Below are 144,179 nucleotides of genomic sequence, written 5' to 3' on the forward strand. Positions count from 1 at the left end.
GAGATCAGTTTTCAAATCTCAGCTTAAATGCCACTTTATACATGAGATTTTTTTTCTATTCTTAATTCCTTGTATCTTTCCCTCCAAAAATTGCAGATATTTATGTATGTACATATTTTTTTTTCTTTGGCATAATATTAACTCCTTCAGAACAGAGACTGCTTCTTTTATGTCACTGTATCTCTATTGTTGTGGCCAGACTAGTTCTCTGGAGGATCTCGGTACCAGCCTGAGTCCTTGGTCTTATAAGAAGAGTGAAGTGGCGGGACTCACATGGATAATCACACATAGAGTCCATTTATTCCAAATTCTCTCAGCCTTATATACCCTAATACCCTTATACAGCTATAGCAACACTGCACATATGCTAACTGTATACTGAGCATGCAGGACCACATAAACAACTTGCTATTGTATATAGATGACTCTGCCACTTGGTATTACTCTGCTTCAATTACAATACAGGTTGTCACCACCTCTTGACTTCTCGGGAAGGCTGAGAGTCCTTAGGGGATATGGGGAGCTGGACCAGATATTATCAGCAGGTTCTCTCTGTGCTGAAGGGTCTTATACCTCACCCAGAGTTCCCCCCTATCTGTGGCTCTCTACATCTCTCCCTTTTTTTTTTTTTTAAATTTTAATTGAAGCAGGTAAATGCATTAGCATGGGAGGAATACAATATGAATAAACAAGATACTATAAAAGACTTCCACAAATCCCAGAAGGAAGGTATAGAAAGTAACTATCAATTCATAACCACACATATACCTCCTTCAGCAGTCAAGAGATAGTCCAATGCCAATCTATTGTCCATCACTTCATGTGTCAGGGAATTCAGTGATTCCTGCAGGTTATGAAGTTCTGCATCAGTCTCATTAACAATTATTTTTGATGTTCATGAATCAATTACCATACATATAGGGTTCACTGCCATGTTCTTTCAGTAATGGACACAGTCAGAGATGGAATCATCTGATGTTTCCTGGGTCTTCTCCTTTGTTTTGAGGGTCTTCTCTTTTTTCCTCTCAGTTGGACAAAGCAGATATGACACGTTGGCACCCATTGGATTCCTTCTCATCTGTAGAGACACAAGCAAACCCTCTGCCCCAAGCAGTTAATCTGTCTGTTCCCTTCCATTCACCACTCTCTGGATCTCTCCACATCACCTAGCAATTATCTAAAGATACTGGAGTTGCTCTCACTGGACACTGCCTTTCTGGAGGGTTATGAAACCTCTCTGCCAGAGTCATTGCATCCTCATCAAAAATCAAAAAATTAATAGTATAAAGAGTTAAATTTAGAAGTTTTCTAGGGTTATTTGTGGCTCCCCCTTTCTTTTGTTTTTGGAGGAAGGTCTTGATGTCTCTGTTCCTTCTCTCTACAATTGCCTATCCTTTTTTTAAGATTAAAGAGTATGCCAGTGGTGTGTGAAATCTGATACTGCGCACAAAAGTGTGCAAAATGTTTAGAAGTATATGTAGGTCCATTATCTGTTTTTATTGCTTGTGGCACACCCATAACTGCAAAAGCCGGTATAAGGAATTCAGTGACCACCCAGGCCATCTCTTTGGCTACTGGTACTGCAAAAGTAAATCCTGAAAAGGTGTCCACTACAACATGGATAAAAGACAGGCAGCCAAAAGATTTATAATGGGTCACATCCATTTGCCAAATTTCATTGGGTCTCAAACAATGAAGGTATTTCCCTGGAGGGAGCGTAGGAACTTGGAAAGGAAGGCAAGCTGTATAGGCTTTTACTATGCTCCTAGCTTTCTCTTTTGTTATTCCAAACTACAGATGTAGAGCTTGTGCAGGCTGTTATTTAGAACGAGATTCTTGAGCTGCCTGAATAGAGGAGTGTTTGCTAACATGATGAGAAGGCGATCTGCATTTGAGTTTCCATAAAAAATACTTTCTAGAATACCAGTATGAGTAGATATACAAGAGGTAATACTTACTTGGATGTTTTTTCACTTGCTCCTGAAGTTCCTTAAAGAGCTGAAATATGTTAGAAGCTACAAATTTTATTTGGACTGTTGCAATTCTTTGTACCATAAGCTGAATATAATAAGCCAAATCAGATATTATATTTACATCTCCTGGATAATAAGTAAGAGCTAGTGTAATTGCATACAACTCATTCTGCTGAGTAGATTGAAAGGAAGTTCTGACTACTGTTTTTATAGTCAAGGCAGGAGACTATACAGCACAAATGTTATGTTTGGATGTATCTGTTAAAATGGTTGGTCCTTTAAGAGGAACCTTAGAAACCTTTTCTTCAAAAATCCATGGCCAATTATGTAATAGCTGGGTTATCTTTAAGGGGAACCCATGTGTAAAATCTGGAGCTGTGAGCAATAAAATTTGCCAGTCTGGGATGGTTTCACAGCATACACTGATTTGTGCATTGGTATAGAATCTGTATATCTTGTCAGGTCCTATCCCAGATAATTGTATTTCTCACTTAATGGCCTTTAATAGATTCTAGCCACAAGGACTAGGTAAGGAATAAGGCTCCAATCTTCTTGTGCTTGGAGGATCACCCACTCAATCACACTGTCTCCTTGATGAAAGACTGATGTAGATGCCTCTTTTGTAGCAAAAAACTGATATTTCCAAGGGTGACTCTTTTTGAGTGACTCTTTCAACCATATTGGATAAAACCAGTTCAAACTTTCTCAGAGCCTGTGGGGCTTTTTTTTAAGCTGGTGTGGTGAGACTAAAGCAAGGTCTCCCCTTAAAATGTCATAGAAGGGCTATAATCGATAAGTAGTTAGGCCTGACACTGTAAGCATCCATTGGATATCTCCTATCAATTTCTGAAAGTCATTTAAGGTGTATAACTTCTCTGTTCTTCAAGTTTTTATACTGTAAGTACCTTGGGATATACTTCATATCCTAAATATTGAAAAGGAGCATGTCTTTGAATTTTTTCTGGGGCTATATACAATAGGTAGTTTCTTAGAGTTTCTATTTTCTTTTGTAGACAGGCTACTAACATTTGCTCCTCAGGTGCACATCCCAAGATATCATCCATGTAACATAATAACATAAATTGTGGAAATGCTTTTCTTACTGGAGTAAGAACAGCAGCCACATACATTTGACACATGGTAAGGCTATTTTTTCATTCCCTGTGGCAAAACTGTCCATTCAAATCTTTTATAAGGCTCAGCTAAATTAACATTAAGCTCTGAAAAGGCAAATCTTTTCATATTCTCCTTATCCAGAGGGATAGAATAGAAACAATCCTTAATGTCTATAATCCAAAGAGGCCATTCCCTAGACAATTTAGTAGGAGATGGAAACCCAGGCTCAAGAGCTCCCATTGTCTCCCTTTGTTCATTTATTTTTCTCAAATCAGTTAACATCCTCCATTTTCCAGCTTTCTTTTTTTTACAGCAAATTCAGGGGAATTCCAAGGATTTAGAGAAGACTCTAAGTGTCCTTGGTCAAGTTGCTCCTGTACTACATCTAATAAAGCCTGGATTTTCACTGGTTAAAGGCCACTGTTCCACCCACTGGTGTCTATTGAATGGGAACAAGTAAGAGTGCTGGCAGGCCTTCAAGAGTGGCCCTGCCTAAAAAGCCAAAGTGCTCAATAGTAATCCTAATTGCAGTAAAAAGTCTCTTCTTTTGCCTTGCCTGGGGACCTAGGAAGGCAAAACTGGGCTGGAGGGGCTGATGGTGTCACCACTCCTCCCCCTCTTTCTTCTGTCCATGAAGACTTGAGGGAGAACTGAAAGCAGAGGATACCCCAAGAGCGTATGCATGGCCTTAGATGTAAATGAAGGCTGAGAAACAGAAGCACCATGCCCCTCATACTTCTCAGTGCAGTCTTTATCTCCCTTCCTGCCCAACTCTCCATGTTTCTCAAACTTCCTTGAGCAGTAATAAACAATATAAATCAACAAAATACTAAAAAAGACCCTATTAGCTCCATCCCACATGCTGTAGCCTCCAGAACTACTGGCACTAATCCTCTGCTTGTTTTTCTCCTCATACTTCCATGTTTGACATCCCATGCTAAAAGCTTTCTTTTTGGGATTTCTTAAAGGCAATTTTATTTCACTGTATTTAGTTAGTTGTTCTCCCACTAACTTCCACATCCCTGGCTCCAAACTCTTTTCCTTGGAGAGCCAAGGAGATGTGCACTCCCAAGCATCTGAGAACTCAGTGATCTGCTTCTGAGTTACCGACAAACCTTGTTTCTCTATTAACCTAAGTCTTCTTCATATTTCCCTTGGGAGGGAGGCTCATTTTGTTAGTATTTCCCCCATTTCAGCTGAAAAACAAAAATTACTAATTAGTCCATAACTAATCTTCCAATTTGCCTGTCTTTATACTTAACCTATTCCTGGTGATGAGGACCCCTCAGCTGAACTCATTAATTACATCAATAGACCTTCTGTGTATGTTACTTTTTAAGGCTCTATGTTTAGGTGCCAAATGTTGTATCCAGACTAGCTCTCTGGAGGATCTCAGTACCAGTCCAAGTCCTTGGTCTTAGGAGTGAAGAGGCGGGACTCACATGGATGGTCAAGCTTTTATTCCAATTCTTTCAGCTTTATATATCCTAATACCCTCACATAACTATAGCATACTGCACATGTACTTACTATATACTGCACATGTGGAACCACATAAATAATTTGCTATTGTATGACTCTTTACCACTTGGTATCACTCTGCTTCAATTACAATATAGGTTGTCACTGCCTCCTGACTTCTCAGAAAGGCTGAGAGCCCTTAGAAGAGATGGGGAGTTAAACCAGACATTATCAGCAGGTTCCCTCTGGGCTGAAGGATCTTATACCTCACCCAGAGTTTCTCCACTATCTGTGGCCCTCTACACTTAGCATGCTAGGTAATTTAATAAATATTTATTGAATGATTGGCAAGGAATGATTTGCCTGAGTTATAAAACACTATGAAAGCAAGTTCTCTCTTTATATGCAAAATCTATAAGATTATATGTATACAGGGAACATAACTGAGAGATCATGCAATGTACTTTCTCATTTTGATAGATGAAGAAATCAAGGCCTACAGAAGTTAAGTGATATACTCAAGGTTATTAAGATAGAGACAAAACTGCAACTTGAACTGAAGTTCTTTGATTCCAAATATAAATCTCTTTCTACTTTACCATCACTGTCCTATAAAAGGAAATTTATAATCATCTATCCATCCTCTTTTGTTTACCCTTTACCCAACAGTGCATTTGCTTTTGTTTGCTAAGACAAAAACATACCTGGATGTTGAAACTTTCTATCTCAAAGAAAAAGATTTTCTATCAAATAAAAATATCATTAATTTTGCCAATTTTATGTAACTCAGATAACAAAATTGCTGATCAACTTCTTATACATATTACAATATTTATATAATTATTCTCCCTTTTGGCTCATCTATCTTTATGAAGAAAAGACATTTTAAAAATCTCTGAAAAATTAAGACTGAGGTGATTTATTAATCTTATTAAGAACTCTAATGCAAAGTACAGTAATAGACCACAGATCAGTAAATAAATGTGGCTTTTAGCCACTTAACAAGTGCTGCTACAGTAGTACTACCATTAAAACAGAATGAATGAAAACAGAATTAAAACAGAAAAAATGAATATTCATCAATTTGAATAAAGTAGTCAAAATAGTAAGAGAAAAGTTTTATTCACTTTTCTACATAAAAAATTAATAAAGTTGACTTAAACACTACCAATCTTCAAAAAGGGTTTTTAAAAATTACAATTAAATCCAATGAGATTCAGAGAATAGATCATTAGGGTTTGAAAACAAGTCATGGTTGCTATTCCACTGAAAACTTTCCTTTGAATGGTATGAATTTGCAAAGCCGCAGACTGCATTATAGGTTATTAGCATCATATGTAAATATACAGTTATAAACAAAATTGCACATACATGGCATGTTAGCTTTGTTCTCCAAAACAAAGGCAACTCATTAGCTAAAGATAGTTTGGCTGACAAAACAAAAAGGCACATCTGAAAAAGATTCATGCTAAAGATACACAGGCCTCCCTTCCCAACTCCCCCACAATGGGTTGGGTAATCTTTGTTCACATTCTGCCAAAACAAAATAAAAACAGTACGTTCTGATATCTCTGTTTTGATTTTCATTCCATTTTTCCTTTTAGTTACCAACCGTAAAAATGGCATTTAAGATATGACATTCAAGAATTTGAGCATATGTAAGAGTTATTCACAACTTTCCTAGGTACAGATAAAACTAGAAAGTGAGTAGCCAAAAAGTTTAAAAAGGAATAAAACTATATTCCTATACTTGTGTAAATTCATTTCCTTAAAAAGGTCTCTAGAAGATAAATTTGAAGAATTCCAGAAATACACTTTCTCTCCAGTGCAAATAATAGTTAAATTAATTTAATGTACATACATACATTGCAAAATACAAATTTTTTATACTGGCTTAATCACTGGTAGCACTGAATATCCAAGACACAGTAATGCTACTAATGACCTGAAGGACTTTGTGCTTTAAAATAATTTTTATTTTCCCAATTTTTGAAAGCTTCTTTCATCAGTAGCAATTTTATAAGAGAATTATTTGCAAAACTACTAAAACATCTTGCCTTGTTTTGAATAAATAAAAAAAGGAAGTTTATAAATACTATTCCAGTGTCAATGACTAAATATGGCTAAGGTCACTGAGGAGTTTCTGCATGTTCTAACAAGGGCAATCTATATACAGGAGGTTGACAAAGATCTCTTTTGTAAGTCTTTGGTGGCAGTTTTGGTAAGTGAGGACTTGAATTCTGTCTTGGTGGGATAGGGGGAGCTTGAGAATGAGCAAGATTATTTTGATTGGAACTGAGCACACAGCGATGTGGCACCCTTGGAGAGGGTGTGCTTGGAGGAGTATTTGGTGAGTTTGGACATGTACTGGCTTCCCGAAACCAATCTGGATCTCTGTGAGTGTGTCCCATTGGTGATGGCTGAAGATTAAATGGATAGTTTATAAAATGTTCAGGAGGCCGAAGAGGTACTGGTAAAGGAGTCTCAGGAAGAGGATCTCGTGGAGGTGGTGGTGGTGGACTAGGCAAAGGCCCTTCAAACGGACCACTGTAAGCAGGAACTCGAGGTTTTATTTTTGGAGGTGGTGGCTGCCTTGGTGGAATAGCAGGAGGATCATCATCATATTTCACGTTTCCCTCAAAAGTTAAAAAAAAAAAAAGGTGATAAATCTTATCACTCATTTGTAAAGACATCATACTTGTTGACCAGAGTATTTATAATATCTCTACTATATAGAAAAATACTTCAAAAGATAATTCTATCATGGCTCAAAATTTAAATTTGATGGAATGTGGTTTTAAACAATGAAATCATGGATCTGAACTTCTACTGCTTTAAAGCCGCTAGCCTTCTTTCACTTTTTCCAAAATGTGATTTAAATATCAGAGTTGTGATTACCTTATAGGATAAAAAATAAAAAATTTTCTTATGTGGCATTACAAATCTTAGAATATATAACCTTATATTCGACAATCTTGACTCATTTATGAAGACTTTTAATTGAGATGAACTATTATCACAGAACCAGTACAAGAATAAACATAATACACAAAATTCAAGAAAAGGAAAGGACAAAGTCCAGGATCATGCTACTAGGTATCTCGAGTTGTAATTCTGTAATTTATAACTCAAGCAACCAGTTAGAGATAACTGATAGAACTAACACTCTTTTGGGAATCAGGAGATTGTCAGCTGGGGAGCCACCAAGTTGTAGCCAATTAATTCTGCAGAAGTGAGTTGGTCTTCAGATATATCTGGGAAGGGAGCTGGATTACAATTAACATGTTCTGTTGGAGGTTGAGGAAGACACTTATGAATAGTGGATTTCTTAGCCAAACTCAAAAACTTTAGGATTACAGCCAACAGATTCTAAAAGTTAATAAAATATATAATAAATATAATAAAAAATTCAAAACCATAATTAACAATATACTGAGTAAACAGATGTTTATTAAGTGCTTACTATATGTAAAACACGGTGCTAAACACTGGGAATAGAAAGGTAAAAATTTGGTCCTTGCACTCAGGGAGGTTATAATCTAATGGGGAAGGAAATATGCAAACAATTATGTGCACAGAAGATAGCTATAAGATAAATTGGAGATTGTTTCAAAGGGAAGGCAGTAGTACTGGAGAAGAAGAAGAAAAGACCTCTTATAAAAGGTGGCACTTGAGATCAGTCTCTTAAGAAATCAGAGACAAGGACAGAGAACATTCCAGGTGTGAGGAACAGCCAGAGAAAAGGTACAAAGACAAAAATGAAACCTTGGGGAGCTAATGTCTTACTGGAGAAATAACTTGTACATAAATAACTCTATACACAAAATATTTTTAAAAATATATACATAAATGAATATTTCTTTTTTTAAAGTAAATATTTCTGAAACAGTATTTATAACCACTGAAAGGATCAGTGAACAGTTCATAAAGTAGTAGAGTCAAATTCAAATAGAAATGGGTACCACTAGTCCATACATAAGCAGTTCCTGTGGTCATATACTAACTTAGTTTTAAAATGTAAAGTTAACTATGTTACTTATTTTGTTATATATTCTACATTTTAATCTGCTTCACATTGCGTTAGGGAGTACTGTGTGTGGGCTCATGCTTCAATTGATCTGACACCTCTGACAGAGAAGATGATAACTGAGCAAAGTTTTGAAAAGAACAAGAGGTAAGGTGGGGATGCAGTCTAGGAATGAGAGGGACAGCCCATACAAAGGTACAGGGATGAGAAATGGAGGGCTACTTGAAGGAAAATAGCCAGAAGTCTAGCTTGGCTGTTCAGTGAGTTGCAAAGATCAGGCAGAGCTAGATTACAAAGGGTTTTTTTTTTTTTTGTTTTGTTTTGTTTGGCTATAGAGTTTATGGAAAGGAAGAATACTATGGTTAGACCTACACTTTAGGAGATATAGGAGACATGAGTCAGGGAGAATGATAAGGAGTTACTGCAAGAGTCCTTCAACCTAGGTGGTGGTCATGTTAATAGGAAGAAGGGAAAAGATGTGAGAGATACTGTAGAGGAAGTACCAACCAGATTTTACAACTGAATAACTAGGTAGTAAATAAAAAATAAGGAATTGAAGATGACACCAATCTATATGACTGGAAAAAGGATGATATCCTCAAAGAAATAAGGAAGCTTGGAAGTGGGGTGGGTTTAAGGAGAAGGATAATGAATTCTGATTTGGTCTTGTTGTAAGATTATTGGTCTTGTTGAACATGTCTTCGTTTGGCATATCTCATTTGAAATATCCAATGTACTATTGGAGATGTAAGACTGAAGTTCAAGAGATAGGCAAAGGCTATATATATAGAATTCAGAGTCATTTTTATAGAGATGATAGCTGAAAACACAGGAGCTAATGGTACCAGCTGCCATCAATCAACTTATCACGTCAGCCTCTAAAGTCTTTCATAACCTAGCCAAAACCAACCTTTTTCAACTTTACATAATACTACCTTTCCCATACTCTACAGCCAAGCTGGCACAGAGATTAAGAATATAGAGAAAGAATAGAAGAAAATCTAGGACAGAGCTTGAGGCTATATTCTCAGTTCAGTGAAATGAAATTGATAAAGTAATTTATCAATTGATAAAGGAAAATGATAAAGGGAAAAAAATACAGCAAGTTTAAAAAAGAGAGACAGAGACTGAGTAAGATAGGAAAGTTGAGAGAGCATGAATATCCAAAGAGGATAAGATTATATAGGAAAAGATGGTTAACTATGTCAAAATGTAACCCTCACAAAAGGGTTAGAATTGAAAGAAGGGCAAGTAAGAGACCACTGGTAACTTTAAGGGGAGGAGTTTTTAGCCAAGTGATGTAGAAGATTGCAAAGAGATGGCAAGTGAGGGGAAAGGAGAGAAGAGGTAGTGGGGGAAAAAAAAATGGGTATAGATAGCTTTTTCTAGCTTTCTGTCTTTGTTAGGGAAGAAAAATAGTAGAAACTTGAGGGCATGGAATGGTTTGTGCTGTTGTTGTTTTCTCTTAAGACATTCAAGAGACTTTGGCATGTTTGTAGACAGCAGGGAAAAAACCCGACTATATACATTATATATACCCATATATAAATGTATGTTTGTGTATATGGAGAGGAGAGGGAAGAGAGGGAGGGAGGGAGGGAAGGAAAGAGAGAGAGAGAGAGAGAGAGAGAGAGAGAGAGAGAGAGAGAGAGAGAGAAAGAAAATATATGAATGAATGAGAATGAATGAGAATAACTACTGTGGGGACAACCTGCTCAAGAAAATGAAAGAAGACAGCAACAACAGAGACTGAAGTAAAGGAGAAAATAAGGGCTGATATCAAGGGTTGATAAAATGATGCAAAGAGAGCTCATGGCAAATGGTCTCTATTTTTTAAGTAAGTTATGAAAAGCAAAGTCTTCAGGAAAAAGGGAAGAAGAAAGGGGATGAGATAGAAAGTCTGAAGAGAGAAAAGAAGGTTTAGAGCAAGCTCTGTGTAATAAGCTCTGTGTATTAGCAGTGTTTTGAAAATCAAAATACTGTTTAATACCTTGGAAGTCGAAACATCTTGGTCAAACTTTTTACGAGGAGGAAGAGGAGGAGGAACCAGTGACTCTTCAGTTAATTTATGTAAACTACCACATGAATTTAAGAAAGATTCTAAAAAAAGGAAAATATCAACTTAGCCACAAATAATCAAAAGAAAATTATCTCCTTATAACATTAATTTTAAATTTAAAGAAAGCTTGAAACACTGCAGAAACATAGTACTCTTATCTGTTAATGAAGATATGTCTAGTTTTAGTTACCATGATGTAAAAAATTTAGCATATATTCACATAATTCAAAATAGTACTATATACCATTGATAATAAATTTAAGAGATTATTTATTTTCTCATAATAAATTTATATTCAAAGAGCCCTTCAACAATGGGGATATTGGACTCTTCCCAGAGAATGTGTATTATTTTCAGGATTCATGGATTTCTTTTTTTGCTTTTTTGTCATTACCATTGGACAGGGAGTAGTGGTGCTATAAAGGTATACGTGAAATGTTTGGGAGACAGTGAGTTTTTAAAGCTGGCCTCAGAAGAGATTTCCCTATGAAACAATGTCACAAATGGTGTTGAGGTAAATAGCAAATTATTATTCCATTTCAGCTACCATTATATAATCCCAATTAAATAAACATTCATGACAAATGAGATAAAACTGAACCACCACTTAAAATACTGTTTCTGCTGTGGATGTATTCTGAGTTCCAAAACAACCACCTTATAAATGAAATTAGAATGCATTTATAAATGAGGCACATATTGGTACTTTGACAGTTCTTATACAATTTAATATTCTCTTGGCCAGTGCAGATTGCAATCCAATATTCTTATTTTCTAAAATTTTTGTCCATGTCCTTCCAAAAATATTCCAAAGAGGATGTACCTAATGTGGTACCTCTAGGACACATTTTATTTGTACCAGTCCAGGACTCTGGCTAGCCATCTGTTTTTTCTCTCATTAGCTAACCACCTGGCCAGTTTTCCTCTCTAATCTTATATTTCCTTGTGCATTTATTTGATTCCATTTTTATGCAGTTCATAGTTGGTATAATCCTAGGAAAATTTATCATGAACATAAATAATATCAGTACATGAAAGTTGTATAGTTGTATATAATTGATCTACATTAATTTTCACTTCAGTTTTTCTATGTACAATCTGAACTACATTTTATTTTTTTAACTTTCAAGTACAAATACTTATAATCCTAGTGAATAGATTTACTTTAATAACCAAACCTATTTAACCTTTAAGATATGTAAAACCATATTTAAAATATAAAAATCTTTAGATTATTCAAGGATATCGTGCAGGTATGAGCATGTATATATACTCACTTGAAGGTGGTAAGATTACTGGAGCAAAGATGCTGTTGCTTCCTGTTACAATGAAAAAAAATTTGAAAAGAAATAGAAAAATAGATTTATCTTTAGGAAATTTTTATGTTAAATGAACATTAGATATTAATCAGTCAAAAAGCATTTATTTAGGACCTATATAATATGCTAGACACTATGCTAAGCACTGAAAATATGAAAACAATAGTGAGTTCACATTTACTGGAGACAACCTACACAAAGAAAAACACATGCATGTATATTTGTATATGTACATCTATATGTGTATGTTATATACACATAAATACATAGTACATGGTATACTGATATACGCAAACGTTTATGTAAGTACACACACACACACACACACATATATATATATATATATATATATGCCCACACATATATACATGATGCACACAAAATAAAGACAAGGCAATTTTTGAGGAGGAATCAAATAGAAAGTGGTACAAGTGGTGTCTTAGCTGGGATTGGAGGAAACAACAAAGGGGATGAGAAAGTAGGTGGGACAGGGAGTCATCCCAAACATCTAGGGGACAGGCACAGAGATAAGATGTGTATGATCAACAGTAAAAAATTCCAGGGTGGCCAAAACTTAGATCATGTATAGAAGAATAATGTACCTTATTATATGGAAGGCTTTGAATAAAAAAGGAAATTGGTGAAAGGGAGTTTACAAAGTAGGAGAGACATGGTCAGATCTATAATTTAGGAAAATAATTTGGCCACTGTATGGAGAACAGCTTAGAGTATGAAAAGAGTTGAGGCAGAGAAACCAATTAATTAGAACAATACTTCAATAATCCAGGTAAGAGGTGATAAGGGTAATAATTATCCCATTCATTACAGCAACTGATTCAAGTCTTCTCATTTCAAACATTCCAAAGCAATCTTCCCCCCAAACCTCTTAACTTAGAACCTTGTGTCACATTTCACAAAAAAATATAGAGGTTTGTTTTTGTTTTTTTTATACCCCTTTAATAATGAACTTCTTATTCTAGCGTCTGTGAATTTCATTTTAAATGTTTTTGATAATCATATTTTAATATAATTAGTTTTCTTTGTAGTTCTACTTATTTGTAAATTGGGGTTCGCACAGGCGCTAAGTGACTTATACAATCTCTCCAAATCAAGAACTGAGGGAGTCTGCTTATAGGAGAGTCATGAAGATGAATAAGGGGAGTGGAATATGGTAGACTTACTATGTTGTGAATGGGAAACTCTGATTGGCTGTGGAAGCATTCAAAAGGTCTTAAATGTCTTCTGTTACCTTTCTTCACTCATTCTTTTCAGCTTATTCTTGGGAACCTCTATGACTCCTTCACTCATGGTATCCAATGAAAGGTAATGCTGTACAGGGAGACACCTTGGGCCTTTCTTTCTAAGGCCATTTAGCCCTATGAAAATACTTCTGTCCTGTGCCTCTGTATTTGTTCATTTCCATTTTAAACCAAGAGACTAGAATTTCTGATCTTGTGCACTCTGAAAGGTCAGGAGAGCATTTCAGTATTGTAGTGCAGATAGTACATCACTGATGTTCCAAGGATCATGGAAAGATCCAGTCTCTGGCGGGGGGAGGGAGGGGACTGAAATAAGGATTTAACTAGCAATTATGCCACGTATAAATGTGAACCTGGTGGAACCAAAATTATAGATGAACTGTGTTAAGAGTAAGTGCAAAAAGCTATTAAAAAAAATAAAGATAATGACCACAAAAAAAAAAAAAAAAAAAGTAAGTGCAGATGATGATTAAGAGATGGTACAGAAGAGAATATGTTCCTGAGATCCTGGAGGGAAACCTTTGTCCTTGTTATATTGTCAAAATAAATAACCTTCTGTAAAAGTAAACTGATGGCTTAACAGAACCAGGGTTTTATTCATTGGTACTTAACAATGGGGAGAACATAGTCAATGAGGACTTGAGCCATTAGCACTATAGATTCACCACCCCTCTTCCTAGGAAGTAGCCAGGATGCCTTAGAATTCTAAGGATATGTGATTTGCCTAGTTCCGAAAGAGTAAGTGAGAACATAATTACCATATATTTTATTTTATGCATTTTAAAATATTATTCTAAGAAGGGATCCATAGGCTTCACCAGACTGACAAAGGGGATTATGGTACCAAAAAAGTTAAGAACCTTTTAATTTAAATGCCCAATTAATTCCTGCTTCATATCAGCTTTTGATGAAGAGAAGGCCCTTCTTCTGGCAAAGACCAATTCCCCATGTATCCTTGATCCAATCCTTTGACCCTACTATCATCTTCATTCTTTAATCTTCTTTTTTTCCCTATCCATTGTCTTCTTTCCTGTTGTTTACAATCATGCCCAAATCTCCCCTATTCTTTAAAAAAATCCCACTAATCCTTATTTCCTACTACTCTATTTCTGTCTTCTTCTTAGCTAAAGACTTTGAAAAAGTTTACACACACACACACACACACACACACACACACACACACACACACACACTTCTTCTCTTCTCATTTTCTATACCATAACCAAGAAAAACAATATAAAGGCCCCATAAAGAAAAGGACTTCTAGGAGCTATGAATTTCTCCTTTCTCCATCAACTCTGTGTGTGTGTGTGTGTGTGTGTGTGTGTGTGTGTATAAAATCTTTGCAATTTTAATATAATTTTAATTTCTTATAGGGACTATTTTTGTTCTTTGTACCCTCATCATTTAGTATAGTATCTGGCACAGTAACTGCTAAATAAATTGTTAATTAACTGATTGAACTAAGTAGAGAAAAAATTATTTGAGGGAATATGTGGAGGTAGTAAGTAGCAAAATTTGGCAAGTGACTAGATATGTGGTCAACTTGGCTAACTAGAATTATGGTTAGACCTTAAACAACAATAGGGAAGGTTAAGAGAGGGGTAGATTTTTTTGGGGGGGAAAGATAATGAATTCTATTTCAAATATGTTGAGTTTGAGATGCTTAGGGTACATCCAGTCTATAATATTCACTAAGCAATTGATGATGTGAGATTAGAGCTCAGGAGAGACTATGGGACAGGATAGACAGACCTAGGAGTAAACTTCAGAGAGATGATAACTTAGTTCACTAAAACTGATGAAGTTACCAAGTACAGGACCTAAGACAAAGCTCTGGAGTATCAACTACAGTTCAGGAGTAACATATAGATACTTCATTTTTATATGTATTTATAGACATAGATAATAATTTGTGTAAATTAGACAAATAATGTACAAAATTATAAAATTAGCTCAAACTACATTGAAATTTTATGTCTTTTTTAAACAGATTTCCTCGATTTACATTTTCTAAAAGCATAAACTTAATTATAAAACAAGTTTTCTACTCCAGTAATAACCATTAACTTTGACATTCTGATTCTATTTTTCAAAATACTATATTCATCTTTTAGTTTCTAAATAAAATGGAATATGTCAAGTCACTGGTAAAAGAATCTTTTCCCAAACTTGTTATTCATACCTACCATAAGAAGTGTTAAGATCTGTATCTAAAAATACACTAAGATCTGAAGAAGCAGAGACTGGTGGCGTAGATGGTGTGTTTGGAGAGGTTGGTGCTGATGCTGTTGATTCATGTTCAGCCTCATTTATCCGACTAAAGCTTATTTTACATGGTTCTCTTTCTAATGGAGTTGGATGACCTCGTAAAGTGCCTGAAGTAGAGCCATGTCTGCCAGTATGTGGCCTTATACCAGGAGATTTTAAGGAGAAAGTTGTTTTCCTAGGCTAGAAAAAGTAAACATAATTAACTTTATTAAGCACATATTTAAAAAAATAAAACAGCATTGAAAATGTGTTGAGAGAATGTTGCCATTCTAACTGAAAACAATATAATACTATATTTGAAATTATTCTCAATGCCCTTAGTTTAATCTCAATGTGGGATCGAAAGCTAGCATCACTTTTCATACCACCAAAATAAAATTCTCTCGAGTATGTGAACAACATTCCTCTGACATTATTAGTGCTTGAACCTAAATTTTTCCTTAATATCATCTAAATGCACAAGTACAAAATGGGGAAAACATAGTTTTATAGTAGTTCATGTGGAAAAAAAATGATGGAATGAATTTATTAAGTCCTTGTCATATGTCAAGCACTGTATTAAACTCTTGGATTACTAGTAAATTATATGAAAGTAAAGGATGTGGCACAAAACAAAGAGTATTCAAATCCAGCTCAAGTTCAAATCCAGCATCAGATGCTTACTAGCTGTGTGACAAGTCATTTAACCTGTATACCTGAGTTTATAAAATGGGGATGATAAAAATAGCACCTACCTCTCAGAGTTGTTGTGAGGATCAAATGATATATTTATAAAGAACTTTGCAAACCTTAAAATGTTAAATCATATTCTATTACATTAATATATCATTATTTGTTCAGTCATTGACCAGTTGCAGATTACCCACTTAATTGATTGAACGAGAGTAGTGACTGTGTCTGTATAGAAAATGGGAAAAATTGTTGTTACAATGAAAAACAAAACAAAAGAGTTCTTTCCTTTTTTTGGAAGGATCTCTTTGGGGTCTATGTCTCAGAATAATATTACTGGGTCAAAAAGTTATCAGAGTTGAGTGATTTTTGAAGATTTTACTAAATTGTTTCCCAGAAATGATTGGACCAATTCACAGGTCTACCAGCAGCATATTTATTAGTGTGCTTTTTCTCCCAAAGTCCATCCATCAAATGTCAGTTTCCTCTTTTGATTATTCTTGTCAATTTAATGGTTCTGAGGTAAAAGCTCAAAGTTGTTTTAATTTGCATACATATTATTAGTGATTTGGAATGTTTCTTTTATAGTTGTTGTTAGCTTGCCTTTCCTAACTTGAGAATTAACTGTTCATATCCTAGTTCCATTTACTGATTAGTTAATGCTTCTTGTTTTTAAATATTTATCTGAATTCTCTACATCCAAGATATTTTGGCTAACAGGTCCCTCAGAAAATTTGCTGCAGATAATTTTCTCCCATTTAACTGTTTCCCTTCTAACTACATTGTTTTTAAATTTTTTCAATTTTATAGAATCAAAATTATCTATTTTATCTCTTGTAATTCTCTTTCTATCCCTTGACTGGTCAAAGCTCTTCTATATAAAACTGTAAAATTTTGTTTACTCCTTTATTCCTCTAATTTGTTTATGACATGAATTTTTATGTCCAGGTCGTGCATTCAATTTGAAGCTTATTATATAGCATATGGTGAGATGTTTACATGGCTATCGGTCTACTTTCCAGTTTTCCCAGCAGTTTTTCTTGAATTGTGAATCTTTGCCTAAGTAGCTAGAGTTCCTGGGTTTATCAAACACTCTTCCACTATGTTCAGTTGCTTCTGTCCCTAATATATTACACTGACCAATTTATGTATTGTTTAAAACCAGTGTCAAATTAATTACTTCACTGTAGTATAATTTGGGACCTGGCCCTCTTTATTCTCGTTTTTTTTTCCATCACTTCCCATGAGATCTTTGTTTTTTTCTTCTTCCAAATTAATTTTATTATTATTTGGTCTAGTTATCATAAAATAATCCTTTGGAAGATTAAAAGGTATGTCACTGGTTCTGTAAATTGTATTTTACACACCCAAACACCAAAGATTTATTTTATAAATTTATTTATATTTATAATTTATTTTTATATTATTTATGTTAAATGTTAATTATTTATTATTTATATTTATTTTTGTAAAGTGTTTTGGAATTTTTATATTCACATATACTTCCTGTATGTGTTTTTAATGTGTCGAATCCCTGTTCTTTTAAACATTCTCGTTATTTAAAAGGATTTCCTTTTTCTCTCTTCTTTCTAAATTTGTTGGTAAACATATACAAAACACAGATATTTGTGTAGATTTACTTTATTGTTGCTGCTCCTTTATTGAGAATATCATTTCAATAACTTTTTAGTCAAATCCTGAAAGTTCTCTCAGGAAAATATATCACCTCCTAAAATGCCTATGCTTCTTCCTAAGAAATTTCCTAAGAAACAGCTGGAAGTAGCAAAGAGGAAGGAACATTGGCTTTAGAATCAAAAGCAATAGGTTCAAGGTTGAAGTCAATGGTGTTTGAGATTCAGATATATGTTATACTTTGATAAAATTGTGATTTCATTTCTGACTCAGTTTTCAGGATTAAGTTAAACCTCTAATTAGTTTTTGCTCCAATCATTTATTGAAAATAATTTTTACTAAATTGTGATTCATTTGTAAAGGATGGATTTAATGTTTCAGCTTTTCTATATGTGTTTGTTTGGTTTTAATACATGGACGAAGCTAAGATATAGAGTTCCTTTCTATTCTCATTCAGTAATCAATCATCAGAAATCAATTGTATCAAACTTTTCTAAAATTTTATTCAAGTTCTTAATTTTTTTCTTATTTTATTTTTGTTATATTTACCTAGGATCTAGAAAAAGAATACAGAGATGTTCCCAACTATTATAGTTTTATTATCCAATTCTATCCATAATTTAACTTTAATAAGTTAGATGCTATGTCAGGTACTAAATATTGATATAAATTAATTTTCTATAATTCTAAAGCATAATGTAATTTCCCTATTTATCTCAAAACCAAGTCTATTTTTACTTTTGTCTTGCCTGAAATCTTGACTGCCACTCACAATTTTTTTAATTCAGCTGAAGAATAACAAATTTTACTTCAACTCTTGTGTATTTGTTTTAAACAATCTGTAATTCAATTATGCTAATTAATTTTCCTACACTTCCAATTTTTTCATTGCATTCACTGTGATAATAGTTGTATATTTCCTTCCATTCTCTTCTCTTATACATTTTCCTCTTTGCCCCCCTTCTCCCTTTCTATAATTAGAAAAGGTTGGTAAAAGAGGAGTATGCATAGCACTAGTGTTGTATTTTTAATGCAATCTATTTTTACTTCCCTTTCTTCTCTTCCTCTTTCCCAGACACCAATCACAAATTGTTACTATTTCTTTTTAAATCCCTTTCATATTCTACTCTAAGATTGGAAGGATTTTTTGGAAGAGGTATTTTCCCTTTCCTGAGTCTATCCTCCTCCTTATTCTTCTCTGGTTTCCTCATTCAGTTGAACATATTTCTATGCCAGACTGTGTGTGTGTGCATGTGTGCATGTGTTTTCTCTATCATCCTTTGGTTTAGATGAAAATGAGGTCTTTTAATAACTTGATTCTGTGAGGTAATAATTCCTCTCTATCCAGAAGTGTGCTAGTGTTTAACATTTGTATCTCAGGAAAAAAAAAAAAAAGTATGTGTGACAAATTTTTAAATTTAATCTGCATTTTCTCCATCATTTTCTTAAGTCTAGACAACCAATAAAACAATAAATTAAGCCCTGATCTGCAAATTTCTGTGGTTTAAACATTAACATTGAAAATTTAACAATAGGTGGCCCAGTGGATAGAGCACCAGCCCTGAAGTCAGGAGGACCTGAGTTTAAATCTGCCCTCAGACACTTATCACTTCTTAGCTATGTAACCCTGGGCAAGTCACTTAACCCCAACTGCCTCAGCAAAAAAAAAAAAAAAAATTAACAATAGGTTCCCAGGGCTGATGTAAGCTGGTTCTTACACAAATTTACTCCTCCTTTCCTTGATCATTACTTAAAAAGTTACAGGAGAAAGCCTAAGCCATACTGCTTCTACTCTACCACTTTTGCTGGTATTTGTGAGGAACTAATTTTAAAGAAACCTGGGCAAATTATCTGAACAAATCTCTCCCAGAAACATTACATGATGAAACTGGAAAGAGAACTATAAATAATATAAACAGAAGAGATTTGCAAAAGTTGAAGGAAGTACACATAGACGAGATCTCTCTGCTGAAGGTGCTATCACTATGAGAATACTGAAGGACCAACACACAAGGTTTTTAAAGAAGAGCGAGATATTAATGGCATGAAAATATTACCAGATGTTATTAATATCAAAAAAGTAACTGAGAAAACAATAATAATTATCAGTCACAGATCTACTCTCCCATCTATGCAAAATTCTTATAAGGAAGAAATAAGACAAATAATTTAAGGTCTACAATGATCTTGCCTCAAGCAAAGCATAAAATAGGGAGAGATATTTGCCAAAATTATTTTCCATTTTAACAGAGAAAATCCAATGTAAAATTCAGGTTGAGAAGAGATTCCTTGTAGATGAAGATGATGATATCTTTCAGATTCTCCTGTGATGATTTCATTAAGCCCTTAGATACTGCAGAGCCTCCTAGAAGAGATCTGAGATCTGTTAGTATGTCCATTTACATAGAAAGGGCCAAATTAACAAAAAATATCCATTGCTCAGACTTCAACAAGAATTTGGCCAGACACTCTATAGAGCTTGTATTTTTAATCTAGGATTCACAGTGTAAATGGACAGGGAGCTGGGCTTCAAGCGAAAGGAGTGGGAGCTGGACAAATTTTAGGAAGTCACAATTTTAGGAAGCTTTTACTAAGCTGAAGCGTTCCATGAAAACAAAAGCCCACTTTTTCAATTCTAACACTAACATTTTACCAATGATGCTTAATATCACTCAGAAGTCAAACACATAACTAGTGAGAAATTCAAAGAACAAGAATATAAAACAACCTCAAGAAATTGTAGGATAGGAAGAGAAGATGGGCTGATAATATGGCAAGAATTAGACATGACTAGTGAACAACCACAGCACTCCATTGGTATGTTTGGATGCTGGGCAAAAGCAGAGAACATGGACAAGATTTACATAGCATAGACTAGTATAGGTGCTTTGCAATCTGCATGATTTGGGGGGACTAAAAAAGTGAGATGACAGATCCATTTGAGTATTTTTAAATGGTGTTAGTAAATTCCATCATCCTCCTGTCATATATTTAAGTGAGTTTATATGCTGAAGTGTTGTTGTCTTTGGCTACTATATCGTTCTGAATGGCAAGGAGATCAAGTATTTGCTGGCTAAATTTGTTGTCCTTATTATAACAACTATTTTTGCTTATTATGAAGCCATAATAATTAACGTCAATATTATTTCTCCCCATTTTTAATTTTGTGGCATCAAAAACTGATTTGAATATAGTTCGAGATGAAGTTCTTACAACTGGCTTCTCATATTTACATTTTATTCTAATTTGAAATTCATTTTCTTCTTTGCTTAGTCAATGGTCTGATTATGGCTGATTCTAGTCAATCCATTTATTTTCTGTATGTTAAAAGTCAATTTTTACCCCATTGTTTAATTTTCACAATTTTGATGCCTTTTCTTTGTGAAGAAAGTATTTATAAGATACAAGAACATGAACTTTCTGAGTAACCTGCAACATTTGGCTTTAAACCCGACCCATATTTTCTAATTGGGGAAATATTTTATCCTCTCTTTGTAACAAAGAAAAACTTAAAAAAAATAAACTGACATATCAACTATATCTGACAGAGTATACAGCATTTTACATACATAGTCCATTGCTTTTAATATATAAATCCTCAAAATAAGCTAAATTGCAATCACCTGAATTCTGGTATCTTTTATAAGTGTTTCTATGGATATTTTAGTATATATGTGGCCTCTTCCTCTATCTTTGATAACATTAGGGTATATGTCCAGTAATGGTGCTGCTGGGTCACAGGGAAAGAATGTTTTAGTGATTTTTATAATACAATTCCTAGTTGTTTTTCAGAACAGCAAGACCATTTCATACTGACCTATGTTTTCCAACAATTTTTTTTTTTTTTGTTTTGGCATACTGTTGTAGTATTGTAGTTGTTTGTTTTCAGGGTACCCTGAGAAAAGTGATCAGGGTGAAAAAACCATACCACATGAGGATTGGCTGCAGAAAGTGAGAGTGATTATAACCTGTTAAGATGTAAGGAAAAAGCAACTTCTAACTACCTCAAGAGTAGTAATGTGGAAGAAAGATTAGATAAGTTTTGTTTAGAGACAATGGGAGAAAATTACACAAAAAATTATTTAGTTTCAATATAAGGAATAGTTTCCTAAAGCTGGAATTACCTTGTTATTTCATTGGTATTTAGAACTCTGAGAGAGGAAACACCTTTTACCAATGTAGGTTGGTCTCTTCTCTGCAATTTATAATCTTACAGATTGTCTAGACTAGTTATATGATTTGCTTAGGTCACACAGCCAGTTATATCTCAGAGGCAAAACTTGAACTCAGAGCTTCATAGTTTTAACATTGGGGCTCTATCTATTATGGCTCTAAAATGAACAATTAGAACTGACTATAAATATAATGGACTGTTCCACAGGGAATTTAAAGGAATATCGAATTTTTCATCCCTGAAGGTCTTCGAATAAAGATAAGAAAACCATTTGTTAGGATTACTGTAAATGAGATTTATGATCATGTAACCAAGTAATTAATGGGATTTATAGCCAATAGAATGAGGGAAAATGTCTTGTAACAACCAGTTACAGAGAAGTTGTAATGGCATCCTAGAGTCACTAATCTATTTCATGAAGGAGATAAGTAGAAAGAGAACTACTGCAATCAATGCAATTTTATTCATTCTATTCCCATCTATTATTGCTTATCTTTTTAGTTTCCATCTGTTTATTTTTCTCATCATTCTAGTTCCTTCCTACTCCTAACTGGATTTCAATTTTACATTACTCTAACTAGTAAAATATCTTGCATAAAGCAGGCACTTAAAATTTTGTTCAATTGAATAGCATGGGATGTATAAATTGGATTTTATCACAAGGACCCTCCTAATTTCCAAAAACAGTTTTGGAAATACAGTATTATAGTTCTGCAGAACATTAAATATGAGAATTTAATTGAATAATTATTTCAGAAAGAGGCTTAATGTTGAAATATTTAAACTTATTCAGATAACTAGTTTTAGAAAAGAAAAAGTTGACTTAATATAAAAAAATCAATGTGATACTATGCAACACTTGAAGTACTTATGATAGGCAATACTTTGGATATGGTTTCATTTTGTGATAGCAATAGTCATGCAACTTGGCTTTCATTCATATGGCTAACTCAGAATGTCTAATCTTAACTATATTCAATTCCAATGAGCTTGTTTCCCAATCTTTAGTTAATTTTCTATTAGCTGAAAGATAATTCTGTGCCATTCAAATGTGTTTCATTACACTATTCTGTTGTGTTTTTAATTCTTAGATTTTTAAGAATGGATACCGACCCCAAGGAAATGTATAAAAGTTGTAGTTCCCAAAGAACATACTTCAATGACTGTTAAGGATATTACGTTGGTTATTGGTATGGAGACATCAAACATTTCAAGGATCATTTAAATTAGCTTACAATGAAACAATATCAGTTGTACCAAAGAAAGTATGGGTCAACAATGAAAAATAAAACCAAGCACTAAGAAGTTATTGTTGCAAAACAGTCTAAGTAATCCTAAAATAGTAATTATAGACCTTCCCAAGGTAGATTTCCTCTGTAACAGTGAATTGGAAAAAAAGTGAGATCAATTTTTTAAAAGCCACCATGCCATCATCACCAAAAACAAAAATAACTGATAACCACTGCTATGAAGAAAACACACTTGTCATAGGCATGTAAATAAAAAGACTAGAATACTAAAGATTGGAAAAAGTAATTTTTACTGATCTTACTGATTTACTCACTTTTTCATCTAAAACTATTAGCAAAAACAGTTCACATGAGTCTATAAGATCTGGTGTTTCTTTCTCAAGTGGGTAAAATGTCTACCCCTCAAAAATATTTGGAAGATTTTTTATTTCTAGTAGAAATTATTGTTTCCACTGAGTGAATGATTAATTGATAAAAATATATTAATATGCTAAAAAGCAAAACTCTCCTAAAATTATGGATATTCCAAATGGAGATAGAATATTATTATATGACCTAGATGAGGAGATAAGTGGATTTCAGTGGCCTAGGAATTTATTTGATTTAAACTCTATTGAAAATGTAGGTGCTATTACTAAAGGCTAGACTTAAGTATGCTTAATATCCAATATCATAAAAGTGTGGTTTCATAATGAACAAAAGTATTTGTGTCCATATAAAGGAATTAAAGAAATTAAAGAACCAAATAACCTTTTTCAACTCAATGCTAATTCACATTGAAGTGATTTTAGTAAAAATTGCAAATTAAAAATATTTTAAAAGTGTATAAATTCTATGAGTTAATTAATATACTTAATTGTTTTATTTTGTCCTAATCTACAAACTACTAAAAGAAGAGATTAATATTTTTGGAAGTGGAAAATTCCTTTTTTTCTTCCAAATTTCCTCTATTTTCTTATGAAACCCAACATACTATTTCATCAGTTGGAGAATACAAGTAAAAATACTTACAAATCGAGGTGGTTGTTTACAGTTTCGGGGTTCAATTTCTTGTGATTTATTGAATAAATAGTCTGTAAATTCTTTTTCTGATGCATTTCCTATAGGGTTGAGATTTTCAAAGAATCTCTGAAATAAAATAGAAATATGACTGAGTAATTTTTATGATCACAATGAGCACAAATGTCATTTGTTCTTTCAAGAAAAATCATGAAATGAAGTCACATCCAGGATTTTCTTTTGTTTTGTTTGTTATTCATTTATTTTCCTTTTCCCTTTTTTTAGTTTCAAATAACAATTACCTAACTCTTAAGCAACATTGTTAATTAATAATAAACAGGTTGAACAAACATAATCTTGATGACAAATAAGTAAAGCTCAAGATCAAAGATCAATTTGCTATGTTCAACAAATATTTTCTAAAACTTATAAATGCATGATAAAGATGGCAATCATACTAGTCAGTGTTCTACAAGCTATGATTATATAAAAACTTGACTAAGTTTATATTTAATAAAATAAAAATCAAATTTCATACTTATATCAATGGCAGACATTAACATTTTACACACAGATATACAACTGTGTTATATGCTAGGCACTATGCTAAGCATATATATGTATATGTGGGCAAGTAGGTAAGTAGGTAAGATTAGTAATTAAATTTCTTACCACAATTTAACATTATTTCTATGAAGAAATGCATTCAAAATGCCAATTTAAGATGTGAAAGCCACCTTATGCCAATACAGGGGGAAGATGATTGAGAATATAACCTTATTGACTAAGAATTTGTGAAGTTCCTCTTATGTACAAGGCACTGTTTTAATTACTAAGGATATAAAGACAAAAAAGATACAATATCTGACTTCAATATATACACAGATAAGTTAATACAAAAGAAATTTCTGAGTGTTTGAAGAGGTGGGGCAGTATTGATGGAAAAAGTTTCTTGAAGTAAATAGCTTCTGAACAAAAGCTTGAAAAGATTTAAGGGATTCCAAGAATTAGAAGGAAGGAAGGATTTTTCTGAATCATAGATGACAACTGTGCAAAAGCATGGAAAGGGGAGAAGTCATATTGTACATAGGGGAAGCTAGGTGGTACAGTAGATAGAGGGCTGTGCCTGGAGTCGTTAAGACTAATCTTTCTGAATTAAAATCCAGCCTCAGACAATTGTGTGACCTTGGACAACTTACTTAACTCTGTTTGCCTCAGTTTCCTTATTTATATAATAAGTTAAAGAAGGAAATGGCAAACCACTACAGTATCTTTGCCAGGAAAACAACAAATGGAGTCATGAATAATCAGACATGACTGAAAAACAAACACTGTAAATAGGTAACAGTAAATAGGTTTATCTGGCTGAAATGTAGAATGCATGAAAGGGAGTAATAAGAAATAAGCCTGGAAAGGTAGACTGTAACATACTTTTTAGATTTAAAATTCTTTAAAAGTGTAAAACTAGAAAGTTTATATTTTAGATTAGAAATAAAAAGAAACCACTGAAATTTCTTGGACCAGGGACGTACATAGTCAGACTTGTGCTTTAGGACTATCTATTTGGCAATTATGTGAAGGATAGATTACAGGAGAGAAAATTGTCCATCAAGAAGTCTAATAAAAGGCTATCATAATAGAGAGCTTCAAAAGAGATGAAGGCCTGAATTAGAATGGTGACCATGTAAGTACAGAGAAGGGAACAAATGTGAGAAATGTTGAGGAAATATAACTGACAAAACTTGGTCATGGGTTAGATATGTCAAGTAAGGACAAAGTTTAAGAGCCAAAGATGATTTGAAGGTTGCAAACGTGGCACCTACAAGACTGGTGTCAAAAGATACAGAGATCAAGAAGCTGAGGGCTAAAGAAAAGCCATGAATTAACAATTAGAGATCACTGAGGAGAGCGGTTTAACTTAGTGGTGGACTCTGAAATTGAGAAATAAATAAAATATAGGGAAGTATATGAAAACAGTATGAAGGGATGACAAGATCAAGTGAAAGATTTTTAATGATGGGGGAAATCTGGACATGTTTGTAAGTGGTAAACCAATGATCACTAGATTTAAAATTTAGGAATAGGAAAAAAGAGTCAAGGGTACAAGTTAAGAGGACTGGCCTTAGTAAGAAGAAAAGTCACTTCTGAGATACTGGTGCAAAGAAGATAAAAGCCTGAGATTCTAGTGAAGGAATCTTGAGGTAGAAGATTAAGAGAACAGAGATCATAGCAAATGATTTTTGTTTTAAGGCCATTATTTCTGTGAAGATGGGATAAGTTAGGTGACACAGTGGGTTAGAATCAGGAAGACTCATCTTCATGACTTAAAATCCAGCTCAGACATAGTAATGTGGAATCCTGGGCAAGTCGTTTAACTCTGTTGGTCTCAGTTTCCTCATTATTAAAATGAGCTGAAGAAGAAGAGCAAACTACTCCAGTATCTTTACCAGGAAAACCCAAATGGGATCATGATGAATCAAACATGACTGAAAAGTGACTCAACAACACCTTGTAAAGAACTGAACCTGGTGATGCAGCAAGGTACACACTTTCAGATACATGTAATGATAATTTTGCCAAAAAATTGTCTAGGTCAATCATTACCAAGACCTTCTGAATTGAGTAAGAACTTTTACAGAGGAGGATTCCCTTTGCACATATAATATTCCATAGTCTGCCTATATGTACTTGCTAAAGAAAAAGGCCTTGGCAGGGAAGGGGGGAGGAGAGGAAAGGGGAGACAATATGGTACTGTGGAAAGAGAAGACTTAAATTGCAAACTGTACTTCTGACACTATCTTTGTGACCCTGGTCTAGTCACTTAACCTATTTAGGCTTCAGTTTCCTTGCTTATAAAATTTCAGGATTAAACAAAGTGATCTTTTAGTTTCTCCTAGCTCTAGAATTATAATCCATGATGTTTCTGTATGAGTGACTAGGAAGATTAGGCATTTCAGTTAGTGGAAAATTAACACATATACTATATGTGTTACTGTTTTTTGAAAAAAATTAGAATAAAATCTACTTAGCAGTAAAGCACAATTAAATGTTGATTCTCATAATTATGGATATCTTTAGGATAATTATCAATCATCATGTTCATCACACTTTAGAAAAGCGCTAGCTAAAAGTTCTAGCTGATAGAATTCTAGAAAAATCCATTTTTACTGTGTATGTTTGTGTGTGTGTGTATATATATATATATATATATATATATATATATATATATATGTTACCCTGTTATAACATAAAAATTCACTGCTACTAAAAATAAGCAAAATAACAATTATAATAATTCACTTATATACCGTACTTTAAGATTTGCTGAATGCTTTCATTAAAAACAATCCAATGAGTTATATAGGGCAAAAGTTATCTTTATTTTATAGATGAGGTACATGAGGCTATGAGAAGTTAAACAATATGCCTTTGGTGATACCAGATCATTTCACAGATAGAGCTGACCTCAGAACTCCTGACTCCAATTCCAACATTTTTTCCATTACATCACACTACTAATTATATTTATATAATGTAAAGCACCCAAAATGGTCAGCATTATGAATATAATCAGGAAACATATAAAAAATATTCCAAGCATATTGTCTATTTCCTTGACCTTTTTTTTCCTTTAAGAATAATTACAAATTACTTTTAAGGATGGTTGGACAAAGTCCGTTCAGCCAATAGTGCCTTAGTGCATTGCACTTGTCTTCTTGTAGTCCTTCCAAAATGAATCTATTTCATCTTTTGTCATCTTTGTCCATTTTCTGGACATAAGGTTAAACTTTAAAATTGTTTTCATTTACATTTTCCTCATTAGCAATTTGGAGCACTCTTTCATAAATCTTTTCTAAAGATTCTGATTCTTTTGCGAACTGTTTCTTCATCTTTTGGACTATTCAGTGGGGAATGTATCTTGGCTATATATATCTGTAGATTATTAACATAAAAACTATAGTGTTATTTAGAATTATTCTGTATGAATATGCAAAGGAAATCATATTTCAACAGTATATGGGAACTCCCTACCCCAAAGCACATTACTACTAGAAATTGCTCAAGGTACTTAAGTCATTTGACTTGTCTAGGGTCACTCTGCTAGGGTCACTTCACACAGAAGTGTGAAGAATTGAGATTTGAACCTGCAATTTCCATATCCTAAGCCCAGTTTACTATGCCACACTTAACTGGACAAGTCAGCCTCCTCTTTCTAGGTCTCAGTTTCCTCACCTATAAAATGAAGAGACTTGTCTTTTGTAACCTCTTCAGGGTCTCTTTCAGCTGTAACTCTAAGATTCAATAACCCTATGTTAAGCTTTTGTGATCTCACATTAACTGTTACTTTTTGGTAGTAGAGAGCTATATCTATGATTTATCAGTAGCCAGAATGTAAACTCCTTTGACCCTTGAAGACAAGCAATCTTGTCTATAACTTGGAACAGGATTTCTTAAACTTTTTTTTTTTACTTGCAACCCCTTTTTACCCAAGAAATTTTTATGTGACCCCACACACAAAAGTATATAAAATTGATATACAAATCAAACATTTACTGATAATAAATCATAATTTCTCAACCCCCACATTCAGTTACAAGACTCTTTTTGGAGTCCCAAACTTCACAAACTTTGTGAAACAGTGAGAGATTATTTGCCCAGATATCCAGCTAGTTTATATCAAAGGCAGGACTTGAACAAGACTAGTTCTCGATCCACACAACCTCTCAAAACAATATTATGGCATAATTAGTTGTTAACATATCAATATTTGAAACATTCTCCTTAAAATTTAGGAAAAGAAAATTTTTACCCTTATTTCTGCTTCTATCCGTAAACAATAAGGCTGATTCTGATACTGTTGAATTTCTCCAGTAATTTCAGCTACTTTCCTTCTTTTACTAAAGTTGATTAATTCTTTCCCTTGTTTTTTAAGGAAATCATTATTACCTTCTTCAGTCTTCAGAATATTTGTTAAATATATTCCTATAGAAAAAAAGAAAAAAATTCATTATTCCATTTTCATTTTACCTTATAGTTAATGTTGTTATAAAATAAGGCTAGTCTGGGACTGGACTGGTAATTTAATTGATCCTGGGAATTCCTTGGTGAGAAATCACCTTCTACCAGAGTTAAATTGGCAATTTCTCTGCATTTTATAGTCTTAGAGAGTTGCACAGATTCCTAATAGGTTAAATGATTTGCCTAGTATGTCAGATGCAAGATTTAATACAGGTCTTCTCAAATGGACCTTAGGCTGGCTCTCTACCCACTATGCCATTTCCCCTTGCATTAAATGTTATTAATTATATGGCTTTTTTTTCTTCAAAAGGGTAAAAGCATAACAAAATATATAACATATAGAGATAATCAAGGATTAACTGTGGGACTCTGAAAGCAATGTTTTAAATGTATAACTTTAGCAATTTAAGAGATAAAACCTAATTTATTTAGTGGTGAATATAACACTAAAAAGATTTTTATTATAAAAAAGATCATAAAAATAAAAAAATTAACTTTTCTTATTTTGTATTTGAATAAAAAGACAAGAGCAAAAATAGAAGAACCTACAAATATTACATTCTAGATTAAGAAACTTTTTTCTACCTCTGACTAACAGTTTTATAATAACTCTATATAAGCAAAGATTTGTCACTGGAAGAAATTTTAAAAATCACATAGTCCAATCCACTAATTTTTATATGTAACAAATCTGAGGTCCAGGGAAGTTAAATGACTTGCCCAAGGTAAAGATAGGATTAAATTGCCAGGTTTGCTCCTTTCAAAACCAGTGTTCATTCCACTTGATCACACCTTGAACTCATTCAATTCAATAAATTTTTTATTAAGTATCTATTGTTACAGTGCTGGTAGAAAGACAGATTTGAGAGTTTAGAGTCAAATAGGAAAAGATTCAAGGATGTACTAGAACCTGCTCAAACTGGCTTGTGAAAGATGATTTGTTAAATTTTCATAGAGAGATTTTAGACATTAGAAATCAGCAAACACTGTAAGTTAGGAATTGATTTATTTTCTGAACTGTCCCCAACGTTTCCCAAAGAGAGTCAGTTATTAAACATTTACCAGCATACCCCTGGGGATAGGAATATCCATATGTAATATGGATAATAACCATATGTAATATGTATATACCATATGTAATGGTATATGTAATATACCATATGTAATAACCATAAAACAACAAAAGCCATGATAAATTCTTAAGTACAAAGTACCACATGAAAACAGTCAATGCTATTTGGTGGAAATCAGGAAAGGACTCAGGGGGAGGGGGGAGGGGTTGTCATGGAGGGGAGGGGTTAATAGCATTTGAATTAGGCTCAGAAATAAGAAAACATGGGGCATGGTAAATCATCCATTTTAGCTGGGCTAGTCATAAACACTACATTCTGCACATTTGAGCCAATTACTCAATATACACTGCTCTTACAGAACTGTCACTATAAATTATTTTGCTTGATGTTGTGTAATAAAAATATACCAGATCACAATTTATTTTAATTTTTCTCTCAAAACCTTTACAAATAAATTTTAAATTATTCTTATTTCAATGAAGCCATACAGTGGCAATTTGTAGCTGCTCAAATATTAATTTATGGAAATCATCTATTAATAGCATTGAAGAAAAATACCTAGACAAGGAAATGCTAGGTCATTCTAAAAAGATTCTTTTTCAAAACCTAAAACCTATTTTGCCTATTATAAACAAAATTCAATTTGTTGAAGGATAAGAAAAAATATATAAATATATATGGACAATATCATAAAATGAATATCTGGTAACTTACCAAAAAAAGGCACACAAGGTGGGTTGATTGATTTCAGTTTTGCTAGGTATTTTTTAAAGTGATCTTGGCTTAGTTCTACAGCTTCTTCTAAAATCTTCCGTTTTCTTTCCTGTAATGCCTTAAAACAAGTATAAACTCTGTCAAAAGTATGGATTGTCGTTCTCTTTCAATCTTTTAACTATCAATGTATCATATTTGATAAAATTCATGCCAATGCTATGTATTTTTTTTAAACTACCAATATACCTCCTTTTATGAAAAGCCAATGACAATAGCAAAAAAGGGCTTTTTTCACTTATCAAAAGATTCTATTGATTCATTCTAAATGATCCATAAGAATTTGGTTTACAAACAACTTTTCAGAAATATATACTACATGTATACATACATTTCTTAAAAGGAATACTTTTATTTGTTCATAATCACAAGGTCCAAACATATCACACACACACACACAAACACACTTTTTCCTAACACATTTTTATGATAAATTACAAGATGAAACCTAAAGATTACATTTTGTTTAAAGCTCTACCATCTTTTTTGTTTGATTTTATGTCAGGTCACTTTGCTTTTAAGTGTTACATATGTTTAACTTTTGGTGAAACTAAATAAAGTTTTTACAACACCTGTTAGGGGAATTCCTCTCTCTCCAAGATATGCCACATAGCCTATATGCCCCATCAGCTTGGGCAGGGTGGGACCCAGGGAAGTAGAAGGGGCATGATCCTGAGGTGGGAAGTTTTATTTGCAGGAGTTATAGGAACTTTTATAGGTTCCCTGAGGTGGTGAGGGGTGTGTCCTCTTGTTAGATTTCCTCCTTGGGTGTAAATCAACTACACACCCTCCTTCTTCTGGTTCCACCTATGGCAGTGCAGAGTGGGTGGGCCCAGGTCATCCCGGAAGACTGGAAGCATAAATAGACAGCTCTGAGAGGAACTTGCTCTCTTACTTCCTGCTACCCCCACTGAGAGGATGACTGAATAAAGACAGACCATTTGCACCTCCAGATTGGCTTGTCTCCAAGTTTATCCAGGTAGGCTCCAAAGACTGGGATGTATGGCCCTGGCAGTCTAGAGTAGTGTGCCTAGACAGTCTGGCACAAACACCTCTTGATATAACTGAGCCATTCTAAAGATCTCAAAAATCAATCAGTTCTAGTCCACATATCGAATACTTTCCTGAAGTATTTCTTGAGGTAAAAATTTCTGGTTTTTTAGAACTCATCTTTAAATAAATTTTTAAAGTGAATTTAAAATTTAAAAAGGGTTCTAGACTGAAGTTTTTTATAGGCAACGTTTTCATAGTTCAAAAAATAGCAATACAAAGCTCCCTATGTTGTTCTTTCTTCAAGGAAAATAAAAAGTTCGTATATTTATAATCAATCATCTTCTTTGGTCATTCAAAATGATCACATGTGGCACCACTACTAAACTCTTTACACTAAGGTATATTAGAAAAAAAAAAACACACTAAATACTAGACTAACCTTAAATGATCTAATATTTATCTGCATACTAAAGAAACTTTCTAAAAATGTGATTTTGTATTTCACATATGAAATATAAATTAAGTAGAACTTAAGACTTCACTGGTATAGGAAACGCTTATGTGTAGACCTTTGTTGGCACCTTTTCTCACCTGGATTAACTACTTTGAGACTTCTATGACTAACTTCTCCACCATGCTTGGGAAGCTCCTTATGGAGATAATCACAACATCAACTCCAAACTTTAAGGAGAAACCTCACTTAGGTATCTCTTCATTTCTCATTTAGCTACACTACTCTGGAGACTTCTCTGACTGACTTCTCTACCATGACCCCTTATTGGGTACCTTTTCTTCCCTCTCTACTTCCATCTTTTCAACTTTCTTCATTAGAATGTCAGTTACTTGAGGGTAGGGCCTATCTTTCTTTTTTTCTTGTTTTTCTCCCCAACACTTAACACCAGTGCCAGGCACACTGTGAGTATTTAATAAGTGTCTACAGATCGAAGGTTTGCCTATAATACTGAGAGGTTCTCAGACCTGTGGAAGAGGAAGGAATTTATGATTAAAGAACTAGAGATCATTATTGATCACAAAATAGAAAATTTTGATTATATCAAATTGAAAAGTTTTTGTACAAACAAAACAAATGCAGACAAGATTAGAAGGGAAGCAATAAACTGGGAAAACATTTTTGCAGTCAAAGGTTCTGATAAAGACTTCATATCCAAAATATAGAGAATTGACTAATTTATAAAAAATCAAGCCATTCTCCAATTAATAAATGGTCAAAGGATATGAACAGACAATTCTCAGATGAAGAAGTTGAAACTATATCTAGCCATATGAAAAGATGCTCCAAGTCATTATTAATCAGAGAAATGCAAATTAAGACAACTCTGAGATACCACTACACACCTGTCAGATTGGCTAGAATGACAGGGAAAAATAATGTGGAATGTTGGAGGGGATGTGGGAAAACAGGGACACTTAATACATTGTTGGTGGAATTGTGAATATATCCAGCCATTCTGGAAAGTAATTTGGAACTACGCTCAAAAAGTTATCAAACTGTGCATACCCTTTGACCCAACAGTGTTACTACTGGGCTTATACCCCAAAGAGATTTTAAAGAAAGGAAAGGGACCTGTATGTGTAAGAATGTTTGTGGCAGCCCTTTTTGGGGTGGCCAGAAACTGGAAACTGAGTGAATGCCCATCAATTGGAGAATGGCTGAATAAATTGTGGTATATGAATAATATGGAATGTTATTGTTCAGTAAGAAACGACCAACAGGATGATTTCAGAAAGGCCTGGAGAGACTTACACAAACTGACTCTAAGTGAAATGAGCAGGACCAGGAGATCATTATATACTTCAACAATACTATATGATAATCAATTCTGATGGACCAGGCCATCTTCAGCAATAAGATGAACCAAATCAGTTCTAATGGAGCAGTAATGAACTGAACCAGTTACATCCAGCGAAAAAACTCTGGGAGATGACTAAGAACCATTACATTGAATTCCCAATCCCTATATTTTTGCCCACCTGCATTTTTGATTTCCTTCACAGGCTAACTGTACAATATTTCGGAGTCCGATTTTTTTTGTACAGCAAAATAATGGTTTGGACATGTATACTTATTTTGTATTTAATTTATACTCTAATATATTTAACATGTATTGGTCATCCTGCCATCTAGGGGAGAGGGTGGGGGGAAGGAGGGGAAAAATTGGAACAAAAGGTTTGGCAATTGTCAATGCTGTAAAATTACCCATGCATATAACTTGTAAATAAAAAGCTATTATTAAAATAAATAAATAAAATACTGAGAGGTTAAGTGATTCGCTCAAGATCACACAACTTCTCTCTCTGAGTGTGACTCGAATACAAGTCTTCTTGGCTTGAGTGTGATTCCCCATCAATGTTATGCTACCTCCTTACAATATTTATATATATATATACAAATACATACACATATACATATATAGATTTAGATTTTTCTAAATGCACATTGTTTCTTTCTCCAAAAGAATGAAATATTTACGGCTAAGACTTACTTCAAATGTATGTTCCAATCTGTATACGGACACTGAATTCATTGCACTGACTATCTCTAACACACCACTGAAATTGTTCAAGTCTTGAAAAACTTGCAGAATCTCCATAATCCTACTTAATACTGCCACTCGTTCTTCAAAGTTTTCTGCTTCTACTATGCACCTGGTCAAAAAGAAAAAAATACAAGAAGATACTATTTAGAAAATCTGTATGAGTTTTAAGAATTTTTAAAAAATTATTTAACTTTGATTTTGACATTAGAACTATACCTCACATGTACTTACTTTTCAAACCAGAGAGTTAGATTTGTAGTGTGCCGAATCATTTTCAATAAATTTGGAGAATTTATTTCCTTATCTTCTTTAGTCCACACACTTCCTACAAGTTCAGAAGGCTGAACTGCCCTGTTGAGCCAAAGGTCAATGAGAAGAAAGAAAAGATTAAGTTACTATTTATAATAAGTAGGAATAGAGATAGTCAGTAGAAGTAAATTATGAACTGTGCACTTAACAAAAAATACACACACACACACACACACACACACACAGAGCACCTAATGGTATTATTGATCTCTTTGGCCTTTTGGTTATATAGGTTCTCTCTGAAAAGGCAAATAAAGTAGTTAATAGAACAGATTATATTTCACATGCCCAAAGGTAACAAGAACAAGGATTTCAGTAGATATTGGTTCTATACTGAATCAGTCACCAAGTTTTGATCAGTCCTACTTTAACAATATATCATCCAATTCCCTTTTCTCCACATACATAGCTCCTATCCTAGCTTAATAAACTCATCATCTCTTTTTTTTTTTCCAGCTGTCAATCTAACAGCTTTCTTTTTCATTATTATTATAGATTTTAATTAACAGAACATATGCATGGGTAATTTTTCAACATTGTCCCTTGCACTCACTGCTGTTCCAAATTTTTCCTTTCCTCCCTCCACCTTCTCTCCTACATGGCAGGCAGTCTCATACATGTTAAACATGTTAAAATATATCTTAAATACAATATATGTGTACAGATCCGTACAGTTCTCTTATTGCACAAGAAAAATCAGATTCAGAAGGTAAAAATAACCTGGGAAGAAAAACAAAAATGCAAGTAGGCCACATTCATTTCCCAGTGTTCTTTCTCTGGGTGTAGCTGATTCTGTCCATCATTGATCAATTGGAACTGAATTGGATCTTCTCATTGTCAAAGATAACCACTTCCATCAGAATTGATCATCATATAGTATTGTCATTGAAGTGTATAATGATCTCCTGATTCTGCTCATTTCATTTAGTATCAATTCATGTAAATCTCTCCAGGCCTCTCTGAAATCATCCTGCTGGTCATTTCTTACAGAACAATAATATTCCATAATATTCATACCACAATTTTTTCAGCCATTCTCCAATTGAGGGGCATCCACTCAGTTTCCAGTTTCTAGCCACTATGAAAAGGGCTGCCACAAATATTTTGGCATACACAGGTCCCTTTCCTTTAATATCTCTTTGGGATATAAGCCTAGTAGTAACACTGCTAGATCAAAGGGTATGCACAGTTTGATAACTTTTTGAGCATATAAACTCATCATCTCTTGAACAGAACTTCCCACTTGCTAATCTCTCCTCTTGCTAAACATAGCTATCGAAATGATACTAATAAGACACAGATTCTATCCTATACCTCTCCTATTAAGATCTTTAATGGTTCCCTACTATCTCTAAGATAAAATAAAAACTTTTCAGTCTAACCCTTAGAGTACCTTTAGGTACCCTTAGGTACCAATTTGTACCTTTCTATTCTATCCTATCAATCCCCTCCATGTCCTGTCCCTTCCAATCCACAAACTTTCTCTCCCTTCCTTCTTTCCCTTCTCCCAATTCTTGCCTGAGGAATTTCAACATACATATTGATATTCCTTTAAAGATTTTAATTTCCTCAACTTACTTGTTTTACATGACCTATTCCTCCATCCCAATATCAGTTGTGTCCAACTCTTCATGATCCCATTTGGGGTTTTCTTAATGAAGATAACAGAGGGGTTTACTATTTCCTTCTCCAATTCATTTTACGGATGAGGAAATGGAGATCAATAGGGTTAAGTGACCTGCCCAAAGTCACTCAACTAGTTTAAGACTAAGTCTATGACTTTTTTTGAACTAAGGAAGATAAGTCTTCCTGACTCCTCTTTTATAGGTTACACTTTCACTCTCCTCTTTTCCCCATCTTGACCTCTTATAAACCAGTTCAAATACATTGTCTTCTCTCAAATTCCTTGCTCTCTTACACCTTCACCAATCTTTCCCCTGCCAAGCTTCAATCTTGGATTTTACTTCCCTTATCTACTGTTTTGTTCCTACTCATGTGCTGCTAAACAAAGCTGGAGAAAAATAGCAAAGTCATGCTGATGGGGATCACTACAACTTTCTTACATAATCTGGTACTAGATTCTCATTGCAGCAAGGCAATCCTTTTATATCTCTGACTTATTATACCATTCATCATAGTGTCTTTTTGGCTTCCCTTTTCCTCAACTTCTTCACTTCTCCTCCCCTCACCCTGACTCACCGAAAAAAGTGAAGCCATTCTTTAAAAGCTCCTTCTTCTTTCCTCTTCTTCATCTCACATTATTTAGATGCATTTTTGAAGAAGTCTCGCGCCAAATCATTTTGACATCATTTTCTCTTTCACTCATATCATTTGAAGAGGGAGTTCTTTCTCGTTGCCAAGACAAATTTCTCTATAGGCACAAGTGCTTCTGTTGCACCATATCTTCTCTAGCAGATTGTCTCCTTTATCATCTGTACTCTCTCACTTATCTTTAATCTCTCCCTGTCTAACAACTGCTTCCTTAATATCTAAAAATATACCTATTTCTTCATAATTATAATAAACCTTTTATGTGAATTATTCATCCCTATTAACTATTGTCATTTTTTCCCTACTTTTTCTAGCTAAACTCCTTGAGAAGGGCACCTGCAATTAGTACCCCCACTTCCTTTCCTCACTCTTTTTAGCTTTCTATAGTTTGGCTTTTGACCTTATCATTTTTTTTTTATTTACAAAACATATGCATGGATTTTTGTTTTTCTTCCCGGGTTATTTTTACCTTCTGAATCCAATTCTTCCTGTGCAACAAGAGAACTGTTCGGTTCTGCACACATATATTGTTATCTAGGATATACTATGATATATTTAACATGTATAGGACTGCTTTCCATCTAGAGGGGGGGGTGGAGGGAGGAAGGGGAAAAATTGGAACAGAAGTGAATGCAAGGGATAATGTAAAAAATTACCCTGGCATGGGTTCTGTCAATAAAAAGTTATAATTATTAAAAAAAATATATGCATGGATAATTTTTCAACACTGACCCTTACAAAGCCTTCTGTTCCAAATTATCCCCTCCTACCCTCTCCCCTACATGGCATGTAGTCTAATACATGTTAAATATGTTAAATCTAATATGTATATCCATAATTATATAGTTATCTTGCTGCACAAGAAAAATCAGATCAAGAAGGAAAAAAACAGGGAAAGAAAACAAAACTGGGAAATTAAAAAAAAACAAGCAAACAACAACAGAAAGAGCGAGAGTGCTATGTTGTGGTCCACACTCAGCTCCCACGGTCCTCTCTTTGGGTGTAGATGGCTCTCTTTATCACTGAATTTTTGAATCATCTCATTGTTGAAGAGAGTCACATCCATCAGAACTGATCATTGTATAGTCTTCTTGTTGCAGAGGTTCTGCTCATTTCACTTAGCATCAGTTCATTTAATTTTCTCCAGGCCTCTCTGAAATCATCCTGCTGTCTGACCTTATCATTCAACCAAAACTGGTCTCTACAATATTAATAATGATCTCTTAATTGCCAAATCTAATGGCCTTTTCTCAAAACTCATTCTCCACGACCTCTTTAAAACCTCCTGATTCTTCTTCTGGATATTCTCTCCAAGTTGCTCCAATACTGCTTTCTTGTGGTTCTCCTCCTCCATGCCTGACTATTTCTTCTGTTTCTTTTTCTGGATATTCATTCAAGTCATACTGAACATGGGGAGTGGTTGCCCCAAGGTTCTGTTCTAGGCCCTCTTTTTCTTTTTCCTCAATTCTATTTCACGAGATGTCTCATTAATTCATATGGTTTCAATTATCACCTCTATGGGGATGACTCTTAGATCTACTTATCTAGTCTTATTGCCTCTCCAATCTCTACTCTCATATCTCCAAATGCCTCTTAGACATCTCAACTTGAGTTTCAGCAGTCATTTTAAACTCAGCATGTCAAAAACAGTAATCATTATCTTTCCTTAAAACATTTTCCTTTCTTTCCTGTTTACAATAACTTTTCTAGGGGCAGGTAGGTGGTGCAGTGGATAGAGTACCAGCCCTGAAATCAGGAGGACCTGAGTTCAAATCTGGTCTCAGACACTTAATACTTCCTAGCTATGTGACCTTGGGCAAGTCACTTAACCTCAATTGCCTCAGGGGAAAAAAAAGGAATATATTGTAATATTTTGTTTTTTAATATACTCTGCTCTTCATACTACCTCACTGTCCTTCATATTCAATCTGTTACTAAGCCCTACCAATTTTACTTTCCCGACATCTCTTATATACACCTTCTTCTCTAGTCTGGTCTAGTCATGTCACTTTCTATTCAATAAACTACAGTGACTTACTGTTACTTATGGGATCAACTATAAAATCCTTTGTATGGTATTCAAAATCCTTTATAACCAAGCTTCATAATCTGGATTCATTGACATTGAACTCCTTGTTGCTCCTCATGTAAGATACTCCATTTCCTGACTCCATGAATTTTTATTTATGATTCTTTAAGATTATATATTCTCTTCTTCATCATGTTTACATCCTGACTTACTTCAAGACACAGCTAAAATCCCACCTTCTATAACAAGCATTTCTCAATCCTCCTTAATGTTAACGCTTTAACTCTGTTGATTTTCTTCAGTTTATTCTTATTTGTATATAGTTGTTTTCATAATATATCCCTCATTATACTGTGAGATCCTTGAGAGGAGGAGAATTTTTTTTTTTTTTTGCTTTCATTGAATTCCCAGAATTTAATATAGAATAGACAATAGAATTGACAGTCACTCTGGTTTGACAACTATTTCTCATATAAGACATTCCAAATTTTGCTTTCATGACTTTGCACAGGTTCCCCCAAATATCACCTTGCCATGTGTAGAATGTGTTACTTTTTCACCTTCATCTTAACAAATCCAAAGCTTACTTCAAAGCACTTCCTCCAACACAAAGCATTTTTGATCCATTGCCCCGCTATGAGATTTACCTCACGTTTGCCCCATCCCCATGTAAGGAACTATTGGTGAGGAAAATCTCTCTACTAAAAGAAAATTTCACTTTTAATACATTCTAAAATCCATTTTAAAAATGGTTACACATTCTCCTTGCTCTCTATCCATATGTGAGTCAATCAATGTCCAAATGTTCTTTTGCATGAAGTTTTCCTCAACTACTTCAACATGAATTAATCTCGTTTTCTCCTATGGCATTTATATCAAACAAATTGCACTTAATCACATAATTCATTGTGTTGTTTACTATCTGCATTAATCATATTTTCACAAGACCACAAAACTATCAACTCTTCATCCTAGCATTTGAAAACCTCCATAAGCTAGTGCCATCACACTTTTCCAATTCAATTAAAAGACAATTTAATATTTACCTAGTACACACAAGATACACAAACAATAATGAAACTATCTTGCCTCTGATCAGCTTATGTGCTCTTTAGCAGATGCAATGTATATATACAAAAATATAATATTAGGTAAACTATGAGAGTGAATCAGTTGGGAAATCAGGGAAGATATGATACCTAAAATGAGTCTTAAAGAAAGACAGTATTCTGAGATATAAAGAATTAGAAATAGCTTAGGTAAATGAATACTTGGAAAAGATGGAATGTCAAATTCCAGTTTGATTGGAACACAGAACTCATGAAGGAAAGCATGAAATAAGTCTAGAAAGATAGGTAAGAGTCAGATTGTGGAGGGTGATAAATGCCAGATTAAAGAATTTGTATTTAATCTAAGTGATGAGAAGCCACTAAAGTTTTTGACTAGGAGAGTTTCAGGGTGAGATTTGTGCCTTGGGAAATATACTTCACCAATTTTGTAGAAGATGAAATAGAGAATGGAGACTGGAAATGGGTGAAAAGGTTTTACAACTAAACAGGATACAGATGACATTAAACAGAATTAGAATATAATGCCTAGGTCACTTTTGTTTTTGTTTATCTAGTGTATATACCTAGAAACAATGTCTGCCACACAGTAGACTTTTTTTAAAATAGCTTTTTATATGATATATGCATAGGTAATTTTTCAGCATTGACAGTTGCAAATCCTTTTATTCCAACTTTTTCCCTCCTTTCCCCCACCTCTTCCCCCAGATGGCAGGTTGACCAATACATGTTATATGTGTTAAAGTATAATCTAAATACAATATATGTATACATGTCCAAACACTTAATTTGCTTTATAAAAAGAGTCAGACTTTGAAATAGTGTACAGTTAGCCTGTGAAGGAAATAAAAAATGCAGGCAGACAAAAATAGAGGGATTGGGAATTCTATGTAGTGGTTCATAGTCATCTCCCAGAGTTCTTTCCCTGGGTGCACATAGTACACTCTTAATAAATGCTTAATGATTAATTGAATGTGTATGTAGAAAGAGATTAAGATTCAAAAGTACTGAATACCAGACTTCAGACTTTCTATCTTGTTCTATTGTACAATTTTAATTCACTTTTTTCTTACCTATATAGGGAAAATTATACTAATTCATCTTTTTAATAAAAAATAAAATATCAGAAGTAATAACATTTTCAAAGCACTAACAAAAAAAAAAAATGAAAAGCAGTTAAGAAGATAGTTAGCCTTGTTCAAATCCTATCTCTGACATACACTGACTTTGTGACCCACAGGAAGGAGAAAGGGAAAGAGAGGAAATCAGGGCCAACTCATTCAGATGGACCTGAAGCAAGTCAATGAGCTGAATAGTTTCACACTAAGGGTGTGTCAGCTTCAATACCCAAGCATCTGAATCCAGATCTCAGCCTCCACCTGGCAAATAATAAGTGGAGATAGAATAAGCAAAGAGAAATTACTGAAGGAAGAGGAGATACAGTTCTATATTTCCAGAGGTATAGTAGGAAAAAGGATCAACTCAGTCCTCAGACACTAGTTCCAAGATCAAATTAGAAATGAACTAGAAACCTGACCAAAAGGATAATCAACAGCTTGGAAGAGAAGGCGAAAACACTATTAAATAGTGTATTACATAGAAAATTAAAATGGAACAAAGAGAATTCAATTGCTCCAGAAGAAAATGAGAAATATTAGAATAAAGTGAAAGGATTGAAAAGATGGAAGACAATGTCAAAATATAAAAACAGAAGAAAATATAAGATATATATGTCAATAAAACACAATTAATTACATAAAATCAATAAAAATTTACGAACATTCTACTGATAGATTTGGCTAAGTTTGAAAGGATTTTGGGGGGGAGGGGCTGGGAAGGTGAAGTGTGGTAACAGTAGAAGAAAAGGTAACCTACACATGAGAAAGTTTTTATACTTAAGCCTTTCAGTTCATAGAAGGAAGCATTTAAAGTTCTCTTCTTACTTGCTAATATTCTTTATCTTTCTCATCACCTAAAATGTTCTGAAAATAATAGAAGCTTGAAATATATAATTAGTGAAATAATAAATCTGAACTGCTACTTCATTGAAGAAGACTAAGTGTCAACTTGTTTTTCTCTCTAAATTGTGCAATCGGGTAATTAGATTTGATTTCAATAAAAATCTATGGTGACAACATAATTCTGAAAGTCTATGTGATATACTATATGAAATTTTACTTGTAGTTGTCAAATTCTATATTTTAAATATTATTCAGAGCCCAGCTCTGATATAAGCTAAATAACATTGGGGTCAAGCCATCTTTCTCAGCCTCTCAGCCTCAGTTTCCTAATCTGTAAAATGGAGACAATACTTAATCTATCTGTAAAGATTTTTTTAAAGGAAAGTACTCCATTAACCTTAAGGTAAAATGTAAATATGAGATATATTTAAAAATATACACAAATAGCTTATATTATGATTTGTAGAACAGTTAAAATACTAATATGCCTACAGACCTCTGAAAACTGAATAATAGATAATTTTTAAATTCTCTAACTGTGATAGTATTGAATTACCTGTAGAGGTCAGATTCCAGAAGTGTTAGTTGACGTGCAATTTCTATTGGATGCAGGGTCATGAGATCAAATGTTTCATACTGTCCTGGTCTGCTAATATGCCACTCAATGGGTGGTGGTGGACTTTCAAAAGTAATATTATGGCTAATTCCATTTGCCTGAGCTTGTTTTTTCCTCTTGATGATTTTAACAATTGACTCTACCCACTTCTTCATCGTTTTCCCTGGAAAAAAAAAAAATCTATAGGAAGACCTCCAATGCAAGTGTGCTAATATATTGGTCAAATAATTTTTTGTCAAAACATTTACTTTATGCTATTTTAGAGGCTAATCAGATCACAGAATAAACATACAGTATTCTAGATGACAGACAGCATATACAGAAAATAAATCTTTAGATTTTGTTATTCTGTTTATATCAAAATAAAAAAGATAAACTAGCAAAAATGGCATGTTTTAAAAATGGAACAAACACTTCAAAATGACTACTTTAAACCAAATTCTTTAAGGAACAAAGAAAAAGAAAATTAAAGCCAGTCTTAATTCTGATGCGTTAATTAATGCCTATTATTGTCTTTGGGCAAAACTTAATTTCACTCAGTAAAGACATTAAATTGCCCATTTGTTTAAATTTATGTTCTTTTAATGCAAGAAGTAAACCCTATTAACTTAGTATACATTTTCCGTTTATCACAAAAGGAAGAAAAAATATTACAAGTAAACAGCAAATCATCCAATAACCCAGGTAATGAGTATTGACAGATATTTTTCATATATTTTCTTTAGATTAAAAGTATGATAGCTAGTAAAGGTAAAAACAGGATTGTCAGGACAAGTCCTCCAACTCCTTTAAATACAGAACAGCCACAAGAACTTAGAAGCCAAATAACAAGTTTTAAAAAACTATGAAATGACTCTAGGTAATTCTAAACATGAGTCATCTGACAAAGACTGTAAAACTCTATGTTGTTTTAAATGTTGTTGCATCTACTTTAAAATTAGATATTTGTGTAAAACAACAAAGCTTTTTTTTTTTTTTTAAGAAAACAGATTTTGAAAACAACCAACAGAGATTAAATTTACATACCTTTTACACTTGAAATAAAGGATTCTAATTTTTCAAGTAATTGCAGATCTCTCTCAAAATCATAAAAATGATGTTCTACCCAGTGCCGAAATACATTTAGTATCCTAATAAAATGGAAGGAAATAGAGTATACATTTCAGTGTAATCCAAGCACTCAAATATTACTTGGGGGGAAGGGGAAAGAAAAAGGTGTGCTCTTTTAAAGTTTTTTTAAAATTTTAAACTTAGATACAAAATAAAAAAAAAAAACATCATAGGGAAAAAAGATAGAAAAAGAAACATTGCCATGTGCAATAGCAGCAGAACATAAGAGAGGATTCAAAATATGAAACAATAAATTTCCATTTCAAGAAAGCTTATATAATAAATACTACACATTATATTCAGAGCTGTCTACCTTTTCTTTGCTTCCTTACAGGTTTTCTTTTGTTCTCTGCTGTGGACTTTCAACTTTACTCTTTTTTTCCCCCTTTTCTTCTCCCAATTCCCTCAAGAAGGCTGCAACTAAGCACAGATATATTTCTCGATACATACATACCTACACATATATGTGCATATTTGTATGTACACATATTTACATATGCATACATACTTTTATATACACATACATACACATAGATAAACTATAGTCATATACATTCATATACATTTATATAAGATTGCACTATACTCATCGGTTCTTTATCTGAAGGTAGGCAACATTCTCCTTCATAAATCCAAATCTTTCTGTATTTTTCTAAATCTACCAACCCATTGTGTCCTACACCACAGACCAACATGTGACACATAGTAAATGCTATAAATGTTGGCTATTTATTATAAATAACACATAAGGCTTAATCAAAAGGTAATTAGCACTGCTGTTTCTTCAATGCACTTTTATTTTATTTGCCTCGATCTTTATTTCTATCAATTAGTAAAATCATTTTCTTGATAAAAAACTAATCTCTGTAGATTTTCCTTTTTTGTGGAAAGATACAAAAATGAGGATACAAAAAAGTTCAAGATAACTATATAGGGAAAAAAAAAAGAAAAATTAAATTCAACAACAGTAATTTAAGCCTACTTTTTTGTCTTGGACTTGTGATTTCACTATCATGGAATTCCTGTTAAGGAATCTGTCTCACATATAGACAACTATTCTACAATATAATCTTAGAAAGTAGCTTGAGGAATTAAGATATTAAGTAACTTAGTGAAAATCAAAGTCTTGCTCCCTATTCACTATATCACCACGGTCCCTTAAGACAGGGATCTCAATAATATATGTGTGTGTATGTGGGGAGGGGGGTACAGACAGACAGAAAGACAGACATTCAGATAGACAGATAGAGATACAACTTTATCTCTTGGCACAGAGATACAGATATACCTATTATATCTATAAATAATTTTAGAGAGTTTAATTATACTTGAAAATAAATGCTATAAGAATATAAGAATTAATTCTGATGGATGTGGCTTTGTTCAACAATGAGATAATTCAGGCCAGTTCCAATGATCTTGTGATAAAAAGAGCCATCTGCACCCAGAGAGAGGACAATGAGAACTGAATGTGGATCATAACATAATATTTTCACTCTTTTTGTTGTTTGCTTGCATTTTGTTTTCTTTCTCATTTTTTTCTTTTTCGTCTGATTTTTCTTGTGCAGCATATTTGTGGAAATATGTATAGAAGTACACATGTTTAACATAAATTACTTGCTGTCTAGAGAAGGGAGTGAAGGGAAGGGAGGAGAAAAATTTAAAACACAAGGTTTTGTAAGGGTGAATGTTAAAAATTATCCATGTATATATTTTGAAAATAAAAAGCTTTAATTAAAAAAAGAAGTCATTTCTAGGATACATATCACATAATTGTAAATGACCAGAGTATACTTTGCACCTGGAACTTCACTGTGTTCGACAATAAATTCATGTATAAGCAAAAGTAAAGGCAGCTCCATCATCTGCATCTGAGATGAGAGGGGACAAGTTTTGTGCTATACAGAGAAGGAAAATTGGATGGAGCAAGAGAAATACCTAAGTTGTACTGGTTGGACATATTCTTTGCGAAACCGTTTCAGGTCTGCACTGATTGGTTGCTCTCCTTTCTCTACTGCCAATTTATCTGCTTCGGAAGGTTCTGGCTCGGGGATTTCAAACCTAGGAACAGAGCAAAATTAAAGACAAATGCTTAATTGTTTATATAGACAAAAATTACAATAGATAGGGAAAGTTCTGACAAATACTTTCTAATTTGCTAAGCATAGCCTCTTTATTCTCTTCCCCCATCAAACAAAATTAGCTTTTAAAAAAAATGAAATAAATATTAAGAAATATCAAACTATTCAGAGTAAGCAGTTAGATAACTAGTTGATTATTTCAACATCCTGGCCACAAAGGTCCTTTCTCCTTCAGAAAATATGCTGGTGAACTGCAAAGGAAATCAGTGGAATATGTCTGCATTCTGGATTTTAAAATGCACCTGTGCTAGAAAGAAAAATCTAAGCAACTAAGATATGCCTTATCCTCTACCTACTTCCATCTCGATTAAATATATAATATATTAAATATAGCAAAATTACATAGAACTTTAAGACTTAGCAATGACTACAGCAATACAACAATGAAAGCAAAGAAATGGAAACAAAATAGGTTCCCATTAACTGGGCAATGGCTGAACAAAACGTGGAATGCAATAGTATTGGAAGTGTCATAAGAAACAAGGAATATTTTAGAACAAGAGAACTACAGGAAAAATTTGTATAAAATAACATAAAGTGACCAGAACCAGGTAACCAATTTGTCTCATGACCACAATAATATAAAGATAAAAAATTATGAAAGAACTCAAAACTCTGAATAAAGCAGTGACCTATCATGACTGCAAAAGACTAACGATAAAGCATATCTTCCACCTCTTGGTGGTGAGATGATGGATTAGAGCTACAGATGAAGGCATGCATTTTCAAATTTAGGCAATATCTTGACTTATTTTCCCTGATTATGCATATTTGTTATAAAGAATAACTGGGGGGTGAGGAAAGATTGGCTGACAGTGAAAGGAAAAAAGAACAATAATAAAAACATTCTAGAAATTAAAAAAGAAAAAAATATAGAACTCTCTGATCAATATAATAACCAATCATGGCTTCAGAAAATCAAAGTATGAAAGATATAGAATATCAGATAATGACTGACGTCTTGCACCAGTGCACTTCTTAATTACAAAAAAGCATTTTATGAAAAAGATACTTCACTGGAAAGTAACAGTGATGTAAAAAAGGCATCAATTAAAAACAAAACAAAACAGAAGGGCATTGATGATGAAGTCCTGATAATAAACTTTCCAATAAAAATGAGTTAAATAATACTACTAATTATTTTCCCTTCTCAAAGAGATGGAGACAATTTCTTTTCAGAAGTTTTTCTTAATTTGTTTTAAATGTCTCTAAGTATCACGTTCTTTGAAAGTGATTGTTTCAATGAAACAATGTGTTATCCCTTTCTACCCAGACTTCAAGGTCAATTTCTCCATAGCTAAATTTGAATGCAAAAATTTTTTCATCCAATTATTAATATCTTTATTTTTTTAATTCATCACTTTCCCTTTTATTTCAATGTTATCTGGCTAATAACTTTCTCATTTTTGGAAATTCTAAATAAAGGAAGCTATTTCTTTTTACTGGAAAAAAATGTGTTTTTTCCCCTCCTTTTTCCTTTCTCTATCTTTTTTTTTAATTAAAACTTTTTTATTTTTCAAAACATATACATGGATGATTTTTTGACATTAATCCTTGCAAAACCTTGTGTTCTAATTCCCCCCCTTCTCCCACCTTCCTAGATAGCAAGTAGTCCAATATTTGTTAAACATGGTAAAAGTATATGTTAAATCCAAAAGACGCATACATATTTATACAATTATCTTGCTGCACAAGAAAAGTCAAATCAAACCAGAAAAAAATGAGAAAGAAAATAAAATGCAAGCAAACAACAATAAAAAAAGTGAAAATACTACGTTGTGAACAACAGTCAATTCCCACAGTCCTCTCTCTGGGTGTATATGGCTCTCTTCATCACAAGAAAAAATGTTTTGTTTTGAAATAAATTTCTCAGGGTAGCTATATGGTGCACTACATAGAACACCGGCCCTGAAGTCAGGAGGACGTGAGTTCAACTGTGACTTCAAATACTTAATACTTACTAGCTGTGTGACCCTGGGCAGGTCATTTAATTCCAATTGCCACCCCCACCCCCACCCCACACAAAACTGGCAAAAAAAATATTCTCTACTGATATCTCATCATAACATGGAATTGACAGGCTACATTTTTTTGTTGTCTAAGTGTGGGGGTTCTTTACTTGCTTGATCTTAGGGTAAAGAATTTTTTGGCCACAATAATTTTCAAATTCCATTTGATTTTACACTGTCTTCCACTTTAGTATACCTTACCCACCCTGTCCTCTCATACTCTGCCAAATCCTGAATTACTCCTCCCTCACTGCCCACCACCCATGTTCTCAACTCCTACTCAAGTGTTACTGGATGATGCTGGATAAAGTTACCCAATCATCTTATGTAGTCTCAAGTGAACTGTCCACTGCAACAAGGCAATCCTTTTATTCCTGGTAAGTTTATTCTTTTTCAAGATCTCTGGATCTTGCAAACATTCCATTTTCTCAAGGTTTCCACAGCACCTCTTCCTCTCACAATTTAACAAGGAGTCTTACATTATACTTTTCTAAGAAATTAGAGGCCATCAACAATGAGGTCCCTATTCACCCTTATTTTGAACCTTAAAATTTACCTTTTCCCCATTTTAAAAATTCTAATCTCTAATAAAAAGGTAGGATATTTTTTTCCCCCAAATTAAGGCCAATTCCTCTACTTGTATCTTTGTTCCTCTCTCCATTGTCAGACTGTCCTCAAAACTATTTCCTACCAACTTCAAGTTTCTCTTCTACTGGTTTCCCTGCTATGTCTAGATCTCCTCTGTTTCTGGCTTGATCCTACTATCTTCCTTCAAGGTCTTGTTCCTGATCCTTTTCACCCTTTCCCTAACTCCTAAAAAAGATATCTGTACTTTCTCTACTTTCACTCACTTACTTACTTTTTAAACTGGCTTCCAAACCTCATCACAGACCTCATCTGAAAATACTCTCTTGAAAACTGCTCTTATATTGCCATGTTTGATGGTCTTTTCCCAATCTTCATTCTTCTTAATCTTTCTATAGAATCTGACAATACTGACAACCTTCTGAATATTCTTTTCTGGTTTTTGTGATATTGCTCTCTTAGTTCTCTTGTTACCTATTTTAAGCCTTTCCTTAAAGTTTCCTATAACTCATTTTATTGTCCTTCTGTAAGTTTCCTTAAAGTCAAAAAAAATTAATATTATTATTATTATTCATATTGAGTCTCCTTATTATGACACTTCAAAAGTCTGTCCTGGGGATTTTTCTCTCTGCCTAACTTAGTTTCATCAGTTCCCGTGTGTTCAATGTTCAAAGATTACTCAGATCTATAAATCTAGCCTCTCTCAGACACCAATACTACATCATCTATTGGACATTTCAAATGCTGTCCCCAAGGATCCTCAAATATATTATGTAGCACATAGAACTTATTATATTTTCCAAAAAAAACCCCAACCACCACTCTCTTTCAAACTTCCTCTAAGGATTCAACTATTTTGCAGTCATTCATATTTGCAAACTTTCATACTTCTTCACTCAATCCCATTCAATATATTCAATCAGTCGCCATGTTTTGTCACTTCTGCTTCTCGCATCCCTCCTCTTTTTTCCTCACTTACTTGGCCCTCATCATCTCTCTCCTGAACTATTTCAGTAATCTCTTAATTGGCCCCCTTACTCAAGTCTTTCTTCTATTCAATCTATCCTCCACATATTGCCCAAGTAATATTCATAAAGAACAAGTCTGATTATGTCACTTCTCTGACTCAATGCATTCTTTTGTACACTCTTTTGAAAACTGTTCATGTCCTTTGATCACTTATCTATCGAGAAATGGTTTGTTTTATGTTTATAAAAAAGTTGGAGATTATAAATACTGACAAGTTCTAGCCCTTAAAATGAATTATTATTTAACTGTATTTAACATTAAATTAGTATAAACATATATATTTTTGGTAAAAAAAAAAGTTGGAGACTGAATAAGAAGTGAAGTCCTTTCTAATTCAGAATCTGAGATCTTATAAAATGTGGATCTAAAAATCTGCCTGTGTAAATTAAGTATATGTATTTTTCTTACCGTTCAATCAATAACTTCAACAATTCCTGTGGCTTACAAAATGAACGATAGGTTGTAAGAAAAGTACGCACAAAATTGGGATCTGTAAAAGTAAAATGAATAAAGATTATTTATTAATTTTTCTCCACTCTAATTCACCTAAAAATAGAATACAGTGATGTTTCCCCTGGAGAAAGTTAAGTGGCCAAGTGAATAGAGTGCTGGGTCTGGAGTCAAGAAGACCTGAGTTCAAATCCAGACTCTAACACTAGCCATGTGACCCTGACCTTGAGCAAATCACTTTTCCTCAGTCTCATGTACTGTAAAAATAGGAATAACAGTAATCTCACAGAGTTATTTTGAGGATCAAATGGGAGAATATTTGTAAGGAATTTAGCACAGTTCCTGGCACATAGTAGATATTCTACAAATGCTCGTTTCCTTCCTGTTCCCTCCCACCCTTTCCCACTAGTCCAAGACAAACTTAGGAAAAAAAATTGTTTTTAACTTCTCATAAAACAAAGGTAGTAGAACTTAAGCCAGACTTAGAAGTAGATAAAAAGCATACATACTCTTTATTATTTAATTATTTAAAGAATTGAGATTGTTAGTTTATTCTATAGGCTCTCGTATATAATTTCATTTCATATATTTGGTTGTTTTTGTTGATGGTTATCATGAAAAAATTTTTCATATTTCATATATTTGGTTGTCTTTGTTGATGATTATCATGAAAAAAAAATTTTGACCCCCTCCTACCACAATGGCCTCATTTGTATCTTCAACTCTTCCCCAATCAGGTATAGAATTTTAAAGCCAATTTGTTTACTAATATGGTAGGTAATCTTCATTTTAAAAGTAGGGGCCAAAAAAAAAAAAAAAAACAATAACAAATAATTGTGCATTAAACATAGTAAAATCTCATTATCATGAACCATAGAACCACAAGAGACTAGGAGGGAAATGGATTTGATATCTATTCCATAATAGTATGTTTATAGTTGGCACTTTTCTCTTTTCATTTAACTTGTACAAAACATAACAGCAGCCTTTAGTAAAAGAGGAAGAAATAAGAACAGAATTCCAAACATAATAGATAACCTCAATGTAGGCACAGAGATGCAAGAAAGAATGGACTATATGAGGAATCAAATCTTAAAATAATTCTGACTGGATCTTTTGGTGCAGCAAAGAAAATGATATGTAATAAGTCAACAATTGTTTATTGTTTATCTACTATGTTGCCAGATACTATTCTAAATGCTAGGGATACAAATACAAAGAATGAAATTATGACTATGACTAGGAAGTGGGAAGGAATTACATTGTAAAAAAAAGATAGGCTGGTCAGGCAGGAAGAACAAGAGAAATTTGGGGAAATCTCCATCCAAGCCATGTCAAGGGCTTCAGGGGAAGTCTCCTCCATTCCCCAGTATACTAATGAATCCCTTATGAAGTATTTATTGGAGAACATGGTCAGGACTGGTGCAAAATGGGCAGGCATAGATTAGCTGCAATATTCATCATTAACAGTCAAGTATTAAAAGAAATGCAAAAACAGGGGCAGCTATATGGTGCAGTGGATAGAGCACCTCCCCTGAAGTCAGGAGGACCTGAGTTCAAATCTAGTCTCAAACACTTAACACTTCCTGGCTGTGTAACCCTGAGCAAGTCACTTAACCCCAATTATCTCAGGAAAAAATAAAGAAAGAAATAGAAAAACACTGAATAAATATAGTTGTAATAAAATAATAAATATATTTGTAATGAGATAAATTGAGAGGTTTTTTTATATATACCATTTTTTCCTTTTATTTTCAGAGGAGAGGGAAAAATCTATATTTAGAGGTAGCCTATAGCTGAACTGATATTTTAGAATCCTAATGAGGGCAAATACAAGATTAGCACTTAAAAAGTTAGGGCTTTAGAGTCATTTGAAAAATTTTAAGAAGCATTAAAGTTTGTACCATAATTGTGCTATTATCAAGGGGAATTCTATTCATGTATAAGATCTATTATATAATCTATGATGTACCTTTTAACTTCAAATTCTACAACTCACTGCTTATGATTTTTAATAAAACCACCATGCTTATATGAAAAAATAAATCAAAATTCCCAGTAAAATCACTTTATTATACTTTGACATAGGGTATGTTCCCATCATTCAAACAATCATCTTTAAAATCATAATTTTCTATGTAAATGAATATTAAAATAAATAAATTTAATTTTGCTAAAGTGCAAATATTTTGGTGAGATGTTTAATACTTGAAACTAGTATCTGCTACTATTTATCTAGCATTAATATATTAACAAAAGTCATGGTAAAATGTTATGGTTATGAAGGGAATTGATTGGATGAAGTATTTCTCAGTATTGAAACTAAGTCACATGATCCTTATTCCCAAGGCCTCGAACCCTGGGATGCAGGAAATTAGTGAAGTTACAGGAAGTGATGTGACCCACAGGAAGCAGACAACATTGGTGACCACAGGTCAAGGATAGTCACGTTCTTTTAGTCTATCCAGTGAAAAGGCTGGGGTCTTTTGCTTTTAAAATTTGTGCAAGCTAGGAGCTGGCCAGGTTCAGGAGCATGTAGTGAGAGTTAGGATGGCTCCCTGGGTTTGTGTCTGGGCCTCTCCCTGTAGTGAATAAATAAATGTTTTCTCTTTGTACCTAAAAATGTCTCTGATTAGTTAATTTGGGAAAGGAGGTCTAGCACTTATCCCACTTAGTTTGTGGGGGCTCATCTGAGATCTGTGGCTGGGATCCTGATTCAAGGCAGGCGCCAGGTTAGGTTTTCTCTGACCATCTTTGGAATCAGACTATCAGTCTTCCTCTCTGTGAAGAATGAGCCTAGGAGAAACACTCAGATACAAACAGAAAGCAAACACAAGTCTCTGAAGATGGAGCCCGAGTAAGAGACAGCCAGGTAACTTAAGTATGTGTAATCCGTGGGGGCACTTGAATTGTCCTTAGGCGGTGTGAGCCCTGGGATCAAGCCTTGGATAATCTACTCACAGGGTGAGTGCCAGGAAAGGAAATTCTGTTAATGGCACAGGACAGGGGCACTTTGCAGTTGGCTAGGAAGGCAGGCAACTCCTTCTGTGAGCCTGGTCTGCCAAGCCACCGGGGGGGTTGGCTCTGCATGTTATTGGAGACCAGGTTGGAACTTCTGGAAAAGTCCATTGAGAATAATGATTGGGGAATCATTTCAAGATTCCAAAGCAATTCAATTAAATTGGGGCCTCCTAGAGGAGAAGGATAGTGTAGAGAGTGTGAAGATAGTTTCTTTCTTCCCCTTTAACTGTTTCCTGACTGCAGCAGGGATACGTGGGGCCAGAGGGAGAGAAAGAAATTATTTAATCAGTTTAGTGAAACTGAGAGTTTCACTAATCAGTTAGTGAAATTCATTATTTGAGATATGATAGCAAAATCAGTTTTATACTGTTGGGGATTTAAAGCTGTATTTGATTGGATTTTAAATTAAAATTAGGTTATTAAAACAAAGTTTTGGTAGTTTACCTTAGGGGAGGTCATGTTTGTATCCCCTTAATTAGATAGTATGTTGCTTTCTAAAATTATTGGGTAATTTGTAAAACTATAAATTATGCCTTAAAATTTTGTCAGCTCTGCTGGATATACATATAAGTTTTATAAGTTTTGATTCAAAGTTATTTAATTTTGAACTTTAAAGTTAAAAAAAAGTTATTTAAAATCAAGGGACAAGAACGATTGATTATTATTTTTATTTTTCAAGTCTATAGCGGTTCTAAGAGGTTTGTTGGAACCATAAGTTTTCTGAAAGTGATTTTTTTCTACTAAGGTATCTCATCTGTCTTCAGCAAATAATTTAATATTTATGTAAGTGCATAATGGTCTCCTTGTTTAAGGAATGTAACAAAAAAAACCTAGAGCAGAATTTTAATCAGATTTGATAAGTTGATAGGGCTATTTCCAAAAAAGTTTAGAGGGACTCCTCAATTGGAGCAAGTTGACAACATTTTTTTTAAAAATGAAGAAATTATTAATTCTGATAAGGTTCTTTTATGTGAAATTAAGATTCAATATTCTGTATAAGTTTTAATTGTATTGTGACATCTTAAAACTGTACCCATTATTTAAAGGGACTCTAATGCTAAGAATATTAATTTTTGCTTTTGTCCCTTTGAAAATGTTTCTGTTATGGACAATATGCAATTTGGAATTTTTCTATGTACTGGGTATTTTAAAAGTAAAATGATCTGTGTAATATTGAACTTAAAACCATCTACTTGGATATGAAAGATAACCTGTATAAGCTGTGAATTTTCTAGGATGAATCTCTTACTGTGATTCTTGAGCTAGATTCATCTGAAGCTTTAATTGATGAGAATTGCTATAGGAGATAAAAATCTCTTGGGACTGCAGCTGATATTTATTTGGCGTTTTAAATTCATTCAGATATGACTGATAGATCATCAAGCCAGTGATCTACCATCTGAAAGGATTTTCCCATAAGGCTACTCTGAAAAAGTTGTTACAGGTGGAAGTTAGTATCTGGGAATTAATTAGAAGGATGACTTTAGCCCCTGCTGAAGGTAGGATCCTTGTGACTCAATTTCCCGGTGGTCTTTTGAATGAGAACCCACCTGATGGTTCCTGAGTCTGGTTTAAGGTGGAATTGTTAAAACTAGGACAGCTACCTGAACTAAAACTTCTTTATGGATGCTTTATCCTATATGTGCTCTCAGGTGAAGGAAATCATGTCCCTGATTTTTCCTCTTATAGCAAATTTCTGTAATCAGAGCAAGTGGTCAGTGGATATAAAACATAATACAAATATATAGATATTTTAATTTTTAGTCCATCCTTGAAGGATTCTCTGGGTTGCTGCTATGAAATCTTTAATTCTTTTGCTTCCTGGGGCTAGAGCTTCTTTATCTAAAGGCCTACTTCACCCAAGTATTTGAAGCCACTCTCACTTTCCCTTTTTTTAATTGAGAAGCCGCAATCTTATCACACCCTGATCAGGCTAAGGTTTTTTTTTAGAATCCTGAAAGCTAAACTAATCTGCCTAAAGCCTTTTACACTGTATGTAATGAAAGGCAGGGCTAGGACCCTTTGCTTACTTCTCAAAGATTTATACTGACTTCAAATTTTTATATTTTGCATGATCATGAGGCTATATGGAAAGAAAGGGGATTTTTGACAGCCAAACAATTCCCAGTTAAGTATGCAGAGAAAACAATTACTGCTAACTGTCCATGGATCTAGAGAGGTTTCTGTTGTTTCCTAAAGGAAGGAGAATTCACTTCAGATGAAGGGAAGTAGGCTTACAGATCAGCTGCCCATGTTGCTGATTGTTTGTCCCTGACCATGGCAATTTTAATTCCCCAACTCTTGAATCCTGGACTCCCTCATATTATTCCCAGGCAAGTAAATTTTGAAAGAACTGTTAAAAAGGCCTGCACATGTGCCCTGTACTACTTGGGTAAAACCCTTTTCCTGTAAGATTCTAAAGTTTTTGCTGGGAGAGATCATATTCACTGAAGGGCACAATAGAAAACAAAAGCAAGAATTTGGGGAAAACATTCTTTGGTATATGTCATATGAAAAGCTGTTTGGATGAGAGGCATGTATGATATCCTCATTTCTCCCCCAGCTTTCTTCTGGTGGGGTTTCTGATTACTGTTACCTAGTTATCTCCATATTAACTCCACTTTTTTTTTTATTCTTTTGCTCACATTTAGTACTTGTATTTTTAATATACTTGTGAGAGTTGCTTCTTCCAGAATCCGAATCATGAAATTTCAACAACTTGATCAACCTGAAATCACCTGAGACCTGATTCTGACATTCAATACCAGATACTGCTGCTGCCACCTACAAATCACTTATCTCTCCTTTTCAGTACAGACCCCACTGGGTAGCGCCAGCACTACCGACCCTTGTTAGTCTGAAACAGTTCCAGAAGATGAGATCTTCATCCCTTTGTCCCAAGTGAGTCTGGGTCTGGAATGCTTGAAGTGGGAATGATGTGACAATGGACCTGAGATACCCAGGTCTCCACAGTGCTGTAGTTCTACGGCTGCCAAATGACAATTTGTTCTGTGATGACTGGGTTTCCAAGAATAGTGGGAGTTGGTAGAAGCTGGGTCTCTGATTTCTGCTCATTGTTTTAAGCAGCTAAATATCCTGTCATTCACTTGCTTATGCACTTAATCATTAGAGTAGTTCAAGATTTAGCTAAGTTCAGGAGTAGCTAAAGTGGTTCCTGAAAGCTTCCACAAATATTGGTTCTAAATGGTAGAGGGTAGATTACAGTTAGTACTGAAGAGGAACTAGCCTAAAGGCCTAGGTCACAAAGATGCCCTATTGAAAGATGTATATATTGGAGTGAGAAATGTTCAAATGGATGAAAAAGAGGGGGGATGAATGGGACTGATTAGATGAAGTATTCTCGGTAGTGAAACTAAGTCACATGATCCCTATTTCCAGGCTTTGAACCCTGGGATGCAGGAAATTAGTGAAGTTACAGGAAGTGACATGACCCACAGGAAGCAAACAACATTGTGACCATTGGTCAAGGATGGTTATGTCCTTTTAGTCTATCCAATGAAAAGGCTGGAGTCCTATCTTTTTAAATCTTGTACAAGTCAGAAACTGGTCAAGTTCACGAGCACATGGCAGGAGTTGGGGTGACTGCCGGGGTTTGTGTCTGGGCCTCTCCCTGCAGGTTTTAAATAAATGCTTTCTTTTTGTACCTGAAGTTGTTTCTGATTAGTTAATTTGGGAAAGGGGGTCTAGCACCTATCCCACACAATTTTATGTGCTACAAAGAGGTAACATGAAGGAAAAAAAGCACTGGACTTGAGAATCAGAAAGAGCAGGTATGATAGCATCACTATTAGGCTTCCATCCCTCCCCCAGAAAATTTATTTATTTATTTTGGAAAAATTATATTATTTAATAAAAAAATGCAAGAAAGTGGTCCTTAAGATTTGATTAGGCCTGGGAGCTAAGGTTTAAACTCCTTAGCTATTTGATACAACTTCCTAGTGGCTATGTTTACAATGCTTCTAGGTCACAAAAGGAGACATAAAAGCCTGCTGGTAAGAAAGTGGGGCCATCCTAAGACCATCAAAATAACCACACCCAACATTTCCAAAAGGTCAGGTAAGTGCTATGCCCTAGTGGAATAGCCATTTCAAGATATGGTTAAATAACTATGTTTCTGTTGACTGCTGGTTACTATATGACCAGTAAGGAGTCAGGACCAGCACCCAAAACTTGGGTTTAAATCTGCCTCAGGTATTAGCTAAATGTATGATCTAGGCCTCCTTGAGTTTCCTCATCTATAAAACAAAAGGGGGGGGGGGTAAATTCTATTTCTAAAGTTCCTTCTAGCTCTAAATTTCATATCTAAAAAAACTATTATAATATTAATCATTTGCATTTCAAGTTTGCAAAGCATTGTATACATTGTCTTATTTGATCCTCACAACAATCCTTTAAGACAGATGCTATTATAGATAAGGAAACTGAGGTTGGGAGAGGTTATATTACTTGCTCAGAATCACATAAGATCTTCTTGGCTCCAAGTCTAGCTCTTTTTCCTACTGCTTCACTTCACAAAAGCTCTTTCTCTTTTTCTTTCTCTGAGATCTGGTAAGAGCCTGCTTTGAATGAAGTAACTGTGAATGTCACATCACAGACCTGGGAGACTCTTCAGTTTCATGTCTTAATGAATAGCCTGTAGTCCAAGATTCCCTTAAAGGACTGAAAGACTTTAAAGTTTTTCCTTATATAAAAACTTGCAATTTTTTGAATTTTCATCCATTGTTCCCAATACAGCTGTAATGTCATACCTAAGTTTTCCTCTCTAGACTAAACATTTCCAATTCCTACAAGTTCATTAACTACGAATTGATTATTAATTTATGAAATGCACAGGTATTCTTTAGGTACTAGCCAAGAAAGGCCATGATGGCAGCAGGAACAGGTATGTAATCACACTCAAATAAGGCACAGAGGGTGTAGGGGCAAACAAATGACACAGTAACTAAAGAGATAAAAAGCAAAAAGGAAAAAAAGGGCAGATGACATTGGGAGAGGACATGTGGTGATCAAGGAAGACTGGCAGTGTAAGGAAGGAGAGAGGTAAAGACTATCACCCATATAAACCATAGATTAGAGGTAGGATAACTCAGATCATGGACTGGATGGGGATGGAAGAATGCTCAGAATGGGGTGGGGGAATGGCAGTAGAGTAAAAGAGAAACAGTTCATTTTTATAAGGTTTTATAGGATTTTAAAAAATCTTTTATCTATGCCACACCGGGATTATTTCATTAACATATCCAAATTATCTCAAAAGTTATTGGCAAAACTCTGAAGTTAGCATATCCATAAAGCCATCAGTAACATCTAGTGTTCTGCTGGTTTACTCTGGATGTCCAGAAGTTATGAGATTTACACATCATAGGACCTAAAGGCCCTGACAGCAAGATTTAGATAGCTTCCCCTGATTGCACATATATTACCAGGATGTGATTTTTAGTTAATATGATACAATTAGTAAATTATGCTCTTTTGATTTTTGGGATGATTTGTATGTGGCTCCTTGGTGCCTTTATGCCATCCTATTATCCATTCTTGTTATTGTTGCTCTTTCTATTGGCTCTTTATATAAAATTTACTTAATATATTGACTAGAAAGTATCAGGAAGACCAAACCAAGATAAAATTTTAATACAAACTGTCTATGGGACATTTCAAAATGGATAAGCATAAGCATCTGAAATTCAGTATGTCCAAAACAGAACACATTACCTTTTATCCCAAGTTTTCCACTCTTTTGAACTTTACTATTTCTATGAAGAATACTACTACCAAGGTTCAAAAACTTGAGATTAGTCTTCACTCACTCCCACTCTACACATTAAGAGAGATACCAAGTCTTATTGATTCTTGCCTCCACAACATTACTAATCAGTGTCCTTCTCTCCAATCAATCAATCAACAGGTATTTATTAAGCATCTACTATAGACCAAGAACTGTGCTAGGTAGGCACTGGAGAGAAAAATAAAATGAATGAAATAGTCCCTATTCACAAGGAATTTACATTATAATGGGAGAGAAAATAAAAACATATTTAAGAATGAAAAGAATAAATTGCACAAAAACAATACAAAGTAGTTAAATACAATATTACCTGAGAGATAAGGGTACTGGTCATTGAAGGGATTAGGAAAGACTTCATGTAGAAGTTGGTACATGAAGTAGATGGTGAAATAAGAGAAAGATTTGATAAAATAAGGAGAAAAGGTAGAATATTTACAGAAATGGAGGGCACTGGTGCTAAGGGATGACAAGAAATAAAAGTGTCACATATAAACAAGACTGCATAGAAAGGGCAATGAATCTAACAGTCACCAAAAAAGAGAGAAGAACAAGGGACCTAGGATAGAATTCAGGGGAATACCCACAGTGATGGAGACAAGGAATGGTCAGGCAAGTAACCAGGAGAGAATAGTCTCATGAAAACCCAGATATCTGACGGGGTGGGGGAGAAATGGTCAAAAGTGGTAAATAAAGCAGATCAATTGGAATGAATGAGGCCTAAGACCATTAAGTTTGGAAATTAAGAAATCATAGGAGGGGCAGCTAGATGGCGCAGTGGATAGAACACCAGCCTTGAAGTTAGGAGAACCTGAGTTCAAATGTGGTCTCAGACAATTAACATTTCCTAGCTGTGTGACTCTGGGCAAGTCACTTAACTCTAATTGCCTCAGTGAAAAAAAAAAAAAAAAAAAAAGAAAAGGAAAGAAAAGAAAGAAATCAGGAGATTCTGGACAAAGTGGTTTCAGTACTAACAAAATCAGAAGCCACACTACAAAAGGTTGATGAATGAGAGGAAAGGAAATAGAAATAATGAATATAGACAGATTTTTCTAAGAGATTGACCAAGAGATATATGGCTTGTGTTCATATCGTCCCATCCTAGTTCAGGCCTTTATTACCTCTTTTCTATACTATTGTAACGTCTTCTTCATTGGTCTTCCTGTGTCAAGTCTTTCTCTTTTCCAATTTTCCTTTGGAATTGCTGTCAATATTCTTAAAGCTGAACATGTCCCTCTCTTGTTCAATAAACTTCACTGGCTAAATACAGGATAAAATGCCAAATTGTCTATTTGGCAATTAAAGCTCTATATAACTTTGAATCCAATCTATCTTTGTTGTTCTTGTTTAGTCATTATCTAGTTGTGGTCAACTCTTTGTGACCCCATTTTTGATGTATTCCTGACAAAGATACTGGAATTATTTGTCATTTTACAGATGAGAAACTGAGGTTAAACGAGGTTAATTTGCCCAGGATCATACACCTAGGAAGTGTCTGAGACCAGATTTAAACTCAGAAAGACGAGTTTTGTGACTTCAGATCCAGACCTAGATCCACTGCAACCCCTAAATGTCCTGGAGTAAGCTTTATCTCTCTTTCTACTTCACAGACTCATGCACTCCCATCCTCAGCTATGCCTCTTAAAAACCCTCTTTCAAAGTCCAGTTCAAGTACCACAAGCCTTCTACAATCTTTTGCCTGCCAAGACCTCCCTATCCAAAATTTCATATATTTTGTACATTCTTAAATGTGACATATTTTATTTCCCCTAATGGAATTTAAGGTGTTTGAGAGCAGCAACCATTTTCTTTTGGTTCTGTATATTCGATGCACTGTACATTGCTCACTTGTTTCAGTCCTGTCTGACTCTCTGTGATCCATCTGGAGTTTTCTTGACAAAGAAAGTGGTTTGTCATTTCTTTCTCTAGCTCATTTTGCAGATGAGGAAATGAGTTACACAGGGTTAAATAACTTTCCCAAAATCATACACAGCTAGTAAATATATGAAGTCACATTTGAATTCATGAAAGATGAATCTTTGTGACCCCAAGTCTGGTCCTCTATTTTATTCACTGTAGCACCCAGTTGCTCCAGGTAAACAGTTTAATTACAATTGTCCTTCCCTTTTCACCTATAAATATAAACACATACCTGCATACATATGGTAGGTTAGTCTTTCAATTAATTTCACCACAGTTCCTCCTTTAATGACAGGGATTCCACTTTGCAAGTTGTCTTCAAAAACAATGTTTTCTTCGGAGTCTTTTACAACAAAACGATAAACTTCTGGACTTGGCAACCTCAATGGTTGTTCATTTTCTTCTTTTAATAATACTGAATCTAGCATTCGATCTAATGTACTACGATACTGAAGAGAAATCAAGGCTGCCATCCAATTATTTTTCTCTTCAGTGGACTTAGCAGCAAATATAATGCTGTTTTCATCTTTGGAAATCAACTCAAAGATATGCTTGTATTCAGAAGTGTCTTCTTTATCACAGATTTGTATTTTCCTCATGATAAATTTTTCTTTCAATCTGTACTCTGCATTGCTATAACCTGGAATCCGGGATTGTCCATGATTAGTTTTACAGCTAATCATTAAGCCATCAAAAAGAAAAATATGGCGTTCATGCTTAGCTCCTATTCTTATCAATGGTCCTTCCATTATAAATTCATTACAACACTGGACAATATCTTTGCCTTCCCATCCATCAATATTTTTTTGAATTTCATTCATTTTTTTAATGGCCAGGTGCTTACTCCGTAATTGACGATTATAAAATCGACAAACAGGATCCCTATAAAAACACAATCAAAAAAATGTTTTTCCAGTTACTGTTAAGCCATAATTAAAACAAATATAAAATGAATATCACAAGAGTTCATACCAAGGTACAAGTTATACATTTATCAATTCACATTAATTCAATTTACCAAACAAAATGAAATATGATTACCTTTCAATTATTTCACTGAATCATAGATAACTCTAATAAATCATTTCACTTTGCCTCAGATTCCTTATTTGTAAGATAGGAAAAAGTCAGCTATTATGCATTACTTATCTAATGCCATAATTGAAGATATTAAGACAAGTGAACTTCCTTTACATCAGCTACAGAAAATTATAAAACATACCCTACAGAATAATAATGTAGGATCTCTGGTATAATTTAAAGGCAAATATTTAAAACATTTTCTGTATCTGGAGAAGTCATCAAAAGTCATTTTAAAAACATAAACCAGGCCAAATCAATCAATTCCAACAATATCAATCTGATTTTTTAAATTGTTGGATATGCGTACTACCACCTACAGAAATGATACATGTTCAGTATCAGAATTGAAAGAAAAATTATCACTATTAAACCCATATGAACAGAAATCTAGAAATTAAATCAATGTGGATTCCTCATGTTTTTTATAATCTGAACTCACACAGGTCGCCGTCTAGGTGAATGCTTATTGCAAATCCGTTCCATGCTACATCGGAAATTCAGAAGAGCAGTAATAGCTTGTTTTAAACATTCTCGGTCTTCTTGTTCTTCACTGCATTCTTGCAATTGCTAAGAAAAATTGGAAAATCCAAAATAAATTTTGTATTTTGTTTTTTTATCCTAAACTTTTAAAAATAGCAAAAACTTATAAAAAAGGATAGACAAAACAAAAAACCACCAACAAACTGAAGGAATGTTTTTAAAACCACAAGAGAACAAAATATAAAAAATACATAGAATTTAAGAGTTGGAACTCAGTGTCCATCTAGTCCAAAATACAATAGGAAACCCCAACACAACAAACTTGACCAACAGTCATCACTAGATGACTTCACTTTAAAAATATCCAAGGAGAGGAACCCAGCCATTCTCTAAGATAAACCATTCCACTCACCCTTATATAACTCTAAACATTAGAAAGTTTTTCTTGACATAAAGCAACTTCCAGCCCCTGCTCCTAATTCTTTCCACTGAGTGGGAAGTCCCACTGACTAGAGTAAGTCTAGTCTCTCCTCTACATGATAGCCCTTCAAATACTTAAAGACAGTTGTGCTTTCCCTCTGAGTTTCCTCTTCTCCAGACTAAACATACCTCGTTCTTTAATTGATTCTAATATGACATATTATTAAATCTGGCTGTTCTCATCTGAACATTGTGTGAAGCTTATCAATTATACATCATCACAATGTTCCCAATGAGGTCTGAAAAAAGACAGAGTACAGTGGGGTTATTACCTTATTCCTATAAAACGTTTATCTCCTTATAGCCCAAAATTATATTGGGTTGTTTTTTTTTTTTTGGGGGGGGGGGACTATTACATTGCTGATTTTTATTAAGCTTATAGTCCTATTAAAATTCCCCTGGATCTTTTCCAGAACAACTCTTTCTATTCATGATTTTCTCTTATACTATATTAGCTGTTCCTCCCAGCTTTTCAATGTCTCCAAATTATAAGAACATGTAACTTATCCCTTTAGCGAAATCACTGAAAAAAATGTTAAATGCACAGGCTAAGCATAGATTCCTAAGGCTTTCTACTAGAGACCTATCACAAAATATTAACATCTAATCGATTCTGAAGCCAACTGATTTTATCATCATTTAATTCATGATTGGTATATTATAGTCTGAGGGCCAAATCTAACTCTTTGCTTTTTTTTTTTTTTTTTTTTTTTTTTTGTAAAACCAGAAAGCTCAGAATTGTTTTACATTTCTAAATACAATAAAACTTCATTTAGACTATAACATTATTCTTAGTTTGCTACTTGTACAGCATTTGGCTTAGTAATCATGTTAAAAAAGGGAATACTTAGTCTGACATGATCTGTTCTTACTAAAGCTAGGCTGGCTCTTTGCAGTTATTGTTTCCCTTTCTAGATGTTGGTTAATCATTTCGTTAATAATCTGTTTTAGATGGGGAGCTAGGTGGAGCAGTGAATATAGCACCAACCCTTAAGTCAGAAGGACCTGAGTTCAAATCTGGTCTCAGACGCGTTTAACACTTCCTAGTTGTGTGACCCTGGGCAAGTCACTTAACCCCAAGTTTTCAGGGGGGGGAAAAATCTGTTTTAGAATTTTCCTGAGAATCAAAGTCAAGCTAAGTTGTAGTTTGCAGACTTTTTTTTTTAATTGGGATATTTGCTCTTTTCCAATCGGATAACTCTATATATAACAATAACAATATAACAAAAACGGATAACAATAGTTCAACAATTATAGCCATCTGTTTTTTCAGAACACAAGACTCCAGTGACTTATCAAGGTGACAAAGTGTTACCTTTTACTATTTTCTTATTTGTTTTGGGTTTCAAGTCCCAGTTAGACATGTTTATTACTCAGAGAGAACAGGAAAAAATGTACTTATCACAACTTTTCTACATTCCCTTTTTCTTAAACCCAACTACTACAGATATATCCACATTCAAAATAGGGAACAAAGTCTAGCCATAAAATAGATTGCATATTATTTTCCACAAGTACAAAGCTGTGCTATTGTTTGGTTCTTTTTTTTTTTTTTTTAAGGGAAGGTGCCAGAAAATACAAAAAAAAAGTTCATTCATTTTTATTAGTTATTACTAGTACTTACTAGTAATAGTTATATTTACTAGTTATTGTCAATACAAGAGACAAGGTTACCAACAAAAAGAAATATATTTAGTTTCACAACAAACTTTACCTCTTTCTGTAAAAGATTGAGTATCATTTCTAAAATCTTTGAGAAGCAACATCACAAAGTCTGTAAACACTGTCATAAACACTTACTGAGGCAGAAAATAACTGGAAACAAAGGATATTGAAGAATATCTACACAAATTGTAGTACATAGAAATGTAAGGCAGTATTACTGACTATAAGAAATGATGAATGTAATACATACAAAAAAGCAAAGTAAAGTAAACAGTAAGAAAAACAATAAATACTATAATATCAATAGAAAGAATAACACAAATAAAATAGAATACCATAAAATTATAAAATTGAAACCTGGTCCCAAAGACAAGATATTCCCCTATTCCACTGAAAAGTTGGAGTATCCATTGATATGCTTGTTTTGCCAATTTAAAAAAAAAAAAAACAACAAAACTTTGTTATTAAAAAAGGCTTTCCAGAAACAAGAGAACATTGTAACAGCAAAATTACGTGATGATCAATTGTGATGGAATCTTGGTTCATCCAAACAAATGTGGTGATTCAAGACAATCCCAACAAACTTAGGATGGCAAATGCTATCCACATCCAGAGAGAGAACTATGGAGCTTAATGTGGATTGAAGCACAGTGTTTTCATTTTTGTTTGCCTTTTCTTTTTCACGTTTTTTTCCCTTTGGGTCTGATTTTTCTTGTACAACATGACAAATATGGAAATATGTTTAAAAGGATTGTACATGTTTAACCTATCTCAGATTGTTTACTGTCTTGGGGAGAAGAAGAAAGGGAAGAGGCAGAAAAATTTGGAACACAAAAAAATTTTGAAAAACTAAGATAAATGAATAAATAATGAAGTTCTCTGAGCATAGGTAAAGATCAATAAAAGTCTATTGAAAATAAAGACAACCCACATTATAAAAATATGTATAGCAGCTATTTTTGTGTTGGCAAAGAATAGAAAATTAAGGAGATGTCCATCAATTAGGGAATAACTGAATAAGCTGTGGTATATGAACATATATTATTGTACTATAAGAAATAATAAGGAAGGTACTCTCAGAAAAACCTGGAAAGACTTACATAAAGTGATGCTAAGTAAGATAAGCAGAATAAAGAAAACACTATACACAGTAACCACAACATTGTATAATAATCAACTATGACTGACTTAGCTCTTCTCAACAATAAAATACTAGTATTTTCACTCTTTTTGTTGTTTGCTTGCATTTTGTTTTCTTTCTCATTTTTTTTTTCTTTTTGATTTGATTTTTCTTGTGCAGCATGATATTTGTGGAAATATATATAGAAGAATTGCACATGTTTAACAAATATTGGATTACTTGCCATCTAGGGGAGAGAAGGGGGTGAAGGGAGGGAAAAATTTTAAAACACAAGGTTCCTTAAAAATGAATGTTGAAAATTATCCATGTACATATTTTGAAAATAAAAAGCTTTAATTAAAAAAAAAACAATAAAATGATACAAGACAATTTCAAAAGACTCATGATGGGAAACGCAATCTACATCCAGAGAAATAAATAGAAAGTATGAATGTAGATCAAAGCATATTATTTTCACTTTTTGTTTTTTCTTTCTCGTTATTTTTCTCTTTTGTTCTTATTCTTTTTTCACAACATGATTAATATGGAAATAGGTTTAATAAGATTATACATGTATAACATATACCAGATTACTTGCTGTCTTGGGGAATGGAGGGAAAAAAACTGTGAACTCAAAATCTTATAAAAAAAATGAATGTTGAAAACATGCAATCAGAAAATAATAAAATACTATTAAGTGGAAAAATAAATAAATATAAACCAATAAAGACTAAGCACTCTCTCATTTTGATATCCAATATATTGCTGTATCTTCTTGATTCTACCTTTGCCACATCTCTTGTATGTACTCTCTTTCTGACACTGTTAACACCTAGGTATAAGCCCTCACACTTGGACTACTGTAGGAATCTTCTGGTTTGTCTGACAACCTCAAGTATTTCTAGTTCAGTTCATAGTCCCCTCAGTTGCTAAAGTTAACTTCCTAATGAGGGAATGTAACCATGTAAGTCCTCCTACTAGAATTATATGCCACTATCTCCCTATTCTAGAATTAAATTTAAGATCCACTTTTGGCTTTTATAGTGCTTCATAACCTCCTCCCTTCTTACCTTTTCTGTCTTTTTATATTTTACTTCCTTCCATTTATCTCTTTGCTATATTATCTATATATGAAACTCTATAGACCAACCCAGTACAATTTCACTAATTGTTCCCATATCAAGAATGTTCTCCCTCTTTACTTCCTTGGCCTCCTCAACTCTGCAAGAGGTTTTCCCTAGCCCTCCTTACTGTTTCTGCTTTCCTTCTGAGATTATATGGAATTTATCCTTTATATCTTATATAAACTCAATTGTTTACATACCATTTCCTTTTCTCCCATTGGAATGGGAGCTACAATAGGGCCAAGAAACCTTTTTCTTTTTCTTATCCCTAGAACTTATTACAGGACACATAGTAAGCATTTAATAAATACTTGTTTAGCTTAGTTCAGTACCAAGGCACCTTGAGAAAGAAATATCAGGCAATATGTGCCAAGCAAGTTAAAACAAACCACTATTTTGACTACCGTGTCCCTTTAGATACATATGAAGATAGTCTACAGCACCATCTTACTGCCCCAATTTTGGCCACAGCAATTCTAAAAAGGCATTTACTATAGTATAAAGGAATTTATCAATAGAAGAAGTGTCATCAATGAGTTATGGATCACTGTACCTTTAAACATGAGTTAGAAGAGAAACTTGGTATAAAAAAAGTTCAATTAGTCAGACATTTCAAATTCAATATTAGTAAATCCAAGATGAAAATAAATTTTTAAGCTGCAATAGTAGACATGGTGGCTTCCTAGAAGGCTGAGGCTAAGAGAATGCTTGTGATCAGAAGTTCTGAGCTACAGTAGGGCTTCAGGTATTTCCACAGTAGTCTGGCACCTCAGATAGGCCCCCTCTATGGGAGGGAGAGGAGAAACACTAATCAGTTTAAGGAGGGGTGAACCAGCTCTCATTTTAAATATAGAGAGATGATCTTAAAAAAAAAACAAACAAACAAAAAAAAACCTTTTCAGAATAAACTTTTCCATACTTACCCTCAAATAAATAATGTAAACCCAAATAAAGAAATACATAATTTGTTGAGAACTCCCTGTAAGTCATTTGCTTAAAACATTTTTTGTTCAATCTTGATTTTGTTTAAGCAATAATCATGAAAAATTGTAATGGTTCACAGTAATGATATCATTTCAGACTAGGATCATTTTTCAAACTTAAAAAACAAGGAAAAAGTTTATAAAAGTTTTTATTCTTACCTCTAATAATTCAAAGTAGTGTGAACAATGGTAAACTGGCACTAGCATAAGGCGTGGAAGAACATATTGTACAGCCTCTTTAAAGCCATCAGCAATGGACTAGAAGGCAAAAAGAATTTTTTTGAATTTCCACATGTGAAATATGTGGAATACAGCAAGATCATAACATAATATAAACTTACCAAAAATAAAAATTAAAGCTGAAAATTTAAAAGATAAAATGAATTTTGTTTTCCCCAAGGAAAAAACCACCTTCTACAGCTACAAATACTAATTTTTTATCAACTTTAAAATACTGATTTCCTAAATTGATCTTTTTTTTTTTTTACAATAAAGAAAGGGAATAGATAGCAATCTGGAAAGCTATAAAAATAATTTTCTCATAAAATGATAGTGGAGTATTAACATTTATTACATATTACATTATATTATTATCTGAAGTCACATTATGATAGAATATTTATTTTTGTTTACATTCAAGTCATTTTGGGACCAAGTCAAAATAAAACTCTAAATAAATTGCAAAAGTAGAATTTTGTATGATAACTAAGGAAATCAGGAAAGATGTCTTGAAGGAGACAGTATTTTAATTATCAGTAGAGGAAGTTAAGAGTTCCAAAAGACAGAGATGAAGGGAAAGCATTGAATGGGCTATTTCCCAAGAATAATGAACAGCTCATACAAAGGCAAGGATTTAGAAGATGGAACATTATATATGGAGAACAGAAAATAGTACAATTTGGCTGAATCATAAAATGAATAGGAATAGAGGGAAGAGGAAAGTTTATAATACTGGAACAAATGGCTAGAGATAAATGGTCATATATCTTAACTACCTAAGAGAGGAGTTTCTGTTTTATCCTAGATGCAATAAAGTGCCATTGACTCTTTTTGAGCAGGGAAGAGAAAGGAACAGAAAGGACAGAACCATGCTTTAATAATATCAATTGGCAATCTTGTGAAAGATAGATTAGAGAAGGGAAAGGCTAGAAATAGAGGGAAAACAAATGAGAAGTTATTGCAATAGTCTAGATGATTCAACAATCTGGTAAAGGCCTAAACTAGGATGGTGGTCACAAGAGGGGGGAAAAAAAGAACAATTAAAAGATAGGATGTGGAAGTAAAACTGAAAGAATTTGGCAACTAATGGGCTATAGGGAGCTAGAGAAAGTGAAAAGTTGAGAATGACTCCAAGGTTAGGAACCTGGGTGATGAAAATTTTGGATGGTGGTACCCTAAACACAATTATAGAAGTTAAGAAAAGGGATAGATTTTGGGGAAAGTAAGTTCTGTTTCAGATATTTATTTCTAAATTTACTAAATCAATGGTATTATTGGTTAAAAAAAAAAGTTCAAATATTCACATATGCTAGATAAAAAGAATAAAAATTCCTAATAAAAAGAGGAGAAAATGTATGGTATTTCCACTATGTGTATGTTTTTAATGACTGTCGTGATCATGACAACATATTGTTCATCTGATTGTTTTTATGTCATAATAAATATATATAATATATATACACACACAAAGATTATTCACTGATGAAGCCAGAATTTTCATCAAAATAAATGACAGTATGAATTTACTATTTTTTATGAAAATAAATGTTAGACTTTGTCATGAAAAATGATTTATAAATTAAATATATTTATTTTCACTTTAAATAAAGTGAAGTCAAAAATAAAAATAAAAATAAAATGTTTATAAGATGTGCTACAGCAAGGAAAATATAATAAAAAAACATTTTCTGGACAATAAATTTGCTAAGTTTAAAGATTCATCAAAAATATCAGAACACTTATAAAAACAAAAATTATAAAAAGCAAAAACTTTAGCTGATGGGGGAAAATTCCTTACAAGTAATATAGCTAAGAAACTTTTCTGCAGTTAAAAAAAATAGTCAAAGAAACCACTTTAAAAGGTCAAAATTACTACTATGGTAATTTTTTCTCTTTCAGATGAGATTAGTCTCTAGAATAGGAATACTGTGCATTTCATTCATTTTAGTCTCATCAAATCATTTTGGGAAACAATCTATCATGTTACAGAGTAGGGAAGAACACTCCAATCAAGTGTTTATTATTCTAAAAACCCAAGTCAGCTTAAGAAGTCAATAAGATTACAAATAGGGATGCCTTCCCAAAATGTTCAACTTTTCTAGCGTCTTTTAAGTTCTTGAGCATTCTCTTATATGCACAACAGTTTGTGGCTGACTGATTAACCTAGATACAAAAAGTCCTTTAAAAGATTTCACTATCAAGGATAGACTTTTCCTTTCTGCCAAACATTCTTTCAATCCAAAGTAGCTTTGAATTCTTGCAAGTTTAACACTAAACAAATGAATTGTTCCTCTATTCTCTATAAAAACCTAACATTAAATCTAAATTTACCTGAAAATGTAGAGAAACAGCAGGTTTAGCCATCAAAGTATTGAAATGTTCATGAAACTGTGGTGAAAGAATATCCTGTGATAAGGTTTCATATGGATCAAATGCTTGTTCCTTAAAAAAAGGTTTTTGGAAAGTAAAATAAGTTTATCTTACATAGTTGTGGACACATGAATTTTCATTTTCAGTATAACATTGATACAATTTGCTTGTAAGACTAGCTGGTACAGTAGATAAGGGTGCTAGGCCTACAATCAGGAAGACCTGAATTCTAATCCAGCCTCAGACACTGTTAGTTTTAGTTTTTTCATCTGTAAAATGGGGATATTGATAATAATAGCACTCACTTCACAGGGTTGTTTTGAGGATCATATGAGATAATACTTATAAATATGCTTCTTATAGTAGGTGCTATACAATTTTAGTTATTATTAAATCCCCAACTAGGTCTCTTTTTTTACTCCCCAAATGCAAGAGTAAATACCAAATATAACTTAGCTGTGACTGCAAATAGATACTTTTTAAAAAATAATTATAACTTTTTATTGACAGTACATATTCATGGGTAATTTTTTACAACATTATTCCTTGCACTCACTTATGTTCCAACTTTTCTCTTCCCTCCCTCCACCCCCTCCCCTAGATGGCAAGCAGTCTTATACATGTTAAATATATTATAGTATATCCTAGATACAATATATGTGTACAGAACCGAACAGTTCTCTTGTTGCACAAGAAGAATTGGATTCAGAAGGTAAAAATAACTTGGGAAGAAGAACAAAAATGCAAACAGTTTACACTCATTTCCCACTGTTCCTTCTCTGGGTGTAGCTGATTCTGTCCATCACTAATCAACTGGAACTGAATTAGATCTTCTGTTTGTCGAAGATATCCATTTCCATCAGAACACATGCTCATACAGTATTGTTGTTGAAATGTATAATGATTTCCTGGTTCTGCTCATTTCACTCAGCATCAGTTCATGTAAGTCTTTCCAAGCCTCTCTATATTCATCCTGCTGGTCATTTCTTACTGAACAATAATATTCCATAACATTTATATACCACAATTTACCCAACCATTCTCCAGTTGATGGGCATCCATTCATTTTCCAGTTTCTAGCCACTACAAAAAGAGCTGCCACAAACATTTTGGCACATACAGGTCCCTTTCCCTTCTTTAGTATTTTTTTGGGATATAAGCCCAGTAATAGCACTGCTGGATCCAAGGGTATACACAGTTTGATAATTTTGGGGGCATAATTCCAGATAGCTCTCCAGAATGGTTGGATTCATTCACAACTCCACCACCAATGCATCAGTGTCCCAATTTTCCCGCATCCCCTCCAACATTCATCATTATTTTTTCCTGTCATTTTAGCCAATCTGACAAGTGTGTAGTGGTATCTCAGAGTTGTCTTAATTTGCATTTCTCTGATCAATAGTGTGCAAATAAATACTTTCAAAGAAATTCAGTACCTTTAAAGATGACAATATTACCTAAACTAATCTATTTATTTATCGCTATACCAATCAGACTCCCAAAAAACTATTTTAATGACCTAGAAAAAAATAACAACAAAGAAATTCAGTACCTTTAAGCCATGGAGTTCAGAATGTCTTGATAACTGTCACCTCAAAATAAATCAGTAACACAGTGGCCACAAGTAGCAAACTATGATCTATATGTATAAGTATATATGCACATGTCAATAAAAATTGGTCTTCAGTTGTGTCTCTTTTTGGCATTTTCATGGCAAAGTGGTTTGCCATGTCCTCCTTCTACTCATTTTACAAATGACTTGCCAAGGGTCACACAACTAGTAAAAATCTAAAGTCAGCTTTGGCAATAAGAACTGAGAAAGATATTAAAGGAATAAGAATAGGCAATGAGGAAACCAAATTATCACTCTTTGCTGATGATATGATGATATACTTAGAGAACCCCAGAGATTCTACTAAAAAGTTATTAGAAATAATCCACAACTTTAGCAAAGTTGCTGGTTATAAAATAAACCCACATAAGTCATCAGCATTCTTATATATCACTAACAAAATCCAACAGTCAGAGTTAAAAAGAGAAATCCCATTTAAAGTAACTACTGATAGTATAAAATATTTAGGAATCTATCTGCCAAGGGAAAATCAGAAACTTTAAGAGCAAAACTACAAAACACTGTCCACACAAATTAAGTCTGATCTAACTAACTGGAAAAATATTAAATGCTCTTGGATTGGGCGAGCAAATATAATAAAGATGACAATACTACCTAAACTAATCTATTTATTTATCGCTATATCAATCAGACTTCCCCAAAACTATTTTGATGACCTAGAAAAAATAACAACAAAATTCATATGGAAAAATAAAAGGTCAAGAATTTCAAGGGAATTAATGAAAAAAAAAATCAAATGAAGGTGGCCCAGCTGTACCAGATCTAAAATTATATTATAAGGCAGCAGTTACTAAAACTATCTGGTATTGGCTAAGAAATAGACTAGTTGATCAATGGAATAGGTTAGGTTCAAAGGACAAAATAGCCAATAACTTTAATTATCTAGTGTTTGACAAACCCAAAGACCCCAGTTTTGGGGATAAGAATGCATTATTTGACAAAAATTGCTGGGAAAATTGGAAATTAGTATGGCAGAAACTAGGCATTGACCCACACTTAACACCATACACCAAGATAAGGTCAAAATAGGTTCATGATCTAGGCATTATATACCTCAACAACGATACTGTATGAGGATGTATTCTGAAGGAAGTGGATTTCTTCAACAAAGACAAGATCTAACTTAGTTTCAATTGATCAAGGATGGACAGAAGCAGCTACTACCCAAAGAAAGAACCCACTAGGAAATGAATGTAAACTGCTTGCATTTTTGTTCTTCTTCCCAGGTTATTTATACCTTCTAAATCCAATTCTCCCTGAGCAACAAGAAAACTGTTCGGTTCTGCACACATACATTGTATCCAAGATCTACTGTAATCTATTTAACATGTATAGGACTGCTTGCCATCTTGGGGAGAGGGTGGAGGGAGGGAGGGGAAAAATCGGAACAGAAGTGAGTGCAAGGGATAATGTTGTAAAAAATTACCCTGGCATGGGTTCTGTCAATAAAAAGTTATTTAATTTAAAAAAAAAAATCTAAAGTCAAATTTGAAATCAGGTCTTCCTGACTCCAGGCTAAGTACTCTATCCACTATGCCATCTAGCCTCCTTATGAGCTATATGTATAAATGTGTGGATTTATATGCATAAACATGTATATAGAAGTACCAATAATCAAAAGGCAAGTAACTTTTGACATTTTGTCTGAAAATGTTAAAAAAACAATCCATTATATTTCAAGTTGACTTTTAACCCTTATGCACAAGAAACTTTCTTAAAGTACAGCTAGGTGACATAATGAATACATCACTAGTTTGGAGTCAAGAAGACCTAAATTCAAATCTGGCCTCTCACATACTTACTAGTTGTGTGACCCTGGGCAAGTCACAACCCCAATTGCCTCCAAAAAAAAAAAAAAGAAAGAAAGACCTTTTCTTTAGTAGCTATATGAAATAACAGTGCTTTATCCATGGCATATTTTTCCAAAATGTTAAGACAGGTAGATATGAATAAGCATTAATAAGATGGTCTACAAAGACATTTACATTCAAATCAAAAAAGTACATAATCAAATTTTTATCACCTAAAAAAGTATGATAATTTGTAATTTTATCATCTGAAATGTATATGCAGGAGTTCAAGATATAAAAGTAAGACTGAGAATTTCAGATAGCCTGCAAATGATTAATAGTCTCAGTTTTCTAAACTAAAAATGAGGTAAATTATACTTTGGATACTTAACTCCATTTTATCAGATTAATGTTGAGTGTGAAAACAAATACCTGAGAAATATTTTTTATATCAAGCACATGATACTTTACAGATTCCAGAAGTCTATAATCTTTATTAGTACACTATATATCTCAACCAACACATTACTTCATTTTAAAAGCCATTCACATAAAGTTAATTTGAAGTAATCTGAAATAAATTGTCAAGCAGAAATATAGAACACAGTACAATAAGTAAAATATTCAATTATTTCAGTTTATGGATTTAAAGAAAACTAAATATCTTCATTTCTGACAAAATAATCAATCAAATAATATGTAGCTTAACAAGCAACTTAAATATTTTAATAAGAGCATAAATATAGTTTTATAAACTTACTTCTGCTAGATCTTCAAAACAGCTTCCAGCTAAAGGATGAGGACTGCTTTCATCAGTCATTTCAACTGTGTCTTCAATCAAGCCTAAAAGCTTTACAGTCAATTCATGAATATCTAAAATGTTACTGAATATCCCTTCAATATCCTAAAGAAAATAAAAATGAAAGTATCTGAAACTAAAAACTATACTCTTATTGAACTTAAAAATACTCATACATAAGCTAAAGATGGAAAAGAATTCACATCTAAGAGTCATGTTAATATTTTACAAGAAACAAAGGTCCCACAAGACAAGCTCTGAAATTCTACATAAAAAGAGAAAGTATAATATAATGAAATATAAAAAAAGGAGAAGTTTGGGGTCAAGGCAGGAAAAAGTAGAAATAAAAACATACAAACTGCAATCAATCAGTAAGAAGGAAGGAAAATATAATTTTTTGTGTTACAAGATAGAACAGGTTATTAGAAAAATAGAGATTCTAGGTAGTTCATTTTAAATACATGCTATAGTAAACATCATGAAGAGCTTTCCTTGTGAGTTAATCATTGGTTTTCATAAGAAATAGATAAATTTTTGGTCCCAAGGCCTTACTACCACAAAATAAGATTTACCTAAGTATTAAGGTAATATATAAACTATTTACTCTATAGACACAAATAATATATATTTCCCCAGTTAAAACAGGACCCTCAAAATGGCAATTTTGTTCTGGATTTCAATCCCTTTATATGACAAATCAATGCCATCACTTAATGGGAAAAAAAATCAAGTGCTTTGTAGCTGATGAACTGAGCAACTAAAATTATCTGCTTTTTTCCCCCTAGATATTATTGTACATACAATCTATTGTATTTTGTATAAGTAAAAAGTACAATAGACTTTTGGTCCAGAGGCCTGGATTCTAGCCCAAATAATAGCAATAACTTGAAGTCACAATTTCTATGTTTTGTGTTCTTCATTTATAAGAATGATATCTGCCCTATGTAAATCATATTGAAAATACATAATATTCAATATTCAAATGAAGCTGTGATTTCATAGGTGTGGGTGTTCCCTTCAATGATACAGACTATAACATGTAGAAACCAGGCAATTCTTGTCCTCATTCCAGAAAGCTCACCACAAGCAATCCAAACAACATACTGAGAACATTCCTCAATTTCCCTTTACATTAAGAAGATATCAGTGGAATAAATATAATGTCTGTCAGTTTTCCTATGTACTTGCCATATAACCAGTTCATCATTATTTTTGTTCAATTATTTTTTTTTTTTGGTTCCCTGTTTGTAATGTAATATGTGGCAACCTGATCATATCCACCATGGATCTCTACACTGCTTTATTGGTAATATTCATTTATCATTGTTTGGAAACCAGTTTCCTTTTCCATTTCTTGTAATCACAAAAATCTGATAGAATACTGATGTTTTTAAAATAGGCCTTTATTTAAAAGGAAAAATTTTAGGATCATTAAATGAATTTTTCAATTTCTCAAAGGCAATGCAACTTGCTTGCTTGCTTCCTATTCAATTTTAGGCTTGACTTGCCATCAACTTATAGTGTCTAAGATAATTGCCTAAGAGGACATCAGACATTCTTCCTCTACTTGGGAATGTTTGGGACTTAGAGGAATCTGAACAATGTCTTCTGCAAACAGACACATTGAGAGGACCTTCCCATTTATAGAAAATATGTCTAAAATTTGGATTGTCTTAAAACTCATTTTTGACAGTGGAAAAAATCTTTAGCAATATCAATGATCAAAAAGTCAAACCTCCATTGTTAAATTTTTTCAAGAAATCTTGACAATTTTGACATAGGCATTAGAGAACAGCTCTTGTATTAAACAGCATTTACTCTATTAAATCTTTTTTTTTTTTTTTTTTTTTTTAACAATCAATAAACAAGCAGAGGGCTAGTCTGGCAAAATGGAGAGGAATACTGACTGGGAGTAAAGAAGAGCTGAGTTTAACTGACATATGCAGAATATGTGACTAAGAACAAATCATTTAACCTCTCAGTAGCCCAAAGAAACTCTGTGAGATTATAAATTGTAGATCAGGGGTCAATATGTTCCTAGTAGAGAGAGTGCCTCACTGGAAACTTACTATACTAAAGAAATCAACAATCACAAATAGTGGAATGTTATCTTCTTTACATCAGTTTGAAAAAGCCTGCCTATTTCTTTGCAACATCTTCAACAAGGATAAACCTGACACAAATTATTCTCCAAGTTCAAGATTCTTTCCCTATACCTTTGGTGTCTTCACCTGATTCAGATATGTTGAAAATTACTCCCTTGACACACTTTCCATTTTGCTACCTCTAGCACATAATTATTCTAGCAAATGGTAGTTGCTTTACTCTTTCCAGTGAAATTTTCACCTCCTTTATTATTATAGCTGGTGTTATAAAGATAGAATCCAAGGGAATGGCTCCATTGTCCTTGATATTAAAAACAAAGTTAGAAAAATATCTTAAACTCTCTTCCATATTTTGCTTATTTCTTCTTAGAATTTTATCCTTAAATGCCTTCAGGATGAAATTACTTAGTTTGTCAGGCTTTTTTTAAACTGGCTTTACCCTCTAGTACTTCTCTTTGTTTTATAAAATAAAGTTGCTCTCCATTATTCACTATCCTTCTAAGTTTTTATGAATGTGTTTATATATTCTAAACAAGTGTTATCTTAGGTTGCCATATCCTTTAACTTGGCATGTAAAATAATATGTAATGTTATGTAAAATAAAAAAATCTCTGGTGGTGAATAATAGAAACATTCTTAAATTAAGCAAATACACTGCAGAAAAAAATAAGGTCTACCAAGGCACCTTAGAATACCATTTGCTTGATTTTAGAGCTTAAATAAAAGACTGAGAAAATTTAAGTTTTTATATTTTAGTATTTATTTAGCCAATACTACCTAAGTACCACTCTCTTTTTATATAGGAAATATTTCTATTTTAGAAGAAATAATAAACATGAAGAAGAGAAAAAAAAAAAAAAAGAAAAGAAAAAAAGAAAAAGCAGTGAATGATGCTGAAAACAAGAAAGACAGTGTGATGACCGCATATTTTAAAATCAGCTGGAGTCAGGAATTCAGGTTAGGGGAAAATCGTCAATCTTTATTCTCAGTGAAGAAAGATGGGAGGTGGAAGAGAATGGGCGATAGCAATGTGTGCAGCTGAGTCAAGAAGCTAGCTAGACCCGCAGCCACACGACCAGCAGCTACCAGAATAGAACCCAGGCCAATCTCTCCCAGCCTCTCTTCCTGTCTCTCTGCCTCCACCCACCAAAATCGTCATTTCCTATACAACACATCAGGACTTGCACAGAGAGTGGGCGGGGGCCATTCTTTATCCAAGCATGTATATTAATAGAGTATAGTCCAATTACTATTTAGCCTCATGTGCTTGGGACCTCAGTGCATCAACTCAAGCCTCAGCCCATTACAAGGCAGAAGAACAGATCTTTAAAGAAAAAAAATAACTCACGTCAGAAAGTAAAGAAAAAAAAAGAAAATTTCCTTACCATTATATTTATTCTGAGACAAAGACATTCCCAGTCTAGGAAAAGATCTCATGTTTGGGGCATTCCTTTAGCATAACACACATTTTCTTTTTCTCATAGGTTCCCAGGGTATTTAACCTGATTGCTTTGATACAAATTATTACAGAAAGCTTTCAATCTTTTTAGTTTCATCACTAATATTATGTAGTATTTCAATATACTGGTGAAATTATTCAAGCATTTAAAAAAATCATACTAAGATTACATAAAAGAATATTTTTGTTCTATATGCATGGATTTTGAAATTATTTAATTGTTCTAAGTTTTGTAATACATTTTGAGTTACATATTCTTCCAAACATAAGAATGATACTTACAGAAGATGCGAACAGTTTTTTGTTTGAAAGAAAAGCCTCCCGAAATACTTTTATTATTAGATTTAATTCCCGTAGATATTGTCTTTCTTCTGCAATTTCAGTTCTGACTATGTCATAGTAATTTAGTTCACCTGAAGAAAGAGATTCATCTTCACAGAGTGAAACCAAACCAATGTCATCCTGATCAAACATGTCCATTAAAACCTGAGAAATAACAAAATGGCATTTTATAAATGATTATCACCAATTAGGTTTAAATTAGTTCAGTGTTCTTCACAATCACCACATGAATAAGCATTAAGAATGTACTGTTACATAAGATAACTGTTATTAGACAATAAAGAGTAAAAGGTTAAGTCATACTACTACAACGTCCTGTTTCCAATGTCCCTGCCTCCATTCTATCAATTCAACAAACATTTATTAAGCACTTACTTTGTGGCAAGACATTGTATACTCTTTCCCCTCCTTCAAGCCTTTTCTAAAATACTGTTGACAGAATAATCTTATTAGTAAAAGTCAATATTCTGCTCAAAATATCTCCTATGGTTCCCTATTCTCTGCCAAGTGCATATATGTCAGCAATAAGTATTTATTAAGCACTTACTTAAAAACTAGGGATACAAACGAAAGCAGGTTTCTTGAATTCAAGGAACTTGTGTTCTAATGGAGGAAACAACATGCAAACAAGATATACAGACTAAATAGAAGGTACTCTAAGAGAGGAAGACATTAGCAGCTGGGACTGGGAAAGGCTGCCTAAAAGAAGAATAATTTGAATTAAATTTTGAAAGACATGAGAGAATCTAAAAAGTATGTGTAAGAGAATAAATTATTAAATATACTTGGAATAGCTAGTGCAAAGGCATAGAAATGAAAAATAGGGATGTTTAAGGAGTAAGCTGGTGTTGCTAGAATGTAGACTACTGAGAGGAGAATAAAGTGTACAAAGATTGAAAAGGTAGAAAGGTGTCATTATGGAAAACTTTAAATGCAAAAAAAAATAATAAAAGGAATCAAAATGATTGTGAGAAATCAAAGATAACATCAACATTTCAAACTTGGATGACTCAAAGAATGGTGGTTTCCTCTATAATAAAAAAAAGAAATAAGGAAGAAGGGAAAATTTGAATGGAAAAAAATTTCCCAAAATCTAGCTCTAGCCTACCTTTCTGGCAAGATTTCACATTATTCCTCTCTAGTTACTCTATGCTCCAGCCAAACTGGACTACTCTCATCCTTCAAACAAACTTCATACTCCTACTTCTTAATTCTGCTCGCTCTCCCCTCCATTCCTAGAATGCCTTTCCTACTACCTCTACCTGTACAACTCCTATACATTAGAATCCATCTCAAAATCTCATCTCCCGGATTTTCCCCAACAGATGTCCCACATGGTACTTTGTATAGAAATTCACTAAGGTGTTTTTAAATATTGTACATTATTATTATGTGTTTATGTGTCTTCCATACTAAATATAAACAAGATCAGAGACTGTAATGTACATACACAAATTGTACTGCACACAATACCTAACACAGTGTTCCCCATACCTAAGTTTTATAGAACATCAAAATGTTGTTGCTTTTTTTTTTTTTTACAGAGCAAAGGTTAGGTAAAATGTGAAGTTTCAAATAATCAAAACACAAAATAAATCTGACCATGAAAATATATGACAGAGTCCAGTTGAAATCATGTTTGGATGAATGAAAAGAAAATTAAATAATTAAATTAAATTAAATTAAAAAATTAAATACTAGTTTAATATATTGGATTACTTGCCATCTAGGAGAGGGAGTGGGGGAATGGGGGAGAAATTGGAACACAAGGTTTTACAAGGTCAATGGTGAAAAATTATCCTTGCAAAAGAAAAAAGTTTCAATTAAAAAAAAGAAAAAAAATAAATACTAATTTATCTCATTCTTTTTTCTTTTTAAATTTTATTTTTAGATCAAATTCCCTTCTTTCTACCTTCCTCACCCCTAACCACAGAAAAAGAAAGGAAATAAATTTGTCCCTAAACTTTACTAAAGTAAAGCAAAACAAATTCCCACAATAAACACGTCCAAAAAATAAATGCCTCAATCTGCCCAAAATACATCATCTCTCTAATTGGAGGTTGATGGCAGATTCATCATGAGCCCTTTGGAATACTACAGTTTAAAATGGCTTAGTCATAGTATATATCAGCTTCTTACAATATATATATTAAGACATCTCCAAATGAATACCTTAGATATAACGAGTGATATCATAAACAAATTATGGGTTCATGGAAAAAATTCCTGCCATAGGGGAAGAGTTCATGATGAAGAGCTAGAAATAACACCAGGAAGTGTTAAGTTTCTGAAGTCAAATTTGAACTCGGGTCCTCCTGACTTTAGGGCCAATGCTCCACTGCACTAATTGTCTATCTTCATCATTTTTTATAGAACAATAATATTCCTTTACTTTCATATACCATAACTTATTTAACCCAGCTGATTTTCCAATTCCTTGCTACCACAAAAAGAACTGCTACAAACATTTTTGCACAATAATATATTGTCATTACACTGATCAGAGTTTCTAAGTTTTTAACAGTTATTTCTCTTAATATTGTCTTGTTCACTTTACTCTGCCTTAATTCATATAAGTGTTCTCAGGTTTCTCTGAAACCAACTCCTTCATTATTTCTTACAGCATAACAGTATTCCATTAAATTTGTATAACTTGTTCAGCCATTCCCTAATTGATGAGTGCTCCCTCTGTTTCCAATTCTCTGCCAACATGATCATTTTCTTTTTGTAAACGAGTCCTCTTTGAACTCTTTGAGATATAGACTTACTAGCAAGATCACTATGTCAACAAGTATAAACAGTTTTAATAACTTTTTTTTTTAACAATTACAAACTGCTTTCCAAAAAGGTTGAATCAAGTCACAGTTTCACCAACAATACAATGAAGTGCATGTCTTCACATAGTCCTTCCAGTTTTTTTTCTTCTATTTTCCCTTTGATAGGAGAACTTCATACCAATTTGATAGGTATGAGATGGTACCACAGAATTGTTGTAATCTGCATTTCTCCAATTATTAATGATTTGGAGCATTTTTTTCATATATTTTTCAATATATATTGATTTCACATATATTTTTCATATATATTGATACCTTGGATTTTTTTCCTCTAAAAACTACCTGTTCATATAATTTTCATGACCATTTATCAACTGGAGATTGGAATTTTTAAAAATAATTAACTCAATTCCTATATATCTCAGAAATGAGAACTTTATAAAAAAAAAAAACTGCTCTAAAGATTCCCCCCACACACCATTGCCTACTTTCTAATTTTAGTTGCATTTGTACAAAAGCTTTTTAATTTTATGCAATAAAAAATACTCATTTTTACCTCCTGGTGTTCTTTCTAGCTCTTGGTCATAAACTCTTCCCCTATGGCAAGTAATTTTTTCCATGAACCCATAATTTGTTTATAATATTACCCTTTATATCTAAATCATGTATTCACTTGGAGATGTTTTGATGTATACATTGTGAGTTGATATATACTATGACTAAGTCATTTTAAACTGTACAAAATAATTAACTATAGTATCAATTTTACTTTGTCAGTATGGCTGGATTTTTAAGAAGTACAAAACCAAGGAAATTCAATAAATAAAGCCTCAACCATTGATTTCCATGTAATATGATCAGAAATTTAGAATAATAAAGGACCTTAGACATTATCTTAGCCTCTTCCTTTCAAAAGGCAATGTATTTGACAAGTCATTTCCCAATTGATAAATAGCCAAATGATATGAAAAAAATTTTCAGATGAAGAAATTAAAACTCTCTATAGTCATATGAAAAAATACTCTAAATCACTGTTGATTAGAGAAATGAAAATTAAAACAATTCTTAGGTACTACCTCACAACCATTAGTTGACTAAGATGATAAGAAATGAAAATGCTGGAGGGGATGTGGGAAAATTGGGACATTACATTGTTGGTGGAATTGTTGAACTGATCCAACCATTTAAAAGAGCAATTTGGAACTATACCCAAAGGGCTATCAAACCGTGCATACTCTTTGATCCATCAGTCTCTCTATTGAGTCTGTATCCTAAAGAGATCATAAAAAAGGGAAAAGGACCTACATGTGCAAAAATGTTTGCAGCAGCTCTTTTTGTGGTAGCAAGGAATTGGAAAATCAGCTGGGGAATGGTTAAATAAGTTATGGTATATGAAAGTAAAGGAATATTATTGTTCTATAAAAAATGAAGACGGACAGCTAGATGGTACAGTAGAGCATTGGCCCTGAAGTCAGGAGGACCTGAGTTCAAATCTGACCTCAGAAACTTAACACTTCCTAGCTGTATGACCCTAGGCAAGTCACTTAACCTTAACTGCATCGGGAGGGAAAAAAAGATGAACAAGCTGGTTTTGGAAAGGTTTGAAATGATTTATATGAACTGATATTAAGTGAAGCAAGCAAAACCAGAAATACATTGTACATAGCAACAGCAGGATTGTGCAATGATCAACTATGATAGACTTGGTTTGCATCCAGAGAGAAAACTATGGAGACTGAATGTAGATCAAGATATACTATTTTCACTTTTTTTTCTCTCTCATGGTTTTTCCCTTTTGTTCTGATTTTTTCTCTCCCAATATGAAACACATGGAAATATGTTTGAAAAAAAAAATGAATATACATGTATAGCCAAAGGGGAAAAATGTTGTTACATATAACTGGGGGGGAAGGGGGAAGGCAATGTATTTGAAGCCCTGAGAGGTCAAATTACCTGCCCAAAGTCCTTTACATTGAAAGTTTAGCCCCTGGAGGCAGGTAGGTGGCATAGTGAATCAAATACCACTCTTGAAGTCAGGAGGACCTGAGTTCTAATTTGACCTCAGACATTTAACACTTCTTAGCTGTGTGACCCTGGACAAATCACTTGACTCCAATTGCCTCAGCAAAAAAAAAAAAAAAAAAAAAAAAAAAAAAGAGAGAGAGAGAAAGTTTAATCCTTTACATGAAAACTATGTAATATAATGTTTATGCTATGGGTTCAAATTCAAAGTAAGAAAGAACAACCAACAACAATACAGTATATTTCATTAAATATATTTAAATATAAACATATTAAAATATATTTCATTACTAAGGGACACAACTAGGGAAAAAATGTTATATAAAGAGAAATTTTAGATAATGAAAATTCATCCTTTTAAAGGCCTACACTTTTATTTTATGGACATCTTTCTAAAATGTATTCCAAACTTCCCTACTTTATAAATAAAAGCATAGTGAATAAACAGTTATCTTTGAGAAAAGCCTGTATAGAGAAACAGAATTTATCATTTTGCGTATTGTTCTTTTCTGCTTTATATTGTTAGACATATAGGAAGAAGGGAAGAATCCATTTTCAGAGTTTTCCCTTCAATATAGCTAATAAAAAATAATTCAGGTCATGATAACTTTTTTGTGTCATCTATCCTTTGACGATCTGGTAAAGCCTAGAAAAGGGATCTGAAAAGCTCCTTTTCACAATGTTTTTAAATGCATAAACTAAAATATATAGGATTAAATAAAGGAAACCATCAAAATGTAGTTACCAATAGATATTTCTTTAAAAACTCTCAGATGGGGCAGCTAGGTGGCACAGTGGATAGAGCACCAGTCTGAAGTCAGGAAGACCTAAATTCAAATCTGGCCTCTGACACTTAATACTTCCTAGCTTTGTGATCCTAGGTAAGTTACTTAACCCTAATTGCCTTAGGGAAAAAAAAAAGTTCACAGATCCAGTTTAAGACCTCCAATTTAGACCCACCTTAAATTTACAAGAAGACCAAGTCCTGATGCCTTTATCAGATGAGAACATAGCTCAATTGAATCAAAGGTCTGAGTTATATGTGAACAAGGTCTAAACATCTTCTTGAATCAATAAATCATTAACTTTAGAATAAATATGCTCCAAGTTCTTAGTTAATTTAAACATCTTTGAACATCACTGAATGAACTACAGTGACTCCCTTCACAGGGAATGTTTAGATTAATTTCTGTTGTCTATAACCCAGAGTTATTATACAAACCCCAGAAAAGTTTATTGATAGAAACTTCTAGCAAAGCCCCTAAGAAGAATCACCTGTGAGAGAAAGCAAATTAAGAGAACAAAGGATAGTCTACCTCTCACATCTGCGAAGAAGTGAGGAATTTATGGCCAAAGAAGAATTAAAGAATATTATGAAAGGCAAAATGGATGATTTTTATACATACAAAATCAATGAAGTCAGAAAACTGAGGAAAAAAATTTACATGCAAGATTTCTGATAAAGGTCTCATTTCTAAACTATATTGAGAATTGATTCAAATTTATAAAAATACAAACCATTCTCCAATTGATAAATAGTCAAAAGATATTAACAGACAATTTTCAGATGAAGAAATTAAAACCAGTTCTAGTCATAATGAAAAAATGCTCAAAATCACTATTGGTTAGATAAATGCAAATTAAAGCAACTCTGAGGTATCACTTCACAGTCTCAGATTGGCTAAGAGGACAGAAAAGGAAAATGATAAATGTTGGAGGGGATGTGAGAAAACTGAGACACTAATACATTGTTGGTGGAGTTGTGAACTGAACCAACCATTCTGGAAAGCAATTTGGAATCATACCCAAAGGGCTATCAAACCGTGCATACCCTTTGATCCAGCAGTGTCTCTACTGGTTTTGTATCCCAAACATATCATAAAAAGGGAAAAGGACCCATATGTGCAACAATATTTATAGCAGCTCTTTTTATAGTGGCAAGGAACTCGAAACTGAATAGATGCCCATCATTTGGGGAATGGCTGAATAAATTATGGCATATGGATATAATGAAATACTACTTTTCTAAAAAAAAAATGATGAGCAGGCTGATTTCCAAAAAGCCTGAAAAGACTTATATGAACTGATGTTAAGTGACATGAGCAGAACTAAAAGAACATAGTACATAGCAACAAGATTATGTAATGATCAACTGTGATGGACTTGGCTCTTTTCAACAATGAAATGATTCAAGGCAATTCCAATACACATCCACAGAGACTGCATGTGGATCACAGCATAGTATTTTTACATTTTCACCTTTTTTTGGTTGATGTTTGTTTGTTGTTGTTTTTTTTTTTTTCTCTATTGGTTTTTTCCCTTTGATTAAAAGGTTTTTGTTTTTTGGTTTTTTTTTTTTTTTTTTGGCACACCATGATGAATATGGAAATATGTTAGAAGAACTGCCCAGGTTTAATCTATATCAGATAGCTGGCTGTCTTGAGGAAAAGGGGGAAGAAGGGAAAAGAGAGAGAAATTTGGAACACAGTTTTGCAAGGTGAATACTGAGAGCTATCTTTACATGTATTTGGAAAAATAAAATAGTATTTTAAAAAGCAAGAGCAAGTCTTGGACTTGTGCTGAAATGCTTGGACTTGTAGATTTAAAACTAAAAGAGACCTTAGAAGTAATTTAGTCTACCCTCTCCAAATTTTACAGATTAAGAAACTAAAGTCTATTGAGGTTAGTGACTTGCTCAGGATCACAGTGGGAATAAATAACAGAGGTGGGATTTGAACCCTGGTTCTATGACTTCAAAGTTCAATTTTCTTTTATTTCAAAGAATATTAAGACTCTAAAAATCTGCTAATAAGACACCAATGAAGTCTTTTTTAAAAGATTAAAAGGGCAATAACAAAGGATAAGAGAGTCATTACCATCAAAACTATATTTTAAAACAAAAATCATTTCTGAAAATATAGAATAGAACTTTAGGGAAATTATTACATAGATCTGTACAAACTATGGAACAGAAAGTCTAACATTATTACACAAAAGAGAAATAGGAATCTTACCACTCCAATTAATTTCAATTATCAAGTCTAAATAGTAATATAACATGCAAATACAATCTTTATTGTAGGAGGAGGCGGCCTTAAACTTTTAAAGAACAATTTGAAATACTTCTCTTTCACTTTTTAAAAATTTGTTTTATTTGAAAAACAGAAAAGGAAAACAAAATAAATAAAGCAAAACAAAAAAAAAAAAAAAACATTGCCATATGCCCAGCAGAACATCAAGGACGATTCAAAACATATAACAACAAATTACCAGATCAAGAAAATATTATATATTTTTTAAAAATTATATTCACAAATGAGCAGGACCAGGAGATCATTATATACTTCAACAACAATACTATATGATGACCAGTTCTGATGGACCTGGCCATCCTCAGCAACGAGATCAACCAAATCATTTCCAATGGAGCAGTAATGAACTGAACCAGCTACGCCCAGAGAAAGAACTCTGGGTGATGACTAAAAACCATTACATTGAATTCCCAATCCCTATATTTATGCCCACCTGCATTTTTTATTTCCTTCACAAGCTAATTGTACAATATTTCAGAGTCTGATTCTTTTTATACAGCAAAATAATGTTTTGGTCATGTATACTTATTATGTATCTAATTTATATTTTAATGTATTTAACATCTACTGGTCATCCTGCCATCTAGGGGAGGGGGTGGGGAGTAAGAGGTGAAAAATTGGAACAAGAGGTTTGGCAATTGTTAACGCTGTAAAGTTATCCATGCATATAACCTGTAAATAAAAGGCTATTAAATAAATAAATAAAATAAGATTGATTGCAGGTAAGCAAAAGCAAATAATAACTTCTTTTATGAACAATGACTCCTATGATTAAACACATTACCTATTTCATTTATACTCCATTCCTGAATGTTGAAAAAGAATGCAAGTCATGAATATCTATAGGGAATAGCATATTCCATTGACATTTTCACAGTGCTTCCAAAATATAGTGAACAAGTTTAGTAAATTAATAGAAACCATTTGTCAATTAAACCAAAGGGTCAAATAATACCCTTCTTGTATTTAATTTTTTAAATTGATACTTTTTTGACATTATCTTTTTTTCTCAATGATTCTTTCTCTCTTCCTGGCAAAGAGTATATTAATTTATAATAAAGAAAAAAATAAAGAAAAAGTAATTCAGGAAAACTAAACAATAGAAAACAAATAAGTTTAGCATTATTTGCAGTGCTCTACATACAAGGTCTCTGTTAAAATAAGAAATAGAGGTATATTCTCATTCCTTTTAATTTAATTAATAATTTCTAACAAACACAATACTATTATACAAAGAAAAGTAAGGAAAAAAGTACTATATAAGGAACTGTGAATGTCTGTAAAGGATAGTTTGCTCATATATTATATGTGTGTGTAGTGTGTGTATGTATATATGTATATTATATATATATTTTTTTGTTTAATAAAGAAGTAACACAATTCTCTAAAAAAATATATATATATTCACAAATGTCCTTTTTTTCTTTACTTCTTTGTAAATTGTTCTTTTGTTCTCTGCTGCACCTTTCACTCTTTAAAGAGGTAGGGGTCTATGGATGAGGAACACTATCTAATATCAGACTTTTTCAATGTGTTTGTTGAACTGTTTTTCCCCGTTTTATTCTTTATAATGAGAAATGGCTCTTAGTGAAGGGGAAGAAGGATTATGTTGTGAAATGTAGGTGATGTAAGAAAGAAAAGATATAAATAAAATTTTATTTTAAAAAAATAAAGTTTGAAAAGGAAAACAAACTTTAAAATAAGGAAGGAAGGAGGGAAAGTTATGGAATGAAAAAGGTTGCTGGATCTGGAATCACAGGACCTAAGAAAATCCTAATTTGACAAGATTTATGTAACCTCAGGTAAAGCTTAATTTCCCTTCAATTCAGTGTCCTCATCTGTAAAATGATGGGTCTCAGAGTGTTCCCTTTCCATCACTTAATCTATCTGAGCCTCAGTTATGCATAATGTATAACTTCTCTTTAACTTTTTAAAAATTTGTTTTATTTGAAAAAACAGAATAAGAAAAACAGAAAAGGAAAACAAAATAAAATAAAGCAAAACAAAAGAGAACATTGCCATATGCTCAGCAGAACATCAGTTATACATTTGTAAGATAAGGCTATTTCACTCCCAGAGATGCCTTCCAGCTGTTCTGATCCTGTGGCTTTAATTTTTCAAATAAAGGTATCCTGTAAGGTCCAACAAGAGCAGATTTACTAGTACTATTCCCCCCAAGGCCTTCTCTTCCCTTCAGAAGGCTCCTTTTGTTTGCTTTAGTCCCTCTCCATAAGCTTTCTTCTTCCCCTTTCTACTTCTCTCTCCTGCCTTGTATTTTTAAATGGTACTATTACACTTAAGTAACTTCATCTTCCCCATTCTTTTTCCTTTCTAAAAGAGGTGAGTAGAATCTCTCACTTATTAATTCACTCACTACAAACAAAAGAAGCTGAATTAAGTTCATTTTAAAATTGAATGTAGCTTTTATTTTTTCTTTTGAATTAACAACAATCTATTTTCTCTCCTTGTCACTTCTCTTCCCCCAATGGGGAAAAAAACATTCATGGAAGTACATGGGCCCCAGAAAAACAAAGTTCCCAATCTGACACAGAATAAAAGCTTGATATAAGCAGTTCACAAAATCCACCCTATATTTCAACATTAACAACATTATTTTAAAATTTCCAGGATAACTACAAAATCAATTATGAAAAAGTAAAGGAAATTAGAATGTTACATATAAAACTATCTGATCCTAGGCAAGTCAATTCAGCTTTCTGATCCACAATTTCCTCAGAAGTAAAATTATGACAAGAATGCAAGCATCTTCTATCTCATAGAATTGTTATAGGGGCAGTATTTTGTAAATCTTAAACTGTCATTGAAATATGAAACATGCTATTGTTTGTTAAAAGAAATAATAATGTTACAAATAAATTTTAAAAATTGTTCATTTTCTTACCTTATCTGCACACATTGATACTTTAATGTCCTGCTGGGAGATTTCATAATGTCTGATATTAAAAACATAATTACCAGCCAATTTCAGAATATCAGCAGAGATATATTCCAATACAGCCACAATATAAAGAGAGACATGATAATCTACTTTATACCCTAAAACTTCCTGTATGGGAAAAATGATAGGAGGAAAAAAAATGCAATTGTTAATGTAAATTGTTAATGTAAAAAAAAAAAAAACCAACATTTTACTAGATAATAAATTAATTTAAATTTTTACTTAAATGTTGAATCTTTGCATTATGTGTCTGTGGGATTCTGATATTGTTAAGCTTTCCAAGATGATTATGATCTTTAAAATTTCATATACTGACATTAATTCTAAAACCTAAACAATAAATTACAACCTAAGACGAACAATGAAAGAATCTTTACCTCACAGACATATAATGCAAGACAAGGACTCTCATTTATCCTTGTTCTAGAGAAGTCAGTCACTACATCTATGTCAACATCTTTTGATGGTAAATTAGCCTGGCAATCCATTCTAAAGGAAAAAAAATCCTAACCTGTATTTCTTTAAGTGTTTGATTTCAGATTCAGAAACCAATCAGATTAACTTTAATTAATAGGTGTTACTCTCTAAGAACCACAGAAACTCAGTAACAATGTTCCAGTTGATGTAAGGTAACAAGATAGCTAAAGCAAAGTCTTTTGCCTTCCAATAATTACTTAAAAAAAAAAACAAACTACCTTATTCTTGAAAAGAATTAGAAACTTAGTGTGATATAAAATAATTTCATAAATACCCAAGAAAAACTTTGAAAGTAATTCCTTGATCTGAAAGACAGGAGATTATTTAATGAAAGGCACGATTATTTTAATAAGTGAAAGCCTATGGGCTTTTTTTTCTTCATTCCATTACATAAAATTAACATGAATACAACTGACATTTTATTGAAGTTTTCAAAACTTCATATAGAAGATGCATAAAAGATATTTTAAAGATCTCATGTCAAAGCAAAAAGAGCATTCCTAAATACATTATAATGAGTGAACACCAACTTTAAAGAATTACTAAAGTTTTGAATTAAGGGTTCTTTCTAAAAGCAAGGTGCAATGAAGCAACAGAGAATTCTTTTAAAAAGGAATAATATGAGTCAATAATTCTGGCCATTTAATACATTGGGAAAAGATTATGTTAAGTGTTAGGAGAAGTATACTGACCACAAAAACAATCAGACTCTCAGAGTAAGAAAAAGCAAAAAGGGGGTTATTCCAACCTCATTAGAAAGACCATCTCCGATCTGACAAGATGTTTGTCAGTAAGGACTACAAAGCATAAACTGCACAATATCAGATTAAATAGAACAGAAGCTTCCCCCAACCCAAAACTTGATCTTTTCTCCCATTGTTTGGGGGAATCCAGGTTTATACCCTAAACCCAGAAATCCATCCCAGAAACAAAAGAATACAAGTAAATAATAATAAACTCTTAATTTAAACTTCCCTAGAAAATAGATAGAAATACAAGCAGATATACTTGGATAAGAGAATTCAAAGCTATCATCAACTTTAGCATCAACAATTACTTAAATGGTAATTAAAAGATGGTAGGAAACAGGAGAGGACAAACACCTGCAAGTCACAATTAAAGTATATTTTAAGGCTATATTCCCATGAGAGTGTCTTCACTCAGTTAATTCCACACAAGGAGGTATAAAAAGAAGTGTCCAGTCCTAGTTATTAAAGAACTTACTATAAAACAGAAAACAGGAAAAAATTGATTAAAAAAACCCAGTAAATAAAATATACAAATGTATAATAAAATAGCTAAAACTATGAAGTCATAATCTAAATTTAAGTAAGAAGGATGTCAGTAGGATGAAAAAGATGTTAAGAATCAGTTAAGGGAGGATAGAAAAGTTATATGGAAGAAGAGAATCTTGAAAACATAAGAAAATAATTTGGTAGGCATATGAATTCTTAGTAATAGGTTTGCTACTCTTACAGATAGAGTTAATCCTAAAAACTCAGCCAAAGCATAACAATGTTGGTATATACAACTATCCTCTACCTCTGAGCACCTTATTTCTTTCTACAAATATTCTACTTACATGAAACATCATTAGGAATGGCAGTTCCCAGAAAATGTCTCAATATTATGGATTACTAGTATTGCTCCACAAATACCACAAATTCCCAAAGTCAAAAGCTTTAATAACTTAAAACTATACTAAGATTTTTGGAACATCCTATGTATCCATATACACTAACAGACTGAATAATCATTCATTAAAAATTATTATGAAATTTCCTACCAAAGATTACCAAAGATATATATCTGAATTTATGGAAATTCTCTTACCAGTGTAATACTTCTACATTTTGGTTAACAGAAAATGATTTTAAAGAAATGATTCTAAGAAAAAAATACAACATGTATATAAATAAAAAAGTTATTTGCAATAAAGAAATGCCTTTTAATTTTTAGTACCTTCAATAAAGGATGAATTTTATCCACAGGTAACAAAAGAGGGGTCCTTCGTTTTCGTTTTTCTACGGCAGATTGTGCATCAGCAATAGCCCATTTGTCAATTGGATGAGGAAAAGTCTTTTGAACACGTTCCTGTTCATATTACAGAAATATATATTGTATTTCTTAAGTTTTCATAGAAATATTATAAATACAAACAAAACAAAACAACTTTAATATTATCCTTAACTTTTGCAAAAGATATTGACTCATTATTTCCTAAGTCTTTCTAATGATGAATTTTTTTTAAGGTTTGTGCTTTTTGCAAGAATGTGTAGCAAAATAAGAACCATTGTCTCAGGCATAGCAAAGTTATCAACCTAACTTGCAAGTGCCTGCTATTTGTCTCATTTCTATTGTAGCGGGCCAGAACTCTGGAGAAGTATACTTGAAACAAGGATACTTACAACAAGATGTTAACTCGTGGAATTGATGAGATGATGGTTCTTTAGTATACATATACTTAGTACTTAGCGTGGTGATATAATGGTTTTCTAGTTCACACATATTCAGTATGCTGTAATGATGTAATTATAATAAGATATTTAAGGGCTGAGAGGACTAGAAATAAGATATTCCATCTTGACCATCCTCCTGGTGGTTCTCCTGCCTCCTGCACTCCTCCACTAAGATCAAGACTGGGTCACAGTCTGTCACAGACACAGACTGTGAAGGAGAAAGACTGAAGGAGACAATAAAGACTTTAGACTCTATTCCTGTCTATCCTCCTGATGACTATTCTGCTGAGACCAAGAACCGTCTAAAGGACCTCCAGAAAGCTAGCCCGGATATTACATTTTGATGCCCAAACGTGGATATAAGGACCTACACTCAGCAGCTTGACTGACATATTCGTAAATTCAGTGGAGAAGTCCCTGTGACCAGGAAATAGGGTGAATAAACTAGTCACTTTCGTTTTTCAGCTAAAATGGGGCAAATACTAAGAAAAAAGTCTTCCCCACCCTAAGGTAAGTGTGTAGCAAACAAAGTGAGGTTACTAAAAGAGCAAGGTTTGTTGGTAACTTGGAGCAGATTGGACTCTTAAGATACATTAGAGTACATGTCTCCTTGATTCTCTAAGGAAGAAAAATTAAAGCCAGATAAGTGGAAACTAGTGGCAGAGCAACTATATGAATATTATTAAGATAATGGTCCTGATTTAATTACTGAGGAAACATTCCATATATACACAACATAATACAATTGGCTATAAGGAATTACATAAGTTCTAAAATAAAGAAAAAGGAGAAAGAGCAGAAAGGGCATGGTACTGACAAAGCAGCTAAAAAGCATGAAGAACTGGATAAGAAAAGAGTTAAGTACAGTGATGAAATTAAGGAGTGTGGTGCTTCTCCACAGGCGCCCTTTGAGCATTCTCTATCTCCTTACTCTCCCCCTTCAATTTCCTCTTCATAAATGGGAGGCAGGAGGAGGAGTGGGAAGGGTAGTGACATCAGCACACTTGTGCAGCAGCTTTGTCCATTCCCTAGACATGATTACAAGAGGCATTAATTAAAGCTAAAAATGAAGGACAGGATACATCTGATTTGAAAATAGAAGCATACTTTGTGATTAAAGAATTTGACTCTTCTGAAAAAAGCTCCTACTCTTTATGGGTTTACATCATCTTAAGTTACGATGGTATTGGAGAACTTGGCTTATGAAATTTTAACCCTTAGTGATTGGAAATCTATAGCAAAGACATGTTTAGAATCTGGACAAAACTTGTCATGACTTTCTGAGTAGTGAACTCTGTAGAATACAAGCCCAATGAAATAGGCAACTTGGAGTTAATATAACAGTCACCTTTGAACAACTAGCAGGTTTAGGTTCTTATGCAGACACTTAAACACAGATTAATTATCCTATAGAAGCATGTGAGCAAATTGCTTTTGCTGCTATCAAAGCATGGGGCAACGTCCCAGGAAGACAAGATAGAGGGGAAGCCTTCACGAAAATAGTGCAAGGTCCAAATGAACCCTTTGCTGATTTTGTGGGATGTCTGCAGACAGTTATCATATAAACTACTGGTAAAAGTGTTGCAACAGAAATTATGATAAGACAATTTGCTAGAAAAAATGCTAATGAGGTTTGTAGAAGAATTATACTAGGACTACACAAGGATGCTCCTTTAGAGATCATAAGACGCTGTGCCAAAGTGGGCACAAATACCTTTTATACCCAGGCTAAGATGCAGAATTTTCAAGATCTGAACATGGGAAGACAGGGTCCCTTTTGGCAATAGACTTCCACAAAGACTCTTCAATGCTTTCAATGTGGTAAAATAGGGCATCTGAAAGTTCAATGTTGGCATAGAAGACAGGGTGGGAGAACAAGACCCAAAATCCTATGTCCAAAATACAGAAGAGGCTTCCTTTGGGCATCAGAATGTAGGATGACTCAGGGAAACAGGAGGTAGGGCCCAGCTCCAGGGCCCCAGGCAAAAAACATTTGGGGCATGATGGCAGCTGATGTTACACCCAGAGAATCTTTAGAAGTTCAGTACTCTGACATGATCAATCAGTCGAGAAGCAGTCTGATGGGAGAAAGGGATTACAATTGGGGAGCAATGAAGAGAATGGCTTTATATGATTCTCCTCAGAAAATGTGCCATGGTGGATACAGAGCCAGCATTGAGACCAGGAGGACTTCATTCAAGACTTATCTTTAAAATATACTGTCTGTGTCCCTAAGCAAGTTGCTTAGCCTCTGAGCACTTTAGGCAACTTCCTAATACTGTAAGCTGCAGAGAAAGTTCTAGTCTGCACTAATAAAAGAACTTTCTTCACTCATGAATTGGCTATACCAGTGAAGATAGATAGCCTTCTAACCATGTTAGCCAATACTCCTTTATTTCAGGCAGCCCAAGAAGCTCATTCTAAATATCATCAGGCTGCTTGAGTTTTTGTCTGTAGTTTGGAATAACAAAAGAGCAAGCTAGGAGCATAGTAAAAGCCTGTACAGCTTGCTTTCTTTTCCATGCTCCTATGCTCCCTGCAGGGAAAAACTCTCATGGTCTGAGACCCAGTGAAATTTGGCAAATGGCATTATAAATCTTTGGTCACCTGTCTTTTATCCATATTGTAGTTGGGACCTTTTCAGGATTTACTTTTGCAATACCAGCAGCAAAAGAGACTGCCGAGTGGTCACTGAATTCCTTATACAAGCTTTTGCAATTATGGGTGTGCCACAAGCAATAAAAACAGATAATAGACCTGCATACCCTTCTAAACATTTTGCACACTTTTGTGCACAGAACCAGATTTTCCACACCAATGGCATACCTTTTAATCCTTAAGAACAGGCAATAGTAGAGAAAAGAGAGACATCAAGACGCTCCTCCAGAAACAAAAGAAAGGGGGAGCCACAGGTAACCCGAGAACTTTTAAATTTAATTCTTTATTCTATTAATTTTTTTATTTTTTATAAAGATACACTGGCTCCGGCAGACAAGTTTTATAACCTGCCAGAAGGGCAGTGTCCAGTGAACCAAAGCCCAGGAATTTTGGAGCAGTATAACTTGAAACAAGGATACTTACAACAAGGTGTTAACTCGGTGGAATTGATGAGATGATGGTTCTTTAGTATACATATACTTAATACTTAGCATGGTGATATAATGATTTTCTAGTTCACACATATTCAGTATGCTGTAATGATATAATTGTAATAGGGTATTTAAGGGCTGAGAGGAATGGAAATGAGACATTCCATCTTTGATCATTCTCCTGGTGGCTCTCCTGCCTCCTGCACTCCTCCACTAAGATCAAGACTAGGTCAGACTGTGACAGACACAGACTGTGAAGGAGACAATAAATATTTTAATCTCTATTCCTATCTATCCTCCTGGTGACTATCCTGCTGAGACCAAGACCCATCCAAAGGACTTCCAGAAAGCTAGCCCAGACATTACATTCTATAGTTATGGAAACAATAATTCTAAATTCTCTAGTAATCTAAAGATTTATTTGGATATATCTTTATTAATTATAAAAATTTCAAATACTTCTCACATCTGATCCCAACTAAGCTCAAAGGCCTTATCATCAAATATTCATCATCATATTATTTATTAGAAAACCTGGGGAAATCTCCTTTCCCATAAATAGCTAATTATATCTGTTTATAAAATTGCTAATCTCTTAGAAATAAACATTTAAATTATAGAATATACAATTTACTGACAATTAAATCAATTATGAAATAAAGACATAAGGAGTGTTCTATATTCCTATCTCAATAATTAAAGAGGTCCTAGGTAGAACAAGGTAGAAATAAGGCCTAGGCAATCCTTTAGAATCAGTCAATCAAAGGCATTTCAGGGGCAACTAGATGGCCCAGTGAACAAAGTACTGGCACTGAAGTCAAGAGGATCCGAGTTCAAATTCAGACTCAGGCACTTAACTAGGTATGTGACCTTGAGCAAGTCACTTAACCCCAATTGTCCCCCAAATAAATAAACGAGAGGGGGAAAAATATATATATGTATGTATATATATATGTATATATATATATATATCTTCTAAGAAAAAAAGGGGGGGTATTTTAAATAGGTACCCCCAAAAAAAATTCTTGATAAATTTGGAATTAGTGAAGGTCATCGAATAAGTAAGATGACATTACACAGGAAGTGTATTGGTTAGCAGAAGAAACTTGCTTAAATCCTAAAGGTTTTATATAAAGTAGCAAACCAGTTCAAGTTCTGATTCAGTCATTTTGAACAATTTCAGCCATTTTGAACAATCAATATCCAAACAAGCTCTCAGAAATAGCAATGGCCGGTAGCCATGTCTATATTAGGAGACAAGATAATATGAGCCAACTAAGCTCAGGCATCTATAAGGAAACCAGAAGAAAGCTATGCTATTTCCTAAGAACTTCCTAAGAGCTCCATGAAAAAAAGAAAACCATTTCCAGAAAAATGATTTCCAGGAGCTGTGTTATCCCCTTTGTGCACACATGTATGTACTCATCCATTTTTTTCTGCACTCTATGTGAGAGGAGAGCCCTTGATTTGAAGAGATATTTTGTCCCAAAATAGTCTTACTATACCTCCTTACTAAATATAAATTTCTAAAAGCTAAATGAATTGGGTTAACTGATTGATTGATATTAACTAATAATTGGGGGAAAACACATAATGGGGATTCATGAGTAAACCATCTCTAAACTCTAAACTCTCTTCTGAAGAGAGACAAAGTAGCCCTCCTAAGACCTAGTTAAGAAAACCTAAGACTTTTTAGGGATAGATTTAGGATGGCTGTTGGTGAAATACAACCCTGAAAGACCTATAATGCAAAAATTATGTAGTACCTTTTCAATTAATATTACGGTATGAACAACTACCTTTTTATAAATGTGCAAATTAGCTTAATGTATTTTTATCAGGATTTTGTATTTTAAGACACTGCTTCCTAAATTTTTAAGAATTTAAAAATAGCATCCGGAAAATAGTCAACAAACTAGAAGCAAAAACTATTCTGATTTTTTTCAAATTCCTTTTAATTATACAAATTTAATATTTAAATCTAATTGCAGGAAAGACTTGGTAACTAAATGACTCAATTTTAGGAATCCTTAACAATTCTACTAGGTATAAAAGTACTTCAAAATTAAAGTGGATTTTTTAAAAATTAAAACACCTAATTTCAGAATAAATTTAAAACAGTAACAAACAATATAGCCCAAAGTTTACTTTTTTGAAGGCCACACTGATGTTAGCAAATATTTCTGATTTAATTTCCTTTGAACTAATAGCCAAAATCTTATTTTTAAAGCAAGCACTGACCTAATTTAAAGTGTTTTTTTTTTTTTCAGTTTGAGTATATACAAACTTAATTTTTTGAGTAATTATGGCTGAGTATGTTTTGTCACCCTGATTTACAAAGTGAATCGCCTCAGTACAGCATTTGAAATAAAATTAACATAGCTTTTCTTACCTCTACATCTTGAACAGTCCTTGGCTGTACAATGCATAATTTATGTAGCAGTTGAAGGATCAACTCTTCAATGTAATATAGACAATCCTCTTTTGCTGAGAGATTGGGGTGAACTTGATGCTGAACCTACAAAAACAATTACTTTATTACTTGTTAGTTTAAAAAATGAATATTCAATAAAAATCAAGAGGTCAGGTTATGTAACACTATGTAACACTATTTAAAAATTAAAACAAGAAGATTAAAAATATATAGCTTCTTATTTTTCCTTGTGGGCTTTTTTCTTGCCACAATGGAGCAATTGGGAAAGGATTATTTTTGTACAATAGTAGAGTTGCTGAGGAAATGATAGCCAGGCAGGAAAAAGGGAGAAGAGAATGGGAAAAGAGATGATGCAATTGAAAGTTCTTCATAAATATTCAGAAATTTTTAACATCCTCCCTAAAATAAACTATTTTCTGTTTACTTCTGACAAAATTTTTTTTTTTGCAAAATAGGTGTGAGGTGATAATGTCAATCAACTAAATTCATATGAAGAAGTAGAAGTAAATTTGGTGACATAAAACATCAGAGAGGAGTTTGGGTCCACTATACAGTTAGATAGCAATCATCTCAAGGGAACACCAGATATTATGAAAGCACAATGAATAAAAATTGGGCAACAATTTAATTGGAGGTTTTCATGGTATAGATTAATCTGCTTCTAATTTTAATTTTAACTGCAATGCTTTTGTTCAGGCAAAAACTTTTTAATTTTATGCAATCAAAGCTCTACAAGATCCCAGCAGAAAGCTATACCATAGCCAACAGGAAGTTCATGAGGATCCCACAAAAGGGAGAAAAGACAAAAAGCCCCTTTCCCACATGTGATATCCAAACTTGAGACTACTTTCCCCTGGATTCTATATGTACTTGTGGGAAAGTGTGCCTCCAAGAAATATCTTGTATCAACTATTCTTATTATGCTACCTTAGTATACTCATTTGTAAAGCTGGTTATATATAAAGATAACTGGTTAGTATATATCAACTTATAATCAATGAGAAGCACAATGCTAGAGGGCTTATGATTGATAATATTAAAGAAACCAATCCCAACTCTTCTGGATTATCTCCAGGATCCTGGACGGAAAAATTGCCAGCAACCCTACTGAAACCATACAGTGGGTTCTCTGGGGACTGAGAGTGTGAGCTCAAGAACTTAGCTACATTTTAAAAAACTTTTTGTTTTTTTAGATAAATTAGAGGATGCTCATTCACCTTAGCATGCAAGCAAATTCAAATTTACAAACCAGCTTTATATAATAAAGGCAATAGTAGAGAAAACATTGAATAGTAGAGAAAACCTTGACCTAAATTTGGATCATGCTTTCATGGTTTCTACCATTTACAAGTAGTGTGACCATGATGAATGGGACTGATTGGATGAAGGATTTCTCAGTATCGAGTCACATGATCCCTGTTCCCAGAACTGAGACCCTGGAGAGGTCATTTGATCTCTGAAGGCTTGAATTTTGAACTCTGTTTGCCCCTGACCATGGCAACTTTAATTCCCTGACTCCTGCATTCCCTCATATAGCTCCCAGGTAAGTAAATTCTGAAAAGGGCCTGCACATGTGCCCCTTGCAGGAACTTCAAAATGCTTTGTTTTGTTAACACCTGTAAAAACCTTGGGTCAAATTCTTCCTAGAGTTTTTTGTGGGAGAGAGATCATACTCACTGAAGGGCACATATTTATCTATTGCACCTGCTCCTTTGAGGAAACAAAAGAATTTGGGAAAAGCAATCCTTGGTATCTATCCTAGGAAAGCTGTTGGGATGAGAGGCATTTTTGATAGCCTCATCTCCCTCCCAGTCTTCTTCTGGGTGGTTCCTGGTTACTGTCCCTAGGAACTTCTATATTAACTCTACCTTTGTTTATTCTTTGTTTTTTACTCATATTTAGTCCTTGCATTTTAATATACTTGTGAGAGTTGCTTCTTTCAGACTCTGAGCCATGAAATTCCAACCACTTGGTCAACCTAAAATCACCTGAGACCTGATTCTGACATTCAGCACCAGACCGTGCTGTTGCTGCTGCCACCCACCTACAACTCACTCATCTCCCCCTTTTCAGTCTGGACCCCATTGAGTAGGGCTAGCTAAACATCCCTTGTCAACCTGAAGCAGTTCCAGAAGATGAGACCTTCATCCTTTTGTCCCAAATGAGTCTGGGGCTGGACTGCTTGAAATGAGATGTATATATTCGGGTGAGAAATCTTCAAACTGATAAAAAAAGAGGGGGGATTGGATGAAGGATTTCTCAGTATTGAGTCACATAATCCCTGCTCCCAGAACTGGGACCCTAGAGAGTTCATTTGATCTCTGAAGAGATGAACTTTGAACCCTGAGATATAGGAAGTTGCAGGAAATGACATGACCTGTGGGAGGCAGACAGCATTGGTGACCATCAGTCAAGGATGGCTCCAATGACCTCTATCCAATGAGAAGTCTTGAGTCTTTTGCTTTTAAACCCTGGACAAGCTGGAAGCTGGACAGGTACTAGGCGCACATGGCAGATTTGGGATGGCTCCCAGGTGTTCTGGGCCTCTCCCTGCAGGGATTAAATAAATGCTTTCTCTTTGTATCTGATAATGTCTCTGATTAATTAATTGGGAAGAAGGTCTTGCACCCCACCCACACAATGAGAAAGTCAAAACCTCTCTTAAATTTTAGTTCCTTCATCAATAATACATACATTTACAAAGCCATCAGTTTTCTGAAGTACAGAAGAAATGTGTCCAATGCAGTGCTAGGCACACAAAGAATTAATGAATACCTGATGAATTAAATATTCAGTACTAGCACTAACTGGCCAATATTTAGATTCAATCTAAATTACTTAGGTAATTACTAAGATATTAAATAATGTTGTCCAAACTAGCAAATCATTTGGGCTAAGAAATTTATCCAGGATAGATAAAATAACTTATTTTCCTTTTGATATTCAACTAATTTTGGTTTTGGTTTTTTAAGTGTTAAGTATCAGAGGCTAGATTTGAACTTAAGTCCTCCTGACTTCAAGGATGGTGCTTTATCCACTGCACCACCTAGCTGCTCTTATCCAACAACTTTTTAAAGAAATCCCTATTAGTCTTCTTGTATGAAGAATGGATAACTTCTAAGCATAACTATACCATAACTTTCTTTTAAAACTATGTAAAGGCAAAATAAATTATTAGTTTTTATCCAATTATGGATGCATTTAAAATTTCCAAAAATTTAAAAAGACTTGTATAAATGAATCCATTTATTTATACATGCCAAGTCCAAGAAATCAGGCAACAGGGATAACCCAAAACTTACCTGTAAGAATTGCAACAAGTCACTTAACCTCTCTACATCTAGGTTCCACCATTTGTAAAATAAGGGTATGGGACTAGACTAGATGACTGTTAAAGATCTCTTCTAGCTCAAAATTCATGACTTTAAGTTTTCACTGGAATCACTGAAGTTTATAGTCTGGGTGATATAGATATAGGTGGGTAACTACAATGGCAACATTATACATCATAATGCAGCTACAACTGTAAGTATCACATCAAAAAAGAAATCATTAACTTTCTTGAATAATTATATTATTAGTTCTTAGAATTTAAAACTGGGGGAAAGGGCCTTAAAAATAATGTAATTCAACCCTCTTGTTTTAACCAGCCACCTAAAATCTAGTGAGGTTAATTAAGTGACTTGACCATGGACATAGATATGGTGAATAACAGAGCCAAAATTCCAAGTTCTTGTATTAAAGTATATGGTTGTTTCCATTGCCAAGGCTGTGGTTTGTAAATCATTGCAGAAATTATTTTAGTAAATAATTCAAGAAGTTGTTTTAACATTAAAGATGTTATTACATTATATTTATAGATATATTTATAATATAAATTTTAATTAATTTAAAATTAATTAGATTCTACATTTCAGCATCCCAGAGACATAGTAAAATAAACTTTGCCTCATTAGTACTAACAGACATCACAATTTCCTAAAAGACTGATCAGAAGAAAAGCACAATTAAACAGTTTACAATTTTTAAAGGTCATTTAACAAGTCAGACCTGTATTCTGGTTACTCCATTTTTAAAAAACTTATAATAAAATATTTTCTTTCACTTACACAAGATAAATAAGACATGAAATTGACCTTATATGACCATAAAAGATTTTGGGAATAAAACTGGGATTAACCTTGCCTAAATCCAGATTGTCAAAACAAAAATAAAACCATGTATTCCACAAATATTTTCCCAATTTATATTTATTAGTTCCTCCACCATCAAGTATTTAAGGGTCAAAAACTTTATCAATTAAAATGAAGATGAATGAAAAGTTACTATTGAAGCAATAACAGCTTCAAGCTATCCTATTTTCAAAAATACAAAATGGATATGTTATAAAAGGAATTTGAAAATGCACTTAAGATGATTGAAGTCAGAGAAAATTGCTAGATGAGACCAAGCACTAATTGAAGAAAACAATGCTGGATGCAGCCTAATCATGAAAGCTTTGCCAGATCACTTTACAAAAAGAAGAAAAGATACCAGGCTCCTCTGGGGGGAAAACAACAAAACCTCACAAACAATATTATTACTCACTCTTTCTACAAAAATCAATCAAGAGACTATCAATAGCTACCAATTCACATGCCTTTGCCTTACTCCTTTATAGGAACAATTTAAATACACATTGAGTAAACTTAATTGAAAATATAACAAGGAACAAATAGGCTATGGCAAATGATCTTTCTATAGTGAACAATATCTTTATAGTTACCCAACTGATTGAAAGGTACAGTGAATTAATACAAGAAAATGCCATGTTTAATGCTGATTAAAACAATGGTCTCTAAAGTGTGGGCTAGTATCCCCAAGCAAGGCAGAAAACATTTTATAGAGGTACAAAAAGAAAATGTAGGTTTAGACCTTACTATTCCCAGTGATATAATATAACTGTGTACTCCTGATTTTTGTGGAGGATGGGCCACCTGGCCTGGGGAAATTCCTAAAAATTATTCCCACCCACCTGAATCTCCCTTGGGAAAGCTACCTGGTTCCCACAGGAAACTCCCACTTCCCAAATGATCTGGGAATCACTTTGGTCTGGGGAAACAAATCACCACCTTTTATTGATTTGGAAATTAGCCCCTAATCGCTCCCTAGCCCTAAACCATAGAAGGCTAAATAAAAAACAAAATTCTGTACCTAAACCTTTGCTATCTTCCTAATCAGGAAACAGCTGAGAGAAAGGGTTTCTCAGTGATATAAACCCATTTTTGCCACCAAATAAATAAATAAAATAAAATCCTCGCTTGCATACTGGGACTGAGAATCTTTCATGAAACCTGCGACACAGACCTGGGGACTCCCATGGCATTAGGGTATCCTCACCCCTCAACACCAGTATGGTCAGTTTCTCAGAAATATGGAAAAGTAAATGGCTATTGAGGCAGCAGTAGACTCACTTCTTTTTCTCTAGGGTAGTTATGGGGTTGAATATCGAATAAGGAACAAGGATCTGGTAGGGAGCTAATGATGTAAATTGTGTCCCCTTTAATCTTTGGGGAAGGCCCTGATATAACCTTGAGGGAGAGAGGGGAAAGGGTGTTCCTGAGTTTCAAACCCTGGGAGGGGCACACCTTTCCCAGAAAACACCCTTCCCAAGATAAGTAATGTCATTCAATTGAAAATCTTGGCCTGGGGCATAGTCAATGTCCTCTATTGAGTGGCTCAAACTGCTTCCCAGCTCCAGGCCAACACTGGCCAGATATAACCAGGGGTTTGTCAAACAAACCATCTTTGGAGAAGTCCTAACAGGATTTTGCCCACTGATGAAGATATTTTCTTCTCAGTGTAAACCCATTCCTAATTAGGAGTTTGCCCACTAAGAAAGCTGTCTTCCTACAAGCTGTTTTCTTTGTGCAAATAAATCCTCTTTTTGCCACAAATTTAGGATTTAGGAATTCTTTCACAAGGAATCTGTGACATCAACCAAAGGGAATTTCTTACCCTCAATTCTTGCACCACTTCACTATAGTAGGGCATGAACAGCTGCAGCAAAAAAGTGAGGGAAATAAAGACATAGGGGGGTAGCAGATTACAGGAAGCTTGGGTTGGAGTCCCCACAAAGATGGCAGGGTAAAAAGAACTCATCAGGACTGCAGCTGGACCCAGGCCAACCACAATAGAAGATCCAGCAGACTGACAGAAGGTAACAATCAGCAAGTTTTTATTAATCACCTACAATCACCCTGAAGTCAAGGCCTTCTTCAAGAACAAAGGACAAACAATAACCTCAAAGAGTAAACTAGTAAATCTCTCCATTCCTTTTTTCCTTCTTTATTTCCTTCCTTCCTTCAGTTTTTCCTTTCTTCCTTCCTTCCCTTCTTCCCTCTGTCCACATAGGGTATTATACCCTTACCTACAGATGTTCTTAAAAGCATTTTTTTTTTCTTTTGCACCTCTGAATCCTTCCAAGATATCTATAGAGATTTACTGACTAGATTTCTTTCTTAAGGACCAGACTTTAAACCAAAACCAATCTGATTCTAATTTGGGTCCAGTAATAAGATATAAATCAATTGGACTAGAGATGGCCCTGGATGAAATGGGAGACCTTGGCCTTTTTTTTTTTCTTTTTTGCTGAGGCAATTGGGGTTAAATGACTTGCCCAAGATCACACAGCTAGGAAGTATTAAGTGTCTGAGTCCATATTTGAACTCAGGTCTCCTCCTGACTTCAGGGCTGGTGCTCTACCCAGTGCACCACCTAGCTGCCCCAACCTTGCCCTTTTGAAAGTCTTCAGCAGGTCTAAGTTTGACTAAGGCCACACCTATTCAGTGTTTCGGGCTAGGAAGCAATTGAGACAAAGAATCTTCTCTTTCACCTTGTCAAAAAAAAAAATAAAAATCTAAATTAATTAATTAATTGATCTGGGAGGGAAAGATACTCAGAAATGACTGCTATTTACATTTAACCAGAATCAATCAAGACACAAACAATGACCAATTGGGCTTGGCCCAGGAACTATTGGGAAGTGCAAAAGAGAAAAAAAAAAGCTTTTAAAAACATCTGTAATTAAGGGTATAACAACTTATGCATACAAAATTTATGGTCACTTCACTTTAAGCAAGTGACTTGGTGCACTAAAATGAGAGGGCAGGAAAAAATAATAATCTAAGATGCTCCCTACCTGAATTCCCTCAGGTAGACTGCAAGATAGATCACTCACTCAATAAGCATTTCTTAACCATCTACCTGGTACAGGGCACTAGAAATACAATACAAAACATATTCATAAAATAAATGTAATTTGTTGGAGGCAGTAGTAACTTCATGGATTGGGACAAACCAGTTAGAGGTAAAGCTCAATCTGAGATGCAGATGAGGAAGGAAGGAATGAAGGTTTTTCCCAATGCAGTCTAAGGGTACTGAGGGCCTGCACAAAGGCCTGGAGGAAAACAGAATTTTGTGGATGGGGCAGTGTAGAGGGCTGAAACTCTTGAGTCATTGCACTGAGGTCGGTTCAAACACTTAGGGCTAATTACCGATTGGACAATACTCTATGGGCATGTGCTTGGAGAATGGCCCTTCCCACTATACTGTGCTGGCTCGATAATTGGTGTATACAGAGAATTGTAGGAGGGACTAGGGGGTGGAGTAAGATGAGCCAGAGTCACTTTGGCAGTAGACAAGGAAGAAGGAGATCCCAGAGATTCTGCTTCTATCCTATTCACTTCTACCCCTAAAGACCAAGAATAAAGACTAAGAACTTTTGCTTATCCTGACTCTGGCTGATTCTAAGGTATCCAAGGTGCTAACATCGTCATCACAGGGCAGTATGATTGAGTTACAGAACTAAGGAAGGGGAGTAATATGCAATTAGTCTAGCTAGGTAAACTAGAGCCAGACTATGAAGGGTTCTGAATACCAAACAAAAGTCAGGCAGCTATTGGAAGATGACATGGTCAGATCATGCTTTAGTCATATCATGCTGACTGCTGCAAAGAACACAGACCTGAGGGAGAAGAATCTTGAGGCAGGGAGAAGACTACTGTAATGGTTTAGGAAAGAGGTAATGGGACTAGCACGGTAGCCATATAAGTAAAAGAATAAGGAATATATGAAAAGATTTGGCAATTGACTGCATATGGAGCACTGCTTCAAGATTCAGAACCTGTATGACAAAAACAATAGTATTCTCAACAGTAATAGGAAAATTAGGTATGACAAGAGTTTTGGGGAAAAGTGGAATTGTTTTGGATATGCTATGTTGGAAATGTCCAACAGGTAATGATAAGAGATTGGAGTACAGGACAAGAATAGAGATGAATATATAGACCTGGGACTTACTTGCACAGAGATGAGAATGTTGACATTTATCCAAGGACAAAGCTCAGAAAAGGATACTCCTTTATTGGAGTAGTCAGACAGGTAGGAGGAGAACCAGGAAGAGAAGTGGCAAGAAAACCCATGGATGAAAGGACATCCAGGATGAGGAAGTGTTTAAGACCACTGAATCTGGCAATTCAATGAAAAATACAAATAATCTTGAAGAAAGCAATTTCAGTTCAGTGATGAGAAAGAGTGAGAAGAGAGGCAAAGCAGTATTATTTTTGTAGACAGATTTTTCTAGGAGATTGTAAAAGGGAGAAGGGAATCAGAATGATAGTTTTAGCACATGGTAGAGTCAAATGAAGTTTTAAGGATGGAGGGAATGTATATAGCAGAGAAAGATTCATTAAATAGGTAGAGTTTGTAAATAAGAGGGGACAACTGTAAGGACAAACTACTGGAGGAGAGAAACACTAAGTAGAAAAGTTGTCCTTGACAAGTACAAAGGCAGAGAGGCTAGAGTAAAGAGGAAGAATCAAAGCAATTCAATTAGGAAAAAGTTAAAAAAAAAATACTTTGCAAGGATAGATGTTGGAATATTTACAAACTGTTAAGCCATTGGAGTTGATTTGATCTTAGAAAGAGATATTTTGGGCCAGAACTTGAAACAAGGTACTAAGTGGAACTGATAGAAACAATGCTTGTGTTCACACATTTAGAGAGCTCATAAGTATCTAAGTACTCAATGGAGTTCACACATTTGGGAGAGTTCAGGGTTTAGAATGAGATAACCAAATTCACACCTCCCTTAGGGCCAGAGAGCACTCTCGGAGATAACCCAGAATCCCTCTCTCTCCAGAAGGCAGAGTTAACCTTTGGGAGATCATATATAACAAGAATCTCTTAGAGCTGGAAGGAGTTTTTCTTGGGAGCTCAAGAGAGTTACTTGGGTTGGTTACTTGAGAGAGGAACCTTAGAAACCTTCTCCTCAAAAATCCATTGCCAATTATGTAATAGTCTGGTCATCTTTAATGGAGACCCATGTGCAAAATTTGGAGCTGTGGCCAATAAAATTTGCCACTCTGGGATGGTCTCACAGCATACATTAATTTGTGCGTTAGTATAAAAAGTGTATATCCTATCAGGTCTTGTTGTCCCAGATAACTGTATTGCTCTCTTAATGGCCTTTAATAAAATTCTAGCCACAAGCACTAGGTATGGAGTAAGGCTTTGTTTTGGTTGTGCCGGGAGGTTCACCCACTCTATCACACTGTCTCCTTGATGAAGGACTGCTGTGGATGCCTCTTTTGTAGCAAAAACTTATATTTCCAAGGTTTTTTGAGTGACTCAACCACATTGGATAAAGCCAGTTCAACTTCTCTCAAAGCCTCTCGAGCTTCTTTTGTAAGCTGGCATGGTGAATTTAAAGCAGTGTCTCCCCTTAAAATGTCATATGGGGTTGCAATTGATTGGTAGCTAAACCTAGCACTGGACGCTATCCCCTATTAATTTTTGGAAATCATTCAAAGTATTTAACTTCTCTGTTCTTAAAGACAGTTTTTGTAATGTAAGTGCCTTAAGATATATTTCATATCCTAAATATTGAAAAGGAGCATGCCTTTGAATTTTTTCCGTAGCGATATGAAGTTTGTAGTTTTTTAGCGTTTTTATGGTCTTTTGTAGACATGCTTCTTACATTTGTTCTTCAGGTACACACCCCAAAATATCATCCATATAATGCAGCAATATTACCTTTGGAAATGCTTTTTTCACTGGAGTAAGAGCAGCAGCAACATACATTTGGCACAAAGTAGGGCTATTTTTCATTCCCTGTGGCAAAACTGTCCATTCCTATCTTTTATAAGGCTTAGCTAAATTAACACTGGGCACTGAAAAGGCAAATCTTTTCATATCCTCCTTATCTAGAGGGATAGAATAGAAACAATCCTTGATGTCTATAACCCAAAGAGGCCATTCTCTAGACAACTGAGTAGGAGATGGAAGTCCAGGCTGAAGAGTTCCCATAGTTTCCATCTGTTAATTTATCTTTCTTAAATCCATTAACATCCTCCGTTTTCCAGATTTCTTTTTTATAATAAATACTGGAGAATTCCAAGGACTTAGAGAAGGCTGTCGATGTCCTTCGTCAAGTTGCTCTTGCACTATATCTACTAAGGCCTGAATTTAATCTCTTGTTAAGGGCCACTGTTCTACCCACACTGGTCTGTCAGTTTTCCACTGAATAGGAACAGGTGAGAGTGCTGGCAGGCCTTCAACAGACACTCCTCCAAAAACAAAAGAAAGGGGGAGCCACGGGTAACCCTAGAGAACTTCTAAATTTAGTTCTCTATACTATTATTTTTTAAATTTTTGATAAAGATGCACTGGCTCCAGCAGACAGGTTTTATAACCCACCAGAAGAGCAGTGTCCAGTGCGAGCAGCTCCACTATCTCTAGATAATTGCCAGGTGATGTGGAGAGATGGTGAATGGAAGGGACCAGATAGGTTAACTGCTTGGGGAAGAGGATTTGCTTATATCTCTACAGGAGGAGAAGGAATCAGATGGGTGCCAACGAGCCGTATTCGCCTTGTCCATCAGAGAGAAACAGAAAAAGAGAAAAACCTCTAAACAAAGGAGAAGATTCAAGAAACATCTGATACTGAAAGAGCATGGCTGATAATGAGACTGTTAAAATAATTTTAAAATCTATTATTGGATTCTTGGCACATTCATGGACAATGGATTTCTTTGGGACTATTTCTAGGACTTATGGACATGTACAAATTCTCATGTTTTCATGTTATTTGTTACATTGCTACTAGACTGTGTTATATTGATGGACAGTGGGCTCCTTTTGGACTATTTTTAGGACTTATGGACATGTATAATGTTGTATATGAAAAATTGTTTACCTCAAAGCTTACAGGAATCATTGGATTCCTGGCACATTAACTAATGGACCATGTGTAAATGTGTAAATTCTCATGTTAATTCATGTTGTTTGTTACATTACTACTAACCTGTGTTATATTGCTATGTGCTTATGTAACTATGTGTAATGCCTCCCATATTGGTGGATTTATGTACACCTTGTTTCAAGTGAGCCCCTTAGAAACCCGCTAATCTGATTTGATTTTCTATTTCCTTTGGTGTTTTCATCTCCCTTCATGAGAAGTCAGGGAGGTCATGACCACCATGACCACCTATGTTCTAAATCAAAAGAAAAGGGGAGATGTTGGAATCTTTACAAACTGTTAAGCTATTGGAGTTGATTTGCTCTTAGAAGGAGATATTTTGGGCCAGAACTTGAAACAAGGTACTAAGTGGAACTGATAGAAACAATGCTTGTGTTCACACCTTTAGAGAGCTCATAAGTATCAAAGTACTCAATGGTGTTCACACATTTGGGAGAGTTCAGGGTTTAGAATGAGATAACCAAATTCACACCTCCCTTAGAGCCAGAGAGCACTCTGGGAGATAACCCAGAATCCCTCTCTCTCTAGAAGGCAGAGTTAACCTTTGGGAGATCATATATAACAGGAAGCTCTTAGAGCTGGAAGGAGTTTTTCTTGGGAGCTCAAGAGAGTTACTTGAGTTGGTTACTTGAGAGAGGTTTCTTGAGAGAGTTTTTCTTGGGAGCTTGAGAAAGTTTTACTTGGAGTCAGAGAGGAGCACTCTGGGAGGAAGCCCACAAGCCCTATCTTCGATTCATGCAAGAGATTCATTGCATCTTCCAACTTGGTGCTGGCTGGAGGCTGAAGAAAGCAGAGGCAAAAGCCAAGGACAAAGCTGCAAGAGCTCTTAGAACCAAGCAGAGAGATAGGCCTCTGAGCTAACCGGGTTATACTGAAGGACACAATAGGTAGACATGGCTAGGAAAGTTACATGACTATCTAATACCATGTAAGAACATAGAAAGTAGCTGGTTGGAATAATCCAGACTTGTGATTTTGTAAGGCATGAAAAGGAAAAGGACAAGGGAGCCAAGGGATTCAAAAGTAGAGGACTAGTTTATAGTTGACTGCTTCTATATAGGGTCAAAATTGTGATGGATCCTTATATAGATTTCCATTCTATGTACTGACCTAATTCTTATAAGCAAGTATATATATCTAATTATTTCCAGACACGGTCTGACTAGTTAAAAGGATTAGAACTATATACAGTTTATTACTCTAATTATAAATGAGTTTCTAGATAAAATCCAATCTAAGAAATAGGGGTAAAATGAAGTAAAACACCATTTCTATTCATATTTTTATTTCCTCAAATCTGAATTTTAAACATAAAATAGCAATAATTTCCATTTTAACAGAATTTTCCTCTACTCTCTTATTATTTACATATTTTCAAATTTGTATTAACTTTAAATCTTCACTAAAGCCCTACTGTGTGGCAGATAGGTTGTGTACTGGATATAGCACTGGAGTCAGGAAGATCAGAGTTAAAATCCTTCCTTACTAATTGTATGACCCTTGAAAATCTTTTAACTGCTATAGGAGTTATAAGAGGCATACCTAGCAACTTAATACTTATAAAATGGGAATAACAGCAGCTACCTCAAAGATTGTTATGAAGATCAAATGAGATGATATTTGTAAAGTGCTATATAAATGCTAGCTATTATCATGTAATTATAATTATGCTTTATCATGATGTACAAGTGATTCTGGGTTCTGAAAGGCTATATCAGTGAAGCACAAATTCTAGCAGTTTGGTAGACCAAACTGGCAATGCTTCAATAGCTCAGACTAGCTAAACTCAGATGTTCATCACCAGAAGTTGGCCATTAGGTAATTATTTTGCTACTTTATTAATTAATAAAAATTTCGACATTAATTTATTAATAAGATTATTTACTTATTAATTACTTAATTATTAATTACTAATTATTACTATTTAATTAATAATTAGTAATAATAATTACTAATTAATTAGTAATTAGTAATTAATAGGTATAATTTACTTATTGATTAGATAAGAATTAATAATATAATTTACTAAAAGTTTCAATTTGAATCAGTGAAAGTAATATACAGAAATCAGATCTTTTGAAAAAGAGCCTTAAGGCAATTCTAATAGACTTGTGATGAAAAGAGCCATTAAATTATAAATTTTAGAAGGGGGCAGCTAGGTGGCATAGTGAATAGAGGACCAGCCCTGAAGTCAGGAGGATCTCAGATACTTAACACTTCCTAGCTGCGTGATCACTTAACCCCAATTGCCTCAGCAAAAAAAAAAAAAAAAAAATTTAAGAGGACTGCAACAACATGAATACAATCCAATTGAAGAAACCAGGCTGAAAGATCTACATCTAAATCTAAGAATTCAGAAACAGAATTTAACTTTTCAAAATTCTACAAAACATTTATTGATAAAGAACAGATGTCATATTTTTAGAAATGTATAGTAATAAAGTCATAATTAATCTGCTCTAGAGATAATCTGAGGAAGTTTGAGAGGGAAGGCAGTATATGAGAGAAGTATAACAAAAAGAGTCTGTAAGAACATGCAAAGCTGTGCATCACTGACAGGTACAATAAAGAAGAAGAGGAGAATGGAAGACCCTACAAAAATGTTTCTGTATCATATTAACTATTTGACCATACATATGGTAAATATATGAGTACCTCATTCTCTATAGGCAAAAAGTCTGTCCTTACAATTCTGTACCTTTCTCCCCTCCCATAATGCTACCTTTGGTACTTTAATTTAGAACTTTTAGCACATGGTATGCTTCTTCTTTAAGATCCCTAACAGGACTATAATCAGTATGAATAAAACTAAGTTGCATGGTCAGAAAAAATACCTGAATATATCCTCAGGAAGGATAATGCCTTAATAAGGGGATGCTTTTATCAGACTTTGATAATTTTGATGATTAAAAGAAAAAGAGTTGGCAAAGAAAAAACACTTAGCTTAGTATACATAATAGACAATAAATACTTGTTAACTTGACAAAGTTTCCATTCTATGTACTGACCCAATTCTTATAAGCAACTATATATCTAATTATTTCCAGACACGGTCTGAAAAGGATTAGAACTATACAGTTTATCACTCTAATTATAAATGAGTTTCTAGATAAAATCCAATCTAAGAAATAGGGGTAAAATGAAGTAAAACACCATTTCTATTCATATTTTTATTCCCCAAAATTTGAATTTAAAACATAAAATAGCAATAAAATGCACAATGCATTTACCCCACCAAGGGTCTGTGTTTTCAGCTATTTATTTGCTTATGAAAGAGTATTATGGAATAGAGGGAGCTTCAATTGCTCATTTTCATATATATACATACACATGTATCAATATATGTTGACATACATGACAATCTGGAGCTAATAACAGAGAAATGCTGAAACATAAAATTGTTTATGATTAACAGACAAACATACTTTGCTTAATCATGGTTCATTTATCAGAGATGAAAATCTGGTTACTTAATCATAAATTGTAGTGTATTTCTCAAGACTGAATGATTGATGAAGATATATTTCAGAATAAGGTAAAATTATAAGATAAATAAGAAGTTATAGCTTTCTAAATTAGGTTTAGAAAGGAAACATCAAAGCTGTGCAAAATCACAAATGGAGAAGTTGAAAAAAGAAGCTTTTCTGTGCTGCTACCTACTATCCACATAATGTAAAAGAGAAAGGTGAAGATATTTTCCTAAAAATCACTTACTGCTTAGAACAGAATGGGGAAACATCCAGCCTGAGAAATCACAACAACCTCTCACTGTTTGAATTTTTAAGTTGATAATTTTGTATGGCCTAATTTTGATGTTACAAATATCCAAATGGCCCTTGGCAGAAAATAAAGGTTCCCTAACCTTGGCTTAAAAGCTAGACATGAGGGAGAAGACAGGAGGTAGATAAGAGCAAAGATTATTTTCTGCACTATCTTCTATTGTCCAAGAGGTGAAGAAGAGAAAAGAAGATACTGTGCTACCCTACTACCTGGTGCCAAGGAGGTGGAGAAGAACCTCAGAGCCAGCCAAAGAAGCAGAACCAGATAGATTTCTGCTCATCTTAAACTAGGGGTCTCTTCCTTACTAACAGATTATATAATACTTTGCAGTAGCTAAGTGAATCAGCTGAATCTGGACCTAGTTCTGGAAGTACTACCAATGCCATCAAAACCCCCATTTAGCTGAAACTGTGCCCTTTGAGGAATGAATCCCAACACTCCACGGAGCATTCCAGCCATTTCAACAACACAAAAGTTATACCTATCAGTGAACCTTGAGAGGGCAATTTCTGAAGAAGAAAAGTTAGTATGAAGCAATAGTTAGAACCATCCCCAAAATCAGGAGCTCCTAAGTTCAGACACTTTAATACTTCTAGATGTGAATCCAGTCAAATCATTTAACCTTACAATAGCCTCAGCAAAAAAGAAAAAAAGGAGAGACAGGAAAAGAGGGAGGGAAAGAAGAGTGTGTAAGAAAACAGAGGGAAGGGAGGAAGAAGGCATTGAGATTCCAACCCTGGGTGAAGAGATTGCAGGGCAAAGTAAAGAACTATCAGGCACTACAACAGTGGTCCTCAAAGTGTAGTCCAAAGAATTGTTGGGGTCTCTGAAACCCTTTAAGAGGGTCTACAAATTCAAAATTATTTTTTATTTCTAATGTAGTAAATAGCTAAAATATAACCCATGTGAACAAAAACTCTTTGAATAGATCCTCGATAGTTTTTTAACAACATGAAGACACTGAGAACAAATATTTGAGAATCACTGCACTACAATATGATCTGGGAATCTGTCTAAATTAGGAATAAGATCATTATCATTATACACAGCAATAATCACTTCTAATGGACTTAACTCTTTCCAACAATGAGATGACTGAGGCCAGTTCCAATGATCTTGTGATAAAGAGAGCCATCTACACCCAGAGAGAGAACTGTGGAAACTGAGTGTGGATCACAACACAGCATTTTCGCTTTTTGTTGTTGTTTGCTTGTATTTTGTTTTCTTTTTCATTTGTCTTTCTTTTTGATCTGATTATTCTTGTGCAGCAAGATTATTGTATAAATATGTATACATATATTGGATTTAACACATATTTTAACATGTTGAACATATTTTGGATTACTTGCCATCCAGAGGAGAGATGGTGGGAAAGGGGGGGAAAATTGGAACAAAAGATTTTGTAAGGATCAATGTTAAAAAATTATCCATGCATATGTTTTGAAAATAAAAAGCTTTAATTAAAAAAAAGGAATAAGATCACTGGAAATTCAGAACTCTAAATTTATCAAGTAATAGTGTATGTAACTCAAGTATTTTGTAATTTTTAAAATATAAATACTGTTTTAACATTGAACTTCAAGACAGTTACTCTTTTTTTTTTTTTTTTTAATAATTATAACTTTTTATTGACAGAACCCATGCCAGGGTAATTTTTTACATTATCGCTTGCACTCACTTTTGTTCCAACTTTTCCCCTCTCTCCCTCCACCCACTCCCCCAGATGGCAAGCAGTACTATACTTGTTAAATATGTCACAGTATATCCTAGATACAATATATGTGTGCAGAACGGAACAGTTCTCTTGTTGCACAGGAAGAATTGGATTCAGAAGGTAAAAATAACCCGGGAAGAAAAACAAAAATGCAAACAGTTTACATTCATTTCCTAGTGTTCTTTCTTTGGGTGTAGCTGCTTCTGTCCATCATTGATCAATTGAAACAGAGTTAGATCTTTTTGTCTAAGAAATCCACTCCATCAGAATACATCCTCATACAGTATCATTGTTGAGGTATATAATGATTTCCTGGTTCTGCTCATTTCACTTAGCATCAGTTCATGTAATTCTCTCCAAGCCTCTCTGTATTCATCCTGCTGGTCATTTCTTACAGAGCAATAATATCCCATACCATTCATATACCACAATTTACCTAACCATTCTCTAATTGATGGGCATCCATTCATTTTCCAGTTTCTAGCCACTACAAACAGGGCTGCTACACATACAGATCCCTTTCCCTTCTTTAGTATCTCTTTGGGGTATAAGCCCAGTAGCTTATCACTGCTGGATCAAAGGGTATGCACAGTTTGATAACTTTTTGAGCATAGTTCCAAACTGCTCTCCAGAATGGTTGGATTCATTCACAACTTCACCACCAATGCATCAGTGTCCCAGTTTTCCTGCATCCCCTCCAACATTCATCATTATTTTTTCCTGTCATCTTAACCAATCTGACAGGTGTGTAGTGGTGTCTGAGTTAAGACAGTTACTTATAAAAATTTCACATACCTACTGTAGAGTCTATTATTCCATCTCAATTTTTTTAATGTTCTGAGTTGATGTATATGCATTATTCTGGAAAATGTAGAAGGTTCTTAAGTATTAATGAGAAAATCTCAGTATTGCAGACTACATAGAAATACAAATAGAGCCCAATATCATTCACAGATAAAATGTTTAATCTAGAGTTCAAAGGCTGCTTGTATTCATCTGTCATGAACATATTCCTTATAAAAAGTGGGACAAGCTTGTATTTTTTATTTCCTTCACAGGCTAATTGTACACTATTTCAAAGTCCGATTCTTTTTGTACGGCAAAATAACTGTTTGAACATGTATACTTATATTGTATTTAATTTATACTTTAACATATTTAACATATATTAGTCAAGCTGCCTTCTGGGGGAAGGGATGGGGGAAAGAAGGGGGAAAATTGGAACAAAAGGTTTGGCAATTGTCAATACTGTAAAATTACCCATGCATATAACTTGTAAATAACTTTATTATAGCTTTAATAAAATAAATTAATTAATTAAAAGTGGGACAAGAATGAGAAAAAACAGGGAAGAGGCACTCTAAATTTATTTTGAGAAATGGAAAATGAGAATTTTACTTGACTCATTGACACTTCGAACACAAGAAACTACATCTGTTACTTCGATAACAGTACTGGTTCCCAGAATAGGTGGATCCTCTCAAAAATCAAATCGCCTAGGGAGGAATTTCAGGGAACTTCATTAAAAGTTATCATTTTGTCCACAAATGTGTCATTTCAAAAATTTTCTAAAATCGTGGAGGGACTCTGTCAATGATAAAATTGGACAACAGAACTTGCCAGAAAAAAAAATCTACTGAGGATGTTGAGGAGGGAGAAACAATTTTAGAATTCCAAATTTAACAAATAAAATAAAATAGACTTTGCAGAAGCAAGAAATCAAATTCACAAAAATTTCCTTAGGGTGTCATTGCCAAAAGTTGAATTTTGCCCTGAGCTCGAACAGGGAAAGCTAAGAAACTTGTTGCCATTCTGGATGCGAGATGGGGCGAGGAAAGCAGCCCCGATTCTCCTAAGTTAGCCATCACAAAGAGGTGAGAAACCTAGCAGGTGTCCCTGTTCCAGGGAGGTCAGCGACCCCTGAAATCCCCTTGTTCAGGGGGAGCCGGGACAGGACCACCTGCCTCAGACCACCAAATGAGTAGGCCCCCGCTTGCTGTCCAGTGGGGCCGCAGTGTCCCGCCCTCAAGATGACAGAGCTACCACCAACCCCCATCCTGTACTGACCTTCCGCAGGGCAGGGATGAAGAGTCCCCGCCATTTCGGATGGTTCTCTTCACTAAAGAAGTCGTAAGGCTGTTGCGGCGGCTGCATGACTTCGGCAGCGGCTCCTCCGCATCAAGGTTGGGGAAGTGAGGGCAGGGTCAGGAGACAGCGACTGCGGCCACCCCCCTCCAGAATCCGGGAGGCTCCCTCCCTGAACAGTTCGCGCCGCGGCCTGAGCAGGAGGGGAGGAGGTCGCTGCTCCCGGCAGGCTCGCGGAGGCCGGGGCTTCGCGTCTCAGAGTCCGAGCTGACCCCGCGGCTATGACGACGGCGGCGGCGGGGTGTCTCCTCCTCCCTTCACCTCCACCTCAGCGGTCTCCTCCCGGTGGGCCGCGGCCCGGTCCTCCACTGACACTTCCTCCTTTGTCAGGGTTAGCTGCCCGGCGATGGTGCCGCTGGCCTGGCCCCAAACCCTCATCCCACCCGACAGCCTCCCACTAGCCGCTACGATCGCGACTGCGAACGGAAAGCAGCAGAGTCTGGAGTCCCAGGCTTTTCTTCATAAGTCCGCGCCTCGAAATCCAGCCCGGCTCAACCTCGGAGCCATCTCCGCAGGGAAGAGGGCACTGAGGGCACGGAGCGGGGCCGGGATGCGTAGGTTTTCTTCGAGACCAACACGGGACGCTCCTTTTCCTCCCCTTTTCCACGGACACCCCTTCAGTTTCCCCGGAGACGGGCCCGGAAGGCGCTCCAGCAGCGATGACGAGCTTCTCTTCCTCCAAATCCTAGGTTCCCTCTTCCCCTTGCCCAGGTTCTCATTATTCCTCTTCACCCCGACGAGACGGGGCACTAAGCATGCGCACTAACTAGGAAGGAAGAGGCGGTGGCAGAGACGCTAGGCTGGAGCCTCTGGAGAAGGTAGAGCCGGAGAAGCAGGCGGGTGTGTGCTCGGACCAGGGACCCCAGGGGCGCGCTCCCTCGCCTTGTTAAGTGTATAGGGATTATATTAGAGTCAGGCCCGCAGTCCCTGCGAAACCCTGCAGCCGCCGACTACGGTGCTTCTGAAGTAGGTAGTGTTTCACTAATTATCCCAGTCCCATTTAGGAGAAGGAAGGTTTAGGATGACTTTTTGGCCTTTGCTCATGGCCTTCTTTGTGTCTCTGCCCAGAACAACCCTTCAGGTTCAAAGGTAACAAGGGCTTAATTTTATTCTTTAGGTTCCCAAAGCCCGAAAACATAACCTTCAGAAAAACAGTATAATATAAATAAACTAATCTTGGAGGCTTCCTAAGTAGATGAGAGGCTCCGCCTGAGAACCTTTATCTCTCATCTGCAAAACAAGAAATAAAAAATGAAACCAAAGTTTTAGAAGGAAAAAATTGGAGTAAGAAATAGTTTAAAACAGAAAATAGAAAACTTTATCGAAAAAATAGAATAGAGCACACAAAACAGCAAGAAACATTAGGACAAAGTAAAAAAAAAATGAAAAAATACACTAAAAAATGTAAGATACTTGCTTCGCAAAACAGTTGACCTTGAAAATAGGTTAAGATAGCATAATAATTATTGAACTCCTTGAAAACCATGACAACCACTGCCCCTCAATAATATCTGGATATTATATTTAAAGAAATCATAAAGTTAACTGCCTAAATCTATTACAACCAGAAAGCAAAATTAATAATAGCAAAAATCCACCTATCATCTTGTGTGGGATGGCAAACCCCAATTCAAAAAATACTCAGAGATATCCCAAAGTGAAGAATAGAAGTTTTATTAGGTTTTTGTGAGAAACAGCCAGTGAGAACACTGGAGTCCTAGAGGGAGGAGAGCCGGTCTTAGAAAAGCTGTGAGATAATTTAAGTAGGCAGTGAGAGAAAAGAAATTACAGAAACTATAAGGCCACCACTCCTATCAATCCTCCTAAAATCATTGGCAAACTTGACTTTTATTCCTTCATTTGTCTCTGGAATATAGGTGGGCTTTTGTGGCAGGAAGGTCTTGATTATACAAGACTTGTTTCAAGAGAAAGGAAGATTCAGTTTTGCTACTAAGGTTAATAATCAATTAAAATAGTTTAGGGAGACTTGATTTTACGTCAGGCTTTTCTCAATCAATAAATAGATAGGAGCCAGTTTATAGACCTCTCCAATATTTCCAGGCCATTAAGTAATCAAATTCTTCTCTAAGCACTTATCTCTTAAATGTTTTCCCTTGGAAAGTCTTTATTGTTCTTCTCAGAGCCTAATGATTAAACTTTTGTTTCTGAATGTTATTATTCTGAGAAATCTTCAGTTTCCAGTTTCACCCATAGTTAAAGTGTTATAAAGCATTACAATGTTTGTTACATTCCAGTCTGTTACAATGCTTACTCAAACCAATGTGGTTGACTTATTACAAATGTTTGTTCAATCTTAGCTGGTCACAATACTTAAACTATTTTAGGTTCTTTATCATGATATTTATATAAAGAATTTCATTTCCCAAACCTTCAATTTACTTCATACATTAAAATCTTAATGGTAGGTTCAGTCTATCTTAATGATTTTATGAGAAACCACATAATTCCTCACAGACCTTTAGTGCTAAATCTGGAATTATCAAGTGATTATTCTGAGAACTCCTCAGTTTCATGATTCACTCAACTCCTTGAAAGAAACCCCAAACTAAAAGCAGTCAAACATTTCATATCGAATACAAAAAAAAAAAATAAGTAAATCACCCCATTAATCAAAAAGAGTTTAAGCAAGAAGGAACCACAATCAATATCTCATAAGCTCTACAACAATAAGCGGGAAAAGGGGCATTTTGGAATATGATATGCCAAAAGGTAAAAGATTTATCATCAAGGATAATTTATCATGCAAAACTGACCATAACCCAAGGTGGGGAGAGAAGAGAAAGATCTTTAATGAAATAGAGGGCTTTCAAGAATTTTTGATGAAAATACCAGAACTAACTTGGAACTTTGAAATGAAAATTCAGCAAAACTATAATAGTGGGAGATCTCAACATTGTACTCTCAGAATTAGATAAATCAAATCACAAAATAAATAAGAAGTCAAAGAGGTAAATAGAATACTAGAAAAGTTAGATATGATAGACCTCTGGAGAAAACGAAATGGAGACAGAAAGGAGTACACTTTCTTTTCAGCAGTTCATGGAACCTATACAAAAATAGACCATATATTAGGACATAAAAACCTCAAACTCAAATGCAGTAAGGCAGAAATAGTGAATGCATCCTTTTCAGACCACGATGCAATAAAAATTACACTCAACAAAAAGCCAGGGGAAAGTAGACCAAAAAATAATTGGAAACTAAATAACCTCATACTAAAGAATGATGGGTGAAACAGTAAATCATAGACATAATAACTTCACCCAAGAAAATGACAATAATGAGACATCATATCAAAATGTGTGGGATGCAGCCAAAGCGGTAATAAGGGGAAATTTCATATCTCTAGAGGCTTACTTGCATAAAGTAGAGAAAGAGAAGGTCAATGAATTGGCTTGCAACTAAAATGCTAGAAAAGGAACAAATTAAAAACCCCAGTCAAACACTAAACTTGAAATTCTAAAAATAAAAGGAGAGATCAATAAAATTGAAAGTAAAAACTATTGAATTAATTAATAAAACTAAGAGTTGGTTCTATGAAAAACCAACAAAATAGACAAACCCTTAGTAAATCTGATTAAAAAAGGAAAAGGAAAATCAAATTGTTAGTCTTAAAAATGAAAAGGGAGAACTCGCCACTAATGAAGAGGAAATTAGAGCAATAATTAGGAATTACTTTGCCCAACTTTATGGCAATAAATTAGACAACTTAAATGAAATGGAAGAATACCTTCAAAAATATAGCTTGCCCAGATTAACAGAGGAAGAAGTAAATATCCTAAATAGTCCCATCTTAGAAAAAAAATAGAACAAGCTATTAACCAACTCCCTAAGAAAAAATCCCCAGGACCAGATGGATTTACATGTGAATTCTACCAAACATTTAAAGAACAATTAACCCCAATGCTATATAAACTATTTGAAAAAATAGAGACTGAAGGAGTCCTACCAAACTCCTTTTATGACATAGACATGGTACTGATACCTAAAGTAGGTAGGCTGAAAACAGAGAAAGAAAATTATAGACCAATCTCTCTAATGAATATCTATGCTAAAATCTTAAATAAAATATTAGCAAAAAGATTACAGAAAATCATCCCCAGGATAATACACTATGACCAAGTAGGATTTATACCAGGAATGCAGGGCTGGTTCAATATTAGGAAAACTATTAGCATACTTGACTATATCAATAAGCAAACTAACAAAAACCATATGATCATCTCAATAGATGCAGAAAAAGCATTTGATAAAATCCAACATCCATTCCTAATAAAAAAACACTTGAGAATATAGGAATAAATGGACTTTTTCTTAAAATAGTCAGGAGCATATATTTAAAACCATCAGTAAGCATCATATGCAATGGGGAAAAACTGGAATCTTTCCCAATAAGATCCAGAGTGAAGCAAGGTTGCCTGCTGTCACCATTATTATTCAATATTGTATTAGAAACACTAGCCTCGGCAATAAGATTCGAGAAAGAGATTAAAGGAATCAGAATAGGCAGTGAGGAAACCAAACTATCACTCTTTGCAGATGATATGATGGTATACTTAGAGAACCCTAGAGATCCTACGAAAAAGCTATTAGAAATAATCCATAACTTTAGCAAAGTTGCAGGTTATAAAATAAATCCCCATAAATCCTCAGCATTTTATACATCACCAACAAATCCAACAGCAAGAGATACAAAGAGAAATTCCATTCAGAATAACTGTCGAAAGCATAAAATATTTGGAATCTATCTACCAAAGGAAAGTCAGGAATTATATGAGCTAAATTACAAAAAACTTTCCACACAAATAAAGTCAGACTTAAACAATTGGAAAAATATCAAGTGCTCCTGGATAGGTCCAGCGAATATAATAAAGATGACAATACTCCCTAAACTAATCTATTTATTTAGTGCTATACCAATCAGACTTCCAAGAAAATATTTTAATGATCTAGAAAAAATAACATTCATATGGAATAATAAAAGGTCAAGAATCTCAAAAGAATTAATGAAAAAAAAAAATTAAATGAAGATGGCCTAGCTGTACCTGATCTAAAACTATATTATAAAGCAGCAGTCACCAAAACTATTTGGTATTGGCTAAGAAATAGATTAGTTGATCAGTCGAACAGGTTAGGTTTACAAGACAGAATAGTCAACTATAGCAATATAGTGTTTGACAAACCCAAAGATCCTAACTTTTGGGATAAGAATTCATTATTTGACAAAAACTGCTGGGATAACTGAAAATTAGTATGGCAGAAATTAGGCATGGACCCACACTTAACACCGTATACCAAGATAAGATCAAAATGGGTCCATGATTTAGACATAAAGAACAAGATTATAAACAAATTGGAGGAACATAGGATAATTTATCTCTCAGACTTGTGGAAGAGGAAGAAATTTGTGACTAAAAACGAACTAGAGACCATTATTGATCACAAAATAGAAAATTTTGATTACATCAAATTAAAAAGCTTCTGTACAAACAAAACTAATGTAAACAAGATTAGAAGGAAGCAACAAACTGGAAAACATCTTCACAGTTAAAGGTTCTGATAAAGGCCTCATTTCCAAAATATATAGAGAACTGACTCTAATTTATAAGAAACCAAGCCATTCTCCAGTTGATAAATGGTTAAAGGATATGAACAGACAATTTTCAGATGATGAAATTGAAATCATTACCACTCATTGAAAGAGTGTTCCAAATCATTATTAATCAGAGAAATGCAAATTAAGACAACTCTGAGATACCACTACACACCTGTCAGATTGGCTAAGATGACAGGAAAAAATAATGATGATTGTTGGAAGGGATGCGGGAAAACTGGGACACTGATACATTGTTAATGGAGCTGTGAACAAATCCAACCATTCTGGAGAGCAATCTGGAATTATGCCCCAAAAGTTATCAAACTGTGCATACCCTTTGATCCACAGTGTTTCTACTGAAGCTTATACCCCAAGGAGATACTAAAGAAGGAAAGGGCCAAAATTTTATGGCAGCCCTGTTTATAGTGGCTAGAAGCTGGAAACTGAGTGATCCCATCAATTGGAGAATGGTTGGTAAACTGTGGTATATGAATGTTATGGAATATCATTGTTCTGTAAGAAATGACCAGCAGGATGAATACAGAGAAGCTTGAAGAATTACATGAACTGATGCTAAGTGAAATGAGCAGAACCAAGAGATCATTATATACGCTAACAACGATAATGTATGAAGATGTAATCTGATGGAAGTGATTTCTTTGACAAGAGACCTAATTCAGTTTCAATTGATCAATGATGGACAGAAGCAGCTACACCAAAGAAAAACACTGGGAAATGAATGTAAACTGTTTGCATTTTTGTTTTTCTTCCCGCGTTATTTCTACCTTCTGAATCCAATTCTCCTGTGCAACAAGAAAACTGTTTGGATCTGACACAACATTGTATCTAGGATATACTAGGACATATTCACATATATAGGACTGCTTGCCATCTAGGGAGGGTGGAGGTGGAGGGAAAATGAACAAGAAGTGAGTGCAAGGGATAATGTTGCAAAAAAAATTACCCTGGCATGGATTCTGTCAATAAAAAGTTACTATAAAAAAAAAAGAAATGAAAATTCAGGAGAACAGAAATAATGTAATAGAATCATCTTTGAACTTTGAAGATAAAGCACAAAAATAGTTTTCCATGAATAGGAACCTAAGTGAAGTCAGAGAGCATTTAAATTGACTACACTAACTAGGCATGAACAAACTACATCCTACCCTACTCTCTTCAGGTAATAATTGTCCTCTCTCCATTAAAAACAAAATCCTTAAGAAAACCAGCAACTCCTGTCATGTTCTTCTCTAAAATTTAATGTTCTCTGGGAACAGGTTTCTTCAGGGGTTTCTGGAAGCACCCTTCATTTCATTTCAGTGTAATAATCACCTCAAATGCAGCCAACAGTTAAAATCTAAATCCTTTACTGTCTCTTTCCAAATCTTATCTCCTTCACTTGGGGCTCAGCTAGTTCTGGAGACCTTCCGGATCTTGGTTTCAGTGTTCTCCACAGGACAGGCTGCCTTCTCTGTGTTCCTTCCTTCTGCCTGTCTTGTGAATCTCCTCGACTGAATCATAGCTCTGAAATCTCCCGAAGTGCATCCTGGTTGAGGCTCCTAGCTTATATATGCTCTCTTAAAGGTGTGAACTCTAATAAGTACTAAGTACATTTAGAGAACTGTTAAACACCCTGCTAAACAACCATTGTCTCTAGCAATTCTACTGATTTAGCACCTTATAAGAATTCTAACAAACTGCCATCCCCAAACCTACTCCCAGGGCATTAAATTATTGAGCTTTGGCACTTCACCTCAGGGAATGATTGGTGATTAAGTACAAACTCTTCTGTCAACAAACACTGTTGTCCACTCACCTGGATGAAGAGGTGCCCTTTCTTCTGCCTAGTTCATTTACTTCCCTCATTTCTATCACTTACTTGGAGAAAAGTAATTAGTACTACTATTGCTACTGGAAAAGATAGTACAATTAACTGCCATATTATACATGATTCCTATAACTCCCCAGACAAAAATTTTCTTTCTTGGCTACCACGTGTCAATGTGTTGTCTCCCCCTATTAAAATGTTACGATTCTTGTTGAAATTCAGAGACTGTCTCATTTTTGTGTTTCTCTTCCCAGTACCTCACCCAGTGCTTGGCACATATTAAATGCTTAGTAAGTGCTTTTTCATTCTTCTTCTTTCTCCTCCTCCTCCTCCTCCTCCTCCTCCTCCTCCTCTTCTTCTTCTTCTTTGTCAAAGCAGGATTGAACTCAACTCTGAATCAATATTCTGTCCACTATCATCCCAGACTGCCTATCAGATAGGAAGATACACTACAGATTATAATGATTACTTGTTTATTGTTGAGAAACAAGAAATTGTTATTCATATCTCTATCCACAAAGCTATGCCCAATATTTTACAAAACCACTGTCTTTTTTTTCTTTAAATTTGTATGAAAATTGAATTTTCATTTAACTTCAGAGGAAAGACCTTGTCCCCGTTCCTGGAAACCACTTTTAAATTGGCACAATGTTAAAGTTGGGAATAAAGTTTCCTGACTACACCACTTTACTTTTGTATTGTACTATTCATTTTAAAAGTTTTCACACACAGTCTTATTTGAACCTGACAACAAATAATAGAACAGTCATATCCCCAACTATTCTGAAGGAAATTGAGTGAAGTGACTTACCACTGCTTCATACAACTATGTGACCTTGGAAAAATCACTTTCCTTTCTGAGTTTTGTCTTTATTTATCTCCAAAATATCAACTAGAGAATCCACAAGGATCCTTCCAGATTTATTAATCCATAAATATATAGTTTTGTGAAACTGGGATTCTACTCCTTGTCTTGATTCACAAGTTTCTTGTTCCCTACATTAATAAATCAATGACCTGACCTGTTACTTCTTGTTACTTGAGGGAATTCCTTCCATCAAACCCAAGTCTTTCTGACTCCCAAGTCCAGCATTCTATCTTCTATGCCCGTGCTTAGAGGATGATGGACAATATGCTTTGCCACATCAAAGTTTTGAAAAGCTGCTTTTGGACATGTGTATTAGAGAGGCTTTTTCTCCAGTTCAAAGCATTGCAGATATTCTCTATTTCTGTCAAGTTATTGTTTGATGATGAAAAGTTTCTGAATTGCTGAGACAGAACTAAGTGTGTAGGCTCTTGCAAAGGACAGAACTCTCTCCCTGAGTGATGTCAAGTGGGGAGGAAGATTTCTGGGTGAAGAGTTGATGTCAAGCTGTAAAAGCTGTTATTAAAGTACTATCTTCTTGTTCAATCCATCATATGGCCAAGAGACCCAATCTGTGTCAGAATTTGCTTGCCCATAGGAGCAAAGACCAGTGAGAAGCCCAGCCTTGATGTATAACCTGCTTGACCTAGGCCAACAATGGATTGACCCAGAAGATCAGACATGATGTTTGAAAAACAAAAGAATTACTTATGCATTGAATATGCGACACTTACATTATCAACTCCATGAGCTGAGGGAGGGAGGAAGTAAGGAAATAGTAGTAACCGCTTTAAGTTTGAGATCACCCTTTCATATACCATGTAGAAGACAGTACATCCTAGTTTGGGGAAAAGTTTGTTTTTTTAAATAGTATTTTATTTTGCCAAATACATGGAAAGATATTTTCACCATTTACTTTTTTTTTTAATAGATTTTTATTTACAAGATATATGCATGGGTAATTTTTCAGCACTGACAGTTGCAAAACCTTTTGTTTCAATTTTTCCCCTCCTCCTCCCCAATACATATTAAATATGTTAAAATATATGTTAAATACAATATATGTATACATGTCCATACAGTTATTTTGCAGCACAAAAAGAATTGGACTTTGAAATAATGTACAATTAACCTGTGAAGGAAATCAAAAATGCAGGAGGACAAAAATAGAGGGATTGGGAATTCTATGTAGTGGTTCACACTCATTTCCCTGAGTTCTTCTGCTAGGTGTAGCTGGTTCAATTCATTACTGTTCTATTGGAACTGATTTGGTTCATCTCATTTTTGAAGAGGCCACATCCATCAGAATTGATCATCATATAGTGTTGTTGTTAAAGTATATAATGATCTCCTGATCCTGCTCATTTCACTAAACATCAATTCATGTAAGTCTCTCCAGGCCTTTCTGAAATCATCCTGCTGGTTATTCTTACAGAACAGTAATATTCCATAACATTCATATATCACAATTTATTCAGCCATTCTCCAATTGAGGGGCATCCACTCAGTTTCCAGTTTCTGGCCACTACAAAGAGGACGGCTACAAACATTTTTGCACATACAGGTCTGTTCTGTGATTTTAGGGAAAAGTTCGGATTCGCTTCTATAAATTACACTCTCAGACTCAGTCAAAGTGAAAGCAAAGTGGAGTAGAGTGCTTAAAATATTAATTACACAATACACAGGATAGAATGCTTACAATAACAACTAATACAGCAAATAAATATAATAGACAAAGAATAATGAGAATTATGATTAGAATAGCAGATAGAATACTTCACCAGTCAGGGGAGCTCTGACTCTTCTTGACTTGCAGTGGCTGGGAAAACTCGGTAATTCAGCCTTTGAGTTCTGAATGAGAAAACCCTAAGGAGATCGTCATCTTTGGAGGTAAGGTTTCAAATAGAGAATGTTCTACCCGCCTTTTATAGGAATCAGGACAAATAAGGCTTTGAGCCAAATAAAGACATCATATAAGACAGGGAATTACCAGCAAGGGCTCCAGGTGGTTGTAGTCAAGTGTTGCATCGACAAGGGGGCCAGTCCTTATTGACAGCAACTGTTCCAAGGAGTGGCGAGTTCCTGGAATCATGTAGTTGGAGCTAAAACACATGTGGTACATTCCCAGCTTATAGGTTAAAAAATGGTCAAGTTCTCAGAGGAGAAGGAGCTAAAACACCTATTCTTATGGGTTAAAGAATGGTCAAGTTCCCACAGGAGAAGGAGCTAAAACATATGCTCTTATGGGTTAGGGAATGGTCAAGTCCTCACAGAAGTCACATCATACCTTGATCAGGTTCACATGGTTCACATGGGGATTAGGTTCACATGGGGAAAGTCATTCACATGGAGATTGGGTTCACATGATTCGAATGGAGATTAGGTTCACATGGGGAAAGTCACATTCTTACAATGATTTGAAATGAACTTACTAATAATATGGAGATTTCTTATTCATTTGGCCTTAAGTTCATGAGAAGCATAAGGGAACATGACAAGGGGGGGTGAAATTGGAGTAAATATTCTTCATTTTAGAGTACATATAACAGGGATAACAAAAATATGGATAAAGGAATAGCTAAACTATTAAAATAAACGGTCGCATTGTTAGATCTACATTAAAAAAAATCATACCAATGGTGATTAGTATCAGAAGTAACTAAATGTGAGTAAATGTGAGGCCTCAAGCAACCGTCCTGCTACTATATGAGTCTGAATTCGATGTTCATTCAAGGCGCACTGATTAAACTGCAACAGTCGCTTCAGGACATGAGATTGATTTAGAATATTACTTAAAGGTTGCAAAGACAAAGAGATATGGCAGAGAGGTAATAATTTGGGTACCCAAGTTAAACTCTGTATCACATCAGTGTCAGGGGAAAAATAGAAATCATCACCCTGCCAGTATAAGAAGAAAACATTAACATCTGTGTCAGGGGAAAAATAGAAATCATCACCCTGCCAGTGTAAACATCCAGAATAAGGGGGAATTTGAGAAACAGAGGCTAGATCAGTATCATTATTAGACACAACACATATATGTTGGGCAGAAACTTCATATAGCATAGAGAAGTTGTTTAAGGGGTACAAAGTCAAGTCACAAATGTTAGAAGAATGTGGGAGAAGGCAGGGCTCCATCTGCTGGATAATCATCCCACATATCATACCTTTGTCAGTCATTACACAGTCAGTTAAGGTGTGAGTCACATTATTATGATCTATATAATTACTCTGTATGTGAGGCAGTGCAAAATAAGCATGTAGTACAAAGGGAATAACATGAAATTGACACATAACAACCCAAACATGCACTTGGTAATACACATATAGAAATTGGCCTTGGTAATTAAAAATATTTTGGTGTGGTAGGATTGTCGTGGGTAGCCATTGTCCATTAACAGTTAAGGCTTGAGATACATCCTGTCCAGCACTGTGCAGTTTGCTGGCCAGAGCCTCAAGATCTATGAAATTAACTATACCCAAACCAGTTCCTGCCCCACCAAGAAAGGGATCATACCAAGCTCTTCTCCTTCTGTTGAATAAGGGCAAGGGAGGAAAAATAACATTATAATTTGTGTTGGGAGATGGAAGCATTGGTACAAGTTTTAGGGACTCTTACAATTGATGGGGGGTGAGTAGTAGTAGGAGGAGGTGTCAATAATAGATATTTTATCCAAGAGGTACGGTTAACTATTTCAGTAGCATTGGAACAAACTAAATATTGACCATCAAGGGAGATATTCACAATTTGTGTGGTATTGTTTATATTCCATACAATTCTTAACTAAATTAGAATATGGCTTTGGTGACAGTCCAATTAGCAACATAACAAAGGGTGAGCATAGGATAGGTGTAATCTCCCTGACTGGAGTTGAAGATTAGTGCCACCATTTCAACTGGACAGTATTTCCAAGGTTGTCGCAATCGGGCTCCATGGGTCCAGGTCTAGGCATCTTTCATCAAACAGGAACACACTATAAAATACTTAATTGCGACCTAGAAAAAATAACAACAGAGTTCATATGGAAAAACAAAAAGTCAAGATTTTCAAGGGAATTAATGGAAAAAAAAATCAAATGAAGGTGACCTAGCTGTAGACCAGATCTAAAATTATATTATAAAGCAATGGTTACTAAAACCATCTGGTATTAGCTAAAAAATAGACTAGTTGATCAATGGAATAGGTTAGGTTCAAAGGACAAAACAGCCAATAACTTTAATTATCTAGTGTTTGACAAACCCAAAGACCCCAGTTTTGGGGGTAAGAATGCATTATTTGACAAAAATTGCTGGAAAAATTGGAAATTAGTATGGCAGAAACTAGGCATTGACCCACACTTAACACCATACAACCAAAAAGGTCAAAATGGGTTCATGATCTAGGCATAAAGAATGAGATTATAAATAAAATGGAAGAGCATAGGATAATTTACCTCTCAGACCTGTAGAAGAGAAAGAAATTTATGACCAAAGAAGAACTAGAGATCACTACTGACTACAAAATAGAAAATTTTGATTATATCAAATTGAAAAGTTTTTGTACAAACTAAACTAATGCAGGCAAGATTAGAAGGGAAACAATAAACGGGGAAAACATTTTTACAGTCAAAGGTTCTGATAAAGGACTCATTTCCAAAATATATAGAGAATTGACTCTAATTTATAAGAAATCAAGCCATTCTCCAATTGATAAATGGTCAAAGGAAATGAACAAACAATTTTCAGATGATGAAATTGAAACTATTACCACGAAAGAGTGTTCCAAATCACTATTGATCAGAGAAATGCAAATTAAGACAACTCTGAGATACTACCACACACCTGTCAGATTAGCTAAGATGACAGGAAAAAATAATAATGATTGTTGGAGGGGATGTAGGAAAACTGGGATACTGATACATTGTTGATGGAGTTGTAAACAAATCCAACCATTCTGGAGAGCAATCTGGAATTATGCCCCAAAAATTATCAAACTATGCATACCCTTTGATCCAGCAGTGCTACTACTGGGCTTATACCCCAAAGAGATACTAAAGAAGGGAAAGGGACCTGTATGTGCCAAAATGTTTGTGGCAGCCCTGTTTGTAGTGGCTAGAGCTGAAAATGAATGGATGCCCATCAATTGGAGAATGGTTGAGTAAATTGTGGTATATGAATGTTATGGAATATTATTGTTCTGTAAGAAATGACCGGCAGGATGAATACAGAGAGGATTGGTGAGACTTACATGAACTGATGCTAAGTGAAATGAGCAGAACCAGGAGATCATTATATACCTCAACAACGATACTGTATGAGGATGTATTCTGATGTAAGTGGATTTCTTCGACAAAGAGAAGATCTAACTTAGTTTCAATTGATCAAGGATGGACAGAAGCAGCTACACCCAAAGAAAGAACACTAGGAAATGAATGTAAACTGCTTGCATTTTTGTTCTTCTTCCCGGGTTATTTATACTTTCTAAATCCAATTCTTCCTAAGCAACAAGAAAACTGTTCAGTTCTGCACACATATATTGTATCCAAGATCTACTATAACCTATTTAACATGTATAGGACTGCTTGCCATCTGGGGAAGGGGTGGAGGGAAGGAGGGGAAAAATCAGAACAGAAGTGAGTGCAAGGGATAATGTTGTAAAAAATTACCCTGGCATGGGTTCTGTCAATAAAAAGTTATTTTAAAAAATACTTAATGGCGTAAAAAATTTGCATTAGGGGAACATGATACCATTTATCATCACCTGGATAAACAACAATAGCAGTATTTGTATTCCCTTGAGCAATTAATTCAGCTTGTTTAGGTTTATCATTTGGGTATTTTTTCACCCACACTTTAGTTCCTGGTATTATTTTTTCAGGGGTCTAATAAATATCATTGGAACTGCCAAATCCTTGCTCTCTTTTGTCTGTAACATCAGGGGATTGATTCATTTGAGTCCATTGACCTCTCAAATAAGGCAATATTACTAAATGACATATTCTTTCTCCTGCTGTACAAGAGTAAGTTTCTCTGATATGTGAATTATGTAAACTTTACTTTACTTTCTTTAATACTTTATTATAAAGTATAAGTAATACTTAATACTTTGATTTCTTTAATTTTTCCTTCAATAATCCATTCGTTCTTTCTATAAGTCCTGCTGCTTGAGGATAATAAGGAATATGATAAATCCATTCAATGTTTTATAATTACAATATGATTCAGTTTCTTTTCCTTTAAAATGAGTGCCATTATCACTCTGGATTTGCATGGGGGTGCCATAATATAATGAAACAATGTCTAAAGTTTTACAAGTGTTCTTTTGCATAACTTTCTTATATGAATAATCTGTAAGTATCCCAGAGTAGGTATCCACACACATACAGGCATATTGGCACCCTTGATTCATAGGCAATGGGCCTATATAGTCAATTTACCAAATCTGAGCAGGTAGGGTACCCCGAGCCAGTTCCCCAGTCACCCTCCTGGGTAAAGGGCACTGACTAAAGAGCTGACACTGGGGACACTCCTGAGATATTTGCTTAAATAAGTCAAGAGGAAGATTAATCCCCCTATCAAATGCCCACCTATAAGAGGCAAGTGTGCCAAGATGTCCTGCAGTGGTATGGATCCACTTTCCTAATATTAGATCATCATCTTTAGTGGGAATCACTTGCAGTGCCTTTCCTTGTATTTAGGATAGTTCATCTGCTCGTGTATTACACTCATGTTCCACAGAATCCGTCTTTACATGAGCATCTACATGAAACACAGACACATTAGTATCCTGACACCAATCCCATATTTGTACTAACAATTTCTTACCCCAGACCTCCTTATCCCTTATTTTTCAATCATGTTCTTTCCATATAGGCATCCAGACCACTAGTACATTGGCCACTTTGGCCTTCTCCTGCAGCCTCCAGAACAGTATTTTACTGGGGACTGCTCATATATTCTGGGTGTTTCCACACATTCCTGCTGGTTTGGAAGTTCTAAAATTTTCTCATGCAAAGCAGACACTCCTTGCCTCCCAGTTTTTACTCTATTTTGTAAATACCATTTCCATTTAATTATAGAAGATTCTTGAGCATGTCCAATTTTGTGGGAAGCAGGTGTTCCCAAAATCCAGCTCATTATAGGTATAGCTGGCCTTAAGATTCCCTTTTAAATAATTGGCATCAATACAGTTAATTAAAACTTCCTATTTTTATATAAAAGGATCTGAAAAGTTCTTAAAAACATTAATTAAACCTTTTTGAAATTATCCTTTCAAACTATATATCACATTTCTGATCATATTCTTTAAACACAAAAACTATTATGTATCTAAAGAAACAAATGTTCAATCAATTAACATTTTGTAAGAGCAGTGTGTCCCCTTTAAATTGGTTTGCTTTCTTCAGCCAAAAGCTGCTGCAGCTTTCCATTGCTGCTCTGCTGCTCTCCCCCCACAAAAACACATCCCGTCTCACAGCCATCTCTCTGTGACTATCCTTTCCAACCAGTTCCTTCTTTTTCCCACTGATTTCTTCTTGAAATTATTTGCTTCTACTAATCAATCCTTCTTAAATCATCTTCATTTTCCTGTCCCATCTCTCTGTCTCTCTCTCTTCCCAGTGCCTACTTGCTCAAACTTTCTCCGAAATACTTCTGACTAGATGCTCTATTTAAACTATTAATTGCTTCTGTAAATCAATCTCTTTTCCCTTGTCTTTAAATCCCTCTTTTTAAACTTTAAACTTCAAGATTCACAATTAATTTTGAACCAAATTTCATAAAACTCATAATATAGTTCACAAATTATCCAATACTTTTAAAAAGCAATATACCATTTAAGTAGGGAAATACAAACACAAGCCCTCCCTAAGGTAAGCTACTGGCATTTTGTTTAATAACATATATTTCTAATTTGAATTCCAACCAAATAATAAAAAAAGAAAAGTTTTTCTCTTCAGATGTAAAGGCCACAATATTAAAAAAAATTCTTAAGATTTTACACTCAGAATAAATCTAACATAGCAAGGTAACAGTAAAATCATTTCCCCCAATTTCAATTTTATTTCAGTTTCAAAATTATAGTACCTCTTTAAAATATAGTAAATTCCCCAAACTCTTAGTCAAATATTGCAGACAAATAATTACCCAGTTTAGTCTTCTTAAACCTCCTGTCCTCTAATTCCATGAAGGAAAACTTGTTAATAATGATTTTTCTTTCTTCTCCTGGAAAATTTTTTTTTCTTTAGAAGTATGCCTAGTTTTCCCACAGATCCAACAGGTCATAGAGCCCCTGTGTTCAGCCTCTCTTACTGTATTTTTATTCCTCCCTTCAAATAGTTACAATTTCTTATTTCCAATCTTAAGTTTTCCAATCTTAACACACATACCAATTTAAAGTTATTTTAAACTTTATTTATTTATTTAAAGTTAATTTTAAATTATTTATTAATTTAATTAAATTAAACTTATTTTAATTAATTAAACTTATTTATTTAAAGTTAATTTTAAATTAACCAGTACTCTTCCAACCAAAATGGCAGAGAGGAGGCACACAGCTGTGTAAGCTCTGCGTTTTCTCTCAGAATCCATCTCATTATAAGCCTTTGAATTAATGCTTGACTGAAAAAAACCCACAAATAGTTACCAAGAGAAGACATCCTTGAGATTCGACAGGAAAGTTTGTCTGATCCTTCTCTGACAAAATGAGCAAAAAATTGAAAAGGACCTTAACGACTGACAGCTTTTTTTATGGATAGAGAGGAGACTAAAAACAGACTGTCTCCAGGTGAATCCCCACAGGAGGAGATCATCTGTTCCTCAGCACAGATGAATCTCATAGAAGAAATTTTTAAAAAGGCTCTCACAAGAGAGCTAGAAGAAAAATGGGAAAAGGAGAGGGAGACTTGGCAAAAGAGTCTGGAGAAGTCATCCCACTCACTTAAAGACAGAATGGATAAAGAAATCAAATCCTTGAAAAATAGGATTAGTGAATTGGAAACAGAAAATAGCTCTCTAAAAAATAAAATTGGTGAAATGGAAAAAAATTCCATAGAACAAAACAACACAATTGGACAATTAGAAAAAGATATAAAAAAAAGTGAGTGAAGAAAACACTTCATTGAAAATCAGAATTGAACAAATGGAATTGAATGACTCGAGGAGACAACAAGAATCAGTCAAGCAAACCCCAAAAAATCAAACAATGGAGAAAACTGTGAAATACCTTCTTGGGAAAACAACAGACCTGGAAAACAGGTCTAGGAGAGACAATCTGAGAATTATTGGACTCGAAGAAAAATATGATGAAAAAAAGAGCCTGGACACTATCTTCCAGGAAATTATCAAAGAGAACTGCCCAGAAGTCATAGAAGCAGAGGGTAAAATCGACATTGAAAGAATTCATCGATCACCTACTGAAAGGGATCCTAAAATCAAAACACCAAGAAATATAGTGGCCAAATGCCAGAACCCTCAAACAAAGGAAAAAATACTCCAAGCAGCTAGAAAAACCCAATTCAAATATAGAGGAGCCACAATAAGGATCACCCAGGATCTCACAGCATCCACATTAAAAGATTGAAGGGACTGGAATATGGTATTACGAAAGACTAAGGAACTCGGTATGCAACCAAAAATAACTTACCCAGCCAGAATGAGCATCTTTTTCCAGGAAAAAAGATGAACATTCAATGAAATAAGTGAATTTCTTCTATTTCTGATGAAAAAAACAGAACTTAACAAAAAGTTTGATCTACAAATATAGAACTCAAGAGAAACCTAAAAAGGTAAAAAGAAATCTTGGGAACTATATTTCTGCTGTAAAGATATATAAAGAATACATGTATACCTTGTTGTAGAAACTAGAGGTGGAAAGGACATTATACCAGAAAAAGGGTAAAGTGGGGGTACTACATCTCACAAAGAGGCAAAGGAAACCTATTATATCTGAGAGAAAGAATGGAGGGGGATGAATATAGTGGGTATCTTACTGCCATCAGAATTGGCTTTAAGAGAAAAATTGTAGACATATTCAATTTATGGTGAAACTTCTCCCACCTCATTGAAAAGTGAGAAGGGAAAAGTGAAAAGGGAAGGAATAAGCTAAGCAGAAGGGAATACGGAAACTGTGAGAGAAAGGAGTAAAATAGGGGAAGGAACTCTAAAGCTGGGTGGGGGGGATACTAAAAAGGGAGGGCTGTGAGAAGCAAGTGGTGCTCACAAATTTAATACTGGGAAGGGGGGAAGGGGGAAAGAAGGGAGAAAAGCTTAAACAGGGGTTAGATGGCAAGTAATACAGAACTGGTAATTTTAACCACAAATGTGAACGGGGTAAACTCCCTCATAAAAAGGAAGCGGTTAGCAGAATGGATTAAAAGCCATAATCCTACAATATGTTGTTTACAGGAAACCCACCTGAAGCAGGGAGATAGATGCAGAGTAAAGGTAAAAAGTTGGAGCAGAATCTACTATGCTTCAGATGAAGTCAAAAAAGCAGGGGTAGCCTTCCTGATCTCAGATCAAACAAAAACAAAAATTGATCTAATTAAAAGAGATAAGGAAGGGGCACTATATCTTGCTAAAGGGTAGCATAGATAATGAAGCAATATCAATATTAAAAGTATATGCACCAAGTAGTGTAGCATCTAAATTCTTAAAAGAGAAATGAAGAGAGCTGCAAGAAGACATAGACAGCAAAACTATAATAGTGGGAGATCTCAACCTTGCATTCTCAGAATTAGATTAATCAAATCACAAAATAAATAAGAAAGAAGTCAAAGAGGTAAATAGGATACTAGAAAAGTTAGATAGATATGATAGATCTTTGGAAAAAAACTGAATGGAGACAGAAAGGAGTACACTTTCTTTTCAGCAGTTCATGGGACCTATACAAAAATTGACCATATATTAGGACATAAAAACCTCAAACTCAAATGCAGTAAGGCAGAAATAGTAAATGCATTCTTTTCAGACCACGATACAGTGAAAATTACAATTAACAAAAAGCCAGGGGAAAATAGAGCAAAAAATAATTGGAAACTAAATAATCTCATACTAAAGAATGATGGGTGAAACAGCAAATCACAGACATAATTAATAACTTCACCCAAGAAAATGACAATAATGAGACATCATAACAAAATGTGTGGGATACAGCCAAAGTGGTAATAAGGGGAAATTTCATATCTCTAGAGGCCTACTTGCATAAAATAGAGAAAGAGAAGGTCAATGAATTAGGCTTGCAACTAAAAATGCTAGAAAAGGAACAAATTAAAAACCCCCAGTCAAACACTAAACTTGAAATTCTAAAAATAAAAGGAGAGATCAATAAAATTGAAAGTAAAAAAACTATTGAATTAATTAATAAAACTAAGAATTGGTTCTATGAAAAAACCAACAAAATAGACAAACCCTTAGTAAATCTGATTAAAAAAAGGAAACAGGAAAATCAAATTGTTAGTCTTAAAAATGAAAAGGGAGAATTCGCCATTAACAAAGAGGAAATTAGAGCAATAATTAGGAATTACTTTGCCCAACTTTATGGCAATAAATTAGACAACTTAAATGAAATGGAAGAATACCTTCAAAAATATAGCTTGTCTAGATTAACAGAGGAAGAAGTAAATATCCTAAACAGTCCCATCTTAGAAAAAATAGAACAAGCTATTAACCAACTCCCTGAAAAAAATCCCAGGACCGTGGATTTACATTGAATTCTATCAAACATTTAAAGAAAATTAACTCCAATGCTATATAAACTATTTGAAAAGCAGGATTGAAGGAGTCCTACCAAACCCTTTTATGCACAGACATGGTACTGATATAAAGTAGGTAGGTGAAAACAGAAAAGAAAAATTATAGAGCAACTTCTTAATGAATATTGATGCTAAAATCAAATAAAATATTAAAAAAGATTACAGAAAATCATCCCCAGGATAATATTTTATGACCAATGGATTTATACCAGGAATTAGGGGTGGTTTCAATATTAGGAAAACTATTAGCATAATACATATCAATAACCAAACTAAAAAAAACCAAGGATATCTCAAATTAGATGAAGAAAAAGCATTTGATAAAATCCAACATCCATTCCTAATAAAAAATTGAGAATATAGGAATAAATGGACTTTTTCTTTAAAATATCAGGACATCTATTTAAAACCATGTAAGCATCATATGCAATGGGGAAAAATTGAACCTTTCCTTTAGGATTGGGGAAGAAGGGTTTCTTCCCTTTTATTATTTAAATTTTTAAAAAATTTTTAAAAAAGGGAAAAGAATTAAAGGAATTAAAAAAAAGGGAAACAAAATTCCTGCAGATGATATGATGGTAACTTAAAACCCAAAATTCTAAAAAATTTAAGAAATAATTGTAATTTAGAAAGAGGGATAAAAAAACCCCAAAACCCAGATTTTTATAAAAAAAAACCCAACACAAAGTAAAGAAAACCTTAAAATAATGAAAATTTAAAAATTTTGGAAATTTTAAAAAAAGTAAATTTAAAAACAAAATTAAAAAACTTTCCAACAAATAAAGAATTAAATAATTGGAAAAAATAAATTCTTAAATAATAATAAAAAGAAATCTTAATAATTAAAATCAAAAAGCTTACGAAAATTTAAAATATTAAAAAATAACCAAAACATTGGAAAATAAAAAGGTAGAATTCAAAGGGAATTAATAAAAAAAAAAAATAAGTTAGTGTTCACAAAACCTAATTTATAAATCATATGCAAAAATTTGGCCAAAAATAATTAGTTATATGGAAATTAGGGTTTACAAACAAATACACTATACAAATAGGTTTCAAAACCCAAAGATCCTAACTTTTGGAATAAGAATTCATTATTTGACAAAAAACTGCTGGGATAACTGGAAATTAGTATAGAAATTAGGCATGGACCCACCTTAACACTGTATAAAGATAAGATCAAAATGGTCCATGATTTAGGCATAAAGAACGAGACAAAAAAGTTAGAGGAACATAGGATATTTATTCCCCAGACCTGTGGAGGGAGGAAGAAATTTGTACCGATGAACTAGGAACATTATTGAAAAAAATAGAAAATTTTGATTACATCAAATTAAAAAACTTTTTGTAAAAAAAACAATGCAAACATAATTAGCAGGGAAGCAAAAACTGGGGAAACATCTTCACAGTTAAAGGCTTTGAAAAAGGTCTCATTTCAAAATATATAGAGAACTGATTCTAATTTATAAGAAACCGCCATTCTCCAATTGATAAATGGTCAAAGGATATAACAGACAATTTTCAGATGATGAAATTGAAACTATTACCACTATATGAAAGTTTCCAAATCATTATTGATCAAAAATGCAAATTAACACAACTCTGAGATACCGCTACACACCTGTCAAATTAGCCAAGGTGACAGGAAAAAATAATGATGATTGTTGGAGGGGATGTGGGAAAACTAGGACACTGATGCATTGTTGGTGAAGTTGTGAACAAATCCAACCATTCTGGAGAGCAATCTGGAATTATGCCCCAAAAGTTATCAAACTGTGCATACCCTTTGACCCAGCAGTGCTACTACTGGGTTTATACCCCAAGGAGATACTAAAGAAGGGAAAGGAACCTGTATGTGCCAAAATGTTTGTGGCAGCCCTGTTTGTAGTGGCTAGAAACTGGAAAATGAATGGATGCCCATCGATTGGAGAATGGTTGGGAAATTGTATATGAATGTTATGGAATATTATTGTTCTTTAAGAAACCACAGGATAAATACAGAGGGTTGGAGACAATGAATGCTAAGTGAAATGAGTAGAACCAAGAGATCATTATATACTTCAACAACGATACTATATGAAGATGTATTCTGTTGGAAGTGGATTTCTTTGACAAAGAGACCTAATTCAGTTTCAATTAATCAATGATGAACAGAAGCAGCTACACCCAAAGAAAGAACACTGGGAAATGAATGTAAACTGCATTTTTGTTTTTCTTCCCGGGTTATTTTACCTTCTGAATCCAATTCTCCCTGTGCAACAAGAAAACTGTTTGGTTCTGCACATATATATTGTATCTAGGATATACTGTGACATATTCAACATATATAGGACTGCTTGCCATCTAGGGGAGGAGATGGAGGGAGAGAGGGGAAAAATCAGAACAGAAGTGAGTACAAGGGATAATGTTGTAAAAAATTATCCTGGCATGGGTTCTGTCAATAAAAAGTTATAATAATAATAATAATAATAAAGACTTTCCTAGATAACATATTATGCCACTGATCATTCCAACCACAAAAACTTTCACATTACCCCCTTCCCCTCCAGTGAAGGACTGTTGAGTCATACATCTATATTTTTAAATAGCAAGACTGATTTTTAAAATTTATTTTATTTTTAATTTATGGAATAAAACAAGCATTTCCATAATGTAATATAATAAAAAAGATGATTGCATGTGAAACAGTAAATATATTATGTACAACTTGCTATTCCTATTAAATATATAATATATCATCCAAAAAAAATTAACCAGTACTTTAATTTGTGAAATTTCCTAAAATCTACCTAGATATTTCATCCAAACGTCTTTTCTTTAGTAACCAGGAAAGAGTTAAGCACCAATCCCTTGCTTTACCTTGAAAATTCTTTTCTCTGGCTGAGTCCTGAAAGCAGACTCCTTTTTCTTCTATTTTCTGAAAACTTTCCAAACTTTCAATCTATGTTTTTATTTTTATTTTTTCCCTTCTCTCCCCGCACCTGCAAAGCCACTGTCAGAGGCAGAGGGAGAGAAAGAGAAAAAAGTTTTTTTTCTTGAAAAGTCCAAACTAGTTCTCAAATTACATTCTGAAGCACTTTGAAAGAATTACAAACTTTGAATGAATTCCAACTCCCAACAATTCAGTCTGATATTTTTCTAAGCCTGTAATGCAGAGGCTGAATTCTTATCTCTTATGAGCTTTCTAACTTTTAACACAGAACAAAGGCAATGCAAAGCAGACATACACAGACATTCACAAAACTCTATTTTCACCTTTTACATACAGATTTAAGTCTGATATACCCAAATAGTCCTGGAATATACATCCTCATCCCATATATCTCCATCCCATTTGTCAGGATCCCAATCCATTTTTGCAGAGACAATTACAGCATGCACTTTCTTTTTCCCTGCAATTCAGACATGTCTTTTTCCAGCTGGACTTTCTCTTATCTAGGTTCTGGCAGAGTTCTCTATATGCTGTCAACATGGCCCAGCCTTGTCAGCATATTCCATTCATCTCCTTCCCTTTCTCTATTGAAATGTTAAATAAACACTCAACCAACTGGGGCACCTTGCCGCTTTTCACCTGGCTACTCCAGTCCTTACTGGACCCCATTTTTTGTGCCCAGATCCTTGCTAAGGAAGAAAATGGGCATCTTCCCACCCGGGGAACCTGTGAATCTCCCATACTTGTGAACTCCAATGAGTACTTAAGTACATTAGTGAGCTAGAGGATTTGCTAAGTACCATGCTAAATTAGGCAGCTAACTTATCACTTTGTAAGGATTCCAGCAGGGGAGTCATTATTTTTCTTAAAGAGAGGCATTTGAAGGAGCAAATCCTGTTCGTGACACCAATTTTGTTCTGTGATTTTAGGGAAAAGTTCAAATTCGCTTCTATAAATGATGTTCTCGGACTCAGTCAAAGTGAAAGTAAAATTTAATTACACAGTACATGAAGTAGAGTGCTTACAATATTAATTACACAATACACAGGATAGAATGCTTACAATAACAATTAATACAGCAAATAATACATAATAAACAAAGAACAATGAGAATTATGATTAGAATAGCAGATAGAGAGAATACTTCACCAACTGGAGGAGCTCCGACTCTAATTGACTCGCAGTGGCTGGGAAACCCTGGTAATTCAGCCTTTGAGTCCTGAATGGGAAAATACTAGGCAGATCATCATCTTTGGAGGTGAGGTTTCAAATAGAAAATGTTTTACCCACCTTATATAGGAATCGGGACAAAGAAGGCTTTGAACCAAATAAAGACATCATATAAGACAGGGAATTACCAGCAAGTACTCCAGGTGGTTGTAGTCAAGTGTTGCATCGACAAGGGGGCCAGTCCTTATTGACAGCAACTGTTCCAAGGAGTGGCGAGTTCCTGGAATCATGTAGTTGGAGCTAAAACACATGTGGTACGTTCCCAGCTTATAGGTTAAAAAATGGTCAAGTTCTCACAGGAGAAGGAGCTAAAACATATACTCCTATGGGTGAGAGAACGGTCAAGTCCTCACAGGAGAAGGAGCTAAAACACCTATTCTTATGGGTTAGGGAATGGTCAAGTTCCCACAGGAGAAGGAGCTAAAACATATGCTCTTATGAGTTAGGAAATGGTCAAGTTCTCACAGAAGTCACATCATACTTTGATTAGGTTCACATGGTTCACATGGGGATTAGGTTCATATGGGGAAAGTCATTCACATGGAGATTGGGTTCACATGGTTCGGATGGAGATTAGGTTCACATGGGGAAAGTCACATTCTTACAATGATTTGAAATGAACTTACTAATAATATAGAGATTTCCTATTCAAGGTCCCTTTCCCTTTTTAAGATGTCTTTATGATATAAGCCCAGTAGTAACACTTCTGGGTCAAAGGGCATGCACAATTTGATAACTTTTTGAGTATAGTTCTAAATCACTCTCCAGAATTCATCATTTAATTTTGCAAAACCTTATATTTGAAATTTTTCTCCTTTTATTCGCTCGCCTCCTATTGTTGAAGGGTGAGATACCCTAATAGTGATGTAGGTTTTCAGGCCGGTGTTGCAGTTTTTGCAAATGAATTCACAGTCCCAGTCTTCAAACGAGGTTTGGCAAAAATAGGTTTATTTTCAGGCTAGTTCCTTATTAGGAATTTAGCAACGACTGGGGTACAGAGTTTTAATTTTATTTAGCTTTCAATGGCCTGGGACTAGGGAGTAATTTGAGGGACTAATTTCCAAATCAATAAAGGGTGGTGATTTTTCCCAGGCTAATTTCCAGATTAACTGAAGGTGGGAGTTTCCCCCAAAACCAAGTGAAAAGGTGAGGGAGAGGTTGAGATTCAAGTGGGGATCATTTTAGGAATTTTCTCCAAGACCAGGAGAAGTTGAAATTCAGGATTTTTCTAATCCAGGCCCACTCCCCACAAAGATCAGAGGGACACAGAGTCCTATTACATCATTCCTCCCCGAAGTGGTCACCCCCAAATTCATTTGGACCAAAGGGATGAAGGTCTCATCTTCTGGAGCTACTTTAAGCTGACAAAGGCCATAGAGTTATCCCTATGCTCAACGGGGGTTCAAGCCAGGAGGGGAAGAGCTCAATTTGAAGATAGCAGCAGCAACATCTAAGGGATGCTGAGTGTCCAAGTCAGTTATCCCACGATTTTCAGACTGAACGAGTAGTTGGAAGTTCATAGCTTGGAGCCTGGAGGAAACAAATCTCACAAGCAGGTTAAAAATGGGGTGGCATCCAGAATGGAAATGGTAACATTTGGGAATAAGGCCTTTGCAAATAATGCATCAGGTCCCATCTGTAGGCTTCCCTGAGGATGTTGATGGCCCACCCAACAATCCTGAATGCCTTCACTGTTCACAGAGTTCCCCAGCCTAAAGGATATTTTTTTTTTTTTTTTTTTTTTTTTTTGCTAAGACAATTTGGGGTTAAATGACTTGCCCAGGTCACACAGCTAGGAAGTGTTAAGTGTCTGAGGCCAGATTTGAACTCAGGTCTTCCTGATTTCAGGGCTGGTGCTCTATCCACTGAACCACCTAGCTCCCCCCCCCCCTCACTCCCCTCCCCCCCCTCTGGGGAACAAGGATATTAAGAAAAGCTGGAGAGAAAATTCTAGGAGCAAAGTTCTCATTCTTAGAATAGGAAAAAGTAAGGAAGAAGACTAGATTGAGAGAAAGAAGGACATAATGTCACCCTTCTTACTCCAGAGTGTTTTCAGGAGTCCTGCAGAAGAGTAACTTCAGGTCTTCTATGGGTTCAGTGGTTAAGAAGGGCCTCCTATACAGAAGTTCAAAGAGGCTCCTCTTAATGTTCTCCTGAGGTGCAATACGGACTCTTAGAAGTCCTACTAGGAAATTCTTGACACAATCTTCTTGAGTCTCTAAGCACAGTTTTGTAAGGACTTGCTTGAGGTATAATTCATTTTCTCCACCTTCTCAGAAGCTTGAGAACACTGGGCAGAGGGGAGGTGGTAAGTAATTTTAAGTGCCTTGGCCACATTTTGGGTTACCTGAGAAGTGAAGGCCCCACCATTGTCACTCTGCAAGGAGCTGAGCAGGCCAAGCAAGGTATAATTGCTTAGCAAGCACTTTGATACTCCTGAGCTCCTGAAGGGGAGGTTTAACGGCTCCTTCAGGATTTACTTGGGCACAAACAGGGCAGGCCTGGCAGACCTGTCTGATAAATTCTCCCAGCTTGTGACCAGTAAAAATACATTTCATAAGTGATTCAAGAGCATTTCTTCCCAAGTGGGTAGCTTGGTGAAGACCAAAAATAAGTTTTCATTGGCTTGCCACTGGGATTAAAAGTTGGCTTGAAAATGGTCACCAAAACCATTTGATACAGGCTAAGAAATAGACTAGTTGATAAGTAGAATAGGTTCACAGGACAAAATAATCAGTAACTATAGCAATCTAGTGTTTGATAAGCCCAAAGACCCCAGCCTTTGGGAAAAGAATTCATTATTTGACAAAAATTGCTGGGAAAATTGGAAATTAGTATGGCAGAAACTAGGCACTGACCCATATTTAACACTGTACACCAAGATGAGGTAGAAATGGGTTCATGATCTAGACATAAAGAATGATATTATAAACAAATTAGAAGAACATACCTCTCAGACCTGTGGAGGAGGAAGGAATTTGTGACCAAAGAAAACCTAGAGATCATTAATGATCACAAAATAGAAAATTTTGATTATATCATACTGAAAAACTTTTGTACAAATAAAAACTAATGTGGACAGGATTAGAAGGGAAGCAATAAACTGGGAAAACATTTTTATAGCTAAAGGTT

General features: G+C 34.4%; 1 protein-coding gene across 2 annotated transcripts; it reads right to left on the reverse strand.

Moving 5' to 3' along the window:
* Positions 1 to 5,446: 5,446 nt before the first annotated feature.
* SOS2 (SOS Ras/Rho guanine nucleotide exchange factor 2) lies at positions 5,447 to 116,870 on the reverse strand. Of its 2 annotated transcripts, XM_031952969.1 has the most exons (23): positions 116,766 to 116,870; positions 97,864 to 97,989; positions 91,886 to 92,017; positions 89,390 to 89,554; positions 78,537 to 78,740; positions 74,652 to 74,795; positions 70,430 to 70,540; positions 68,039 to 68,137; positions 62,467 to 62,594; positions 61,177 to 61,826; positions 50,159 to 50,240; positions 45,925 to 46,047; positions 43,903 to 44,006; positions 42,817 to 43,039; positions 34,855 to 34,974; positions 34,570 to 34,732; positions 31,016 to 31,133; positions 29,020 to 29,192; positions 24,222 to 24,338; positions 15,404 to 15,665; positions 11,914 to 11,955; positions 10,568 to 10,677; positions 5,447 to 7,186 (listed from the first exon to the last, which is right to left on the reverse strand). In XM_031952969.1, exons 1-23 carry the CDS (start codon positions 116,850 to 116,852, stop codon positions 6,680 to 6,682), a joined length of 3,990 nt encoding a protein of 1,329 aa, XP_031808829.1. In that variant the 5' UTR covers positions 116,853 to 116,870; the 3' UTR covers positions 5,447 to 6,679. The 2 variants fall into 2 exon arrangements, with proteins under 2 accessions (XP_031808829.1, XP_031808830.1); XM_031952970.1 differs by lacking the exons at positions 89,390 to 89,554; positions 91,886 to 92,017; positions 97,864 to 97,989; positions 116,766 to 116,870 and adding an exon at positions 83,327 to 83,434.
* Positions 116,871 to 144,179: the final 27,309 nt, after the last annotated feature.

The sequence above is a fragment of the Sarcophilus harrisii genome, chromosome 2 (genome assembly GCF_902635505.1).
Source record: "Sarcophilus harrisii chromosome 2, mSarHar1.11, whole genome shotgun sequence".
NCBI classification, from domain to species: Eukaryota; Metazoa; Chordata; class Mammalia; order Dasyuromorphia; family Dasyuridae; genus Sarcophilus; species Sarcophilus harrisii.

What these genes read in the sequence shown, in the direction of transcription:
- SOS2 (XM_031952969.1), bottom strand. Translation starts at nt 116,852, where the DNA reads ATGCAGCCGCCGCAACAGCCTTACGACTTCTTTAGTGAAGAGAACCAT. An exon ending in AAAAACTGTTCGCATCTTCT is followed by an intron (nt 74,796 to 78,536) that starts GTAAGTATCATT and finishes TATTTTCTTTAG; the next exon opens with GATATTGAAGGGATATTCAG. An exon ending in GGATAGAAGCAGAAATAAGG is followed by an intron (nt 24,339 to 29,019) that starts GTAAAAATTTTC and finishes ATTTTATTTCAG; the next exon opens with AGATTCTTTGAAAATCTCAA.